Source organism: Tachypleus tridentatus, chromosome 10 (genome assembly GCF_004210375.1).
Source record: "Tachypleus tridentatus isolate NWPU-2018 chromosome 10, ASM421037v1, whole genome shotgun sequence".
Classification (NCBI taxonomy): Eukaryota; Metazoa; Arthropoda; class Merostomata; order Xiphosura; family Limulidae; genus Tachypleus; species Tachypleus tridentatus.
In genome coordinates, this window is record NC_134834.1 from 145983265 (window position 1) to 146106008 (window position 122744).

The 122744-nt window shown below is 32.9% G+C and overlaps 3 protein-coding genes across 3 annotated transcripts; 1 reads left to right on the forward strand and 2 right to left on the reverse strand.

Annotated features, from left to right (window-relative positions):
* Positions 1-217: 217 nt before the first annotated feature.
* Positions 218-54003, reverse strand: LOC143230545 (uncharacterized). Its single transcript, XM_076464297.1, has 14 exons — positions 53862-54003; positions 53281-53336; positions 52144-52261; positions 48104-48239; positions 44548-44609; positions 42854-43580; positions 32155-32244; positions 23414-23475; positions 14490-14569; positions 12946-13075; positions 9492-9565; positions 7971-8030; positions 2941-3033; positions 218-367 (listed from the first exon to the last, which is right to left on the reverse strand). Exons 1-11 carry the CDS (start codon positions 53874-53876, stop codon positions 9509-9511), a joined length of 1533 nt encoding a protein of 510 aa, XP_076320412.1. The 5' UTR covers positions 53877-54003; the 3' UTR covers positions 218-367; positions 2941-3033; positions 7971-8030; positions 9492-9508.
* Positions 54004-54904: 901 nt separating this feature from the next.
* LOC143230546 (uncharacterized) lies at positions 54905-73424 on the reverse strand. The gene is made up of 2 exons (XM_076464299.1): positions 73143-73424; positions 54905-55956 (listed from the first exon to the last, which is right to left on the reverse strand). The coding sequence occupies exon 2, from the start codon at positions 55811-55813 to the stop codon at positions 54932-54934; it is 882 nt and encodes a 293-aa protein (XP_076320414.1). The 5' UTR covers positions 55814-55956; positions 73143-73424; the 3' UTR covers positions 54905-54931.
* Positions 73425-97662: 24238 nt separating this feature from the next.
* Positions 97663-110138, forward strand: LOC143230547 (solute carrier family 25 member 35-like). The gene is made up of 3 exons (XM_076464300.1): positions 97663-98241; positions 103905-104123; positions 105995-110138. Exons 1-3 carry the CDS (start codon positions 97867-97869, stop codon positions 106328-106330), a joined length of 930 nt encoding a protein of 309 aa, XP_076320415.1. The 5' UTR covers positions 97663-97866; the 3' UTR covers positions 106331-110138.
* Positions 110139-122744: the final 12606 nt, after the last annotated feature.

The following is a 122744-nucleotide window of genomic DNA, read 5'->3' on the forward strand; positions in this document are numbered from 1 at the left end:
ATTATTACTGCAAGTTTTCAAAATAGAACTGAAGTAATCATATTTCAAATACAGATGCTATTCTGTTTTATGTTAAGCTTCTTTACATTGAATAACATAATCTAATAATTACCAGAAAAAGCAAAGACAAAAATTTGAATAATATACATTTGTCTGCAACTATCTGCTGAAAGGTACATGGGATCACTTGCTCTTGTGAACATGAAAATGCACTCACTCTAGTTTCGCTTTATGCTGCATTTCTTTCTTCCAGATGTCTTTAAAGTCTCCAGTGAATGGAACCCATGGCTGAAAGAATTCTTTTGGCCATTCTGCAGAATTTTTTGATTTTGGTTGCCATTTAAAGAAGTTCTTCAACTCTGTGAATCTTCAGAGAAATCAAAATACATCATCAAATTACAAAGTATTATAATAAAAATAAGTAACTCAATTTATAACCTCAACTGTACTGAATGCACATAGTTAAACATGCAGGAAAAAAAGAAGAAAAGAATTACAGAGTTCAGGGATAGGCATCCTTAATTTTGAACTATTAACTAAACAGAGGGTATCCAGCCACTAAAACTAAGTGCCACAAAGACTTCGTATAGCTCTTTTAAAGTGAATACTGTTATTGATTATCACTTTTATATTCTACCCACAGCTGAAATTAGAAGGCATATTTAACTGCATTAAGACTTGAACCCTGGATCCCTCACTCCACTAATGAAAAGGCCAGGTCTAGCTCAACACTCAAAGAATTTATACACACAAGTTATTTGGTCTTTCAAAACCTGAATGTTGAAATAATTATACTAAAACAAAGTTATGCAGATAAATTTTAATGTTCACATAACTGAACTAACTTTTGAGCTGTATCAGAGAGATACACCAAATAACAAGATATTTGCTGAAGATATTGATTAAGGGGTAATACTAAATCTCTTACTAATTGAATTGATGTAAAATGAAGTAACAAGACAGGACAGAAGGTTTAATATGAAATGCACAACTTTAAGACATTAAATACAATGACTGTGTATATGTTTGATTTAGTAATCTGTAGCCGTATACCTTTTCTGATCTAGTTCCAGATTAGACTTACTCAAATAATATTCTAGATCACACTCACCATATGTAACATTCCTTATCATGTTGAAAACATTGAATTTACCCATGATAAACAGTGCTACCAACCTGACTGGTCATTGTCATTACAACACAGGTAGGACTATAACACCTCTAGATATCATCTCAATAACCATTGAAGGAAAATTTTTGTTGTCTTTCAAAACTTGTAGTCTATACTAAAGTGATTTACACACATTTTGAAAAAAAAGGTTTACAAGAAAATGACCTTCACATTCCAGATATGTAAAAAAAGAATATTTTTTATTTTAACCAAAGTTTTGCCTTTGTGGCTTCCTCAATATATTTGTTATTGATGACAGTCTTGGTTTGCATTTATTTATTTTGTTACTACAGTGTTAATATTCCCAATTGTTTGATATTAGAATATCCATTAAATTATAATTTGACTTCATTGACATGCATCTTGCACTTGAGATTAAATGATAAATGTATATTTATAAACAAAGTTTATACATAATATTTAAATAATAAAACTGTAAATTCTGAAGTTTGTAACCAGCTATAGAAGACAATGAATATCTCCTCATCAACAGATAACATTAGCAAATTTTATTTTCAATTAAAGATGCGACATATTAAAATAATCATGTTAAACAACACAGTATCTTAACAGTTTAAATGCTGCAGAACCTTGATAATTTGAAATACTGTAGTACCACAATCATAAAGTGACAAAATGTAATGTGCAGTATTACAATAATCATTGTAGTGTGCAACCTTAATAACTACACTAAATATTGCTGTACGTATCTACATTAATCACCTACTTTGTTTTACAATCTTCTAGGTTCTCCTCTTGCTCTTGGTGATCTTTATATGCTAACATAAAATACCAAAATGTTTGTAAGAACTCATATTTGCTCCATAAATATGAATGCACTTCATTGTCATTATTAGAGTATAATTTAAATAAAGCTGTGAAAGAAATTTAAAAAAAAATTAAAAGTTAAAGTAAGAAGTATCTTAAAATAGAAAAATACAAAAAATTAATTTACCTGCACTTCAGTTAATAAAACATCTAACTTCACTGTATTTAAATATACATATTAATGTATAAAATTATATTAAATTTCAATGAAAAAGATAAAAAGCGTCTACCTTACTTAAGACTTTCTATTTTTGTTCTCAGTGACTGAAGATAAAAATATTAATATTCCTCTTATCGTCTTTTAAACATTTTAATTAATTGCGTTGTTTAGAGACAGAATAGTTAATTTAGACTAATTTGCTTAGTTTTTACAATTAAATATATATATGTAACATGCACATATATATCTATTGTTGATGATAGGCTTGGTTTGTATTTAATTTATTTATTTTGTTATGACAGTGTCAAGCTATGATTAGCAGGCTTAATGACCACTTTTATACATCAAAGGTGTAACCTTCTCTTTATTACACTGGAAACTTAGTGTCAAAAATTGAATAGTTAATCATAATAAGTAGAGAAATAAACTAAACATTAATAAGTAAACAACATTAAAAATTGTAGTAGATGTTGACTGGTTGCCACCTTGTAGTCATCGATTCAAAATTAGGGATGGTGCCATGCAATTTGGACAGTGCACCAAGAAACATGCTCTCAAAGGACTCCATAATTGGAGGGAGGACAGCCTGTGCCCTGGCCTCATGAAAACAGTCTCCTCTAGCTCATAACATAATAACAGTTTTACAACACAAGATCAAATCTTTATGTTCAGACAATAATGTGCATATGCAGAAAAAATAAACCTGCAGAGTTAATCTGACAAAAAATGAACAAATTACCTGTTTAAGATTAAGGAGTCAAATATCCAACATAACTTTTACCTTTTTTCAAAAATTCACTCATGCGGACTTTGAAAGGTTGTTGTTGTTCTTCACTAGAAGAGTCCAAAACCTTCTGCATCTTTTGTTCACAGCCTAGTTTTTATATGAAAAGTGCTTACAAAAGGAAGTTTGCATGCATCTGAAACTTTTTTTAAAATCAAACACATACATGTAAACCTGTTTTTTTCTTTATATCAGCAGTTTTAATCTAGTTATTAAGGAAATTTTTTTTACTTACAAAATGTATCTAATAGTAACAATGGTAATGAGGGTGATAACAATTGTAAGAATGCACGAGTAAAACCAAGTAAGAATCCCATTCTCAAAACATCTATGAATAAAGGATATGACAATTTAAGCTGATAACTGATCTAAATATTACACTCTTAGAATTGTTTTCACAAGTTTAAGTTGAAATCCTATTTCCAGACCAAGTACAAGGGGAATGGCAACTGAGGCTGGTCTCTAACTATCATAATTATACTCCTACAAGTTTATGATGAAATCCTGTTCCCACATTTAGTAGATGTAGATATTTGAAAATTTGGGATGGTATATGCTCTAAAGATTATGTTGTTAGGAATACTTTTTACAAACTTATAATAAAATTCTTTTTCCACACCAAGTGGCTATTACAATGTGGCCTGTTATCTTCTCATATAAGACTCCAAGCATTTTTCATGTTTATAATGAAATTCTGATTGCACATGAAGAATAAACTGAAGTTATGACAATCTGTGACAGTATATACTCAACATGTTACATTACGGCTACGTTTCACAGTTTGTCAGGAAATGTTGTTCCAACAAGTTTAAGTAGAAGCTATGACAATCTGGGTAGTTATCACTTCTTGATGATGAGGAATCCATTTGAAATAAAAATGTAGGTCAAAACGTTGTCCTCTGCTTACCAGTAAAAGTGTTAATACCCATATTAGCCTTTCTGAGATACATGAGTAGTTATCAGTTCTAAAAATTACACTCTTATATTTATCTTTTGCCAGTTTATGATAAGATACAATTCCCATACACTATACAAAAAGATTTTATGATTTTATTTTCTGGCCTGATTACTATTTTAAAGACTACACTCCTATAAGTTTATGACAAAATCCTTTTCTGTCGCCAAGTGCAAATAGAAATTACAACAATCAGGAATTGTATTTGCTCCAAAGATTAGTGTGTTAGGGATATGTTTGTAATAAAATTATTTTTCTACAGTAAGTATAAATACAGGCTACAACGATGTGGAACTAGTGTTTGCTGTACAGATTGGTTTATTTTTCACATCTATGATGAAATCCTGTTTACATACATAAAACAAGTAAAGGTTATGACAAGTTTGGATATTATCTGCTCTACAGATTACCCTGTTAAGGCTATATTTCAAAAGTTTGTGATGAAATCCTATTTCAACAAGTACAAAGTATATATTATAAAGTATGACTTTGTGTATACTCCAGAGATTACACTCTGAGAACTATATTTCAGAAGTTTAAGGTGAAATTCTGTTCTCAGATTAAGTAAAAGCAAATACTAGTGACAATCTAGGGTGGTATTTACTCAAACGATTACTGTATCAGGGCTATGTTTCAGAAGTTTATGATAAAATCTTGTTCCCACAACAAATATGCTTAGAGAACTTGAGAATCTGGGTTGGTATCTGATCTATGCTATATTCTGTTGAGGCTATATTTTACACATTTATGGTAAATGTTGTTCTAATACCAAGTAAAACTGAAGGTTATGATAATTTCCACTGGTAAATGCTCCAAAGACCATACTTCCAGGGCTACATTTCACAAGTTTAAAAATACTGTGTGAAATACAAGTAGAGGCTATGACAATGGAATCTGGTGTCTAATTTAAACATTAAACTCTGAAGGTTATATTTAACATATTTATGAATAAATCCAGTGACAACAACAACAAAAAGTAGAGGCTATAACAGCCTACCTTGATATCTAAAGATTAATTTGTTAGAGTGATGTGTCACAAGTATATGGCATGCCTATTACAGGCAGACGTTATGACAATTTTATACAGGTATCTAGATGAAAGAGTATTATTTTGAGGTTATATTTCATAAGTTAAAGATAAAATTATGTTTCCACATTAAAAATAAGTAAAGGTTTACACTCTAAACATTCTGTTAACCTTCTTGCTACAGACTCAGACAATATGACCAACCTTGTAACCCTAAAGTAACAATCATAATTTCCGTACTATAACTTTTAATATGTTTTATATATCTTTACTAAATTTTGCAATTTTCAATAAACATTATAAGTCTTTTTAAACAAAAGATGTGATGGTTTAATTAAATATTCTTACTAAAAATTTGTTCATGAACATTTGAATTCAAGAGTGTTGACTGCTCTGAGTTCAAATTGATTTTCTTGTTAAGATTTAAAATTCTTTTCTTCATCTAAAAACTGTCAAATTTCACTTGTATAATCTCTAAAATCTCATAAATAAATAAATATCAAATGTATTTTTCCAGCAACACTCTATACTTTACCCATTATTTTTTCTACCCTTACTCAAAACATTTATTTGATTGATCTTGTAACTACTATAAAAAATAAATAAATGTAAATTACTTTTTCTTTCTCAAATGAGTGCAAATTGTATTATGAAACATCAGCTGTTTAACCTTGTTTATCCTGTATAACTTAATGCTTATGAAAGTATACATCTGTTTATACTTATTGTTTTATTGCCCTATGAACCATGCCTAACTAATAATCCTGCCAAGTTGTAAGTCACCTTGCAAAAGCACATCTCACATTATAGTATTATAAGACATTACAGAAGTGGCTTGTGACCATACCTCATGAAATATTTTTTTCATTATCTTACCTAATTCAATCTTATTTAACCTAATAAGTTTCTAATTTTTGTATATTTTAATAAGTACAGTATATACATGAAAAATAAATATATTGCATACCAGTGACCTCATTTTCTCATCTCCTGGTTGTTAATGCAATTTAAGCCTAATTTATACACTAACGGTACTAGTACAATAAATGCTTTTTTATTTATTTAATCCTTTAGCTATTGCCTCAGTGCATTACACCAATCATATAACTCCAAAGTGATCATAGATTCTATACTATAACTTTTAAAATGTTTTGTATATATTCATGAATGTTTAAGCTTTTAGTAAAAAATACAAGTCTTTGGTGGACAAAAAACCAAATTTTTAAGTTTTTAATAAATTTTTATCCATGAATACATGGAATCAAAGTGTTAATTGCTCTGAGTGCAAAGTGACTTTCACATAAAAATTAAAATTTTATACTTTTCTTCATCTGAAAATTATTAAATTTCAAAAGCATAATCATAAAGCCTCTCAAATAAATATCAAGCATTCTTTTGTTTTTTACTAAAACTTCATATTTCATCTGTTATTTTCACTTCTCTTAACTGTATCTATTCATTCACCTTAGCTGAACTTGTAACTACCATAAAGAAAATTCAAAATAATAGTAGTACTGTTTTATCCTTTTTAGAATAATAAGCATTTTTAAAAATATCTTCTTTAGAATTAGCCCTTTCAGAATGGGTTTAAAGTTTATGTCATCATGTTTGTTCATTTACATTCAAAATTTTATGAATTTATGTTTATAAGTTTGGAATCACAATCTATATTATAATTCAAACTTTAATATTATATATGAATTAATTTCTTAATTTAAAAGTAAATATTAAAAGAACACACCTAAATGTAGATTTCAATGAGTCATAGGGCACATTGAATGCAGCACTAGTTAAAATTAGATATTTATGATGTCAAATTACTAAATCCAGAGTTTTGTAGGAATTAGGAACTCATCAATGTTGACAAGCTAGAATATAAAATAAGAACCTTGTATCTTTTTATTTTGCTGAGATATGGCTTATGTACTGAATCAAACACAGTGGCCCTCTTCACCTCTTTCCAATTTTAGAAATGGTCCCTTATATACCCTTCCTACAGTATATGACATGAAAATAACCGATCACAGTTTAGAATGTCCCCCTAATGGTTTCCTCAAACATTGTAATCTGTGAAAAAGCTAACAGAATTCTTTAAAAAAAAAAAGATTTCAAGAAAGTAGGTTGTGGCTCTACTCTGCTTGAAATTTCATACTTTTTTTAAACCTAAATACAGCTTAGTTACTAAGCTTAATAAATTAGTGGAATTCTGTGTTATCAGTATAATTATTTATGATTTTTATTATTTAATTGTACATATAAAACCTTAAAAAAATTGTTTGATATCCTCCATGTGTGAAATTTTAAAAGGTTTAGCAAAAATTGTAACTTGAAGAAATAACTGTTTGCTTTATTTTTTTATTTATTATTCTATATTTTAAGAAAAATAAGTTTCATAACTTATTTATAAATAGTAATAATTTATATACATATATAATGTAAAATAATTTAAATGTTGCTGTACAATACAAAATCCTAGTCCACTAAAACACAGCCAAGACTGGGTTAGTTTTAAGTTGTTGGAAATAGTAACATGAGTGCATGTGAATTATGTCAGTGCAAGTTATGTAATGTTTACTAGATACAAGTAGAAGGTCAATATCATAAAAAATAACGAATGTATAAATGGTATGAGACTTAAGCTATGTAGACTAAACATCTGTATTTTTATGTTGTAATATATAGTCATTCTGGCATGAAAAAACATAACTTATATTTAGTTCCTACTTTTTTATGATGGTTAAGAGGTCAGTCAGTTGACAGACCTCACATACAGCAGAGAAAAAACCATAAAATGTTTTTTGTTAAGTGAAAGCAATACATCACTAACAACTACATAACTCTCATATTTTCAAAGTGCTTAATCCTGTTGTTCTAGTGTGTTTTCTGTGCAATAGACATTCAGGAAATACAATATTACAGAAAACCAATTTTTTTCAATATTTCTGTTAAGGTTATCAGTTCTAAAACTATCACACAAGACACATAACATATAATATTATATAATGTTACTATATTCAACAATATATATATATTACATTACATTACCTTTTGATATTTGTGGACATATGTACGTACTATATAATGGAGAAGGGTCATGGAGTTGTCCTAGAGAAAAGGACATAGTATCAACTATTTGGGTATTTCTCATTCATTTTGCATCTAAAAGGTTGAGTATATTACATTAAAATTATTTTTAAACATTCAAAATTGCAAGTTATGAGAAAACTACAGCCAATATAAAGTCACAGTAGAATAACAAGTCTCAAAAATACATTTTTACAATGTTTTGCATTCAAAAGGTAGTGTGAAGGCACCACAAATATTCAGATATGGGATTCAGAATTTCCAGAATGAGAATTTCCCTTATATTTAATTATACTGTTAAACAAATGAATACAGATGAACTTGGAGTCCCATACCCATCCAGAAGATCCCTGAACTAAGATGTACCTCAGCTGTGATAAGCTGTTAAAATCAGAAGCAAAAACCATTTAGGTGACCCCCACCACAGTACACAAAATAATGAAAAGGATCTACATCTGGAAAAGTTACACAAGTAATGTGTACACTAGTTGCTTTCACAATATATCTGATCAGCTGCTGCATATCTCAAGCATCTGAAGAATGAAATGGGCATTCTGTCTATTCCATGAGAATATACAGGTCAAGTTGCCAGAAACTATAGATTTCTGTGCAATTGGACCATTGAAAAGGTTCATGAAAAACCATCCTCCTTGTATAATAGCCAGATAATTGAAAACAACATGGAGGAGCAATGTGCTTCAGACATGAAAGACTTACAATGGATTCTTTTATAATGAAAACTATGCAGTTATTGGAAAGAAAATGTCTTGACAAAGCAATATGGAATAAATGATGTGGTAAGACTACAATCATTTTCATGTAACATACTCAAACTCTGCACTAATTCCATAATATGTCAATTTACTTAAAGGACTTTAATGCAAATATTTTTCAAAATAAAATTATTTTCTTATTACTGAAAATCTTTAATATTAGTAATTTCAAAATAACTAAACTATTTATATAACACCCAGTACCAATTTTAACATTAAAAGTAAACATCCACATCTATGGTAACAAATGACAGTAGGATATGCATATTGTATATTTCTGCTATTTATTTAAATATGTGGTTTGGAAGCTATAAAACTGAATCAACATTTTTTTGGAGGCTCTTATTAGAATTAAACATTACCACATAGTTAATGCAATTTTAATTATTTCTTTACCAGTATTGGAATATAAAATAATAATGCAGTTAAGGTTATTAATATTAAGCTCCATTTTGTTTGAATGATCTGTTATCCTTTAATAATGCATGAGAATAATTTTCTCAGCTTCAGGCAAAATTCATCAAATGTTGTTAAATAATAGTTCTTAGACTATTTATTAATGTAATAAACAATAAGTATGTTTAATATGGCTATTCTATCATTTTAATTAGGTATAATTCATTTTAATTTTGGTTTGATGTGTTTACTATGTTGAATCATACAGTACTACTTCTTTCAAAAATTAACATTTAAATTTTAAATTTCATACCTTACTTTTAACATCTCTTAATTTTGGAAGTATTTCCAATCCAAATCCATCTGCTTGGCCACTTGCTCTGTTTCCTATATGAATAATACAGAAAATATATATTAATTATTTAAATGCACCTCTTTTACAAAACATGATACCACTGTTTTAATACATGTTATTTATATTAACAAAAATACAGTTTCATCACTTTTATGGAAAGGTATTAGTGACAGCTTGTTAATAAAAATTAAATTTGTTTTCAACTGGCTGGCATTGTTACTTGTATTTTAATTTTCTGCCAGCAACCTGACAACAATGAAACAATTATTTTCCACATAGTATAAACACAACTAACTTACTAAAAGAGGGTAACTAAGTTATTGTGTTAAATAATGTTATAACTGTTGTAACTTTGCTTTAATAGTATATGCTTTGAATTAATATTTTTATTTCACAGTATAATCTAAACTGAACTGTTAAACATTTCTTTCAAGGAAAGTACTAGAAAAATAAAATTGCATTTTTAAATATTCTTGTATTTTTCACTTTAAAAGCTCATCTCCATTCATGTAATTCCCCAAGGTAAGTATTATGGCAAAAACTTGTTTAATTCGAGGACTAGTGATCAGAAACTGGAAAGAGGAAGAAAGATACTTTATAAAATAGAAGCTTATATGTACTTCTGTAAAGTAACTTAAAGTATTGAATTTAAATATTTCAATATGTATTTTAATTATTTATAGTATTAGAAATATTTAATACAGAATACTAAATCTTCTAAATAACAGAAAATCACACTGGCCAAATGTGACAGGCATGACTAATGGAGTTTTACATGTCACAGTTTTGTTTCAAATCTTAGTAATTTTACTAAGTGGTCTCAACTTGGTATGTTCTTTGTTTCAGAGCAGAAAACACCACTAACAGCAAGGGTACCCAACTGATGATATAATTCAGAGTGGAAATAAAAACTTTTCATACTTTGCTTGTCATCCCTATTTAACACCATTTATTATTAAATGCAATTTCATGTTTTTAGCACCTCTTCCTTTGTTGCATAATTAGCACCTAGAATTATTTATATAGCATAAAACAGTGTCCTGAACAAGGAGGTTTTTTATCAGGTTGACAGCTACATGACACTTTACATTTGTTTTTGTTCTCAAAAAGAGGTTTATTTCATTCTTTACTTTTTCCTTCTTTTTTTTAAAGAATTTCACTCCAAGTTAAGTTACACCAGCTTCAGCTCTGAGCTTCATTACCATTTCTCCAGTAATAAATTCTGTTCCAATTTCTTATCTGGTGCAACTTTATACATTAAAAATGAACACAATGTCTGGATGAGGATTCAGTGGTTTGGTTTACAATAGAATAGCCTCAAACTGTTCCTTCCCAGAAATTTGTGACTGATTCAGCTGCTTCTGTTGTATAATACAAAAGTGACAACACTCCTGAAAAATGACCTCTACAAAAAAAATTGCAAAAGTTATTAAAAAAAAAGAAAATTATACATTTGGTCTTACTTCATCATCTAAGTTTAAGACTTAAGTAAAGTCATGGGAGAAATTCTGCCAGCACTCACCAATATTGAGTGCTGAAACTTATTTTTCAAGGCAGTACTGGTACTTATTTGAGCTGCTTTGTCATTTTTTATGTTTACACGTAGATTTGTTTTGTCTTTTTCAAAAATGGGTCCACTTCACCCAGTTGAGTACCCCTACTTTTTTTTGAAAATTTTACCACTGAGTAAAGTTACCTCAGCTCTTAGCCAATCAATTTGTAAATGTAGTTTAACAGAAAAATAAAATTCAAGCTATAATCATATACTCATTAAATTGCTATATATGAAAAATGTTGACTATTTCAAGAGAATATCAAACTTTAGCTGTGTTATGAAATTGAGGTCAATAAAAGAAGTTTACTAATAGTTCATATAATTAATATGTTCAGAAGACATCTTAAACCAACAATTTTTTAGCTTAATTCATACTACATAGAGGAAAAGAAATAAGAATTAACATTTGGTTTAACTTGAAAAAGTACATCATTTAGTTTTCAGTAGGGGTAAATATTGAAGATATTACAATCTGCATGAAGTTGGGTTAAGTGTTAAGACAGGTTTACACTAGCAATTCTTGTAGAAATTTTGTCAGTTGTTAAGACAAAAAAAACCTACACTTACAGGCATATTATCATCCAGAAAAAAAGCAAGTTAAGAGTTGTGACATATATTCACCTTCAATGAACATATCATCACATGGGAAAGTGCAAGTTAAGTGTTAAAACAAGATGACACAATATATCATCTTGAAGAAAGTTGGACAGATATAAAAGACTGTTTAGTGTAGGTATTTTTAACTTGTTTATTTTGTGAGTGAATATTTCATTACTTTATTTTTTTATGATAAATGAATTAAAAACAATTATTTTAAAGGCAAGTCATAAAAAGTTTGGTTATATAACTCAGTAAGAATCACATGTGTGCATGTTTATAATTCACTGATGACAAGGTTATTGAATATCACACACAATTTATTAATGTCAAGGATACAGAGATTTCTAGAAGGCTTAAGTGATATATATAGCAGCAAGCAGATAAAAAAAATAGCAAAAGAGAGTAAAGTGACAGGAAGGAGAAATTTGGTTAAATGCCAAGTTAATTGTTGTAGGAGTGAAAGACCTAACAGCTGATATATTAGAGTGAGATCAACAATTTTGTAAGAAAAAAGAAGATAAATAGTTTAATCTAAGGTTTTTTAAAGTAATTGAACCAGCCTAAGTGGACTTTAACAGAAGGCAGATGATTCATAGAAATAAAAAAAGAGCAGATGATTCTTGAAGTACAACTATGGTAACTTAATTACATGGACAGTCTGGTGATAGAAAAAGAGAAAAATAGTTGAACTTGTCAACTGAATTTTTAGGCCTAAGAGGACTTTTGACAAAAATAACTATGTAGTTTGAAATATAACTATGACTTCCCCAGTACAAGGAATTTCTTGCACATACATTTAACTTGCTAAGAAAATATAATTATTTTGAAAACAAATGGAATGAAATAATATTTTTTTAATTTATTGCCAACAACTTGTAGATACCTACTACTGAAGAATCCTTAGCCCAACACACCTATATATAAACTTACTTAATATATTCTAAGTACTTGACATTCATACTTACAAGAACAGGACATACACACAGGGAAAGGTTACTCAGTTGTTAAGACAAGATTCACTCTCAAAGGGTAAATCATCATCATGAAGAAGGTAAGTCAAGTGGTAGGACTAAGATTCACAATTGCAGGAAAAGGTACATCAAGTGTTAAAACAAAATTCACATTTACAGGGAATAACATAATCCAGAAGGTAAATAAAGTTTCAAGACAAAGATTAGTATTCACAGTGATATCATAATCCATGAAAAGGTTGGTCAAGTGTTAAAAAAAAACAAAAAAAGAGAGATTCACACTCACAGTGCATGTCATCTTCAGGTTGTTCAGCTTATTTTCAATTGATCCAATGGATTCTGCAAATGTAGCCTGAAACATAATGCAAGCCACCCTATCAGCATATACAGGAATTTGAGCTAACTCATAAAGGAATCTGAAAATAAGGAAATATGACATTTTTTACTGTACTTGTAAGGTAAGAAACTACTTATTATACAAGTGTTTACATGTAAGTTCAGTAGAAACTTGGCTCCTTTTTTCAATGTAATTTTTCTACTTCAGAAATTATATTTCACATTAGTATGGTATTCAAAATGTAACTGTATGTACAGTGTTAATTTAAATTTTAATCAAAGATAAAATCTGAAAACACATGAACACCTCAACTCTCTTTGCATAGCTTGTAAAAACAGATCAATGCTAAAATCTTTTAATTACTTCAGAAAAACTGCTTACACCTCAATCTTCTCAACGTGGTTTTAAAAATGAATTAACATTAGAATCTTTTAATCACTTAAAAGAATGATTACTAACAAAACATTAACAACTTTTAAGTTATGTACCCATAAGTTTTACTTTTTGCAGTATCTGAAACACGAATAAGAGTTTAGAAAGAAAAATATTTGTTCATGTGTTAAGATTCATACAGCTTTTATAAAAACAATATTCTGATATTAGAGTTGACAAAGGTTAAAAAAAGAAAGAGTTAGTGAAATTTATACTATTAAATCATTTATACAAAATAATAAAAAGATTATGTGCTACTTACCCACATTATTACACAAAAGAGGAAAAATTCAAGAAAAATATTCACTATATCATCCAATGCATTACTTTCAGTATGTTGAACTTAATACACTATATAATAAGATTTATACTATAACTTGGAAATTAGACATTACATCAAGATTTAACGTATAGGACAAGTTGTGATTGGTTGAACGTAGATACATAATTCTTGTCAATGTTTGATACTAAACATTTAAAAATCAACTAACATCACAATGAGATCCTACATGTACATACTTGTACATTAACTATGCAGTGAACCAATGTTCGTATAGACATATTATCTTTGTTTGGTTAAGTACACACCTGTACATGGAATACCTCTACTGTGGACAATGAAAAATATCAAACCATGAATTTGAGTGTTATAAGCTATCATGTTTATCATTGAGCAATCATGAAGCTGGAGTTATCTAAATAAACAAGTTACTTACTGTTCATTTGTAACCATAGAAGTTTCTAGTTTGATTGTGAATTAACCACAAGAGAGCTTGGATTATTTAAATATACAAGTTACTTACAGTTCAGGTTTAAAGACAAAAATGTTTAGTTTTGTTGTTACTCAGCCACCAGGAAGTTTGAATTATCTTTAAACACACAAGTTATTTCCTCTTTTCAGGTTTATCAAACAAAATAACTGGTTTGGTTGTGACTAAGCCACCAGGAAGTTTGAATTATCTAAACTCAACAGCTGTTAAAGGCTATCAAGAGAGCTGTCTGCCTTTGTTTCAAATGATTCACCAGAGGGCTTGGCTTATCTAATCAATCAGAGTACTTACTGTTCAGGTTTATCAAGAGGAATATCTGGCTTGGTTGTGACATGATTTTTTATTAGTTCTATTTCCTCTGCAGATGGTCTCTGTAGAGAGAAACCAGTTACTGAGTTCAGAAAGAAAAATACTTTCATAATAAAATTGGAGTTCAAAAAAAATTATAAAATTTCTAATTCAAATTTATTCCATGTCGTTTCTCCTCACAACTGTAAAGGGTATGGAAATAATAGTAAACACGATGCTTCTCGTTGCAAAGTAAAATTGAGTACCATCTTTAGTGAGACAGGGAATTAACAAAAACTTGACAACTTTACTGTGATCAATTTTAGTGTAATTGCCAAATTCACTTTTACTGTGTTTTGGCCTCAGATTTTTTTTAAAAAGAGAGTGAGTATGCTTATCAACAGACTGAGACAACTCAATAAGATAAGTTGAGTAATATGAACTTGCTTTAAAAAATGCCAAGATTAAACAACTGAAACAAACTAAGAAAGTTTTATATAATAGGAAAACATTATCAATAATTGATGTAAGTCATTTCAATATGACATGCATCTCTAAAATATGAGATCAACTGCCAGCCTTATTGCACTAAATAGAAGCTTTAATCTATTAATGAAATGTTTCTTACACACAATCATTTTCAATCTTCAATTGCAAACATCTAAAAAAATTTATAATGATTTCTACATTCCTTAATTAACAGCATGATAATGTATACTTTATCTGTTATCATTCATTAAGTTTGTTACTTTTATACTTGTTTGGAACCATTTGGACATTGATCCAATATACCTTGAATAATACATAGAAGATATTTTTAGAGATAAAGTCTGAAAAAAATGCATTCAAGTTTTAAAATAATGTGGGGTTCCCATTGGTTTCATAAAATCACTTTCAAGCACTTTGCAGCTCTCTTCAGATAATTGAAAGGACTAATGAACAGTTTAATAACAAATATATATAAATGTATGTTTAAAACTTTTAATCAGATGATGTTTCTCAGTTCATTACAAATAACTTTAACAACGTGTTAAACATTTAATTTGGTATGAAGCTAACAAACATCCAAACTTAAACAGAATAATGAAGTAAATTTTCATAAGCAATGAAATGTCTATTATAGTACATCTTTAATTTTAAAAATCTTTCAATTAATTTTAAATTAATCAATTATAAACTGTTGCTTTAATTTTTGTAAGAATAAATATGCTGGTCTGTCATATTGACTTGGATGAAATAATAATCAAAAGGCTAAACTGTAAAATCCATGTTTGAAGATCTCTGTAAATTTAATACATTCCAAATACAGCTTATAAAATACCAGATGATTTGGTTACACTCTGTGTTCTTTTTTATATCAGCTTCTATAAGTATTTTTATAACTTTCTTCAAATGACTAACAGCATTATTTGACTTACTTTACATGAATTGACACAGAAAACATTCAAGATTACTTGTATTTCTGTACCTCAGCAGAAACACTTCTCTTGTAGTTTCAACATTGTCTTCACCAACATCCTTGTACCTCCAGTCAAAACTGTATACCTTTGTCTCTAATATTCTTCTTCATTCTAAGGCCTCTTAATAATTTATCAGATGTAAGACTGAACCCATTTACTGTACTCTTTCAATAATGTTTTGTCATCTAAATCAAAGTTTGTAAGTGACACTGTCACTGCTTTTGTGCATTTCTTCTTCACGATATGCTCAACAAGAACACTTAATACAAGATTTAGATCAATTCCTAGACATGGAACCACTGGTTAATTAACTTGATATTTTGTAAGAAATGGTGCCACTTGTTTTTCAACCAATAGAAAGAATTATAGTTTCCATTTTCATCAATGGATCCTGAATTGCAAGTCTTACAGTTTTAAGATGTTGTGCTTACATTCAAAAGGTTTTTTTTTGTTTTTATAACATTTACATACAATTGCTTATTTTCCCATATTTGCAAAACTCTTTCAATATGGGGGATAATTTTACAACCACCTACAATTGCAGAAGCTGTGTAAAAAAGTTATAATTTTCTTATATTTAAACTGTACTTGTCTCCTCTCACAAGAGTAGCTTTTCTTGTTCATTTATATTTACACATACCACAAGCCTTCTGATCCCCCCTTTAGAATCAAGTGATTCCTTGTCTCATGTAAATCATCATGCATCATCTTTTCACCAATAGGAACACAGTAAACTCATGTGATGCAAATGACTCCCTCTATGTGCCTCTACCAAATTATCACTTTATAGTTCAGAAGAAAATGGAAGCACCAGAAGTGTGTGGGGAGGAAGTGTGAGAGAAGGGAAGTACCTATCAAAAATACCTTTTCAGTATAAGAAAATTATAATTTCCACTACAGTACTTCTCTCCAATAAATGGAAAGAAAAGACATATCCCCACAAAGTGTCCAAAGAATATCTCCATAGATGAGAGTCAGATCTCAAGAGAGGGATTGCACCACTTCTAAGCCAAGTATACTATTCACCCATGCTGGTATGTGCAAGGTATCAGGGTGCATAATGAGGGGAGCATATCAAAGTGAAAGGGAATATGGTAAGAATTTGATCATAATCAGAGAAAGATATTGTAACTAAATCCCACAAAGAGAAAAGTAAGTAAAGCAGGAATGCCCTCCCACATGTAAAATGACTAAGGTATGGCAGATGATACTTCTTAAGTTGCCTACATCCAATCCCCCCTCCCCTCACAGGATACCAACATCTGAATAAGGATTGTATCATTTTCACCTCAAACCCAAAAATCAAGGAATTGAGAACAACTCTGATTCTCAGGATTCAGAAGAATTAGCTCTGACCTAGCGATTAGGGAATTTGACTTCCAGTATCAAAAGAATGTCTCATATGCAATCAACTACCTCGAACATGAAACAGACTGGAACCTACCAAATAGCTATAACATTCCCAAAAGGAGAGAAAACAAGGGATAATCAACAATAGAACTGGAACAATCTTATGTAACACTGATGGAGGAAATCATGGGAGGAAGGTAGCAACCCAAAACCTGTATAAGGACATTGCTGATTGGTTCAATATAAATACAACACCAGGCCACAGGATTCCAACAACCATACAGTGGTAGGATGAAAGCTCCCAATCAAAGGAGTCAGTTGCATTTTTGATGGCTAAACTCCAGTGTAACTCATATCAGGATGCCACATCATGCAGCATTATAATGGCTCAACTTCTCTGGACCCCATGTTTCATCTACATCAGCAGAACAAAACTGCACCACTCTCAATTGAATGGTTACAGCAATCTTTTAGTGGAACCCATTCAAGAGGGTGCCTTCATGGTCAGTCACCCTAGTTACTTAGAAGTGAAGAGTAGGGCAAGGACTCCCACAGTCCAATAGATGAAAGCAGGAGGAATTATGTAGTGAAGAGTCTGAAAGGACATCATCACTGGAGACAGCACAATGGATGACCACTATTTTGAAAAGCAGATCAAACCAATTTATTCAATCAAGGCATGGTGAGGATGGGCAGCTATCCCCTTCTGCTTTATCCATGCATTCCACTGGGGGTATGGGTCCAGAACAGGCATATTTATAAAAAAAAGAACATTGCAAGGTTATTCACCTACAAGTGATCTTGTAGAACACCTCATCTCACTGGTGAGCATTGCGAAAGCACTGAAGACAGCACAAATCAACATGGCTGCACAGTGTAGATTTTACTTGTAGAATACCTGGTCAGGCACCACTCCTCACAAAATGGAATCTAAATACTGTATAATGAAGCAAGGTTCCCTAAAACAAAAAATATAAATAGCAACTTACCCAGTCAGAATTGCATCAAAGTATGAAAAATGGTCACAGGTGGTAAATGAAAACCCAATCAGAAAGAAACTGTGATGTGGTGTAGATAAGAGGACACACACATTAGGTGTAGTACTTATGCCCAAATATAGAAATTGGTTGATAAAGATACCAGGGAAAAAGTAAGGATGTTGAATCTGATGAGAAGGCATTTAGAACAAAATCCAGGAAGAAGACAATAAAAGAAGGTAAGCCAAGGGGATCAAAAGCTTAACACAATTGTTGAGGGCAGAAGGAGAAAGATCTTAGATTGAGGAAAACTGCCTAAGCATAAACATGTGGAGTGGGCAACACAGTATGAAGCCATATGGGCAACAGAACAACAAAGAGCATAGGCTATACATAAAAGTTAATCCCAACAGCCAATGATCAATAAGAACAAAGGCCCATGGTCGAAAAATTAAGGAAGAAACTCTGTCACCTATGATACAAGAGTTCCATCTGCAAAATCTCTGGCACATAGATTAACTGCATAACATTTTCTATTTACATCAATAAACACTCACTTAAGAAGAGCAAACAGAACAAGTTAAAAGAAAGCTACCTGAAGTATAAACTTAATCTCCCTGCCAAGAACTGAATAAGGGCCAAGTGTGAAGATGAACAATGTGAATATCTGGACAGCATACCAGAAAACAAAGTGGAAAAAGAAGGGTAGGAAGCAAAGGTAGTGAAGGAAAAAGTTGAAGCTGGAGAAGTCATGGAAACCATGGTTGAGCTGTCCAATCAGAAGGACATAATACAGAATGGTAGAGATGAGGGAAATCACCCATGAAAATAAGAGGATGGGAGGAGGAACATACAGGAAACTGTGGGACCAATCCCAGTCAAAGGCATCAACAATAACCCTAGCTGGAAAAAAAGGCACATGACACCAAATAGAGGTAACTTGATGTTAAGTGATGTAGTAGAAATCTATGTGAGAAGAATCCCCCTGAAAGAGAAAGCCACTGGAAAACAAGAACTGAGAGACCAATCCAATGAATAGAATGTGTCAAAATAAGAAAAACTGCAGTCCAAGCAAGAGTATCTGAAACATGTAAGGATATGAATACTGTGCAAGGAGATCCAAAAGAGCAGATCTAATATGTGAAAAGAGAAGCAGCACAAACAGGTACCACCCACTGGAGCAATGTGCCCCAGCAAAGGGACAAGAGAAGAAAAGGAGTAGAGTGTAAAACACTACTAATAATGAAAAGAAATAAAAGAGCAGTGTCACGCTTGATAATAATCCAAAAAGCAAAGTCAGTCATGGAAGGAGAGAATGAATATAAAATACCAAAAACCCTAAGATGGAGGAATTAAAGAAATATCCCTTGACAAACCCATAATGCAAACAGAACACCAAACAAAGGGAAACATGAAATATTGGTTGAAAGGTAGGAACAACAAATGACAAAAAAAAACACAACAGAAATATGTCAGAAGAATTCTGCCTGAAATTAAACTAAGGTAAAATCGAAAGCCTGTAGAAGGTAAGACTTGAAAGTACTCAAAAGCAAAAAGAGACAAAAAGATCAGCACAGAAGATTTAAAGATAATATCTGCAAAACGTTTCTGAAAATATATAAAGGAGATCTAGCAGACACCACAATAAAAATAGGGAAGATCAGGGACATGTATACCAGGGAAGCTTAATCAACTGGTATATAAGGAAAACAACAAAGAATAATTATGAACTGTAATGTAACTTAGTATGTTATGGAATTCAAATAATTACAGATAATAACACTAACAAAAACATCTTATCTTATTATGAAGATAATTTGGTGGAGTGTATGGCAAAAGATGGACTATAAAAAATGAAAGTCCAGACAGTAGATAATCAAACTTCTAATGAAATAATATGGAAACTGTGTGTACAGGAACATGAATGAAAGCCATTATAAACAAGCAAAAGAACATGGGATCTCCATTTTGGAAATAGACTACATGATGGAACAAAGAATAAAACACTTAAAATACTGAAATGGAAGAAGGCTATCAAGGTTTTTGTCTACCTGAACAGGGTTTTCGTCTATAGGAACAATTGTGGACAATAAGCAAAGAAAGAAGCCAACCATTTTATAACATTCAATTTCCTAGAGGACAACCACTGATAAAGACCCATGCTGAGTTCTTGCAAAGATAACCTATGAGATAGCTCTAATCATGGGCACAACCCTTGAAATAATATCAATAGCTTTGGAATGTGACTGGGATACACTGGGATAAGTGGAGAAAAATCTCAAACTTCAGAAAAACTGAAAGTTATAATAAATACAGACCACTTTGTCAACATACTAAATACGAAGATGAAACAGTAAAGACTGACAGAAAAAAAAAATGTCCAAGTACAAGCACTGTCAAACAAGGTGATAATTTGGAAGAGGCACATAGAGGGAATTGTATGCATCACCCAAGTGTACCATGCTCCCATTGTTGGAAAGATAGTGCATGATGATTTACATGAGAGACATGATGGAATCACTTGATTCCAACAGGGAGAAGCAGAAGGCTTGTGACATGCATAAATAAAAAAGTTTGCATATAATGGGGCAGTAATGAAAAAAATAGTTAATCTTGTGAGGAAAGGGAATTACCAATTGGAAATATATTTCCAGTACAGGAAAATTATAAAATGCTGCAAATGTAAAAGTTTATAAAACAATCCCACTTACTGGGAGAACTTTGCAAATATGGAAAAATAAAAAAAAGTATGTATAAGTACCTTATCAAAAATTGCTGATTTGGTAAATGTTGTAAAGTCCTCCCATCTAGCTGAGGTATGTTTAAAAAGAGCAAAACATCCAAGACATCCTACTTCATAGTCACTGGTCCAGTCATCAGCATCCAATACACAATATGTAATCCATAAGACTCTGTCTTGAACTTGCACTTGAAGCCTTTTTACATTTGTTCCTGTACAGTTTAAATTTAATTTGTGCTGGTTTACCCACCAAGAGCTGTATATATATATATATTTATATATATATATATATATATATATATTTTATAACACAGCACCAACATGAAACTGCATTACAAAAGACATCTGATCCCACAGTCATAAGTAAATATAATCATTTGTCCAGAGATTTTTTGTTACAGCTTTCATTAGAAAGCAAGACAAACTCATCAGTTACAAGGGAAAAGATTTATACATACATTTATTAAGGTGATCCAGGTGCATGGAATTTACAATGCATTTAAAATTTTTAAACCAGGTACATTTATCTCTCATACTCAATGTTGTCAAAGAATGTAGGTCCAAGAAGAGAAGAGGTTAGATCATGTCAAGATGTAATAAATGGTCTAATATACTCAGGAGACAGCTAGAATATGAGATCTATCCACATTTAATTAACTTTATGAAAATAAGCATAAATAAAAGTCTCAATAATTATGTTTCTCTTTTATTTTCTCTTTCAAACATTCAAGGAAGCTTGATGCTGAACCAAATGTTTTAAAGTACCTTGATTTATTTTCCTCCATATTTAAAAGCTCTGGCTACCTTGCTGCTTGGAAATATAGAGGAAAGTATGGTAGACATCTTTTCCTGTGACTTGTAGGAATGACGACTGCATATACTATATGTCTACTTCATTTCTGCATTTACAGATATACCTTTAAGTTCTTTTTTTTATTAACAATAAGGTTATTCAGTCCAGGATTCATACAGGTACCCAGGACTATGTTTATAGCCTACAATTCTTCATTGCTTCTGATCAGGATTGGGTCAAGGCCTATCAAAGAACTCTCAATATAACAGTTATTTCACTTTTTAATTTCTTTAATAATTGCAAATTTCAACATCTGATGTGTTTTTTCTGTGTGCTTTCACCCAACCCATTTATGTCTAATGTTATACTAGAAATTTTGAAAATTGCCTTGTGCTTAATAAATTTACAGCACTGAACACACTAACAATACTGTTCATTAGAGAACCATGCATTGTTAAAGACACACTTTTCCCATTTCTCCAGTGCATTAAGTCTTAGCCTATAATATGAAAACGTCTTATTCATGATTATGATTCATACAAGATTCACACACTTATCATGCATTCAACAGCATATGTCCAAAAATGTAAGTTTGTGAAGTTGCAAAATGAGTTAAGTTCATGAATTACTTTCACTTATGTACTTTTGACCTACTTTAATAAGATTCAGCATCTATATAAATTTTAAGTTCCTTTTAAGTAATACTTTTACTTGCATACTTTTGACCTGCTTTAATAAGATTCAGTGTCTAAAATCAACTATCTTTAAGTTCCTTTTAATATTCCTCAGCAAAATTAATAGTTTCAATTTAACTATGTGAACAATCTGTATTATTAATTTCTGGCAGTTTTTATCAGCTTGATCTAATTCATAATACTTCTTAACGGAGTAAAGTATAACACTGGAAGATGGAATGGGCAGGAAGCACATTCTTTTATCTCATTGCTAAGCTGAAGATACTTAATAATGCTTGAAATTGCTGACCCCTGTTCAGGTTGCATCTTCTGTTATCTCTTTTAACTATAAAATTAAAACATTTGTTGCAATAACTAGAACCAAAATTTACATATTTAATATAATTTCAAGCTACAATCTTGAAATATGTACAAACATGATCAAAATTTTGTGAGGAATATTGGTAGCTCTTTCTACAAAGAGAAAAAACAACATGAAAACATGAGAGTCTAATGCTTTATTGTAATAGGAAAAGAGTAAATGACTGGAGATGATATTTGATAATTCAAGATGTTAGAGAAATATGGACAGATAAGACTGTAACAGGTTTACTTGTCTGAACCAAAGGAAATTTAAGCCATAAATAAATAATACAAGCTGAGCATCTGAAACACTTAGGAGAATAGCCAATGCTTACTCTCTTGAGAATATTTTTCTAAAGGTCAGAAGACACATTTTTTAATTGCAGAAGATCATCAAAAATCTTTTTGGGTCATTGTTCATTTTTGTTTGAAGAATTACCAGTAACATCAAAACACAGTCTGACATATAAAGATTACAAATAAGGATTACATAGCTATTTATATTTACTATTTTGCAAAATATTTCAAGGTTTATGTTGTAGTGTCATAGGTTAGAATGGTCATACGTACCACTTCATAAACTGCTTGCAGTGTGTCTACATCCACAACTGAGGTATCAAAGTTATAGACAGCTGTAACATAAGACATTCCTATTTTATTATGTCAACTGCTTACACTTAAAACCAAAAATCATAACGTTTTTTTTTATATTGCTTTGTCCACAAGGTTACTACACAATAATGTTCTTTATTTTTTGTCCAAATGGTTACCACACATTCACGGTTTTTATATTTTCTGCCCACAAGAATAATCACACAATAATGATGTTTGTACTTGTTGTCTACAAGATTTCCACCCAATCACAAAATTATTGTCTTTATATTCACCCACATAAAGGGTTATCACACCCATGATATTTGTATCCATCTAGCAAAAGGTTACCACACAACTCCAGATCATGGTATTCAAATGTCTAAAATGTTAATACTCCATTCATCACCTTTGCAATAAGCTAAAGTGTTTGTATCCGATCATCTAAAAGGTGAATACACCAACTATTGTCTTTGTGTCTAATCAGTTATACTTTTAACATCTCGTACCCTTTTTAAATACCTTTCTATGCATGTTACAAAGTGTGAAAACTTATGTTCAGAATTTAATTAAACCAATTTACTATCCATTTACCAAATTTCAATGAAATTAGCATTATCAAATGTTATAATTCAAAGTTTTATATCATCTAAGTTGTTACTACTTTATTTCAAAAAAATCTTTGAAAAACAATTACGTCTTCAGTTTTGTGTGATATACATACAGTTGAAATATTTTAAATTTGATTGCTACTTTTCTTTACAGCTTACTCATAGTACCTCTTCAACAGTCTAGAATAGCTTCTACTCACTTAGATCACATTCTACAGTAACCTGCTGCTAAGCAACATTCTTTTGTAGCCTTAAATGAGATGCTTATAATCAAGAGAAGGAGCAGATTTCTCATTTAGTCTCTCCTGGCTAGAAAGCAAGTAATAAATTATTTTTCAAATAACAAACAAATTCTGCTTCACATCTGTTGTTGAAATCCCTGTCCTTAGAAGTTGGCTATTTTTTATCACCTTAAACATATTAGTTTAATAGACATTTAAATTGCATTGTGGTTTTACTTTTATAATTTAGTTTATTATGTACTACTTGTGTTTTAATATTTATATTTGAAAGGATTAATAATTATTTAAATTTTTCTAGTCATCCCTTTCCTGGTCATGCATCTTAAAAAGAGGCAAGAGAAAAGTGGACTCTCTACTGATCATAACATTATATCTCCTGCAGGGATCAGTGGAAAGCTGTAGACATAAATAATAAGAGATAAAGGGGTCAGAAAGGAAAAGTATAACATTTGCGAAAAGGTGGAGAAAAAGAAATGACCCAAATAAGATATTTTAAAATTATTTAACAAAGAGATAAAATTTAAGCACATATTTCCATTTCTTAATTTTAAATATTTCAGTGCATTGTATGTTGATAATAGCTAAAGCTAGTGATATGGTAGAAAAAATGGAAAATAAAGTATAAACATTTACCTTAATGTAAGATTAAACTTACTGCCATATGTCATAGGTCAAAAGCCATGTCATTTCATGTTTGTTGGCTCACATTCAAAATGTTATTAAATTACAGATTTATGATTGTACAGTCAATAAGTTTAGTATGATCCATTAGTTAATTTCTTAATTCAAAGTAAATACTAAAAAAAGCCTAAAAAATTATTTGTGTGTGTCATGTGATATGATGAATGCAGCATTGATTCATATTAGATGCTTATGATGTCCAAATACAAAATCTACAGTCAATAAGTTTAATATGATCCATTAGTTAATTTCTTAATTCAGAAGTAAATAATAAAAAAAACCTAAAAAATTTATTTGTGTGCATCATGTGATATGTTGAATGCAGTGTTGATTCACATTAGATGCTTATGATGTCCGAATACAAAATTTACAGTTTCTAACAAATTAGGAACTCAAATTACTGACAATTACAAGCTAGAATATAAAATATAAACCTCCAATTTTTTCTAATTACTGAGATATTTCTACATTTACTGAATCAAACATAGTGGCTCCACCCACCTCTTTTTCATTTTTTGAAATATTTTTACCTATTTCTGCCTATGCCATGTGAATAACTAATTGAAAGCTCAGAATGTTCCCTACATGGTTCTCTGAGCCTTTGCAAAGTATTTACATAGAAAACCCCTTTTATTTTCAGATTTTAAGTGATAAGGTAGAACTTCAGTCACCTCAAAATTTTACAGTTCCTAAATTTAGACCCAAATAAAGCTTAGTTACTAAGCTTGATAAATTATATTGGAATTCTATGATATTTATACAGGAATTTAAAATTTTTTGTCAGTATCAAAATGTATCCATAATACCTTAAACAAAATTATTTCCTTTCACATCCTCCACATGCAAAATTTGATAAGGCTTAGCAACCTATGGCAAGCAGCAAACAAGTGCATGTTCATAATTAGAAGAAATAACTGTTTGCCATACTTCTTTATAACTATTCAATGCTTTAAGAACTGATTTCTAATTAGTAATAATGTATATACATATATAATGTATTATAACTAAAATGTTACTGTATCTTACAAAATACTAGTCTACTAAAGCAAAGCACAGATGAAAGATCAGTATAACAACAAATATATATATATATAATGTATAATGTTATGATATTTAATTTACTAAGAGTAAACACTTCTGTTTTTGAGTTAATTCATGGTCATTCTAGAACAGATAAAAAAAATATTTACTTTCAAATTTTTATGGTGATTACAAGGTCAGTCAAATTGACCTAACCTATACACAGATACAGTACTAAAAATAACGGATAAAATACGAAGTTTTTTTAAAAACACATTTGACAATTATCTGGAGCTCATGAAAATTTTGCATGTGAAATTCGTAAATTTTCTGAAACAAAAGTATCTTTACATTTAAAATCAAAATTACTCTGTATGTGTTACCATTGGAGAAAAAACAAAACCATGATTAAACATAGTAAAACAACCCTGATATTTTGCATACAAAATCTTTTTAATATTTTCTAACAATTAGCAAAATTTTGTAATGATATGCACACATTACAAGAAATCATAGTATAATTACTCTCATGGATACTTTTGTGGGTACAAGCTGAGTGGATCCCACCCAATCCATAATGTTAGAGTTAAGTAAAATGAGTAATATAATAACAATGTTTCATGAGGCACACATGCAAGCAGCTCATGGGTAACATAATTCGATGGCATAACATAAGCTGCACTTTTCCCAAGTGATTTACAACTTATAAATAATGCGTGAACATTAGTTAGGCACAGTTCAAAGGTCAATAAAATTAAATTATAAGTAGACATATTATTATGAGTTTAAAGCTACTTAAGATAAACACATGTAGTTTAACATATGAATCCATTCTAGAGAGAAAAAAAAAGGTTAACTTAGATTTTTATTCTTTTTTGGTTATGAGGTTGGTCAAATCCTTGTATATAGTTAAGGAAGAGAAAATAACAGATAAAATATAACATTTCAGATGTATTTCGAAGGTTTTAATGATTACACAAATAAAATAACAGATTTTTGAAATAAAAAACAATATTTTTAATCTTAACTTGAAAATCATTTTGCACATGGACCATTCAAAATAAAGTGTTGAAATACTCAACACATTCACAGATAAATCTTTATTTTATTAGAAATACTACACACACAAAATTATTTATTACATGTTGAAAACTTATGTTTATTCAAAAGACTGACAAAGACTGTGTATTGAGATTATGCAAGTGAAATGTGAAAATTGTAAGATAACAAATAGTATTTTCTAAACTCAAAATGAAAATTACCTTGCAGGTGAATTATTTACAATGAGTGCAAATAACTAAATTTAATAACAAATTTTTGTATCAAATAAGCTATAAAATTAGCACATCAGTCATGGTCTTTAAATCCAATTAGCTTAGGAATTATCACATTAGCCATGGTTTATATATAGAATCAGTTAAAGAGTTATCACACCACTCATTATCTTTGTATCCAATCAGTTAACCCTTTTACAACAGGCTCAATATAATATACATAAGTTCATCTACACATTTGCACATGTTGAGTGTCTGCATTATAACTTTTGATACAGCATATGTATTTTTACAAAATTTGGAAGACTTTTAGTAAAGATTACAAATATTTTGTAAACAAAAAGTCAGATTTTTAATGAAATATTTTTGTTAAAGATTTATTTGTGAAAATATAGCCTGTTTCCTTACTAGTCTGAGTGCAGAATTATTTCATATTATGATTAAAAAAAACCTATTTTTGTCCCAAAAATCACAAATATTATTTTTGTAAACTCTAAAACCTCCTAAATACATTTCAAATGTGTATTTTCAGGAAAACTTTATATTTTATGTTATTTTTACTCTAAATATGTGGGGTCTTAATCAATCTTGTATCTATCGTAAAAAATTGGTAAGTAAATATAAATTATGCTTTTTTTATGCTAGAATTATAATACAAAAATACAAATGATTAGTCTATGTAGCTTAAATCTCACAGCACTATATATAAACATATATATTTATTACTTTCTATTATACTGAGCTTCCAGTCATGCCTACCACATACCTAATATTACAAAGCTTGCATTGGCAAGGTGCATATGCACTCAGTTCACATATCCAGTGTTACAAAACTGACCATCAGTCTTCCCTGTCTTGGCTATGTTTTAGTGGACTAGTATTTTGTAATATACAATCACATTTCATTTCTCACACTATGCGTGTGTGTGTGTAGATTATTACTATTTAGAAATCAATTGAACTTATTTTTCTTAAAGTATAGAAAAGTAAATCAAGTATCTCATCTTGCTATGATCTTTGTACTAGTTTGCTGCTGGACATAGGTTGCTAAGTCTTTTAAAATTTCACACATGGAGGATATAAAACAAATTTTTTATGTTTTATATATATACAGTTGAATAACTAAAAACCATAAACAACTACACCGATACCATAGAATTCCACTATGATTTATGAAACTTAGTAACTAAAATTTATCTAGATTTAAAAAATATGAATCTTTGAGAAGACTAAAGATAACACTTACCTCAATGAAATCTTGGATTGAAAGAGTACTGTAGTATTTTTAAAGATTAAAATGATGGGAGAAAACAGTTGGGACATTCTAAGCTGTTGATTGGTTATTCAAATGCTATATACTGGAGTATATAATGGACCTTTTCAAAAAATGGAATGAGTTGAATAGGGCCACTGTGTATGATTTAGTACATAAGTCATATCTCAGGAAAATAAAAAGATAAGAGTTCCTAATTTGTATAAAACTACACTTAGTATTTTGACATCACAAACATCTAATTTTAAACAGTGCTGTATTTAATATACCACATGATTCACTAAAATCTATATTTAGGTGTGTTCTTTTAATATTTACTTTTAATTTAAGAAATTAACTCATATGTAATATTAAGTATTAAAGTTTGAATTATAATCTAAAATTTCATTCAAACATATTGACCTAAATTCATAAAATAGTAGTTAAATAAAATTTTGAATGCAAATCAACAAATGCAATGACATGGCTTTTGAACCCTGACCCATTGTAAAAGGGTTAAAGGGCTAGCACACAAATCATGGTTCTTGTATCCAGTAAATGAAAGGATTGTCATATCACTTATGGTATTAGTTTCCAATCAGCTGTTGTTGTTGTTTAGCATTTTATGGTGCAAAGCAACTAGGCTATCTGCAAACAACCAGTAAAAAAACAACAAAAAAAGCAGTAAAATATTACAAAGTGTAAAAGGAAATTAAGTTAAAACAAAAACAGTGGTCCAATGTCAGATAAAAATGTAAATAGAATTGAAAAGGTCAAAGGCCCTTTAAAAAATTAAAAACGTGCATAAGGTGGACAGTGTCACCATCATGAATGGCACTATCCAACATCAAGGGTAAACCCATGGTAAAAACATGTCTAAAATGATGCCATCGCTCGTGGTCCTAGGGACAGTATGAGCATTACAGTAAAATCTGAACTACTGTAACTTAGGTGTCACACAGAACAAACGTTATTACATCAGTCCCAGATAAAAGAAATGACGAGTTAAAAAACTGTGTCCAATGCATAGTTAGTTGTGACAACTTCCTCCTTCTGATCCTTATGGATACAAGACAGCCAAAGCCCAACAGAAGGTTTCATCTGGTAAAGGTTGTTATCACATAACTCACAAGTGGCACAGAGACAAACCTTGAATACAGCATAGAACAGGCATGGAAGTGATAGCAACAGAGCAGACAGACTTAGCTGAGGTATCAGAAAGCTCATTTCAGTGAATACTGACATGACCTAGTATCCAGAGAAACTGAATAGAAGTACATGATAAAGGGAATTGGGCCAGTCAGTTTTCAATATTGATTAGAATAGGGTAAGATTTAACGTGAAGGTGGTCCACAGTGGAGTTCTGTCATCAAAACCCACACTGGGTGGGTTAGAGGAGATTTTTTTTATTTGAGGAACCAAACAAAACAAGCATTAATGATCCTCTCTAAGATCTTACAAAGGTGACTCATCAAAACAATTGGATGATAGTTTGAAGGAATCTTGGGGTCCTTCCTGGGATTAGAAAAAGGAGGACAATAGCCTGGCACCGAGCATCAGGAAAAGCATTCTCCTGCTATATCTAGATAAAAAGAATCAGAGGAATAACAAGAAAGATAGGAGAGAGATGGCACATCATCTCATAGTGTGTACATCATCACGTCTGACTGATGTATTCATAGATCAATGAAGAGCAAACTTGAGTTCCACCAGTGTAAACGTCATAGAACCGATCAGACCAAGATGAAAGAGGTGATCACTCTGCTTAAGTCTTGATGGCTTAAAAGGTGAGAGATGAAGCAGAAGTGCTAAATGTATAAGAAGAGTAAATGTAAAATGTGCTAAATGTATAAGAAGAGTAAATGTAAAATGTGCTAAATGTATAAATCTTTCACCAAGAGTATCAGCAACTCCCTGACCATCATAGAGCAAGATCAAAGGGGGTGGAAGTATACTGCCAACTGACATTCCAAATCTTGTCTCATATGACTTTGGAAATGACGGTAGAAGAGATGCTAGTTGTATATTTAATGCAAGATTCCTTCTGGCTTTGACCTCTTACCTATCAAGCATGTGCACAGGCCCACTGAAAAGTGTTGCAGGTTAAAAGTGTGGGATATCTACAAAAGGTATCCCAGACCCAGTTTTTGATGCTTCCGTGCTATGTTGGCATGCAGGATTCCACCATGGATAAGAATACCATGAAAAATATGTCAAGGTTTTAGAAACAAGTTGAGTAGTTGCCTGGACAATACAGTCAGTTACTGCTACCATATTGTTGTCTCTCAATGACAGGATTAAGTGCCAAGAGAGCAGCAAAAGAGGGCGAGTATGCCTGGTGCAGCTTCATCGAAACACACAGGTCAGGTGGGTGGCAGTCTCTCTCAAAATGACCACTGCCTCATGGGTCACTGTCAACCCTCCAAGAAAGGTGAGAGAAAAGCTTGCAATAAATTCCTAAAACAGGCTTACTATTTCACAACATAATTAATAGTCCTTTATGATACTTGTTTCAATATATTCATTGCATTATGAAGGGAATGCTCAAGCATACTATCTTTAACTTTTGTTTCTCTGAATGAGATTTCTAAAAGCCTTAACACAATACCAAATTAAATGAATAAATCATCAGGATAACCCCACACACAATCACCTTTCTGACACTATACAAATCTTAACCCATTCATTGCAACTTGAACATATATTTTGTAGTGCAGTGAGAAATATACATCCTGGCCAGAGTGAAAGAGTTAAGAAAAGCCATAATAATCAATTTGCATTCATGAATGTTACTTTTTCCACATAAAACTAAAATTAATAAAAAATTCACCTTGAATAACTGTATCCATCTCTCTTTGAATTAAATGTTTTCTTTATTTTTATGTTCCCCTCAAATTAATCTAAAAATTTATATGTTGAATTGTTTGAACTGTTGAAAATTTCAACTCCAGTCATTAAACATGCACAATGGAGAATATTGTGTATATTTTCAAATGTGTCCAGTGACTCAATTAAGGTACTTTCATCAACCTGGAACCAACATATTTTAGTTCAAAACAAACAACTAGATTTACAAGTGTAAGTGATAAAGTCTACCTCACTGATTATCATGGGAGTGAATGTAGTCCATTTGTAACCCAGGTGATAATGCACTTCCTGTTTAACTTGCATAGACAGTCACAACTAATACAGAAAGGAAAGGAAAATAATAATGCAAGCTTATTTGCATTGTTATTTTGCAGTAAATTTTTGAGATTTGTTTTAAAAGTAAATCTGATTACTGCAAATTTGGCATTAGTGTGTCTATACCTGAAATATTCTTGGGTCTAATGTATACTTACACTCTGAATGTACAAATATTTCAATAAATATATAACTTTTAAAAAAACTCTAAATCATATGGAATTTTTCTGTAATACCACATTCCAAAAAATTACATCTAAAATGTATTGACTACAAACATTACTGAAAGTTTAAATATTGTCTGCAGCATTAGTAGCAGAGAAACAACAATATTTCAGTTAGTATTTTGTAATTTGTCTCTCATGAGTCAAATTTTAACATCAAATATAAGCAATATATTTGGCATTTACCAATAATTTCTTATCTCGGTAAAAATATAGTTTTACAAACCGCTAACCAGCACGTTCTGGATCTTGGATGGAAACCTGAATTCTAGTCCAGTATAGGGGCTTTATTGGAGCAGCAGGAGTCACTGGTGGCTTCCTACCTGTTAGGAGCAAAATAAAAAGGCATAAAGTAAGTCAACAAGAAATAATAAAATATGAGCTCAGTTAACTCTATGATTAACTGATCTGGAAATAAAACATGACATATAATGAAGACTGTAAAATTATCTCTAGTGTATGATTGTAACCTGGTACTCTATGAAAAGCATGAGCAATCATATTTTAATACTCTCTGCTAGTAATAGGTTTTTATATTTAGGGCTGGATGATTAACTTCTACTAATGTCACAAAAATAACAAATTAATCAAAATTGTTTCAAGTTATTTCTGTTTTCAATTGCTCCAACTATCTGGTAATTGAAATACTGCCTTTATGTTTTTTATTATTGTTTTCTCTTAATCTCAGTTTGTCTAGTTTAATCCATTAGGGTCGCAAATCAAAAACTAATCAATCAATTGGAATTAGGGTTTCCAGTTATTATTATTATTTTGATTATTTCAATTATCCAAAGAATCAAAATTTTGATAACTCTCTTTCAGTAACGAGTGTCCATATTTGATACTCTATCAGTAATGAATGTCCATATTTTATACTATGTGCTAGAAATGAGATATTCTATTTAATACTTTCTGTTAATACTGAATATCTATATTTGATTCTCTGCTAAGAATGAACATCCATACTTCTCTCAGATGAGTATCCACATTTATTACTCTCTGTCAGTAATTTATTATTATATTTGATACTCTTTGCTAATATTGCAGGACTGTAATTGATAATCTATGTTTTAAAAGAATTATTTTACTTGATACTTTTTGTTATTAATATGTGATCCTATTTTAATACTTTGTGCCAGTAATGAGTAATTGTATTTCACACTCTCCTCATAATGAATGAAGTTTATATATATAAACATTTAGATAAATACATAATCATTTAATGCATTTCTGTTCCTGGTTAATCATCTACAGTCATAACATGTACTGAAGAATAATTCATACTAAGGAGATTTTTTTAAACTGAGAGTCCAGCACAAAATTCTCCAGCTCCCCATCTTCAGAGTCATGCTGGGTACCTAATAGAATGGTTTCTACTTTGTATTACATAATGAAACAACATGTAGATCACAGACTAATGTCTAACTTGTATTATGTTGTTAAATTTAACAGTACATCACAAACTGTGTACACTCACTTCATTTAAATAGTGACATATGAACTTCCAAACTTAACATCAAGTGTTTTGTTTCCTGAATTATTAACTAGGAAATAAAGTCAGTTCATAATTTATATACAAGACAATTTGACAAATTTGTTGCATATTTCTTTAGTACAATTCAAAAGACACTTCTCACCTGTTGCTGTATTCTTGTACATAGGCATTATGCCTTCTCATGGTTGAGCTGATGTAATATTTAAGGTACAGCAAATGCATTCCTGAATACCATGTACTATAGGTTCTATCCCTAGTAGCATCTCAGATCATTCTTAAAAAACATATGCTGCCAATAGCCATAAGAAGCTTAGAGACAGTATGATGTCTTTTTGTCATGTATTGATAATTTACACTAAATAACAATCAATGCATTCTGAAATTATAAAATTATTTATTCATCAGACTATTGTTTTGTTTTGTTTTTAATTTTGCACAAAGCTACACAAGGGATATCTGCACTAGCCATCCCTAATTTAGCAGTGTAAGACTAGAGGGAAGGCAGCTAGTCATCACCACCCACCTCCAAGTCTTGGACTACTCTTTCACCAACGAATAGTTGGACTAACTGTCACATTATAATGCCCCCACGGCAGAAAGGGTGAGCATGTTTTGGTGTGACATGGATTTGGACTTGCAACCCTCGAATTATGAGTCAAGTTCCTTAACCACCTGGCCATGCCAAACCTTCATCAGAGTAAATTAAATAATCATGATAAATGAATTCTAGTAAGTAGTCAATTTGAATCATGTTTCACAATTCATAGTGGTATATTCAAAGCATTTTGTCTTAGGGTTTCATCTACAAATATTCATCATCTCATAAAAGCTAGTATTTATGTTTCTTAAAAATCCAAATCCTAAAATAGAACCTAAATGATATGAAAATATCACTCTGGCATCTTGCACAAACATTGAATGTGATGCCTAGAACAACAAGCCTGCTTAAAATAGTTAACATGTCCCATTCAAGACATTGTTTGCATATATCTAGATAATTTTCTGAGTGAGATATACTACAAGCTATACTCATTCTACAGAAAAGAAAATACAAGGTTGTGGTATACAATTCATATGTAATGGTTGTAAGATACTGATGGTCAAATAGAAATTTCACTGTAACAGTGTAGTTTCCTACAGTAGCTTCAAGTTTATTACACTAAAGTTTGATGTTTAAGGGTAAATTTAACATTTTTCTTACTTAAAAGTGCATTTCAAATAAATATTCACTTCTTCACAGAGCTGATAGCTAATAACCTCACATCAGTGCAAAAAAAAACAAGTATGCATGCACCAAAACCTTGAACAAAACACCCACTCTTACATATATATTTTAGCATATTGCACTTTCTATGATTCACTCAACATCAGACTATAGTCCTCTGCCAACAGGAGGGCATCATAAACTCAGTATACCCAATGAGCACTCTTACCTTAACAAATACAAGAAAAAATACACCTGAAGAGGAAAAACAGGGTGAAAGGTGAGTATTGATCTGAAATACATTTTTAGGTGAGAAAAATATTAACTTAAGAAATGCTACTCACCTTCCTATAAAAGTTACAGCTGGAGTCTCATATTCATAAGATAGAGAAGCTGGTATAGATAGAGAAATTAAAAAGGCTAGCTCCTTTACAAAAAATATAGCATCCAAAAAGGAAAACTTTGGGGATATTTTACCTACTTGTAAAAGAAAAGGTATCTATCTAGTGGAGCATCAATTGGTGGTAGACTGAATCCATTTCACGCATTTATTCACCCAATTAAAGTGCTAGAGCAAAAGGTAGTGTCAAAAGAACCTCCTGCATGATACTAAAGTATCACACAGGTAGGTGGAATATAAAGAATGCTCAGCCAGTATATCTCAGCCTCTAAGAAGGCTGGGAGAGAATAAAATGTGTAGTGCAACAAGGGTAATAAGTCAGGCCTTACACTGCAAGAGATGCACTTGTATGAAATACTTACCAGGATAAGTAGATGAAGAGAGGAACTATCCAAGACATGCATCCCATCCAGAATGCAAGACCAATACAGATGACATAATCATCATGAATGTTTCATGTCATAAGGTGATCTTATAGGTAAACATCACAACCCAGCTTACAATCAAGGAATGCAACCACTCAGTTTCCTACCAATGGCATTACACTGACACAAAGAGGGTGCTGGGAAAGAAAACAAGAAATAGGAAATTGCATAGGGAACAATACTAGTGAAGTGCTTAGACTAATAGGAATAATATAACCTGCATATAGTTCCACACTATTAGAATATAGCCTGTTGGCACAAATATGGTTAGCAGGAACTAGCTAGGTATAAAGACATAATCACATCTGATGTTGTAAATTTTTTGTAACCTGAAGTACGGCTTGATAACTAATGAACAAAACTCCCACTTTTACAAATATATATTAACATACTACACCATTCTGCAATTCAATCAACATTAGATTACAGTTCTCTGCCAACAAGAGAGCAACACATCCATTCTCAGTAAACCCCCAATGTTGAAGCAGTCTTGTAGAAAACCCTCATGGAAAGTGAAGTATCCTCTGTCACACAACACAAGCCACTTGGTGAGTTTGTCTCTATAAAATATAAAAGAATACTAACACTAAGAGTTAAGTAAAATAAAACAAAATCAAAAGGAAGGACTGCATTAAAAACAGCAAATCTTAACCCCTGACTGATGTTAGTTTGCTATAACCAAAAACAAGCTGAAACAAAGATTAAAAAAAAAATGCTGCATCAATTGAAAAGAACCCAGGTTGCAGGCTATACTGTGGGATATAGAATGCACCCTAGGTTTTAGAGGTGACTGAGGAAGTAGGACCCACATTGCAGTGGGGATACACCATATATCAGTCTTAACCTCCATTCAACAGTCTCACAAATAAATTTGTGATTCATGAGACTCTATGTATAAGCTTTGAACTGCAGAAGTGCAGAGAGTCGCAATGCAGAGCTTAAGTCCCTGATGATGAATGGGGTCCAGCATCTCTAAAGCCGAGGTCCTGGCAAAGCCATAGACCAGTGATCCATACCCTAATTTCAATCAAATAAGAGCACGATATATCTTTAGCATAAAACATTGATCTGCTCCCCAAGTGATGGAAGAGAGGACATGGAGAATGTTTAGTACTCTTGTACATTTGACCCATAGATGCTTCTTGTGTGGTATGAAGATCAGCTTATAGTCAAAGATAAGCCCCAAGAACTTTGTTTCAGGGACCATGGGTAGCACAACTTCACCGATACAAGTTCAGGATCTGGGTGAATACCCCATTGTGGGCAAAAGTGCATGCAAATTGTTTTAGAGAGAAAGAAATTAAAACAGTTTGCTGTGGTCAATTTCAGTAAACAATTGAAGGCAGTCCGTAGCTGCCACTCAATACACCTCATGTTCAACAACTGACATGAGATGTTAAAGTCGTCGACATAGAGCAGGTTTGCAACAGTAAAAGTGAGTTGTTCAGTAATGGCATTAATCTTTACACTGAAAAGTGTGACATTCAAAACACAGCCTTGAGGGACTCCAAGTTCCTGTAAAAAAGAATGGGAAAGTATCAAATCCACAAGAACTTGGAATCTCCTGTCCATTAAAAAATGTGTAATAAAAATGGGGAAATGGCCATGTAACCCATATAAATGGAGGTCTTGCAAAATGCCATACTTCTATGCTGTATCATAAGCCTTCTCAATGTCAAAGAATATTGATACACGATGCTATCGTTTGAGAACGGCTTCTCTGATTAACATTTCAAGTCAAATCAGGCGGTCCATGGTGGAGTGCTGTCGTCAAAACCTACACTGGGTGGGCGAGAGAAGGTTGTTTGATTTGAGGAACCAAACAAGATGAGCATTAACCATCCTCTCCAAGGTTTTATAAAGACAGCTCGTCAAAGCAACTGGACTGTAGTTTGTAGGAATCTTGGTATTCTTCCCAGGCTTAGAGAAAGGTAGGAGAATAGCCTAGTGCCAGGCCTCAGGAAAAACATTCTCCTGCCAGATCCAGTTAAAAACAATCAAAAAAATAGCAAGAGAAGCAGGAGATAGATGGCACAGCATTTCATAGAGTACATCATCAGGTCCAACCAACGTACTGCCAGTTTGATTTTCAACGGTGTAAAGGGACGATTATAATCACAGAGACAATCAGCTCAAAAGGAAAGAGGCAATCGTTCTGCCCATATTTTGATGGTTAAAGAGATGGGGGATGAAACAGAAGTGCTAGATACATAAGAAAAGCTTTTGCCAAAAGTATTGGCAATGCTCTGAACATCAGCAAAGTCTTGGCCATTATAGAATAAGATCAAGGGGGGGGGGCAGAAATATACTGGCCACTAACCTTTTGAATCTTGTCCCATCTGCCTTTGGAACTGGTGGTAGAAGAGATACTAGAGGAGTATTTAATCGAAGATTCCTTCTGGCTTTGCCGTCTGCCCTGCCTAGCATGTGCACAGGCCTGCTGAAGTGCAATGCTATTTAAAAATCTGGGATGCCTACAAAAGGTATCCTAAGCCTGTTGTTGAGCTTTGCTTGTAATGGGAAGACAGAATTCCACCAAGGAAGAGGATAGTGTGGGAAGCATGTCAAGGCTTTAGGAATACACTGAGCATCTGCCTGGACAATACAGTCATCTATCAATGGCTTATACACGATGGCAGGATCAAGTTCCGAGAGAGCAGTGAAAGAAGGCCAATTGGCCTGGTCCAATTTCCATCAAAGCATGTTGGTCCGATGGCATCAACCAGGGCTAGTGTCTCTCCAAATGATAGGAAAATGATCACTACCACATGGATTACTGTCGAAAGTAAGAACAGTAAGTGAAAAGTGTAGGGGGAACAGATAGAAAGATCTATAGTAGTAAAAGACTTACTAAGTGCATGAAAAGAAGTATAATTGGGTGGGTGAGTGGTTTTGGCATTTTATGGGACAAAGCAACTTCCCTAGTAGTAACAAGAGAGATGGTAACTGCTCAGTGAGGGCATCAAGGCTGGACTGATTATAGATCTCTTCAGAAGGCAGGTAGAGAGAACAAACAGTGATGGTACGACCCAAGTAAACATGGATGGCTACAGCCTAAGGTTGTATCAAGTGACTTTACTGACTTTGGGGAGTTAGCAAGTCCCACTAATCCCCTCTGAATGAAAAATGGAGACAGCTGCTACAAGGATTTCTCAGACAAGAAATGGAGAATCAGAAATTGAGGTGTAGAATCTGGCTGTAATAGACTGTACAACAGAGTCATCCATGCATAGTCGTTTTCCAGTATTCTGTTTTTTCAATTATTTCATTTTTATTTATTTTCTTAGAAAGAAGGGTATCCATAATAAAGAAACTACATTTCAGTGCCCACTGACCCCACCAACCATGGAGCCCTACGAAAGGACAAATTAGTGTCAAACAAGGCCACTGCAGCAACACCAGGGTTTTGTGAGTACTACACCCAAACAACAGCATCAGATACAATGTGTACAACACCTGTCGAGAACATCCAACACTGGTACTTGGTTGACTTTAGCCCAAGTGGATCAGCAGATTGACCCTAAGGGGGCCACCCCAAGTACAAGAATTCAAGGCCAAAGTGGAGTGTTAGCATTGGAGCCCTCAACCACCAGGATCCTCTCCTTCCCCCTTCATGGGTCACCATGCACAACAAACACGTAGGTGGATGTTTAGATCCCAGAAAATATAAGCTAAAAGAACAGAACCTTCTCTGGGAGGTCCCCTCACCACGTACAGGAATCCGCATCGATGGGACCATCAATGGTAAACAGATCATTTGCATTGATAAAAGTGCAGAGTGGACAGCCAACAAGATGAAGCAAGAAAACCAGTCACTCTGCAGGAAACTCCTGAACCACCTTGCAAGAGACTGAACAAAAGCCATAGGTGAAAATGAAGACATGGTGAAACACGTATGCCTGAAGCTGAAATAAAAAGGACTTGCAATATGAAAGAAGTTCCTGAGATTTCATGAAGCAAAAGAGTGAATAAAAAAACAATTTAACAGACCAAAGAAGAGCAATTAAAAAAACTATGCAAGGGATGTTTCAAATAAGAGATTGAACTTTAAGAATTGGAAGAGAAGAGAATAGATACACAGAGAGATTAGGTAAATCTTGATTCATATTACCCACTACCAGAGCTACAGAGAATGGGTCTAGAAACCAAAAAAGTAGTACCTTGGTGATGAAGGGAGTCACAAAGGTTTGGATGAGAAGGCTACTAAGATAAGAAAAAATCTACTGAAAGATGAGAATGTAAAAAAAATGTTCCACCACCATGTTCAAAGAACCTAGGTCATAACAGACTGACAACCAAATGTGATGGTTATAAGCCCAAAAGAGAATGTCTAGAACAGTACATGCAAATGGTTTTAGAGAGAAAGAAATTAAAACAGTTTGCTGTGGTAAATTTCAGTAAACAATGGCATCAATCACCTCCTGTAAAGGAGGAGAATGTCTAGAACAAGGAAACAGAGGTCCTGATGGAGAGAGTGTCATTGGCATAAGAAACAACAATTGAGTTGTCTGAATGGATCATGACAAGATGAACAGACTGATGAGGTAAGAGTATCAACATCTTCGAGATGCATATTTGTAGAGAATTATACTTTGAAAATGAATATATAAAAAATGGTACATGTGTCCAGACTCCCACCCGATCCAGACAAAGAACCATCATTGAACAGATGTAAGTTTAGAAAAGATGGGGGAAGATGGATGCCCATATCACACCAGATTAAATGAGCCACAACATCAGTAAAAGCTGAAGAGAAGGAAGGAGAGACATAACAGAATTCAATGAATCTCCATTGATCATCCAGGGTTCAGTGAAAGGGATGAATATGGGTGCAACGAAAAGGAACAAGGGACTTGAGAAAAGAAAGAGTCCCCCAAATGGGCAGAACATTTTAAAAGGAAAGGAAATGAGACACAAGAGCTTGGTAGCCAGATGTTACACATTCTAAAGTGGTAGAGAAGAAGGTTAATCCCACCTTGCACTCAAAACTGAGAAAGATTCCCACATTAGATAGATACTCAATACTTATTTAAAGGACTTGACCAACAGAACCAAACAGTGCAACTCCAGAAGGAAAAGGAAGGTTGCAATAGTGATTACTCATTGGATACACTGATGTGAATCCATAGAGTAATGACCTGTAAGCCTAAGGAATGTATCCCTCCTTACAAAAACCCTCAAGAATAATTGAAAACATATGGGGCTGTAGTCAACCCAAAGAGAAGAGCTTTAAACTAAAATATTTGTGTTTTACATGATCCAAAGGAAGTAATGGACAGATAAAAGTATCCAAGACAGTCTTTTTCATCTAAATCCTGGAAAAATTACACCTCCATCTTGAACAAAGAGTGACCAATAATTGCTTTAAATGTAATAGATCTATGGCAGGTCACCAATCTCTTGTCTTCTTGAAAATTACAGAAACAGCAGAACCTCAGAGTAGTGTTGAGGACCTGTTCCACAGCTTTGATAGTATGTAGAGAGGATATAGAATCCTCCAAGCACCATAAATACTAAGGAGCTGAGACAAGGGGACAAAAAATAGGCAAAGGTGAAAAAGGAGGTTGAGACTGGAAGGTCTGGAAAAGACCCTGTGAAAGCAAATATAGCTTCCAAAAGATGGAAGGGAGTTTACAAATGTGTAATGTAGAAAAGTCAAGCTTCCATTGTACTGGAGCCAAGATCAGTGATGACCAATCCTCAGAGATTGGGGGGATATTGAATGGTAGCAAGAAGACAAAGAGCAAGATATATTCTGCTTGAAAATAAACCTGATGAAATAAATAAATGCAAAAAATCAAATAAGCAGAGTCTTCCTGAAGAGCTATCTCAGGTCAAGATTTCAAAGTATAAGGAACTCTTTCAAAAACCTCTTCAGGTATGGACGTCACTGAGATAAGACTAAAGGAGGTTAACTCCAAAAAGTAAGGCATCTCAACTAAGTAATCTTAGAAACACATCATCCAAGTCAACTGAGATAAAATGAAATAATAAATCAAAGTCACATTGGAGAACAAGTAGGTTTAAGTTTCTCCAGTAAAGCAGTAAAGTTGAAAGAGTTGTGATGTGGGGCTTCTGAAAGTTAGTGAAGTGTGGACATTTTGCAAAGAAGTTGAGCAAGCAAAAGATGAAGACAAGCAAACTTTAGAGAAGAAAGAAATATGAAATAAGAAAGACAAAATGCTAAGCTGGAAGAAGAGACTCAAATAAGCAAGATTTAAGGAAAAAATAAAGTTCTTGACCATAAGCCATGGAAAAAGCATCTTAAGATTATGCTGTATCTGAAGGTCGATAAAAAGGTAAGATAAAAGGAATCAGCATGAACACAAATAACTGAGGAAAGAAGAAGAGAAAATATTTTCAAAAACGTTAGCCCAAAGAAAAGGGAACAAAGGAAGAACATCACATACATGTGTAACCAAATACAGCAAAATATAAAGGTGGGATTGCTTGATCATTGTCAAGAAAAGAGGAATCAGAAGTAAAAAGCAGGTGGTTAACACAGTTGATCAGAATCAAATAAAGATGGGACAGGTTCAGCTCCAGCAAGAAAAGCAGGTAGTTCAAAATTCTGGTTCTGAGATGAATAATGTAGAATAAAACCAACTACCTGATGCACAATGACAGTAATATCACTGAATGTCAGAGTACCTACAGTTACCATTACAACAGTAAATGGCTCTTGCTAAGGTGTCAGAAACGTGGATATGCAAATTTCTAATTTAGATGATCTGCATAACTGTTCACCTGTTGTTTTTATGTTTGATTTTTATATCACATAGTTTATAGGAAATAATATGTTATATTTGAGTTTAAGAAAGAAACAATAAGTCAAACAGTATTTAAATTCAAAGTTAAAAGTGAAAAATGCAATGCAAGAATTCTACTTTCAAGAAAAAACATCTTAGTATTGAAAAAAAAAAAGAAATTTGTTAGGATGTGATGCTCTCATGGGATTTATTGCACATGAGGGATGTTTTGCTCTCCTTCTGATGCAAACAATAGTCTAATTCTAACTACATCATATACTGGCATAGTATGTATTGATACTTGTAAAGGTGAGTATTTTATTCAAGACTTGGCAAACTCACAAAACATTTTTAAAAGTGATGTAATGTACTAGCTGTTAGTTCTGTGGAGAGATGACTAGCATTTCTGAAACAGGATTTGGGAATGAAAACCATAAGCAAGTTCAAACTTTTGATCTGTTGAAGTGACAACAAAGGTGAAACTCAATAATTTAATCTAACAGCTTAATATGCTCAACAAACACCTGAAACTTCTTGTTTCCTAAATATTTTGGAGAAGACAATGTTCCAGACAGGACTAGATACATTTGTAGTTTCCCAGTCTATGGGGAAAATACAGTTCTCTATCTACTCAGATGAAACCCTAAGACTTAACTTACCTACACAATATGCTCCATACCAACCTCCTGTGGGTGGTGCTGGGCTTGAAAAGAGGTGGGGGTGCACTAGAACCCATTCCTGGAAGTCTTGGTTGAACTCCAAAGCATAGTGGTGGTGGTGGTGGAGGAAGAGGAGGGATTCCAGAGGGTTGTGGTGGTGGAGGAGGAGGAGGGATTCCAGAGACTGGTGGTGGAGGAGGAGGAGGGATTCCAGAAACTGGTGGTGGAGGAGGAGGAGGGATTCCAGAAACTGGTGGTGGTGAAGGAGGAGGGATTCCAGAGACTGGTGGTGGTGAAGAAATTTCAGGTGAAGAACTAGTGATTTTACTGGAAGATGAGTAGTAGCAACAATAGTAGGTAAGGAAATTCCAACAGTAATCAGCTCAAAGTCTGTCTGAACTTCAACAGAAATATCTTCCATAAATCTTTCAGTTTGTGTTTCAGTTGTAACTAATTCTGATTTTTCATCATTTGTCTGTATTGATACAGATTCAAGAATACGTGTCTGCCTTTCTGTCCGAGTGGAAAAAGTATTCAGTGATGGCATATCAGTCTGAACTAATGAAGATGTGAAAGTTAATCCTTCTCCATTGAGATCTCTTGCTTGACAGGTCAGCTCTTGAATGCCAACAAGAGTCTGATATTTCTCCACTTCTTGTTGAAGTTTTGCCATTTTGAACTCATAGTCAATAACTATGTTTTCTTGTAATCCACAATTTTCTTCTTTCTGATAACAAATAACCAATTTTATCAAGCATAACAGTAAGAATTTACAAATATAATTTTGACAACCAGAAAGTAAGAGGGTATGTATTATTCATTACTAATAAAAGTGTAATATTACAGCACCATAAAACTGAAAAAAGCTATCATGCACATACTATCATTTGTATTCAGTATGAGGCTTATGTAAATGTACTTATACACAGTTAAGAGGCACATATTTGAAAATTACATGATCAGTTTTAATAAAATTTGGTACATATCTTTAGAATCTACAAGGTCAATTATCATAATATTTAATAGATAGTTAGATGACATGTTTAGAAACTACATAACCAATTTCTGAAATATAATTGGTACATGGTTATATGACATGTTTGAAAACTACAAGATCAATTTTAAAATATTTGGTAGATGGTGAGATGAAATATGTTTAAAAACTATAAGATTAGTTTTAATAATATTTGATTCACAGTTAGGAGCCATATGTTTAGAAATTAAAGAAACAGCTTTAATAATATTTTTTATATGGCTAGAGCCACATTTCTGGAAATAACAAACTAGTTTTTAATAATAATTGGCACAAGGTTAAAAGTCAGATGTTTAGAAACTATAAGGATAGTTTTAATGTGTTATATGGTTAAAACATACACTTAATAACTTTAGGTACATTGATATATATTGGTACTTTAGAAGTAATGGTTGAAGAGCACTAAATATCTGAAGTACATATAAATCGGTAGCATACAACATAAAGAACACTAAGTAGTTCTTATTTCTTAAACAAGACTTTGTGATGCACTCTACAAAGAGTACAAAAGTGCTATACTTCTTGAAATTATTTGCAAGGCACCACCTACCCTAGTAAAGAAATGTAAAAATTGTTTCTTTTTCTAGAATCACTTTAAATTTCCACTTAATACATTATGTTCTTTCATCAGTTAAATGATATAATTTTCTTAAAACCTTACCTGTAACTTTGGCAATTCATCTTTATTTCCTGACTTTAAACCCATGCTTATATGTTGAAAATCTGCAAAAAAATTACTACCATACTTTAATTTACATTTTTCTTTAATGCAAACAATAAAAAATATACATTTATGAGCTGATTCTTACTTGTTTTAGTTGTCACTTTAATAGAAGTTTCACTTTTTTCTTAATAGTACTTATATTTATACGCAATGAAACTAAAAACACACTAAGAATTTTATTTCCACATTCACTATTCATAAAGCAAGCTTTCAATTCCTCAGCTGGAAGAGGAGATTTTAAAGCTTACTCAATAAATACCAAGGTAAAATTATTTTCTTTTATCATTAGTTCATCCATGTTATGAATTACAAACTTAAAGCAGACTAAGAACAATGATAATACTGAATACAGAGGTAGAAACTATACTAAGTCACCAGTTTCTATAATTTATTTACACACATTATAATTTAAACAGAATACACAATGCAATACTGAACACAGAAACAGATATGAGAACAAGTTATTATTATGTGACATTGCTATGTGACAAATTTGTGTTGTTGTATTGTTTAAAACTGCAAAAAAGCACTGTGAAAGTTATTTAGATATACGAGAAATATAGCAGAGAAGCATTAGCATAACTTTGACTTTTTTAAACATACTTTCCTATCTAATCTATTTATTCATCAAGTTGCTTGTGGTTTCATGTATTGACTGTTACAAGATTCCTAATAATATATGAATCACAAAAACAGTGTAAACAAAAATGCCATAAATATAATTAATTCATCTAATTATTAGAGGTCTGAGATTATTTTACACAGAAATAAATGATTTCACTCTATTTTTGATCCGTTATTGCACCTATTCTTGTAACAGGTAAAACGTTACTGAATATGAAGCAATATGTATGATTAACCATTAGCAAACAGTGTATATATATATATTATATATGTAACAAAAAACAAACCAATAATTTGAAAGTTAACCTGTTTCTGATCACTGTGTAAATCAATTTTGCTCCAAACCATGTTTTGTCATATTAAACTGAAAAACTTACCTTCATTTATCTCTTCTATGAAGGCATAATACAAGTATTTAAAAATAAAAAACATATAATACACAATAACTGCAGAGTACAGTATAATGTAAAAATTATTTAGATTTTAATAACAAAGACGTATATTATAAACAATAATTGCAGGGTTTATATAGTGTATAAAAAACATTTAAATATCAATAAAATGCAAGATATACATTATAACTTCAGAGTACAGTACAGAGTGTAAAAGATACTTAAATATCAAAAACACTATATTAATAGAATGACAATGATATTACATAATTAATATGCAGTATAAAATACTATCATCCTTAAAAACATCAAATAAATATTTATAACTTAAGAAAACAAACATTTTATCCAAACCTTTATTGTTCTCTAGCCAGTGAAATTCTAGATCATAAAACTTAGTTTAATTTTCTGGAGTTAAAAATCACAGCATTTAATATGGCCTTCAGAAGCAAAGGGGTGTCTGTACACTACAGTTTGTTGAATATTAAAGGTTCAATCCTGAAACTCCCAAAGGTAGTTTTGGACAATTTTTTAGTACAAGTTTTTGTTTGTTAATTGCTAAATATATATAAGTGAAATACAGTATCCCCAAATCTCCATAGCAGCTAGTACTAAGATCTGCCTGCTAGTTGTGAATTCAATATATATAGATAAAGTCACATTCTCAGTGTCGTTAATTGGCATGTGAGGGGTCTATTAAATCTTTGTGTTTTCTAGTTGTAAAGTTAGCTTTAGTTTTGTGATTCTAGAGCATAATGAACATCACAGCTTTGTAATAAACAAGATCCTGACACAAAAATGTTTCGATTATTTTTAGGATGGAAAATTGGTATAAAGCACAAGTTATTTTCTAGAAACAAAACATCACATCCCTTTAATGTATGTGTGGGGGAAATTTTAAGTCTCACAATGTATCAACATAAACACTGAGATTTAGTCTTTGGGAAAGGGCTGGAGGGTAGTAATGCAGGTAAATGCAAGAGTTGAATATTAATTTAAGTTGAATAGTAATTAAGACAATATTACATTCAATTATAAAATTTGAACCTTCTACTTTATAAAAAAAAGTCCAAAACAGTTTCCAGGTTTCAGGTTTCAATACATTTGACAGAAATTACAGACTGGTAAAGACTTAAAATATTGTATAATCTACTAATTGTATTCTGGTATTACCTGAGTTGATATCTCCCCTTTAACTATGACACCACCACCATTTTTAAATTCCTTTCTGCACATGTTACTGACTTACATTCAAAATTTAATTAAACTACTTTACTATCAATGTATTCTAATGAAATTATTATTAACATATACATTATAATTCAAAGTTTTATATTTTCCTTCTTTTTGTTCCTTTACTTGAAAAAAACACATTTAAAACAATAATGAAATAATTTACCTTAAACATTTATCTTAAGCTTTTGATACTCATTTAGGAGATTCCAGAGATTATGCAAGTTAAAATAGAAAACTGTAATATAACAAATAGCATTTTTATACTGAAAAAAACACCTTTTAGGTGAACTATTCAAAGCCTAAATTAATTAACAAATCTTTATTAGAAATATCACAAAAAATTTAAATATGTTATTTTTCTCAAAGTTCTTGTCCAGTTTTAAACAATGTTATTCACACATTTTATTTTTGGAACATAATTAGAATTATGCAACATACAACATTTAAAATGTATATGATATCAGTAAATTTATTTTTAAAAAAAGCTAGCATGCTTTAAAGAAAGTTGACAATACTGAAAGTTACAAAGTGAATACTTATTATGTTAGAGAATATGTTCAAATTATGATTTAAATATAAAATGTTCCTTAAAAATAGTGTTGCATCAAATGGTCCTACATCTAAAGCAAAAAATAAATCTGCAAAAATATGTTTCTCATAGTAACTCAAACATAAACAAGTACTTTTAAGGTTCTAAGTTCACATTTTTACTCATTTGTAACTTCTTCAAAACAGCTTGCTGAGTCACCAGTTGTCTGAATATGATTACAAGGAGAAAAAAATACTGTTAACCTTATATGCATGAATAGTGTTCAAAGAGTGCATGTTAGGACTTTTACAGAGTATCTTCCAGCTTGGTATCATCTATCTAATGTTAGTTATCAACTATTCCTTTTATCCTAAGTTGCTGATTTACTAGCAAGTAAGAGTAAATTCCATATGAAAACAGTGTAACGTTCTTCACGTAAACATCACCTTGCACTCACTTATCAATGCACAAACATATCATGAATGCAAGTACTTTTGTAATAAATCTGATTTTCTATGCACACCAGACTTGTATATTGTACTAAAAACTTGACACATTACATATAGACATACACAGTAAAAAATAAAATTGGGCAATATGACATTTCTATAGCTTCCTTCTGTTTTATTTTCCTATAAACATAGTTATTCTAGTGTAACTTGATTTTTTTTATATTTAATAACAGAAGTTCTGGTTAAACACATAATCTTACCAATGGATGAAATCTTTGGTCTTTGTTCTGTAGTTTCTGCAGGAAGAGGTGGCCACAAATTGGTTGAGAGCCATCCTGGTGAAGGAGAATTAGCTGTCTGGGCCTCAAGGTGCGTCCAATAATACATTAAATCAGGCTACATCCAGGAAACACCCACCATATTAAAAAAAAGTAGGAATAATTATCAAACATCCTAAACTACTCTACACCAGTAGTTCACATCCACACTCAGCAAGTACACAAAATATCAAACATCCTAAACTACTCTACACCAGTAGTTCACAGCCACACTCAGAAAGTACACAAAATATCAAACATTCTTAACTACTCTACACCAGTAGTTCACATCCACACTCAGCAAGTACACAAAATATCAAACATTCTAAACTACTCTACACTAGTAGTTCATAGCCACACTCAGCAAGTACACAAAATATCAAACATTCTAAACTACTCTACACCAGTAGTTCACATCCACACTCAGCAAGTACACAAAATATCAAACATTCTAAACTACTCTACACCAGTAGTTCATAGCCACACTCAGAAAGTACACAAAATATCAAACATTCTAAACTACTCTACACCAGTAGTTCACATCCACACTCAGCAAGTACACAAAATATCAAACATTCTAAACTACTCTACACTAGTAGTTCATAGCCACACTCAGAAAGTACACAAAATATCAAACATTCTAAACTACTCTACACCAGTAGTTCACATCCACACTCAGCAAGTACACAAAATATCAAACATTCTAAACTACTCTACACCAGTAGTTCATAGCCACACTCAGAAAGTACACAAAATATCAAACATTCTAAACTACTCTACACCAGTAGTTCACATCCACACTCAGCAAGTACACAAAATATCAAACATTCTAAACTACTCTACACCAGTAGTTCATAGCCACACTCAGAAAGTACACAAAATATCAAACATTCTAAACTACTCTACACCAGTAGTTCACATCCACACTCAGCAAGTACACAAAATATCAAACATTCTAAACTACTCTACACTAGTAGTTCATAGCCACACTCAGAAAGTACACAAAATATCAAACATTCTAAACTACTCTACACCAGTAGTTCACATCCATACTCAGCAAGTACACAAAATATCAAACATTCTAAACTACTCTACACCAGTAGTTCACATCCACACTCAGCAAGTACACAAAATATCAAACATTCTAAACTACTCTACACCAGTAGTTCACATCCACACTCAGCAAGTACACAAAATATCAAACATTATAAACTACTCTACACCAGTAGTTTATACTCAATCTCAAAAAGTACACAAAATATCAACATATAAGCTAATATCCATCTGCAAAGATACCTAAGAATGTTTAAAGATAGGTTAGAGTAAAGTTTTCTTAACCTGGAGAAGCTAGACTAACAATAGTTCAATAGTTACATATGCACTTGGGTTAAAACCAAATACAAATGACATTAGTTAATAAAATAACTAGTTAATTAGCATAAAAAAATCAACCCAAATATCTAAAAATGCAATTCTGGAGTTGCACAATGTACACATAAATGCCCACTAGTGTTCAAATGATTTATATTAATATCTATTTTAGGATGTAATTGGAAAAAGAGTTGTTTGTTTTGATATATTACAATATGAAGTTGAATAAGGCTAAGAAGTGTGGACCCCACAACAAGTACTCATTACTTATTTAGCCACATCGTAATCTTGCAAATATGATGAGATTAATTTTTCAAAATGTAACCTATATTTTTACATGGATGAATAAAATGGTTTTTGGGGGTAAGAGCTGTATATTAACATTATCCTTGGGCTTTTACAAAGAAAGAAACATCTTATAATAAGAATTGCATTTAAAACATTTTTAATGTGGTTTATTTTAATCAACAGAAACATATATTAAAACATTGTAATATTTCATCTTTGGTTTATATTAATCTCTTAATAAAACCATTCACCCTGTGGTTTTATTACATACTATTCATGATACAGACAGATCAGTTGTAGTTATATCACAACACATACTCTGATTATGTACAGTAAAGGAATGAAAAACGTTTTTTGTACAACATTGCTGTTAGATATACATGAATGTTTTTAAGTATATCACAAATGTTAAAATTGGTTATTTTTAGAAGCAATAGTTTATTGTACATTTGTTTATGTAACTGAGTACAAATCATTCTTTGTGTAATTCCACAGTTGTGAATTGGTACTTGTTCTATTATTGGATCATTCTACTAGAAACTTCTAAGTTTTTCTTGATGTTTGAACCAAGTATTATTGCATCATATTATTTGTGTAGAATGTTCTTGACCTCTGCAAGTCTATAAATATCCATATAAAATGTAATTCAAGCAAGATAAAGATAGAATATGAGCTAGTTGGATGGATAGCATATAGTACTTTTTTAAGAGAGAAATTATCACAGACAATATTGTAACAACAGAGTAGAAAAAAATTTGTCTCGTCAATTGCATTCTAAAGTAACTGAACAAATTTGTATGTATCAGGTCATCCCACAACTAATATCCAAAAATTTAAAACAGAAAGTGCATCATCATTTCTGTCTTCGTAAAAGGCTTTAATTACTAAAATATGTTGTACGATGTGTATAAAAATGTTCAGACAAATAAAAAATTCTAGCCCAACTCCACTTCTTTAGATCATTAATCAAATAAACCCTTATGAAAATGGATGTGTCTGAGGAGCACATTAGGCATATAATGCTTTATGAGTTTAAAAAAGGCAATAGTGTAGCAGGAACTACATGAAACATTCAAGGTGTTTATGGTGCAAAGTCTCTCAATGAAAGAATATGTCAAAGGTGGTTTCAGAAGTTCAGATCAGGTGATTACAGCTTTAGTGATGCACCACATTCAGATGTCCTGTTGAGTATAATGATGACTTGCTGCTGGCTGAACTTGATAAAAATTGTATTGTAACATTTGAAGAACTAGCACAGAAGCTTAATTCAACCAATTCAACAGTTCACCGTTATCTGCAACAGCTTCAGAAGGTGTCAAAACTTCAAAAATAGGTCCCCTCGACTTGACAGAAGTCAAACTCAGAGCAAGAATAGATATTTGCACTTCTCTGCACTCTCGTGAATGCAACTCACCTTTTTTGGACAGGTTAGTGACTAGAGATGAAAAATGGATATGCTATAAAATTGTTAAGAGCTGCAGACAATGGCTCAGTGCAGGTAAACTGGCTAAAGCACAGCCAAAATGGACCTCCACCCAAGGGTTATTGTTGGTGTGATCCAATTTGAGTTGCTGCTACTCAATGTAATGATTACATCAGACTTCTATTGTCAACAGTCATTTTTAGAGTGCTTGAATGTTGCACTGAAAGAGAAGAGACCTGCTTTGATTAATCATAAGTGTTGTGTTACACCAGGATAATGCACGGCCCCATACAGCAAGGATCACATCTGCAAAGAATGAAGAGCTAGATTACAAAAAACTTCCACATCCTCCTTATTCTCCAGACCTTGCCCATATGATTATCATCTATTCCAAAGTTTGCAGAACTATCTCAATGGAAAAAGAGCTTAGAATACATGAAGATGTTAAAACTACCCTCTCTACATTCTTTTCCTCCAAACTTCAAGTACTTTAAAGAAGTGGCATTTAAAAGCTTGTGAATCGTTGACAGGAAGTTATTAATTATAATGGAAGACACATTACTGATTAACTAACATTAAAAGCATTTGAAATTCTTTCTCTTTTTTCTGAACCTAAAATTGGACATTACTTAAGGAATGACCAGATACATTTGACAAAAAGAGAGTTATTTAAAGCACTGGATACGACTTGGGTAATAAATTGTGTAACAAATACTTGTATCTATATGTTTGACTTGTTTTAATGTATTATTTTAAAACAAGTAGACTATGTTGTTTGTTTATTGCTGAAATTTATCACCAACAAATCACAGGCACCTAATGTAAAGAATTTTGAGCGTGTGTGTGTGTGTGTGTGTACATACCTGACAATTGCCTTAAAGTAAATCTATAATCAACTCACTCTAAAAAGGACTTCTAAAGGAACATTTTCATCTTCAATCTGACACAACACTCCAGCAGCTAACAAATGAGTACAAAACTGTGCTCCAAGGATTTTAAGGTCTTGTTTGTTCAGCTTACTATAAAGGTAATGCCCATCAGGAAAAGCAAAACAAAAGCAGTTGATCAGTATTTGACCTAAACGGAGTAAGTCAAGAGAATGAATAAAATTTAACTAATCACCATTTTATTTCAACACTCGAGTGCCTGTCTATAATCACAGAAATATGTTCTACATCTAAGAGGACTGTCTGAAAATATCATTGTACACTTCTAAAAAAACAATGTATAAAATTATAATACATTTTCAGGAAGATAATTCATAAATCAACCAAAACAAAGATAAATATTCAAGAGATATGATGAACCAAAAACACTTTTATACACATTTCAACTGAATAACATTCACTTTATATTTAAAAGTTCTTGCATGTTAAGAGCACAAAAGAAAAAAATACTTTTGAAATTGATGTAAAATTCTCACTAAATACACACTACAGAGAAGATAGACAATCATCAAAGGTTTCTCACTATATAACAATAAATAAGTTTTAACAAAAAAAACACAGATCTCCTTCCTGGTGGTTTACATGCCTTAATATCTAGAGTAAGGATATAATGCATTTTATGCTTTTTTCAGATGATGTTTAAATACTTTGACACTTACAATAAATATAACTCACTCCCACCTTTCTCCTACATGAGGTTTAAATGTCCTGACCCTTACCTTAAATGTAGAACATATTCCCATGTTTCTCTCAAATGTAGTTTAAATATCTTTATATCTCCCATGTTTCTTCTGCACGAAGTTTAAATTTATTGACACCTATAATAAGTATACAACATACTCCCATTTTTCTCCCTGATGAGGTTCAAATGTATTGATATCTTCAATAATTATATACACAATATACTTCCATGTTTTTTCACAATGAGGTTCAACTGTACTGTAGAATATAACTTATTTATTTCATAAGAATAAAAGCACAGAACTAAGAATAAAGAAGTATTTATAATAATTTATCAAAATTTATTATACAGCCATAGTTCATAAATAATAATGATAATACTAATTCAATAAGAACATGCCAGTTCTTACCTAATGTTACTCTTGAATGTTATTACGTAGTATCTCTTATCAATGTGAGCAGTTAGCTATATAAAGGTAAACATGGCAAATTTAAGGATGAAAGTAGTATTACAAGTTTATATTTTTACATCTGTATTGAAATTTTTATTTTTCATAGAATAAGTTATACTTACTTCTACAATTTAAATCTCTTGCACCAATGTCAGGTATTTGAAAACATTGTACCTTGTAAATGCCAGACAAATTTAGCAGTTCTAACAAGATATGATTTGAACAGTTTGTTTTTGCAAGATAACATCATGTTTTATCAACATTAATTGAATGCATTTAAGTATATAGTTTCAGTGTTTAAAAGGTATGGATGCTAACAAGTTTATAGAAATGTTATAAGGTAAACTCATGAAACTAAACTTTCATTGTACATATGAAAACCAGAACATTTGAGTACTTACTGAAGCTACAAATATAAAATTAATATAGATCTCATATAATTAACTATCATATGGATACTACTGCAGCTTCAATTTTTAATCCTTACAAAATTCTCTCTCCATAATCTTCCAAAAACATAAAACACTATTGTAACTTACCTTCAAATTTCTCATACAGACTGAAGTCTAGCTTTTCTGGAACAAACTTTGGCCTCTTCACTTTAGACTCTAAGGTGGTTTTATCTAGAGTTAATGAGGCTACCTTTCTCAAGACATTTCCATCTAAAGGAGGGACACCACCTTGGGAAGAGAAGCGACGACTGGTTGACAGCCGACTTTCACTATTTGTAAAAAGTGAGACTGGCCTTAAGACCTCCTCAGAGTTTGAGAAATCCTGTTTAGCACCACCTGCTGCAGGTGGGGTGCTGAATTTATGTGGAGGCAGAATAACCTTCTTGTGTTGAGTAACAGTGAAAGCACTTTTAAGAGATCCAATGCTGACCTCCTTAGATGATCTAGTATTACTGGCATACCCATCCTTTGGTGTACTATAAATAACTTTCTCTTCTTCCAAGGCTCCCATATCCATAAGGGATACATGTTTTGATATATTCCACATTATTCATAGAGTGGTAACGAGACTGCTGTGCTTCAGATAACCCATGGTAAACCTCTAGTTGGTCATCTGGGGTTCCAGGATATGACTGGACTGCTACAGGAGTTGTACTCTCAGATACTGCTTCTAGCTTGGATTCCCCATTAAGGTCAGTTTCGTTGTTCAAAGTATCTAACACAACAGAAGCATCTTCAGGCATAGGGACGTCTAACAAGGATTCCACCTCTGACACAGTATTGTCCTCAGTAGCATGTTCGTCGGGTGTCGTGAGGTGACTCACCGTATCTACACACTGGGAGCTTGATATTGAGCTTTCTGTGCTAGGAGTCGTGTCTGCAGTAGTATGAAAATTCGATACCGTGACCAGTGCTTTTGAAGCTTTCCACGGCTCTGCAGAGAGATACTGTGCAACTGTAGTGGAACTGGTCTGAAAAGGCACATGAACTTGAGGTTTAACTTCATCATCTGGCAGTTTCTTTGTTTTACTAACTTCTTGTTTGATTACAGCAGCACTACTTTCCTCTGACTTCTTGCCTGTAAGATCTTTGCCTCGTCTGAACTTAGAAGGACTGGCTTTCACTTCAACTTGCCCTACTTGAAGTTTAGCTGGTGATCATTTCCCTTTCTTTTCAGTTTGCTGACTACTCAGATTTCCCATTGTCTTTTCGTACTGATCGTCTGCACACGCCCTATCAACGTTACACCTGTGAAAGAACGCACAGTTGGCTCGCCTGCATCTCCTACATGTTAGCTCAGGAAAGCTGCCGGTTGGCGTGGCCTCACAATGACACTTTTTTGAAGAGAAAGTATGGGGATAAGTTGCTGATTTATATTCTACGTAATCTTCATTAACACTCTCACACAAATCACAATTCGTAGCTCCGAAAACTTCATTATTATTGTCAGCGCATGCTCCTACTGAGCAACATGGAATGACATCTGCAGAGCTGTGAAGCTGTGACGAAATATACTTCGTGGGTGGATAAATATAATCAATGTGGCCACAGTCGACGATCATGGGTGAGTGCGCCAAAAACGTTTCACTCCCAAATGTGGGCGACATACATGACATACACTTGCGGCCTTGTTCGTGTTGCCTTTTGTCAGAAACAATACCGCCGCTTTTAACTTTATCAGCCCGGGAAAAATTAAGAACAATTTGTTCGAGTTTTCCATCTTTCCCCTCATCAAAATGCAACCGTGACAAGTTTTCAAAGCATTTACGGTGTTTAATTACGTCATCAGGAATTGCGACGTCATCAAAAATAGATGCGGGCCGAATCGCGGGAAACTCGCACGCATCACTACACTCGTTATCTTTGAAGCAAACTTCATTGCCACCGGTATTTACTGTATCACCAGTAAGTTTGCAATAATTACTTTTCATTGTCTCGCTGAAAGCTTCAATTTCTCCAGTTAAAACTGGTGGATTAACACGCCAGTACAGCCACTCACTGAACTCAGGAGAGAGGTCGGAGGAGTCGAAAGATTCCATATCTCAAACGGACAACAGAGTACAGATTTTGTACGTAATCTCGATTATTACTGTTACGATCCAACTAGTAGTATAAACATGAGTCTTCTCTGGTCCCTAGCAGGCTAAATCCAGGATAGCTTCATGAACAATTCCAGCAGAGTCTAAAATGAAACATTGAAACCACAACATAAAATATAACACAATTAAAGTAACTATTGGTGATTACCTTCCGCACAAAGAAAGACAATTAACTGTTACTTCGGTTCTGAAAACTAGTAACGTAAAAACACCCAAGTGGAAATTCCAGATCCGAGTTTGATCAACAAGACAGAGCTGAAACACCATCATCCAGATCTAAAATCCTGATTTCACATAAAGTTGCATTTCGTTGAAATCAGGTCAGATCTAGAACACAACAAGATCTCAACACCACTACCCAAATATGAAAGTCCTTGTTGCATATTTAGAACTTTTTAGTCTGGGAATTATGCTAACTATTGCATCCAGAACGGAAATCATACCCAACAGAGTACTCCACTTGATGTTCAAATATGTGGATTGGTTTGTTTATTTGTTTGCTTGTTTTTTAATTTCGCGCAAACCTACTCGAGGGCTATCTGCGCTAGCCGTCCCTAATTTAGCAGTGTAAGACTAGAGGGAAGGCAACTAGTCATCACCACCCATCGCCAACACTTGGGCTACTCTTGCCAACAAATAGTGGGATTAATCGTAACATTATAACGACTTCACGGCTGGGAGGGCGAGCACGATTGGTGTGAGGGGGATTCGAACCGGCGACCTCAGATTACAAGTCGAGTGCTTTAACCACCTGGCCACGCCAGGCCGCCAAATATGTGGAACCAATTTTAAATATCTACGTTAAATATACGTCAGCTAAGTTAATCAGTCATACTAAAGACGTATAATTCAACTCCCGTATTTGGTTATCTCAGTATAGTTACATACGTTTGTATTTTCCTATAATTAAAGAAAAACTTAAATGATTAAATTTTGATGTTGTATATGAAATTCGTTATCTCTGCACATATATTATTTATACGTTTTTATTTTAGCTTCAAATATTAAAATGAAATATTGAAACGCGATAGCAGCTGCATTGCTTCTTAGATGGTATGTATTGAATGCCTAACGCTCATAATGCGAGAGAAATCTTATGGAAAATAGGAATAAAGATAAAATACAGATTAATGTTGAAAAAGGGGCGCCGATAACTCTACACACTATCTCCTCCTGAAGGCAGAATAATGTTACTAAAGTGGCTGATAATAACTCCTCTCTTGTAACTTTTTATTACAGTTGAAGATTCGTATTTACTTTCTATTCGAACTGTTAATGTTACTCAGCTCTGTTTAGCTGTTATATGTTTAATATGTATAGTTAGCACGTTCAATTTATTGGGGATTTTATGTTAAAAAGACTAACCGTTAAGCTGCTTGGAATAGTGAGTAGGAAATAAAGATCTGTAGTGTTAAATTATATGAAGTTCTTCAAAATTTTGAACATGATTACTACTCTATATATTACTTAAATCACATGAGAGTTTTATTTCGTTCATATGGATTAGACATGAAATAAAAGGTATTTCAATCAAATATAAATCAGTAGTTACAGTGACGTCATCAGCATATTATGCAAATTGATACAACAGAAGGTTCGAATCTTTGAAGGTCAAATTCTACCCTTCGTTACGGCCCTACTGAAATCACATCTACAACTAACTTCTATTGTGTAAAAGCATCAATAAAACGTATTTCCTTCATTTAAAGCAAAATTAATAACCCGTTACAATGTAACAGCTAAACTTAGTAACCACAACAATCGTTCAATATTTGCTAAATGTTGAACACCTATTCTAAATTTTTTAGTATCCCTTTAAGCGATTTTACATGAATTTTATAGTCGCATTCGATTTATTACAATTTTCTCATTCTGAACGCCTCGTCTAATAAGACTGTAGCAACAAAGATAAACAATAGAAATTATTTCATAACTGTGTATTATATAGGTAAAGCACATATCCAATTCTAGAATGAGGTTACCTCTTCCAACTTGAATTTTAAGATACTATAAACAATATATCTATGGATTATAAAATTACCTATTAAATTATATTTAAATATAATATTGAATTATCTATATAGAATGTAAGGAAATGTTTCTATAAAATATAGAAATACCTATTCAGAATACAGCAACAGTTACACAGAATATATAGTTGTTTTTATTTAATTTCGCACAAAGCTACTCAAGAACTGTTTATACCATTTTTAATTCATATGTTATAAGCTAGGAGGAAAGCAGCTACTCAATACCACCAAGTGCCAGCTCCTAGAATACACTACTCGAATTTGACTGTCACTTATACAATGCTCTCACAGCACGGCTTATTTATATTCTTTGTAGTAACAGGACGGAACCAAAGAAGCTTGGGATCCACAGTCTTGCATGCGCTCAGCTAAAAGTATAAAGAAATATTATAAATAGTCTGTCACATCACACTATTTTGTAACCAAATTCAATTGTTCTTTTGAAAAATGTCACGTTACACCATTGTGTGACGATTTGTAAAGAAAATCCAGCCAGATACCAAACAACACCAGCAGGGAGCTTCAAATGACCGCAACAAAACGTTTGGGCAAAAAGCACTTTAAACAGTAAAGACCGAGTTCAAACAATAATAAAACACAGATAATAATCCTACACAGATAAAAATGTACAAGTAAGTACACATCATGTTAAAGTCACTATAAAAAGAAATTCTCCTCAAAACGGCTCGTCTGTAATTATTATTATTCTCTTGTCAGCTTGCAACAAAAACAGCTTTGTATGTTGCACCCAAACCATTTGTAAAATATTAAATAAGATACTGTGAAGATCATAGGGGTATTGAAAAGTCGATTGGTTTCTTCTGTATTTTACATGATCTAAAAAAATCTTAATCTTAGTGTAACAATGTTATTTTTACCCTCGAAATCAGTTTTCTTAAAAATATCTGATGTTCCATTAAAGCTCTCTTGAGTAGAGGGCGAAACATGAATTACTAGCCAATAAGAGATAAACATTAGATGACTAACATATAGACACTAGACGCTTTATACACTATATAATTGATGTAGTTAATGAGCAAACCTATATATTACATATTATTTGAAGGGGTAAAAAATATAATTACACATAATATAAAATTTGTAACACGTGTTCGTAGACTAATTACTTAAAAAGACACACAGGTTTATTTAAAGAGATGTTTAAGAATGTTCTAGACGCACGTTTTATTGGGAAAGGCTACTTTCCCACTGGTAAAATTGTATACGCACTGAGTGGGGGTTATGTTTTATTCTAGGCGTATATCTAGAATATATACTATGCATTGTATATATAGAATTTAATTACACAGAAACTATAAATGCTCATTATATATTCACACAAGTTTCTATGGCAATCCCTAGCTGTAGCTTAACACTTTAGATTTCGAACTAATGCGATCAAAACACCAACAACTACAGTACATCATCATAAATCGAATCAGCTATCAACTAGCTATGTTTAGCACAATTACAATATATAAAGTTAGCTACCATATCGAGTAATCCTATGCCCGTAACTGAGCATACAAAAGCCATTAATCGAAATAAATAAAAATTGGGAATTTAAAAACCTGCAAACAGGGTCGAAAAAGGAAAAAAAGACTCGACATACTGTAGACATTGTTTACACTACAAATCCCTATTTTGACTTCATCAAGTGTAATTCTAGGTCACATTATGGAGTCAAAATACAAGTTTGTAGTTTGAGTAAATAATGTGTACAGTATCTCCAGCCTTGTTTCTTTACTTTTTTTTTTACACCCCTATTTGTAGCTTTTAAAATTCCCATTTTTTTTATTTATCTTGTGAATTCAGAGCAAACCAGGTAGTTAAAAGTGTAACAGAATACTAGTTGCATAGAAATAATAGAGAAACACAATATAAGAGATCGATATAATGTATTCAAGCATAAAGGTAGAACTTGTGATGGACAAAGAGAGAGGTACAAATTAACCACGAGTCAAATGCGTGGTTACATAAAAGGTTGGACCAATAGTTTGCAGGCATCTATACAAACAGAAAAAAGCAGAAAAGTAATATATTAACAGATGCGTGTTGACAGATACATCAAACTGGTTCACAGACTGTCAGACATGCGGACAGAGATCACTGAACATATGCAAGTTAAGAATGATCGTACTTTCAATTATTAACTAAAACTTAGAACAAGGGCGTGTACGTATGGAGTGTTTCACCTCTTTTACTATGTTTGCATGAGCTCTGAATGCGTAAGTACAAGTTGAATAAAATGCGTGATTACAAATGTTCAATCTACATTAGTCAACACAATTCTTTTAGAATTAAACCGCTATTCTACGTGCGTTACTTTTACACTCCAACATATATAGTTTTTTCTTCTAAAATTTTCTACATATATACGTACATAGTAAATCTTAAGTTGTCAAATAAAACTTGCGGCTCACTGAAGCCCCGAGTTTGAGAATAATCCGAACCAAAGATTCAGAAAGTGATGAAATACATTAAATGATCACGAAAAACTGTTGCCTTCTCAATCCTGCTGATGAAGAAAAAGTAGCCCTAACGAGGGGTAATTAATAAGCTCTTGCATCATCAGGTGGGTTCCAGTTGAAATATCCTACTGCAACCTAACCTCTCTATCACAATATACCACAAGTAACGCTTACCCACGTTATACCGTGAATAACCATACAGGACAAACCGTTCTATTCTCTACGCCATTATATAAATATGACATACTACTAACAACACTTGCCCTGGTCAATAAAGTATGGCATTTTACTATCGACAAGTCGACACCTGTGTAATAAGTGATGTTCACATAATAAGACGACTTTATGGTGACGAACTAACAGGTGATTTTATTAGGATGATGTTCATTAATGAACTCAAAGTCATGCTTATGACCTGAATTTTTATTGTAAAACAAACTACGTCAAGCCAACGATTTGTACTTCTCTTCAATAACAAAGTCTTTATATATATATAATTAAACAAGCAGTTCAAGCTGACGAGCTAAACTTTAAAACTGTGAAAGGAGTTATGTAGTCGCCTGTTCTAAAAATGGCGTTCTTTATTAAAAGTGTCATCACGTTTATAATTTCAACATTATTATGATACGAGCTGTGTAAAAGTCTATTTATGACGCTGTTCTCTAAACAGAACGTTATCATGTTGACTGAAACTTCTACTGTAAAACGAACTCTACTGATGTCTATTACTGTGATATTAACCAAGGAATATATTGTCACACTGATGACCAGAACTTCTAATGTAAAAAAAGAACTACAGAAATCTATGTTAAGAGTGTATTCTATAAGCAAATCGCTGCAATGCTGACGACCTGAATTTTACTGCAGAACAAGTTATAAGACGTAATGGCACTGATGGCAACTTGTTGTTGTAAAACAAGTTCAGTAGCCATGTGTACTCAGGAAATGTTCACTAAACAATACTGAGTTATGCTAACGACACGAGCTTCTATAATTTACTTGCTTTAAGCAACTTCACTTCCAACACTTTTCTATACAAAAAGCAATTATTAAATTAACGGTCAAATTCAAGTGAAATGATACACTATTTTATGCCTACAATCAATCATGGAAGGACGGTTTGATCTCAGTTGTTTAACAGAAAAGTAATAATAATATGATGGACAGCCTTGAGAATATACACGTTACAAAATACTATTAAAAGTACAACCATTTCATGCCCCACCTTTTAAGAATCAGTTAAATCACTGTAGAAGTGACCCCAGAGAAGGGTAGATGTTTGTGAATAAAGATTCAATGTCAAAAGTAATAAATAAATATTGACCAGCATTATTAATTTTACAAAGTTCTTGTGCAAAGAAAAATTATTCTTTAACTGTAAACTCATTGGAAGTGAGTGAATTTAGAATAGGAACGAAAAATTTAGCTAATTTATAAGTACGAGATCTAACTAGTTTCAACACTGAATTCACAAACATTCCACTCGGTGCAGATGGTTATTTTGGATATACTGGATATCCTCCATTAAATGCTCGGTTTGAAAAGTTACGAAGGTGATGATTATACACGAGTCGTTGCAGAAGAAGCCAAATGTTATTAAACATGCTCGTGCGTTTAAATCACTTATAGAGGCATGGCACCGCTATAGCGAGTCGCAACACTTTTAGTGAAAATCAAAATGTCTTCCTCCCAAAAGAACATTTCGTATCAATATTCTCAACTAATTTGCACCATTAGCTCAATCTGTAAAATATAATCATATAAGCATGATTTAATGCAATAACCAAGCACGACCTTCGGATGACTTTTGGATGATTGTGTTTCAAATGTTTTTAAACACACGCAACTTAGTATAACACTAAATGAAACTGGTGATCTTGTAGACTGGGTTCATGTTTAAATGAAACTCTTACTTTATAATTCTCTTTCTAATTAACAACAACGTCACAGTTAATGTTTCGTAAGCAGGAACATGTTTTAAAGTAACGATCACTGGTAATACTTCAAACTAATATAAAATAATTTAACAAAATGCAGCCACATATCTACAGTTTCCGTCATTATCAGCTACATATCTACAGTTTCCGTCATTATCAGCTACATATCTACAGTTTCCGTCATTATCAGCCACATATCTACAGTTTCCGTCATTATCAGCTACATATCTACAGTTTCCGTCATTATCAGCTACATATCTACAGTTTCCGTCATTATCAGCTACATATCTACAGTTTCCGTCATTATCAGCTACATATCTACAGTTTCCGTCATTATCCGTTTCCGTCATTATCAGCTACAGTTATCATTATCAGCTACAGTTTCCGTCATTATCAGCTACATATCTACAGTTTCCGTCATTATCAGCTACATCTACAGTTTCTACATATCTACAGTTTCCGTCATTATCAGCTACATATCTACAGTTTCCGTCATTATCAGCTACATATCTACAGTTTCCGTCATTATCAGCTATATCAGTTATCTACAGTTTCCGTCATTATCAGCTGCATATCTACAGTTTCCGTCATTATCAGCTGCATATCTACAGTTTCCGTCATTATCAGCCGCATATCTACAGTTTCCGTCATTATCAGCCGCATATCTACAGTTTCCGTCATTATCAGCTATCTATATCTACAGTTATCAGTTCTACAGTTTCCGTCATTATCAGCTACATATCTACAGTTTCCGTCATTATCAGCTACATATCTACAGTTTCCGTCATTATCAGCTACATATCTACAGTTTCCGTCATTATCAGCTACATATCTACAGTTTCCGTCATTATCAGCTACATATCTACAGTTTCCGTCATTATCAGCTACATATCTACAGTTTCCGTCATTATCAGCTACATATCTACAGTTTCCGTCATTATCAGCTACATATCTACAGTTTCCGCTCATTATCATTATCAGCTACATATCTACAGTTTCCGTCATTATCAGCTACATATCTACAGTTTCCGTCATTATCAGCTACATATCTACAGTTTCCGTCATTATCAGCTACATATCTACAGTTTCCGTCATTATCAGCTACATATCTACAGTTTCCGTCATTATCAGCTACATATCTACAGTTTCCGTCATTATCAGCTACATATCTACAGTTTCCGTCATTATCAGCTACATATCTACAGTTTCCGTCATTATCAGCTACATATCTACAGTTTCCAGTCATTATCAGCTACATATCTACAGTTTCCGTCATTATCAGCTACATATCTACAGTTTCCGTCATTATCAGCTACATATCTACAGTTTCCGTCATTATCAGCTACATATCTACAGTTTCCGTCATTATCAGCTACATATCTATCCGTCATTATCAGCTACATATCTACAGTTTCCGTCATTATCAGCTACATATCTACAGTTTCCATTATCAGCTACATATCTACAGTTTCCGTCATTATCAGCTACATATCTACAGTTTCCGTCATTATCAGCTACATATCTACAGTTTCCGTCATTATCAGCTACATATCTACAGTTTCCGTCATTATCAGCTACATATCTACAGTTTCCGTCATTATCAGCTACATATCTACAGTTTCCGTCATTATCAGCTACATATCTACAGTTTCCGTCATTATCAGCTACATATCTACAGTTTCCGTCATTATCAGCTACATATCTACAGTTTCCGTCATTATCAGCTACATATCTACAGTTTCCGTCATTATCAGCTACATATCTACAGTTTCCGTCATTATCAGCTACATATCTACAGTTTCCGTCATTATCAGCTACATATCTACAGTTTCCGTCATTATCAGCTACATATCTACAGTTTCCGTCATTATCAGCTACATATCTACAGTTTCCGTCATTATCAGCTACATATCTACAGTTTCCGTCATTATCAGCTACATATCTACAGTTTCCGTCATTATCAGCTACATATCTACAGTTTCCGTCATTATCAGCTCATTATCAGCTACATCTACAGTTTCCGTCATTATCAGCTACATATCTACAGTTTCCGTCATTATCAGCTACATATCTACAGTTTCCGTCATTATCAGCTACATATCTACAGTTTCCGTCATTATCAGCTACATATCTACAGTTTCCGTCATTATCAGCTACATATCTACAGTTTCCGTCATTATCAGCTACATATCTACAGTTTCCGTCATTATCAGCTACATATCTACAGTTTCCGTCATTATCAGCTACATATCTACAGTTTCCGTCATTATCAGCTACATATCTACAGTATTCCATATCTACAGTTTCCGTCATATCAGCTACATATCTACAGTTTCCGTCATTATCAGCTACATATCTACAGTTTCCGTCATTATCAGCTACATATCTACAGTTTCCGTCATTATCACATATCTACAGTTTCCGTCATTATCAGCTACATATCTACAGTTTCCGTCATTATCAGCTACATATCTACAGTTTCCGTCATTATCAGCTACATATCTACACAGTTTCCGTCATTATCAGCTACATATCTACAGTTTCCGTCATTATCAGCTACATATCAGTTTCCACATATCAGCTACATATCCTAGTTTCCGTCATTATCAGCTACATATCTACAGTTTCCGTCATTATCAGCTACATATCTACAGTTTCCGTCATTATCAGCTACATATCTACAGTTTCCGTCATTATCAGCTACATATCTACAGATCTACAGGTTTCCGTCATTATCAGCTACATATCTACGGTTTCCGTCATTTATCGGCCCCATATCTACGTTTTAAAGTTAGTATCAGCTACATATCTACGGTTTCCGTCATTATCAGCTACATATCTACAGTTTCCGTCATTATCAGCTACATATCTACAGTTTCGTCATTATATCTATTTCGCCTACGGTTTCGTCATTATCAGCTGCATATCTACAGTTTCCGTCATTATCAGCTACATATCTACGGTTTCAGTCATTATCAATTTCTGTATCTACGGTTTCCGTCATTATCAGCTACATATCTACAGTTTCCGTCATTATCAGCTACATATCTACAGTTTCCGTCATTATCAGCTACATATCTACAGTTTCCGTCATTATCAGCTACATATCTACAGTTTCCGTCATTTATCAGCTACATATCTACGGTTTCCGTCATTATCCAGCTACATATCTAAGAAAGTTTCCATTCCATTTATCAGCTACATATCTACAGTTTCCGTCATTATGCTTTCACATATCACCAGTTTCCGTCATTATCAGCTACATATCTACAGTTTCCGTCATTATCTCATTTCTACATATCTACGGTTTCCGTCATTATCAGCTACATATCTCACAGTTTCCGTCATTATCAGCTACATATCTACAGTTTCCGTCATTATCAGCTACATATCTACAGTTTCCGTCATTATCAGCTACATATCTACAGTTTCCGTCATTATCAGCTACATATCTACGGTTTCCGTCATTATCATCAGCTACATATCTACGGTTTCCGTCATTATCAGCTACATATCTACAGTTTCCGTCATTATCAGCTACATATCTACAGTTTCCGTCATTATCAGCTACATATCTACAGTTTCCGTCATTATCAGCTACATATCTACAGTTTCCGTCATTATCAGCTACATATCTACAGTTTCCATCATTATCAGCTACATATCTACAGTTTCCGTCATTATCAGCTACATATCTACAGTTTCCGTCATTATCAGCTACATATCTACAGTTTCCGTCATTATCAGCTACATATCTACAGTTTCCGTCATTATCAGCTACATATCTACAGTTTCCGTCATTATCAGCTACATATCTACAGTTTCCGTCATTATCAGCTACATATCTACAGTTTCCGTCATTATCAGCTACATATCTACAGTTTCCGTCATTATCAGCTACATATCTACAGTTTCCGTCATTATCAGCTACATATCTACAGTTTCCGTCATTATCAGCTACATATCTACAGTTTCCGTCATTATCAGCTACATATCTACCACGGTTTCCGTCATTATCAGCTACATATCTACAGTTTCCGTCATTTATCAGCTACATTGTATCTGCAGTTTCCGTCATTATCAGCTACATATCTACAGTTTCCGTCATTATCAGCTACATATCTACAGTTTCCGTCATTATCAGCTCACATATCTACAGTTTCCGTCATTATCAGCTACATATCTACAGTTTCCGTCATTATCCCATTTCCATATCTACAGTTTCCGTCATTATCAGCTACATATCTACAGTTTCCATCATTATCAGCTACATATCTACAGTTTCCGTCATTATCAGCTACATATCTACAGTTTCGTTTCCGTCATTATCAGCTACGCCATATCTACAGTTTCCATCATTATCTATTTACACATCTACGGTTTCCGATCATTATCAGCTACATATCTACAGTTTCCATCATTATCATTTTGCCTTATCTACAGTTATCATTATCAGCTACATATCTACGGTTTCCGTCATTATCAGCTACATATCTACAGTCATTATCAGCTACATATCTACAGTTTCCGTCATTATCAGCTACATATCTACAGTTTCCGTCATTATCAGCTACATATCTACAGTTTCCATCATTATCAGCTACATATCTACAGTTTCCGTCATTATCAGCTACATATCTACAGTTTCCGTCATTATTTGTTTTTAAAAGTTTCGCGCAAAGCTACATAGAAGTTAGTTACATGTAGCCATCTCCAATACTGAACTGATAAGACTAGAAACTAAACGAAACGAACTTGGCAGGGGTTTAGTTTAGAGAGAGGAAAGTCATGCGGAATTCTCTCCCCAACAGGGGTGGTCAGGAACGTTGGGGTTCCTCTTCGTCCCCGCTCATGGACGATTATTTACTTTTACATGGAAGTTTTCATGTAATTTTATTTGACTTTTTATGGTGATGAGTGAAGTGGGGCAGTATAATAATGACGGGTGATAAAGGAGAGCGAGACGACGGATCCTTGGGACACTACGAAAATAATGTAAAGGAGTAACGAGACGACGGATCCTTGGGACATTACGAAAATAATGTAAAGGAGTAACGAGACGACGGATCCTTGGGACACTACGAAAATAATGTAAAGGAGTAACGAGACGACGGATCCTTGGGACACTACGAAAATAACGTAAAGGAGTAACGAGACGACGGATCCTTGGGACACTACGAAAATAACGTAAAGGAGTAACGAGACGACGGATCCTTGGGACACTACGAAAATAATGTAAAGGAGTAACGAGACGACGGATCCTTGGGACACTACGAAAATAACGTAAAGGAGTAACGAGACGACGGATCCTTGGGACACTCCTACAGTTATTTTAACAAGGTTTTGTTGACTCTTACTTGAGCTGTTCTACATGTTAGGAAGGTTGGTATCCATGTGATGATAGTTTGATTTACTTTCAAATTAGTTAACTTATACTTAATGGCATTATGCCAAACACTGTCAAATACTTTTTTAACATCTAAAAATACACCTATGGTTACCTGATTGTTATCGAATACTTTGTAAACTGATTGTCATGTGAGGTGATCTATTGTTTGTCTATTTTTCCTGGAAGCGTTTTGAGATTCGGGAAGGATGTTATTTATTTCGCAACAATGAAGGAGGCGATTTGATATTTGATATTATTTTCTCCATCAGTTTGCCAAGACAACTTAACAGACTGATGGAACGGAAGTTGTCAGGATCAGTCCTGTTTGTTTCTTTGGAAAACGTGGTGATAATAGCTTTTTCCCAGGTGTCGGGGTAATAACCTGTTTTTAGTGAGACATTCACGATGTTTGGAAGATGTTGTAATAGAAGATTGAGTCTTTTTTAAGAATATTTGGTATTTGATCATGTCCAGGGGAAGTGTTTTTCAAATTTTTAATGTTAATTTTGAATTCAATGGTGGTGATTTTCTATTAATTAAATTGGAATGACCGTTTAGAGTGTTACCAGAGAATTGTGGTCTGAAAGAAGATTGATTTGCATTATGCAGTTGTTAACATGTTGTTGGATATTACTAGAGGGAAAACAACCAGTTAACAGTATCCACAGCAAACTCTTGAGCTATTCTTACCTGACCGAATAGTGCTCCCATGTCCCTGAAGTGCAGTGGTGTTTTTATGACATGATGCAAATCCTAAGTTCTAAGATTCACATCCCGAATATGATACTACCTAGGGCACGCTCAAATTATCAAAACTATAATATATCAAAAAACAAAGAAAGAAAGAATATGCTTTTGTATTCGTCAATAAAATGCGAAGTAAAATGTATAGTACTTGTCAATGAATGGGGAGTGCCATCTACCAGAGATGCCAACCATTACGATTTGAGCATAATCATTACAATTTTGGTGTATACATTGCGACTATACGCTCATACAGACAAATATTACGACTTGTGGCAATTCCCAAATTATATATTATATAGGCCTATACAGTAAAGTGATAAATTCTTCCCCCAGGACTTGAAAGGGGCGAAAAAAAAATTTCTAGTGAGACATAAATAAATTTTGATAATAAATAAAAGACAGTCCAAATGGCTACTTGCGATGATCATGTTTGTGCTTGAAATAATAAAAAATATTCGTATCTCCGACGTATACCAATAGTTTGAGTGCGGTGCTTCTCCATACTGGGTACGTGGGGGAATCCATAGTTACGTCATCAGTGCTTGTCAGCCAATCAGCGCTCGCGTAGATAGGTATTTCTTGTTTTCTAAGCAGCATAGAAATACCAATGCGATCGTTCACAAGTTGTAAAAAAAAAAAAAAAAAAGAGGCCTCGTTCACCAGATTGTCTTGTTTTTGGCAAATCTAAAAGGACTAAAACTGAATCAAAAATTTAGGAAAGAGTATAGTGCAAAATATCCGATCATTGCATCAAAAGTCAGTGACAGTCATGCGTTTTGTACAGTTTGTCACATCGATTTTTCTGTGGCGCATGGCGGGATAAATGATTGTTCCAGACATACAAAATCGGCATCTCACCAACAAAAGGCTCAGGCGAAGACAAAAACGATGCAGATAAGACATTTATGAGTAAGAATTCAGAATATGAAACCATAAATGCAGAAGTGATGTTCACGCAATTCGTCATTGCTCATAATTTACTCTAGCTGTAGCCGATCATGCAGGACATCTATTCAGAAAAATGTTCCCAGACTCTGATATAGCAAAAAAATATGGCTGTGCTAGAACCAAAACTACAATCATTGTACAAATGTTGGGTTGTGAAGATAACAAAATGATTTCAAGCATACTTACTAACAGTGTTTACAGTTTAGCCACAGATGGATCTACAGACATGGATGACTCAAAACTGTATCCAGTGGTTGTATGATATCTGTAGGGGCTGTCTACAATCATTGCGCTCAGTCGTTTGAAATAGTTGGCATCTCTGCCAAAGACTTGTACATTAATTATTAAAAATGCTTAAAACTATTCTTAAAACGATACAATTTTTAAAAAAAAAAACAAAACACTGGCAGCCTTAAGGTTCAGATTCAGCAAGTGAAAGATTTAAATATATTTCATAGCAAACGATAATGTATTATTTTTTAATAAATATGTGTCAAAAGTTTTGCAAACATTGGAGCAGTAATTTCCATATGTAAATAACGTTTATCACATACCTTATAACCTTTTTTTCTTACAAAACATTTAATAACTTCTAATATCTGTTTTTATTTTGTTATTTACTTTCACAGTGTTAGCAGCAATGTGCTAATTACAGTGATTTCAAAAGTTAATTGAATCACTTTATTGAGGTTTGGCTACTAAAGCAATAACTCCACATAAAGCCTATGTCTCTAGGTGCTGGCCAAAGCATCAATAGTTCTATCTAAGACGTTCAATGCTGTTTATAAATTTACCTATATATCTTTGTGTGTATGTTTATACACACACACACACACACACACACATACATTTGGCTAGAAATCTGAGCTTCTGCTAAATTAACCTCACAACTTTAACAATGTTATGGAAAAGTAGATACATCTTAGCACCCAGAAAAATATATCAAAAAAGTGACTTTGTCAGCTTAGTCGTTTAATATATGGAACAACCATTTAACATGATGCTGTTATACTCTCACATTGTAACAGTATGTTGGAAAAACCACCTGCATTCTATAGGTCATATACCACGTTTGAGTGCAATTTGTTTGGAATTAGTAACACATAAATACTTAAGAGATAAATATCAAGAGTCTCTTCACTTATCACTTTGTTTTTACAGAATTTGAAGGATAAATAGTAGATCAGAGCAACTCCCTTACAAACTAGAACCTGAATATCCAAATTCCTTAAAAATTACAATACTCCAACTCCATTACAAATTAAAATCTTTATACCTGATGTTTCTTACAAAAAGCAGAACTTAGATATCCAATTTTTTTACAAATTAGAATATGGATAACCCAACCTCTTTGGAAATTAGAGCCTAAATATTTCAACTCCATTATAATTCTCAACCAGAATACTTAACTCTTAAAAATGGTCTAGATATGTTTTTCATTAAAGTCATGCGATAAGTAAATATGCTCATATTACCAAATCCCAATCATATTTAATTACACTTGTCAACATAACCTATCATCACAATAGAAAACAAATGCAATGAATTGGATAACCACTCTCTTAAATTTCTTGTGGAAAATACTTTTTGAGCTACAAGGACAAATCTGTAACTTCTGATATTCAATCACAGGTGTCCATCATTAAAACACATTTGAATAACAAGGAAGTGTAAAAACCAATGAACATGAAACTTGAAAAAGTACCATCACTTAATACATAAACAAGGTTTCAGTTTTATTCAAGAAATACTCATATGCTACCAGAAAAATATAAAACAAATATTATTTCTGATAAAATTTACTTTCACTTAGTATTAACTTACCAATCCTGAAAATTTAAGTCAGTAGAAAATAAATTATTCTATCAAAAAGATTTAAGATTTTTGTGTATTGTGCATGTTAATAAACCACCACTGGTTATGTCTCTTATTAATTAAATCAACAAAATTAAGTAGCAATGCTATTAAATACTCACACACACAAAAAAATTAGCTTGGTATTTGAATCTTATTATATTTATCATATTTTAATTATTTAAGTGGATTTGTTCATATAAAATTTTATTTTATGGATTAGAACTCTTATAAAGATATAAAAAAGAATAAATATTTCAAATATTTACAGGAAGCATCCATATGTAAATATCAAAGATTTAAAACATGTCCAAGACCTTGAAAGCCTTAAGTCAAAATTTTAAGCCAGAAAAATGAAAATTTTAGAATTAGTTAATTAAACTTTGTATAATGGTGATTGTTTTTATAACAACAAAAAGTGTCTTATTTTGTAAATAACTGAAAGTATACAATAATTCCTTCTGACATTATGAAAATTAACCTTCTGAGTTGTTGTTAAATGTTTCAAAATTAATTGAAACTAAAAATTTCTGTGCAGTGATAATATACACATTTTCAACCTTATTTTCTCACAATCTCTTAAGTGTGAAAACGTGAAGGCTATGACTGCTCATTGGTCCACACAAAGACAAAAAATTAGTTAACTGCTTTCTCATTGATAAATGTATTTCACACAATAACTAGTTTAAGTTAAAAAAACAAAATTTTGTAATCAAGTTTGTAGAATCTTTATTGACTGTACACTCTCTTAATGTTTAAATATGTATGAAAAAAAAAATTAACTATGTGCTTTCATTAACAGCATTAGTTATAAATCTTATGTTTAATGTTATACAACCTTTAATTACTTTTTACACTTTTAAGATAATTTTATATTACTAGTATATTATATAGATTCAGGACTAACATAAGCCAAAATAACACTGACCAAAAATCATTGGATATTATTAAAATTACAGCAAAACTATTGTTCACAGAAGTAACAACAAGCTGATGATTCAACAGATTCTACTCACTACAAATGCTTAGGTTTCTTAAATAAAGATTAACAATACTAAGTTTTTCTGCTTACTATTTTGTTTTAAAAGTTAACTTCATTAAATTACAAGTTACTTTTCAGTTTATATACACACATACACACATTTAATCTAGGTTTGATGAGAAGTTTATAATTATTCTTACTGATCATAAAATATACATTAATAACTGCATGATTGTAAAGTAATTAAGCAACCTATTATTTTTTACTTTGCATTTATTGCAATATGTTACTCTTATACTATTTTAACAATGCTAGCAACTTGTTATCAAAAGTCAAATTTGTATTAATCTTTCATCTGCTGCATTAAATCTGCAGTAGTAGTCGTCACCTGTTGCATCAAATCCATTATATTTGCTAGTTCTAAAGCTTCACCTGTTGAGCCAGATCCGTCATATTATTACTAATTCATCTGCTGTCAAAGCTGTAGTATTAGTTTACCTGTTTCACTCGTTAACTCAAATCTGTAGTACTACTAGTAGTAGTATTAATATTTCACATGTTCATTCGAAATTGTAGCACTAGGAGAAGCGAGTAGTACGACTTTCAACTGTTACAAATTATCCTAAAAATAAGGCCATACAAGTTAATAAGATTGATTTTCAACAACTTTAAAAAATATAACTACAATTTAAGCAACTTATCTTACATTTCGTAGAACTACTTCTCTAGGTTTCACTCTTACCGTTGCTAATATCTGTACATATAATTTAATAAAATAGTAATAAATAATTGTGTGAATAACCGAGTCTAATAAACAGGCTACACCATAAAACTTAATACGTAATATAGTGTGTACTGATTTAAAAAAACAGTTAACTTGTATATTGCTAATAAATTATATTACTAGTTACCTGGGTCTTTAACCGTAACACCATAACGGGACCTAGAGTCAACAGTTGCATTCAGAGACTCTTGTCATTATCGCCTTGTACGTGTAGTAGGACTTGGAATTAGAAACTGGATTGTGTGAAATAATGATTTGCAGTTGTTTAAAATTAAAACAAGGACAAAAAAATGAAAATTACAGTACGTTTAATGTTAAAATATACGTACGAAATGTTACTGTTAAATTTCAAAACACGAAAAACAGTTTAAATAACTTTTTAAAAGTTTGTCGAACTCTAAAACTTTGTAACTAAGTTTGATAGTTACCCTTCTCGGATGTGTTATCTATCGGTAATATTTCTTTTGAACAACAATAAAAAAAGTACATTTTTCAATGACCAACACAATTCAAAAAAGAAAAGAAATAGAAACACTCATGGCGTTACCTAATAAAAATAGAGGTTAAAAAAGAAGTTTGCCCACAGAATAAAAAATAAATAAATCTGAAACTTTGAATTATTTTCAATTGTTAGTATTCCAATGTTAATTCGGAAAATAAAAGAAAGCATTTTAAATATTTCTCAGCGAGTCTGATATAAAGTGAGTAATTCAGAAGAATTCTAATCATATTCGTAATAATGAATAATTATAAAATCGTGTTATTAAATTGTTGTTTCAATCTGCCCCTCAATGGCTCAGCGGTATGTCTGCGGACTTACAACGCTAAAAACCGGGTTTCGATACTCGTGGTGGGCAGAGCACAGATAGCCCATTGTGTAGCTTTGTGCTTAATTCAAAATAATAACAACCCTTATCGTAATCCGCGGGTTCGCGCCCGCGTCGCGCTAAACATGCTCGCCCTCCCAGCCGTGGGGGCGTATAAAGTGACGGTCAATCCCACTATTCGTTGGTAAAAGAGTAGCCCAAGAGTTGGCGGTTGGTGGTGATGACTAGCTGCCTTCCCTCTAGTCTTACACTGCAAAATTAGGGACGGCTAGCACAGATAGCCCTCGAGTAGCTTTGTGCGAAATTCCAAAACAAACAAACAAACAAACAGTTTCAATCTGTCAATCAAAAGAATCTATTCAAGATGTTACGTCAAGTTCACAGAGAGCACATGTATACTTGATTTTTTTTCTTCTCGCTTATAAAATACCCCATTGTGAACCTTTGGACTTAAATAAAAGTATGAAGCTATTTATCGCTTGTACAAATAATCCTAGAATTATATATAGGACATTTAAATTTAAACTATGGTATTCTTAGATTTTCTTGCGTTCCCTCACAGCATCACGAGTAGGAACCATTAAATAATACGAGATTTGACGGAAACTGTATCACAAATCAGTACCTAAATTAAAGGAGACTGGACACAATTATGCACACAATATCAAACTTTATCCTCACAAAACACAATCAATTGTTAACACTTTAACAGGTACTTTCATGCTGCATCCTCATCTGGAGAGAGATAAAAAAGCTAATTTGTGTTCTCTGAACTATATTTCAAATTTCTAAATGTAGAAGCTAGAGCCTAAGTGTAAGTAAAATTAAAGTGTTTCAGCTGTATTTAGATCTGAACAATATATATTTTATGAAAATCTGTAATAAAACTATTTCTCAGTTCTTACACAATTTCATTTCATTTCTGTATCATTTCTAAAGCTGGTGAAAATCTATCTCTTTGGCAATTCTGTCTCTAACAAAATATATCAGTCCTACCAATTATTTCTCCAACTGAGAAAACATGGCATTGTGTACTTATATTTATCATCTCCACATCCACATGACTGAAGCTACTTTTGTTGTAAAGCCATAACCTAACTTGCCAGTAGAAAAAATACTGTCCACTATCTATAGCTATCCTATCTAATGGGAAACAGTTGTAATATCTTTCGTGATTCTTTCACTTCTGTAAATAACTAGAGAGGGAGAGAATAAACCTGTTATTCTTTTGAGTGACTTTCTATATGAAGAACATAATCCAAATTATGCTGAAATTTTGAAAACTTTATCTACTAACTAAGGGTTATAAAACGTATAGTATTCTCATGTAGTACACAATGATATTCATAACATTGAATTTTAAAATTAACTTAAATACTTAGCTGACTAAATGGAAAAGCTTACCCAGTCAGCTTTCACGATTATTATATGTTCGCATCTTACTCCCCCTTCAATTTATGTTTAGCTAGGCAAGAAATGTTTTTAATAAAATATTATGCAGACAGTCACGTGTTATTTACAAAATTGACAAGTTCACAAAGAAGGTAACAGTTTTAATTGTAGGTAATGAATCCTTTAATCAAAATAGAAACAACTGTTGTAAACTATATTTTCAGTATTTTGATTTAGCTGTCTAGCTCTGATGAGTGTAAAATTTGCGGTAAATGCTTGTTTTTTGTTTTTGAATTTCGTGCAGAGTTACATAAGTGCTATCTGCGCTAGCTGTCACTAATTTGGCAGGTTAAGACTAAAGAGAAGGCAGCTAGTCGTCACCATCCATCGCCAACTCTTGGGCTATTTTTTTACCAACGAATAGTGGGATTAACCCTCATATTAGAACACTTCCACAGTTGAAAAATTGAGCATGGTTGGTGTAATGCGGATTTAAACCCGCGACTCTCAGATTGCAAATCGAGCGCCCTAACCACCTGGCTATGTCAGACCAGTCAAAAGGCATTTTTCACATATGTGTAACACATATTAATCATATCGGATGTCATAAGTATTAAGTATGAAGTAAGAGATTCTGTGGATGCATCTCTTCCTAAACGTGTTGATTAATTGAAGCCAAACTTGGCATTCTAACTTAGAAGTCCAAAGGCAAACTAAATTCATATTAAACTTTCCCATATATTGAAAAATACGAATGCGTTACAGAATAACCTCTATATCGTTACTGCAGTTTGTAAATAACTGAGTTTGAACTGACTTACACCTCAACAAAATTCTATAAATCAAAAAGAGTAACCTAAATGTTCAGCATTTTGGCTTAATAATAATAACCAAAATATACATTAATATAATATACTATTAAAAAGCAGAGTAAAGTATATTGCTGCTTTTTAAGTTCCCGCCCTTTCCTGATTCACACCATTTAATTTCCAGCTTATACCAAGTGCTTAAACCTAAATTACAGAAGTATTTCATAATTAGAAATGTTTTAAGGTAGTTCTTACTTCTTAATGTATAATATAATTTAAATAAAAGTAAAATTCAAAGTTATTAATAAATTTTATCCGTTAAATGAACCAAGTTCAGACAGTCAAAATTTTGACCACAACTTTACTGTGAAACTGTCTGCTTTAAAAATGCTTTTCTATATTTCTCAAGTTTATAAACTCGGCTGCTACAATTCTTCACTTTCAATCAATTTTCTCTATCTTACAACAGTTTTCTTGGAGAATGAACACTACTGAAAATCCTTGCAGAACTTTTGCTCATTTTTTAGCAATTTTGTGCAGGTTCTGTATGTTTTCAACATAAAAAAACCCAAATAAATGCAGTTTCCTGGAAATAACCTGTAATACTTTTAAGGTAAGGCATTTAAAGTGCATTACAAGAGTTTCAAAAAAGTCTGTTATGAACTGAACGTTTACTTTTACTTATAGAGTTTTACACAGGACAAAACTAGGTATGCAATTTGCTAGTCAAACATTTAGTCAAATTGCACATCTACTTAATTTGTTAGTCAAACATTTAGTCAAATTGCACATCTACTTAATTTGTTAGTCAAACATTTAGTCAAATTGCACATCTACTTAATTTGCTAGTCAAACATTTAGTCAAATTGCACATCTACTTAATTTGTTAGTCAAACATTTAGTCAAATTGCACATCTACTTAATTTGCTAGTCAAACATTTAGTCAAATTGCACATCTACTTAATTTGTTAGTCAAACATTTAGTCAATTTTGCACATCTACCTAATTTGCTAGAGAGAGCAGACAACATTAAGATAACTATATATTTAGATAATTTATAAAAGTTGTCCTAGGATGTCTAGAATGATCATAAATATTAATGATCGAGAAACTGCAAAAATCTATAAATTATAAATACAAACATAAATAAAGTATTGAGTCACTTTTCAGTTTCAGTTCATTCAATGTTTGAGAAATAAGTGAAGTATTCAAAACAATGTAATTTATCGATTAATCATGAAATTGAACAAATTAATTTATTTGTATGGCACTAACTAATACCACTTGTGAGTAACTTTCTCTTGAACGTGAAAATATTATTTGCAAGCTTAAGTCTATAACTGAGTATAAGTGACAGTAGCCTATTGCAAATGTTAAAGAAGAAATAAACTAATTTGTTACAATTGTCACCATCGCATTATTTTCACCAAATAATTTAAAACAACACATGCAATGAAAGAATAGATTACAAAGCTGGTAAAAATAGAAATTAAAATAGATCTTTGGCTCAATTTTAGCATGGCAATCATACCCAAAAGTGAGATTGAAGTTTTATTAGAAATTATAAAACATTTAAAAGAGAGATCGAAAATAGAAAGAAGATCAAGCAGAAAGAGACCAAGATTAAAAGGATGAGATAGGTGATTATAAGAATATCGGAAAAAAGAAATAACAAATTAAAAGAATGAGACACAATTTCAAGAAAAGAGTTAAAGAGAGATGAGACATTTACAGAAAAAAAATGAGAACAAAACTAAATTTGATTCATGAAGATGGCGTACAGAAGAATTACAACAAGGAGACTAAAGAAGTACAGAAAGACCTCAGTTAAATAATAAAAGTTGTAATGGCAAAACCTGAAGAAGAACAAAAAAAAAAAAGAGATCACTGGAATAGAAAAGAATATCTACGACACCAATAAAATACCTGAAAAAAAGAGCGAATTCAAACATTAAGCCTATTTCTGCATCTGCCCATGAATTCTAACGTAAGACACCATCTACTACGGAGTATGGAATAAGATCATTTATTTCGTATACACCTATTACTATTATTCATCCAATATCTCTAGTTTTATTACTTTCCTAGAATACTCCAGCTACGTCACTTCCACATTCAATTAAAGATTTTAGTTGACTAATTAAGCACCACTGCTCTAAGCGAAACCAACATACTATAAAGGGAAGGTCCGATTGGGCTAAATTTGAAATGATTTCCAAAATGAACTAGTGAACAACAAGCTATTCATCTCGCTGCCTATTTATCAGGGGCAGTTTTAACACCATTAAATAACATTCCAAATTAGAGCTGCAATCACTGTTGAGTACTAGTAGCTGTCTTATTCAAGAAAGACAAATTAGAAAATAAAGTACTAAGAACATAGTTCTAGGTTAAAATCAGAAAGAAAGACAAAGCCAAAATTGCAGAGGACTTGGGATCCATTACCTAATTTTCTTACCCAGATGCCTTGCGTGAAATGCTGGGTTTGTTAACACATGGCCAATTTAAAAATTTCGTAGCAGTCGAAGTATGAAAATTATGCTGAAATAAAGTAGATATACATATTTAAGTAATTTCTCACTGTTGGCGATGAAACTTGAGCCCATAAAAGATGCAAATAAGCTACTAAAGTCAGGTAATCACTTGATCTTGTAATACTGAAACATCAATTTCCCAAATGGTTTTGAGAAACTGGAAGAAATAATTGGACAATTAGTTGCTTAGAATATAGGAAATAGACTACAAGAAAACAAATGATTCGAGTGTAATATAAAAAAGACATATTTCAAAGAAATTTAGATTAAAACCTGTCGGAATTAATAGCTCCACAGAAAGAACCCTAGATAGAGGAAACTTTTATAATTGTGGGAAATATGACTGCAACACATCAACCGTTGTTATTAAGCTACGGTTACAAATCCAACAATACCAAAGGAGCAACAAAGATCTATCACATACAAATAAAAAGGGAAGTAGTTGAATTTATGTGGTAAAAATTCACTTGTGAACACTCTAGGTATCTCAAATGATATAAGAAGTTTACTTTTTTTTGGAAACCGTTCATGAGTCCAAGGTCTTTTTTATCGAAAAAGTATGCAGTAAGTTGATTGAAACTGGTTCTACAGTTAAACTAGTTTGACCTGATTTAGTAATTAATGATGAGAAATTGCCTCCAGAGATGTAGGAATAAAAGAGAATGTTACAAATAGCAAGTTGACATAAAGTTCCGCTAAGAGAAAAGTTACAAACGACCTTTTCTTTGAGAAACCATTACTATGATGTGTGAGTAATTAACAAAGGGGAGGCGTACATATTGGAAACTAGCTTTATGTGAAGACTTGGTTGCAAAATTGGACTAACTTCAAATAATTGCACGATATATGACCATGAAATCCTTGTTCACTGATACTTACCGCTTCATGGAGGATAGTCATTGCACCACCATGAAGAAAAATATTCATACCACTATTCAATAGCAATAAACTTACATCTAGTGAATGAGATGAAGTGGATTCAAATACTTCGCCATCTCCTGAGGGATTGATGGTGGGAAGAACTCTTGTGAAACTGAAGAATAAAGGTGGAATACATGACTTTACCTGGGAAGGACTTAAATCAGCATGTGATAAAATGAAAATTCCCTATGATATTAAGGCTGATAAGACCAGAATTCATCATGGTGACATAGTATGACTGAGTTGTTCCCGTTGCAAGGAAAACCAAACTCCAAAGTTAAGCAGATGTTGAAAAGGAATATAGTTTGTACTGAAAGTAATTCACATAGATTGTTTGTTTTTTGAATTTCGCACAAAGCTAATCGAGGGCTATCTGTGCTATCCGTCCCTAATTTAGCGGTGTAAGACTAGAAGTCATCACCACCCACCGCCAACTCTTGGGCTACTCTTTTACCAACGAATAGTGGGATTGACTATAACATTATAACGCCCCACGGCTGAAAGGGCAAGCATGTTTGGCGCAATTCACATAGACAGCTGATAATCTACCGTGACATCTTTGGAAGTATATCGGTGAAAGAACAACCAACTGAGTAACTTCAAAGGAGAACTTACGAATGAAAAGTCATACTACTATAGAGCCCATGGTACTTGTCAAGCCTACTTCCTGAAAATCATCAAAGATAAATCTGCCATTAGTATCACTTATTCAACTACGAAAGTAAACCCTGCTGTGACAGAATAATCAATGACAATAAGGGACAAAAGGTCATATAATCTGCATAGCATAGGCTCCGGAATAAAAACAACAACAGAATACTTGTTAAATGGACAAATTAATGTAGTGTATCATTAGTGTGTTAGTATTGTTCAAGAAATTTTACCATTTAGGAAAGGGCAGTGTTATGAGCTGTATTTTAAATGTCTTAAATAAGTTGTTTGCTAGAGGTTTGTTAACATGACAACGACGTTAGATGTAGAAAGTTTATAAACGTAGTTCTGAAATACAGTTGAGCCTCCCAGATCCGACAATCCATTTTCAGATTTTCCGGCTAGTTTTAGCAAAATAAAAATATAATACTTTTACAGTAAATTGTTTTATCCATGCATATGTCTTTTACGTTCAATGACAAGTACTGCGTGCAGTTCAGTATAATAAAGTAAAGTAGTGTCTAACAAATGTAATTTTTCTTTGTTTTCCAAATTGGTTTGCAGTTTTCAAGAAATAATAATAAATACTGTACTGTTAAAAATCTTGTAACTCTAAGTCTCAAAACTATTTGGTTTTTACTCTTATGTCGATAGGATATTACAATTATGTTGTAAACAGGATGATTTTAACAATGTGTTATTGTTCATTACATACATAGCTGTAGAAAGAGCCTTTGGTTCTGCTGTTGTTGACAGAGCAGTTATAAACAAAGAAATAGAAATAACAATATTAAGTTAAAACCATTTGTTGAAAAAGTTAAAAAGAATGTTTGGTACTATCATTTACACCAGACTTATCCTGTCAAATAATAAAAAAAAACTTGAAAAACAAATGAATATCTTTTCCGATATAAAAACTGATAATAGAGTTAAAAATAAAATTGATTTAATAAAAAACTTTGGTATATATATATATATATATAATATTACGTGAATGCAAAACAGCTTACGTGGGGCCAACTGGAATAAATTTAAAATTCAGAATTAACGATTACGATTTATTACGATTTCAAATAGCTGGACCTTTTGATATTAATTTAGAAGTTAGTTGATGTTGATATGTATCAAATTTATATTTGTCAACAAGACTGATACACAATTTTCTTTATTAACACAAATATATTTTAATATACAGAAAACAATAAAATTTATAATAATGGTTATTACAAATAATGATATACATACAAAAGTTCTACAAACTTATAAACAATACTCAGTCTTCTAACTGATCTGGAACTGAATATTTTATCGACGGTTCACGACAAACAAATTAATTCTATGTTGATATCAGTACAGTTAATTTAACGGGTAAGCTATCTCTTTGTGCTCACATGTGCATTTTTCACAGACAAAGATACGTAATATCCTCGTTGAAATATTAACGTCCAAAGCTATTTCCCTGAAGTAAAACAAGTTTGTAATGTTCGAAATCTGTAAACGTTCCTGGTCAAGCATCTGCATTTTCTCGTTTAATAAGCATTAATCACAATTATAGCTTCCGAGACTTATAGTATACCAACTGTAGCAAACCAACAACATCAAAGTGTTTCTCCAAGTGTTATGATTTATAAACTTTAAGGCGAAATTCTCGAAATTTCAGTTAACAAAATACTGGTATTTTACATATGCACATCATGCATCGTATGTTCGATAATCTTCTACAAATTCATAGAGTAGGTGGGAATTTCGCAATGCATATTTAACAGTATAAGCTACACGCATTTCTAAATGTATATTTTCCCCCAGTGGCACAGCAATATATTTGAGAACTCAAATCGCTAAAAACCGGGTTTTAGATATCCGTGGAGGGCAGAACATAAATGAACCATTGTGTAGTTTTGTGCTTAATTCTAAACAAACAAAATTTATATTTATCTAAAATAAACATAATATTAGAATAAATCTACATTAGTAAATCCGTTACAATAAGCACAAAAAATGTTAAAAAGAATAATGTTATTATTTCACCTTTAGAAGAATACATCAGTGAAATTACGCATACAAATTCAATGGACAAAACCTGGAAATTTAATTGGTATGAATATAAGGGAATCTAATGACGTAGTTAAAAAGATAAATTTAAATTATTAAATAAGGATGATGGACCTGGAGGAAATGTTGTTAGTAGATGGCATGAAAATCTGTAATATGCAAACTGGTCTTCTGGTAATTGTATGAATAATATTTAAATTTTGCAAAATATTTTACTTCCTGACGATGATCCACTAATATACGTCAAAACATTTAAAGATATTAAACTGTTTTCAAGCCTCATCGGGTCTTGTACTGATTTAAATCCAAGTTATTGGTATTTTATTGTACTTTTGAGACTAGAAACTGTCTTATGTTTCGAGTTGTGTGTTAAATAATCGTGATTTTTTAAAATAACAGTATTGAGATTTATGTTGCATTGTTTATTAACATTTGTATCTAATTCTAACCAGGCATGTGTTCATTAATTGTTTTTGTTGTAAGTAATAAAAATTCCATTTTACTTGCCTGACAGTTTTGTTTTGAATATTTTAACAACTCGTTTTTGTTTGACTCTGGTTGTTGCAACATTTTATTTAATTGAATTTAATTAGACGCTCTTATTTACTTCGCTAATGTATCATTAATTCGCTATGTTATGAAATATGATTACAAAGCATAATTTCATGCAAAACCCCCTCAAAGTTCCAAATATGACATTCTGTAGGTGGTACATCAAATTATGTTTTAAACTGTAAATGGAAAGAGGTCATTAGAGTCTTCAATTTCTGTTAAGTGGATCCAGTGTCAATGCAGAAAAAGTTGTTTTCTAATGTTATGACTCTAGATTAGCTGAGTATTTGAGATGAAATTGAAGTTTAGAAGTTTCGAAAAATAACTTGATATAGTTTTATGTAACATAGGACTGACTGTAAACTATTCTATTAATTCCAAGTCTTTTGCTTTTTCTAACTACATTATATGGTACTTTGTTTTCCAGCAGTCAAATTTCCACTAAATGTTGATGAAGAACACCAATGATTGCCTTTTTTGCCTTTGTGTTGTACTTGGTAAAGGACTTCTTTTTGAGTTTACCAGCTTCCATTTTGTTTTGCTTTACCCTTGCATGGCCTGGCATATACACCCATGTTATAGTCAGATTATTTTGCTTTCCACCATCCTTATGGAGATCAAACACTCTGAATCTTACACAAACAGCTTACGAGTCATTAGCAAATATTATATTTATGACAGTTTCTATTTGTGAATTATTACTTTAAGCATTCTTGAGAATAGCTTGCTTTACGGCTTTGCACTCGCAAACTGAGGGTTGCGAGATCGAATCCCTGTCACACTAATATGTTTGAGATTTTAGCCATGGAGGCGTTATTGTGTGACAATAAATCCCACTATTTGTTGGAAAAATAGTTGGTGGTGAGTAGTGTTGAGTAGTTAGGATCCTCTAGTCTATTACTGCTCAAGTACAAATGCCTTTTCGAGAAATTCAAAACAAATAAAACTTAATACCTTTTAGATCCATCTCTGTAGTACTTATGCAAAGCTTAATGCTAAATTAGCTTTATACAATTTTTTTTTGTTTTACAAGATGACAAATGCCCAACCACCTCTCTTATTATTTGTAGTGTAAAAACTCTCTTTTACTATGGACACAGGTAACTGCCCAGAAGAGTCTTCAAGTAGGTGCTGACAGGCTTTTTCTGCTTCAACTTCTGCCCAATATTGAAATTCTGTGCTAGGCAAATTTTCAGAGATCTCGATGGCCATGGCCCGAATGATTATTACATAAGAAGGCATGTGACATCTGGTGTGGAATGATGACCTCAGTGATAGCTGTACAACAGTATCTCCACTCATGATTGTGTCCTAAGACGCTTTTAGACAATGCTCTGTTTGGTTGGTGTCTTCAAGATAATTATGAAACTAGAAAGTCCAAATTGAAAATGGCACTAGCAAATTGATGAAGTGCATTGCCTTTACACTGATAAGAATTTTACTTGTAAACGTTGTTGGTAGTTTGAAATTCTGTCAAAGTTATGATGCAACGAAATGTTACATCAAAGACAAAAAGAAAAATTGGAATAAATATCTTTCTCAAGTTGTTGGAACCATTAGAACAATAGTAAATCGACAAAAACAGTTCGTGGCAAACAGAATGATGCTAAGTAGACAAGTTATGCAACCAGTGGACTTGTTAAATGGTACAAATTATCTTTGTCGTAAGGGAACATGTATAACGGCCAGTCACGGACACATTTATTGTCTGCTTTCGCTAGGTGAAAAGTTGAGTAACTTAAGTGACGTTTTGCATCTGAACTAATAACGAGGTAAAAATACAATAATTGGAAATAAAATTATCTAATTGAGTGAAAACTACATTGTAGAACTTGTATTATAATCAGCTAAAGTGGTACAATGACATAAAAAAATCATCGAGCTATACTTGTGTGTGGAAACGTAAAAGTTATTAAGCAAGATAATTAGCATAGATGACAATCACAAAGTGCTAGATTTAGCAGATACATATAGAACTATTCAATAAACACAAAGTCAGTGGAAACAGAATCTAGATCTAACTAAATTTAGGATTCACCAATTATTCCCTCTAGAAACTATGTCAGAAGAATCTCTGTCTAAAGAGTCGAAATCAAGAACAGCTCCACACTCTTATGACAATTATGTAATGTTTATAGAGTAAAAAAAGAAAATTAATTTATTTAGATATGTTTTGTAATATTTGTATGTACAACTTGGTGAAGAAGACCGCATTTGTCAGTTGTTTTAGAAAGTATAAGTGTTTATTTGAGTTGTTAATTTTAATTGAAATTTGCTTGCTTGGAATTAAGCACAAAGCTACATAATTGGCTATCTGTGCTCTGCCCACCACATATATTGAAACCCGGTTTCTAGTAGTGTGAGTCTGCAGATATGCCACTGTGTCACTGGGGAAGCAATTGGAATTTGAATAATCAGTGAATACGCCAGGAATTTTGTGAAGAACCAGAGTCTCATACTTTAGCCATTATAAAGTAACTTTTTATACTAGAAATTGGATTTTGATCTCCACCGTAAGTACAGTAATAATTTGAACATAACGGAAATGTCAAGAACGTAATTATGTGTTGAAATGTATTAGGTATTGATAAAATAGCAACAGAACATCTGATGATCCTGAGTGAACCAGAGTTAAAGATAGTAACAAAGTTATTCTACAAAATTTACAAACATGGTCGCATGTATGGTGATTTAAGCCACTCTTTATTTATAAAGTTACCAAAAACCAAGAGACAGTACAATGTAGTCAGTACAGAATCATAAGCTTGATGAGTCCTTTTGTGAAAGTAATGCTTAAATTAATGATAGAGAGAAATGTGACCATTTTTCAGTCAGGATTTAGGCCAGGTATAGGCCCAAGACAAGGAATATTGAATGTTAGATCGATCTTTGATAAATACCTGGAAGTAAGCTTCATCAACTACGACAAGGCTTTTGCTAGGGTGTATCATCAAAGGAAAATAGATGTGTTAACCAAATCTGACATAGGCAGTAGAGATTTGGAATTCATCCAGAGCCTGTACTTGACTTGAGCTAAAAGCAAATATTCGTCTATAGGAATGTCAGTAAGATACTTTCAGTGCTAATGTAAGTGTGAGTATTAAGAAAGAAACACCATCGCACCCTAAAGATGCCATCTCTCCCTGATTAGCTGCCTCATGGCAGGGGAAGAGATGTTATCGAAGATTACGAGGGCATAGTTGCAATGCACAGGCGGCCATTATGCCATAGTTCAACAATATGTCATCATTGGGTGTGTTGTTAAGAACGCGTTGCTAGGTGCCCATGACAGGCAGCCATGATATCAAAAGTTGTCATCAGGGCGCGTGTCGTTAGAGACGTGTTGCTAGATCACTAGGTCATGCGGCCATGATGGATGATGACATCACAAAATAGAGAACGTATTTTTAGGCGCCATTACGGGCGATCATGACTGATACAATACATGTTTCATCGTGCCAAAAATTTAATTGTTCTTAAAAACAGTTAACACAAATTCATTTATAGTTAATTCATCCTGAAAAGGACGCTTAGCACTAACTAATTTATAATTAGTTAATTAAGTTATTTATAACCAAATCACTCTAAAATAACACTGATTAATAAACAAACCCTAAAAGGACAGTGAATGCTAATTCATTAGTTAATTAATAATTAAATCATTCTACCACCAGGTAGAGAACATGTTTCTTGGGTTGCATGACTTCCACAATACATGTCTCAACAAGAATATAATTAATCATTAATTCAATTAGTAACTGGTTAATTAAATCTTTTATAACTAAATTGTTATAAATAGGACAGTGAACACTAATCCATTCATAAGTAATTTGTTTTGAAAATGATGCTTAACGTAATTAAATTTTCTGTTCTAAAAGAACTATATCTTAATGAAATAATTAAAGATTTTCAGTAAAACAATAAAATGTCTCTTTGTTTTTTGAATTAAGTAAAAACTTACACAATAGACTACATGTGCTCTGTCCACCACGGGTATCGAAACCCGATTTCTAGCAGTGTGAATTTGCAGACATTCTACTGTGACAATAGGTAGAGCAATAAAATATCAAAAACAATATTTGACGTAATACAATTATATACATTTGTCATGCACACAGTACATGTCTCTAGGTTTAAGTCGCCTTAGAGTAGCTTTGTGCGAAATTCAAAAACAATGTTGTGTAGGGCATTGTTTCACAAATAATATATAACCAATAATCACTCTACACGAGGGATATCTACGCTAGCCGTCCCTAATTTAGCAGTGTAAGAGTAGAGGGAAGACAGCTAGTCATCACCACTCACCGCCAACTCTTGGGCGACTCTTTAACCAACGAATAGTGGGATTTCCGTCACATTATAACGCCCCCACAGCTGAAAGGGCGAGCAAGTTTGGTGCAACGGGGATGCAAACCCGTGACCCTCGGATTACGAGTTGAACGCCTTAAAGCACCTGGCCATGCCGGGCTTGAAATAGTGGTTCACTGTAAATATGTACTTTATATCAGTTAAATACAATTTTTTATGTTTAATTAAACTGTAGATTTTCTAAAACGTAATTATTAATGATAAAACATCAATTATAGCATATCGTGCTCGACATACTGTCGAATTAGAACAAAATGAAAGTTGTATTCAGTATGTTTGACAATAATTATTAAATCCAATGCAGTGTTTTTAAACGCAATCATAAAACAGAGCATTGGCATGATGACAAAGGTCATTTCTAAGTTGAAAAAGTCTATTTCGCAATACCCAGCCAAACCTGTTAACCATTTACAAACATCTCTCAATCAGTCAGTCTGCAGTCACTTTGAATTCAACATCCAAATATGGCCAAGTTGGTTAAGACGTTCGACTCGTAATCCGAAGGTCGCGGGTTCAAATTTCGGTCGGACTAAACATCCTCGTCCTTTCAGCCGTGGTAGCATTATAATGTGACGATCAATCCCACTATTGATTGGTAAAAGAGTAGCCCAAGAGTAGGCGGTGGGTGGTGATAAGTAGCTGCCTTCCCTCTAGTCTTACACTGCTAACTTAGGGACGGCTAGCGCAGATAGCCCTCGAGTACCTTATCGCGAAATTCCAAAACAAACAAACAAACAGCTCGTCGTTGACATGGACTGTCGATAAAACATTCAGTTCAGGACCAAATATGAGACTGAATATTGTTTGTGAGTTTGTAAAAAAAATGTGTATAAACTATATCGATGTTTCTATATTAAAATATATTTTGTTAAGAAAGAAAATTGAGTGTATCAGTTTTGTTGACAAATATCATATTCATATCAATACGTGTGTGTTTTCTTATAACAAAGCCACATTGGACTATCTGCTGAGTCCATCGAGTGAAATCGAACCCCTGATTTTTGCACTGTAAATCCGTAGACTTGCTGCTGTACCAGTGAGGGACATATGTCAGTCTTAAGTTAACTTTTAAATTCGAATTTCCGTTTATTTATAATCGTAATACATAATGTACGTAACATAATAAATCGGAGGCTCATCCGAGATAAATTATAACACGTAACAACCCATTTAGATATACAATGATTGCTGCTGTCTGTTTACATAAATAACTTTATACCACTGTATTCGATAGCCCTAATATTTAACCACGGATTTTTTATGGCGAACAACTACAGTCAAGTAAGTATTCAATGGTTAGACTATCTACAAAAATATTAAGAGATAAAGAGTTAACTTGCACAAAATGGAGGTAAAAACAAATCCTGGACTATTGAGTAGACGGTTTCTGTATGATACAAAAAAATCCATCCATGAGTTTTACGAATGTTTTATATCATGGTTGCGATAAATGTTATGACTCCTATACAAAAAAAAAAAATTACAATTTTAAATAAACCCATGTGGATTATGCAAAATCGTATTATTGAAATACAAAAACAGCTTGAAAGTCTAGTATACAAAGTTGTAACAACATGGAAGCATGAACTGAAGAAAATGAAAACTAACGACACTTAGGAACCCAATGTAGTCGTTCCCTGCTTGAGTGTACGAGACATCTTCTATAGTGAAAGAGGTAATGCTACAAAACTTTTGTACAAAGTAAACGAAGGAAAACAAATCAAATATACAGATATCACATCCTTACATCCGTAGACCAATAAATATTGTGAATGCTCCGTCAGAGATCCAACAATTATAACGACAATTTTTTTTGACTTTAAACAATTATTTTGGATTTATTAAATGTAGAGTTTTAGCTCCTTAAAACCTTTTTCATCCAGTATTACCTCTGAGAAATAATGGAAAATTGACTTTCCCTCTGTTTCAACCATGCGTTGATTTAAGAATAACAGCACCGTGTAATAATTCAGATAAATAGCTTTTATCGGCACATGTGTTACAGACTAAGTGGAAAAACTATTGAGTGTGACTATAACATAACTCAGATTTATGGAATTCACAGTTTCCCTGTTTAAAAATTATATAGACACATTCCTAAAAATGCAACAGGAAAGTTAGCGATCTCGCTGTGTTACCAAAGGCAAAACAGGAATAATTTGAACAGTGTGCTTAAAAGGAAGGAATGCAAATGTCCCTTAAAACATAGAATTTAATCCAGATAGAAGGTCAGTTTCAAAATTTTGTCTTAGCTCTTTCTGGGGTCGTTGAGTATGTCTAAGGACAAATCAAAACTGGCCTACATAACTTCTGTTAAAGAATGTCATTCGATAATGAACAATAACCAAAAATGTTAGTTGAACGTTTTACCAATATATATGTTTCCATCATGTATTAAATATTTTGAAGAAGTTTATCAAGACACACAGAGACAAACATACGGTTACTATTGATCTAAAACTTCAAGCACCTCAACAGATCCATCTGAGAATCTGACTTTTTTCTGAAGATAAAGTTATAGTGTACATACCAAAGTAAGTTAAAATATTGTTTAGCGGAATATATCCTCTTATTTATTAACATGAAAGCAACTGCAGTAGAAGTGGAAGAGTTTTATCTGAAGAATAGTAAATCATACATTGAAAAACTTACACTCAAATGTTTAATCACTGGATACATAAACGAGTTTTTGTTTAAACAGCCATTTTCAAATATCTGTCAGGAACTGATCGTCGTCAGTGTAATTGGGTGATGAGGCGCATTCACATTTCACGGAAATCTAGTTATATCAACTATCCCTACCTGTGGAGTGTAGATAAGTTGTTGAGATCGCCCTCTAGTGGCACTGTAGTAAGTCTGCGGATTTATATTGCGAGAAACCGGTTTTCGATACCTGTGGTGGGCAGAGTACAGATAGCCCATTGTATTGCTTTCTGCTTTAATACAACAAACAGAGAGTTGTTGAGAGAAAATTTTACAATCGTTTATACAAAGAGGAGAGAGAAAGCCAAGATATTGACAAGTCTGCTGAAAATTCCTTGTTACGTTTGGCTGTCCCAAGACTGATCAATTTCTAAAACCTACTTTGCCATGCACATTGTATATTAATAATTATCATCGCTGGAGTGTGAAGCAAGTTGATATTAAATCAAAATAAATGTATCAATAAACAGTTTTTGTATGTTGTATTCACAGTCTCTTTTCATTTATTTATCATGACACCTGGAATTAAACAACATCAAGAGTTGCTCTTTCCACTACCTAAAGCTACACGTGAACAGATTAAAGGAATAATTGTCGGAACTAAAAATGACTTTATCTTGAGTATTTGTGAATGTGCTTTGAAAGTTTTAAAGGGTAATGTTCCCATGACGAACATACAAAGCAGAAACTTAAGACGATATATGTCATAACTGAGAGAGTTGGCTGACAAGAAAAGAGCAGTTAAACAGAAAATAAACTTGCTACTACAGAAATAAGGGTTTTGTCGTTACTTGTAGCACCAATACTTTCAGTTTTTGGTGAGTTAGTAGGACAGGCTTTTGGTAAAGCTGTTGGAAGCTAACACTATGGAAAATTGAATGGTTCTCATTCCTGAAGAACTGGTACATTCACTTTATCAATCTATGGCTTATGAATACGTAGCCTGTACGTAAAATATTAAACTCTATGTATAGCAGTATGAAGTCAGTCGTACAGAATGATACATTACCTTTAGATTATAAAGTAAAAACGACAAACCAATTGTAATAACGTCATCAGACCGTTAATTCACAAGCCACGGAACCCGTTGAAATTATAATGGAATCGTCGACACGTGAAAATTTAAATATTGTTCCTCAGAAATATGAAAAGAAAGCTGAAATTATACTAAACTTTATATGTTCCAGTAGTGATCTAACGTGGAATAATCGTAGAGAATTAGTGGTTAGTAGAAGATCTGTCCCAAACAGTAACATAATCGATCTAATCAACGACATGCTACGAAAAAAATTTGCAGATCAATTATTAAATATAAATATTCCCTAACAATGTGTTGTAAATATAGACAGAAGGAAGTATATGAAACATGATGCTTGTGATAAATAACCTAAATGTACTTTATCTAAATGTGATCATTCTCATTACAAATATTATTGTCAGCCTTTTAACTTTATTAATATCTTGAGTCGTCTGAGAATTAACATCATTTGTTGTAAAGGTCCAATTGTTATTACTGTTAGAGACAAATTTGATGGCGTATAAAATAATATCTAGTAAAACTCTACAATCTGTCAGTTGTAGTCCTGTTCTTCCTGTTAATTTTGTGGAGTACAGCCTTTATCTAGATCTGTAAGTGTAAAAGCGTTAGGTAAGCCCATAATTCTATATCAAGTTAAAGACTGATTAAGTCAACAGGATACATACAAGTTATATAAAGCTAGAGAAACCGAGTTATCATTTCAAGAATCGATGAAAAATGGCAGGTTGTACTGTGGATTTCTCTAATCTAAGTCAACATAATAATTACTTTAAGTATTCACTAACGTATATTAATGTGTTTTATAAACATGGATGTGTCGTTTCACTCAAGGATAAAACTTGAAACTGTGACTTCATCATTTCTAATGACATCAACCCCTACACTGAAGCAACTAACAGTGGGAAGCGGCATCCTTTGGTACGGTAGTACCTCCTTTACTACTAGTGTGGTGTAAGACAAGGTTACATATTTTCGCCAAAACTATTCAATCTTTACACAGAATAGATATTTAGGGAAATGGATGGACTACAACCAATAAGAATCGGAGGGGTTAATATAGTGGCACTTAGACAAACTGACGATACAGTACTACTGGCAGTGTCAGAGGAAACATTACAAAAAATAACGGACTTAGTGAGTAGGACAAGTTCAGAGTAAGGGTTAAGCTGTATTATAAGGAAGACGTAAAAAACAACAACATCATTGTAAGGAGAAATATAACAGAAAAAGTTAAAGTTGATAGACACATAATAGAACAAGTGGAAATGTTTGTCTACTTGGGGCAGCTAATAACTGAAGATTATAAATGTGAAGCTGAAGTCAAGAGACGGATAAAAATTGCAAGAGAAAACTTCATCTGTATGGAAGATGTATTAACAACAGGAACATTAGGTTAGAAGCACTCACGAAACTTATGAAATGTTTTACACTACCCATTTTCCTGTATGCTGCAGAAGACTTGGACACTAATCTGTGTTTGGAACAAAATAGAAGCGTTGGAAAAGTGGATGCTTTGAAGAATGTTTAAAAAATCATATACAGAGCATAAAACAAATGAAAAAATTTTGAAAGTGGTCAAAACAACCCGAACACAAAAGGCAGACATCCAATAAAGAAATTTTCAGCATTTTTCATTCATTATTACAACAAATAAGATTCAAAGAACTCTGATAGAGTCAAGGTGCAAAGAAAGGTCGACTGCGGACATAGAATATGTATCACAAATTAACAAAGTGGTTCCAGTCTAACCACAGTGATTAGGTGAGGAAGACACAGGACAGACTGGCATGGCAAACGTTGGTAGCTAGCTAATTTCCTTCGTAGATCAGCTATAAACAGATGATTATGATAAATTGTGTCTTAAGTTTTGTAATTATAATGTTCCTAAACACCACAGAGCTAATATGTATTTGAATCCAATACAATTTCTGGCCAAGCCAAAGAATTTGTAGAAAACGAAGATAACTTAGAGGTTACGAAGGAAACGTCGAAATTCTTAAAACACATGAACCAAAATAGGATTCCGCAAGTCATATATATATATTTTTTATAATAAAGTATATTTGCATAAAAAGGTAGGATAAATATTCTATTATACTTTCCTACTAACATTTGTTTAGACGCAAGTAAAGAATGCTCTACAGTATAAAATAAATAATTAACTTAACAACTGTAAAAAAAAGAAGTAACATTTTGCTTCAGAAATTAAGCCTAACGGATTCAATTTTTTAAGCCGAGATCGAACTTTCAGGATACCTGTAATCTGAAAATAGCAAATAACTGCGACTCTTTGTGCGCTAAATACCTTCAGTCATTGAGGTCCCAACTAAGTTTTGTAGTTCCTGTGTTATTTACGATTTCACTTTTATATTACTTAACTTTATTACATTTTGCAGCATGCAATTTTGTAAAACCAATGCGAAAATATAAAAATTATTAAGGAGCATGTTATTTGAATTTCGACATTGAATTTTTGTCTGCAAAAAAAGACCACAGTGTCTAATTTTTATTAGTAAGTTGCCAAATTAAACACTTGAGTTAGTTACAGTTACTTATAACCTTACTGTATGAATTATTCATACAAACGTCTTTATATAATATTCTATAGATAAGTTTTTGATTTCACAGGGTTCCTTGTTGTTAAGAGCTATTGAAAGTAGAATTTATGATTCGATCGCTGTGGCGAATACAACAGTAGCTGAATGTGTAGCTTTGTGGTTAATTCTAAACAAACAAACAATTAACAGCTAACGTGTCAGAACCGAGAGTGTTGTATTACCCATAGTTTCACATATTTAACTTGTATAGTAACAGTAAATTATATTATTATAGTAATATTTAGGGATCAAGCCCCCAGACCTTCTACACTGAACTATTTTTAGCAGCTATTTTTAACTTCAATTTCTCGTTATAAAATACGCATACCGAACCAAACACCCATCTTTGCAACTCCTTCCTGCACCACTGAAGAGTATTGGTCAGAATATTTAATATATCTAACTTTACTTATTTTTAATAATAATTTTATTATTATTGTACTTTCATTAAATAAACTATTTTGCATTCGTAGCTTAATATATGTCTTTATAATTAACTTAAATCTCCTAAGCTCGAAAATCGTTACGTATTACTGGGGTTGCAGCAGAAAATATTAACAGTGATGTATGCAACTTGTAAAATAATACATTATAATCTTTGTACGAAAACATATTTAATTAGCTATACATATTACCAGGTTGGTTTTTTGGTTTCTCTCTGAGTAAGAAAGTCGTTCTGACTAAAAGTTATTAATTGTTTTGTGGTTTTGTGAATTAATTTAAATGTCGATTAAAATTTAATAAAAGAAAGTCATCTGCATTTAATATTGACTATGAAGGTTTAATACACGAAAATTTTATAGATTTTTCTGAAAAGGTATTTCTTAAAGAATACACAGTTATTAAATTATAGTGTAAAATTCAAGTTGTAGGTGACTTAAATATGACTTCATTTCTGTTAAACATTTATTAACATTTGTACATTTATTAACCAACTTTTGTTGATACATAAAATTGTGTAAGTCGTTGTAATCTATTGCAATAAAATGGTTAGCAAACTGCAGTTGCTTACTATGTGTATTGTGTTTTAAAATTATATCACTTCACGAAGAAATGGTAGATTTATTCTACAACAGAGTGACCTCCCCTGCCGTGTTTTGAAGCCCAGGCAAACAGCTAAATCGATCCTTCTCATGTCACGTGATCTCCTCAGTCATACAGTTAGGTGATTGTCAAAGCTTTTGGCCTTGGTTGATTGCTTGCTTGCCTTGCACAACTTATTAGGAGCAGATCGTTCGAAACTAGGACGACAGTCTGAGAAAAAATTCTCATTCCTTTGAATTTCTTGTTGGGTCAAGACGCAACAGTGTATGCTTATACAGTAATTATGTTGCCTTTAACGGTTTATTTTGTACATTAAAATACATTTTTTATGTTATGATAGAAAATTGTGTGTATTAATCTTGTTGGAAAATGTCATATTAACATTTAATTAACTTCTAAATTCAAATTTCTGGTTATTTGAAACAGTAATGCATTAACATACATAACATAATAAATAGGAGACTCGTCCGAAATAACTTATTATACGTAACATGATGTCACCCACTTCAAAGTGCTGTTACATATGCTCATTGAGAAATCCCTCAATGAATTTATCTATGAGGATATTTTCTTGCTTTGTAAAGATCATTGCTGTGTATGTTTTCCATGCAATTGATGAGATACAATTGTGTAGACTATCTTTGAACTTGGCCTGGTAGATCTTCCAGTTCTTCAATGGATAAATTTTGAAGTGCAGTTTATATGAGATAATTTTGAGGTTATTCAGCATCTCTTTATCTAAGTGGTCGACGAAATTAAAGGTTGAACTGTCTAAATTTAGGATCAAATGCTGTACAGTCTGTTCCAAAGTATATCCATTTTAGGAAATGGTCCAGGTCTTCAAACATAAGAGGACTGATTTCCTTGAATTTACTCACAGGACAATACATGCCAAGAAGAGACAATACTGATGTCCTTGGCTCTTGCTGGAGGCTATTGAGAAAGACTCTGACACCATTAATGGATAGTTGATCTCTGATCTGGAATTACAGGACGACCAGCTGCTCATCATACAGTTCTGCAAGACCACAGTTGTGATTAGCTGCTGTTGACATGACTGGAAACCTTTACATTCCCTTTGATACCTCTTGATCTTTATCCATGTGTGCCCACTTCCTCATCTACTTCTTCCAAGGAGACAAGTTTAAGTGGTGAAAATTCTTTCCCAACACTGCGTCCGGCCTCTGTCCAGTATTTGCTGGTAGTTTTCAACAGAGCCAAAGCTAATGTGATCTGATTGATTATGAGCTGGACGCTCAGTAGAGATATCGCAATGTGGTTTCAAATACGCTAAGTGTCCTATCCTTCCTATAGGTCCTGATCATCCTGTATTAACTTTTGTCAAGATTGATACTCAGGAACACCTCCTGCACATGCGATATTGGTGCATCAGAAGTAGAGAGATTTTACTAAATCAGTAGTTATTACACGTTATCTGATATCAGAAGCTTTCACAGCATTGAAAGAGGGACCGTATATTTAAGAGGGAACACAAGGCATCCTTCCTGCTCATCCATTTCTCACTGCAAGTGAACTTACTCTTTTGGCCATAAACATTTCTAGAGTCGAAAAATGCCATTCCTTTCCTGACTCTGTGACTTTTAACTTAACATAGTGAAGATCAAGTCAGAAATAGTATGAGTGTTATATCATTCCAGAAACCCTTCAATAAATTCTGGTTTCATGACATCAAAATTTCTTCTTTCTTCCTACCTGTGGAGAATAATCCAATTTCCCTACAGGTAAGACATAGAGAGGACACATATAACAAGAGGTTTATTCAGGAATAAATGGGAGTTTCTGCTTGAGATAATTGGGTTGAACTTTTTGTGTGTAATGAATAGCCTGAAATACTTTAAAACATTGAACTTTTTTCATAAAGAAACAGAACATATAATGATCGTATCTATGTAGATGTCTCAGCATTTCATTTTCACAAGAATGCCTAGAACCTTAGTGTTTTTTTTTTTCTCTCGAGATTGATTACTATTGATCGTGTAGTAGAAAATAGAACTAAAAAGTATGCTCGAATTTACTATGTAAATTTGATTTATTCGTCCGGTAAATGACAACATCTTGTGACCTTTGTCTCCTGCGCACAGCCTCCCGCTAGTACAGCGGTATGTCCACGGATTTACAACGCTAAAGTCAGCGGTTCGATTCCCGTCGGTAGGCTCAGCAGATAACCTTATTTAGCTTTGCTATAAGAAAAACACACACTCCTGAGAGAATTGGTCGACTATCGCCATTAGTCAACGTTATAATTGACTAGCGAAAAATACTAAAATGTCAAATGTTCAAGAAACTAAGTATATAAAAAAAGAAAATTCCAATGACGCAATATTTCTGCATATAACTAAACAGAATTATGCAAATACATATGTATCTCAGAACGGCTGTTTTGAGTATTAACACTGTTATTCATAAGGAGAGAACAACGTTTCAACCTTCCTAGGTCATCTTTAGGTTAAGAAAAAATACCCGACCGAAATGTCCTAACCAGACAAAGAATAAGATATCCTAAAAATATACAGGTTACAAACGTGAACCAATGTTAAATATTCACTCACACGTCTAGCCAAATGTGCGGTTTTTTGTTTCATTTCCTGTTGTAATAGGCAACTTTCCAGGCCAATTAAGAAACATGTACACTCAAGCTCGAGAATATTGCAATATGTAGTCTTTACCTGTGTAAACGTATTCGACGTTGAGACATCAGGTGAACGAGAATGTCATAACTGTGTGCAGAAACTGCATATACACTTAGAAAAATATTGTTTCAATATAACTAAATAAAGAGAGACATATAAACTACTTATAAAAGGCTGAAATAAATAACTATTTTATTCAAATCACCTCATACAGACAATATTGTTACCAATGGCTAATTTAGAAGTAAGTGAAGGAATTTAGAACTACGACTTGCAAAATCCAAATAATTAACAGTTGTCTCACCAGAAAACAAAATAATTTATTGTATCGTATATTAGATCAACAACTTTCGTCAAGAAAAAGAGTAGTGGTGGGAGAAATGTCCTCGAACTCTTTTGAAATGTATCAAGAATAAATATGGATATTTATTTTTATCACTTGCTATGAAATATCAGCTGAAGGGAATACTGTTTTCCACCGCTTTACATATTTATTCAAAACCACTAGATGGCGCTCAAAACTAGTAGGAACCATCACGTACTCTGAATAATGATCAACAGTGTTTGTTTTTGAGTATGAAACAGTTTTGAGCAATCATTCACAGATGCTTGTTGCTCGAAGTTCGTACAACATTATTTTTTCCATGGGAAGATAATTAATACTTCATCCTCAAATTCCATACGTGTATACTGTTAATCTCTATAGTCGTCATGGAATTTCTGCTAGGAGGAGCTGCGGCTTGTTGTGCTGGTGTTATCACTAATCCTTTAGAGGTGGTGAAAACGCGCTTTCAACTTCAAGGTGAATTACGAAGTCGGGGTTGTTACTCTATTCATTATAAAAATGTATTTCATGCATTTTATGCTGTTGTTAAGGGTGATGGAATTTTTGCTCTGCAGAAAGGGCTTGTCCCTGCTTTATGGTATCAGTTTTTCATGAATGGAGTTCGACTTGGAACATTTCATTGTTTTGAAAAAATTGATTTCATTAAAAACAGTCATGGCGACGTTTGTGTTTACAGAAGTATTTGTGCAGGGGCTTTATCAGGTTGCATTGGTTCGTTAATTGGTAGTCCATTTTATATGGTAAGTAATTCAGTAATTCGTTTTTTAAAGAAGCTAGAACAAAGGGTTTGCTGTTTATTTTGAGAAAAGACGCACATGTAAAATTCTAATACAAATTACCGGAAAAGTATACTATAAGGGATGGTCTTATTTATCAATACAAAAACTTGTGAACTTCAATATGTTACATGTTGCTACAAGTTTGAACGATATAAATATGTGAAAACATAGGACAAATTCATGTGGATTTTACTATCACAAACACTGATAAAGGTTTCGAAGTTGCTGTTTTTGGAAGTGTTGGAGTAAGGTTCATTGAAACCTTATTTAAAAATAAAACATTACTAAATTTATATTTCAAACTTAACCGATGAGTATGATGCTGACTACCTCGTAGTCGGATCTATGAAAATATAAACTAGAATTTTTTAAACTATACCTGCCATTTCTATTATTGCATTTGGTGACTGTATATAAAAAAAAAGGAAGAGAAACCAACTACACTGAGAATTATTTGCATTAAATATTTACCCAGCGATGCAAAAAAGCATTAGAGAAAGCCACCATTAAAGGGACAAGAGCTTCTGTGTAATACGGGGCAGTTACTACAGTAGATGCCAAAAACACTTAGACTTGAGAAAGTAAATAAGATGTGGTGATAAAAAAGTACAAAAAATGCTTAGATCTTTTTTAAAATGTTCTGAAACTTTCAAATATGTTTTTAAAAAGCTTTTTAGCTTATTTTTGGTTAAGTCCTTGCTTTTATTATATATGCCTGTAGGCCTATTTGCATTTGATTTACAACTGACCATTTTGCAGTGAAAGTACATTTTATTCATTTTTGTTTTTTTTTCTTTTAAGTAGCTTTCTGACATGGCTAAAAAAATGTAAATTTCATTTTGAGTTTTTATAGTTCACCTGCACTGGTTATAGGAGTAAATCTTAAACTTCACTAGATAATTGTGCCATAGGTGTAGTATTAAGACAACCTGTGTTTGATAGACTTGTCATAACACCTCAAAATGTTAATAATACACCAACATTATTTGTTGCACTTGTTGGATACATTCTGAGTAACACTTGACACAGAGGAAGAAAAAGTAAACACCCTTTCTAAGTAACCCAGTCTGGATCTTGCAGTTTGGAAAAGTTGCATTGTTTTTGCATATAGTGACGTGTTCTGTTTTAAATAGGATTTTTTTCCTTATTAGAATATTGTTTTTATTAAAGTGTCTTTCATTTAGCAAACAAAGAATCTTTTTACACTCCAGGAACAGGTTTTAAATTAATTTTTAAAAGCAGGAATTAAAAGACCAAACTACGGGCAATAGTGAAATATTGTGTACAGTTTTAGTGTTCTTATCTAAAAGAGGATAGGAATAGGAAAGGGTTCACATGAGGTCTGCAAGGGGATGGAAGAGTTATTTTATGGATTAGGATCTCTTGACCTACTTTCTTTTAGAAAAATGAAGGGTAAGAAATATTTTAAATTCATTTAAAATATTATTTAGGATACCAAAAGGATAAAATACACTAGTTTCTTTTAAGGAGGAGTTTGAAGAAAAATTGCATTTAAAACAGTTTTATTTTCCTGGCAGGATGATTGGGTTATAGAATTAGTGGCTGTCACAAACAGCAGTGGTCAGCACATTAGAAGAATGTAGAGGATTTCAGGAGAAATAAATGGTGGATATGAATTTTGAGAAGTGCATATTTTTTATGACACAAGGCTTAGTTTTTGCGAACAAAATGTTTGGAACACATTTTTTTGTCCTAATCAGAATAACTGATCATCTTTTTCAAAACATTTTTCAATCAAAGTAAACAACATATGGTCAGAGGATACTTTAAAAAATTATAACTCAAAAAGTAGGTTGAACACCATCCTAATTTTGTTTTGTAAATCATATTCAGAGATGGAAGAATATATGGTAAAAATCTGAAAAGGCTGAACAACTGGTGACATGATTAAACTGTGGCCTGAAGTAGGGCTATTTTTAGCTAAATCATAAAAAGTTGCATGTTTTTACAGGAGATCTAATAGACTTTTAATTACAACAGTTGTTGATTTATCAACTGATACGTTATAGGAAATTTGAAAACAAAATTCAGCTTTGTATCATATTAAGTCTTAAAACTATGGCTTATTAAATAAACCAATGTTTGTTATGATTTTGGGTTTTCAGGTGATTTTACTGCCTCACTATGCAAATACTAAGAGAGATAAACTTGGTTTGAGACCATTTTTTGAATTCTGTGAGATTAATTCAGTCAGTGTAACAAATTTCAGCCTTCTACCACCATTACTCTTGCAGCTTCAAGCAGCCAAAGTTGCCCAAAAATGAATTCATCAAAAAAAAAACATTACTTAAATTTTACATGGCTGTAAATCAGAAACTATTAGAGATATTGATCTAATCTTTGGCAGTTTTTCATTATATGGGTAGATGAGCACATGTGAATTTTTTTAAGGCATTCTGAAGGGTTCACCTGCAGCCCCCTGGTTGATTTGACATGGAATGACCCATTAGGGTATATTAAGCATTCCAACCAGTAATATTATTGAAAGTAGCAATCAAGACATTAAGAGTGTAACTTTATTACAGAATACACCAATAGTATATGCTATCTTCATCACTGTCATTGATTTAATATTTATAGAACAGTTTCATTAGTATAACTGTGTTTAAGCAGGACTATCAACAATTCTCCCTAGAAATGTTCTTGTGACCAGTGAATAGCACTGCCATTTTAAGAGTAATTGGACACGTGAGATAAAGTGATGTTGCTCTTTAGGTGTGAAGTCAAGCAGCAAGATATTAACAATAATGCAGCAAAAAAGTAATGTTTTTGAACATGAGAAATAAGAAATTCAGTGAATACCTGCATTAAAAAAGTTGAAATATTTATTCTACAATTAAAATATTATAATGTTATGTGTAATACAAAGATAATATATAAAAATACTATGTGTCTAATGCAACTACTTAAACCTTAAAGAACCTTTGTCACATAACAAAAGAAAAATGCAACAGAAGTAATAAATTAAGTCTTCTGTAGAAACCAAAAAGTAAACATGATAAGCCTTAAAAAGTTTAATAATAATAGTGATAATAATAATTAGGCTTAAAAAGGGAAGTTTCAAAACCTAGAGAAAGTTTAGTAGTAATAATTAGGTTTAGAAAAGGAAGTTACAACATCTGGAGAAAGTTCATTAATAATAATTAGTCTTAGAAAGGTAAGTAACGACATATGGAAAAAGTTCAGTAATGATAATTAGGCTTAGAAAGGTAAGTTGCAACATCTGGAGAAAGTTCAGTAATGATAATTAGGCTTAGAATGAGAAGTTACAGCAGTCAGGAACATAGCAAATAAAGTAATTAGCAAAAAGTATTTGAACTTAACTAATGATGTAATGTTATATACAGAACTGTTACATATCTAATGTTAACTTTTTATGTATAATTAGTTTAACAGGAGGTGAAACTAATGGTGGTTAATATACTAAAGGAGTTCACTATTACTGGAATTTTCAATGGATGTGAAGTATAGGCATGAAAGTTTTAGAAAAAAACTAGGATATTCTGTAAAACTCCAAATCCATAATTATGAGTGAAAATTTTGTTGTGTTTCTTAAAATCTAAACAAATTTTGCTTCTAAAATGTAATAGGAGAACTTATAACCTTTGTTGAAAAAGTCTTATAATGTTAAACAAATTATATTGGATCTAACAAGCTGTAAGTGGTAAACATTGAAACATATTCTATTTGTAATATTTGTATTTGGAAATGGAAAGCTTATAGCTTCATAATTGGAAGTGTTCACTTTATGGAAAATTTTGAACTTTAACACTTGGATAAAGATACTGATATTTAAACTGAGGTATGTGTTTTATTTCTAGTAAAAGAGCTTTTCTCAGGAGTGATTTCCAGTGTATAAATTAGTGTTAAGAAAATCTTGGTAGTTAGGTTTAAAGATATCAATATATTTGAGTGTTAAGTGTTATAACATTTTCATACTAAGGTTTGTTATGTGTGAAAATTCTAGTTTGATAATATACAAATCTCTGCCTCCGTGGCTGAAGCTCTCTTTCATTAAAAGTTACATGTTAGAAAAACTTGGTGAAATTGCACAAATAAAAAGTATGTGAACTTTGATAATTCATGTAATATGAAACTGGTAATTTTTATGAGTGACATTGTTGTAGAAACTTCTGTGTTTACTGATTCAGGGTGTTAATTTACCAGAATTATTAAAAGTCTGAAATTGGCTATGAAAGACTTTGATTTAATCATTTGGAAGGCTTGAGGTAAAGGTCCCTGAAATAATAAAAAAAAAAAAGCTTTATGTTTGTGGAATTATTAATGATAGTTAATGGGTTTAGTACCAGTTAATAATCTGATTTACATTACTTATCAGATTTTTATCTAAAATATTTGTGATAAATAAAACTTATCTTTTGCAGTAAAAAAACCATTATGATCTATTAGTAATTTCTATGTCACAGAACCATAAGCTGTGAACAATTGGTGATTTGTTTTCCAAAGCATTCATTTTAATATTTTTTTGTTTTATGAAAATCAGCAATCTACAGGTAATTGGCTATAGGTGATAGATAATAGTTTTACAAGTGGAAAATTGAAGGTTTGAACCTCCATATTTGCTCTTAATGTTTAATCCTCTCTTCTGTGAGACTTGTAAAAAGAGATTTAATGTGATAGTCAGAGTGTTCTTGTTGCTATATATGTTTTATGGTTCTGCTTTTGTAGATATATCTTCTATTGGGATATACTGTATTCTTACCATGTTTATTTTATCCTAGTTTTATTTGTCTTCTATGTGTGTGTGGTTGTACCTGCACATGACCTCCACAAAATGACAAGTTTGTGGATTTAGTATGTGAATTTTGAAATAATACAATTATTTGTTTCAAGAAAGATGAAGTTTAAATGACATGCTTTATTCTCTGAAGAAAAGTAAAACTTGGTGAGTCATTTGGGTGGACTGTTGCATTATGATAAAGTAAGAGAAGGAAAGTATAATAAATTCTAATTGAACCTCAAGTAAAATTAACTTGCATGCAACCAGAAGAAAGATAAAAGATCAAGAGGCAAACAAATCTTCATCAGCTGGTCTTGGCTAAGATAAAAATGTGTGTCCTCTCCCTAGATATCAGGCTGAATCTCTCTTGAAAAGTTCCAGAAGTTTAATTTATGAAACATATTATTGTTGCAGCTGACTAGTCAGTAGAGTTATACCCAAATGTAATATCTCAGCTTCATGTAACAGTCTCAAAGCATGTATCCCTCATACACAAAGTCAAGGAAGATGCAATGTGGCTATTTTTTAAGACAGCTGCTAAGTTCCTTGATGAATAAAGCCACTAAAGATAGTACTTAGAGCTGTGGTTTGGATGTACTGTTAACTGGAGATCTCAAACTTAGAGCTTAGAAAAGTTTAAGAACTAGATAAGAAATACGTGCTATGGAAGAGTAAGAGAAGTGTTATTTGCATCCAGTATGTATAACACTGTGCTTTTAGCCTTGTTTTTTGAGATAGCACTTGGAAGAATCATCCAAGATAAGAGACTGTTTTTGCACTTTCTTCTGTTCTTGTTAAAGTTTCTTGAATAGTGCATGTAGACATATGTGTATAAGGTAATTGTTTTTTGTTGTTTTTTTAGGTGAAGACCCAACTGCAAGCCCAGTCAGCAGGTTGTATTTCTGTTGGTTACCAACATCATCATCATGGCATGTTTGAGGCATTTTCAAAGATTTTTGGCCAGCATGGCTTCTTGGGACTTTGGCGTGGAGTTAATGGAGCTATGGCCAGAGTAACTATAGGTTCAGCTGCACAGCTGGCTACTTTCTCCAAGTCTAAGAATGTAATTGATAAAGCTGAGGTAGGTTAATGGTATTGGGTGGAAACTTACCTGTAAAAGTTATCATAAAACCCTACTGCTAATTAATATTCAAGTGATGAGACTGTCATTAGATCCTCTTTCCTTCCCAGAAGTCAACCAATGAAAGCTTCAGGTTTAAATGTACTCCTTCTGTCTGATTCATGCACCTAATGAACAGATATTTAAAATAACAGGAAATGAGAAATGTTCAGGTACATCATTTCACCAGTTTATTGTTTTAACAGATAAATAACTTTGTTGAAGAATTTTTATCTTGGAAGCTCAGCTTCTCTTCCACAGAAGATATTTTGTCTTGCCAACATGGCAACTTGTTCTACCAATTTACATCATAATGTAGCATCACCAGTACACAAAATAAGTTAGTACCTCCAGCCACCAATGTATTTGTGTTTAATTACTGCTTGTTTCCATTTTGAAGTTAACCATAATGCAACTATAAAAGTATTGAACATACCTCTGTCTTGTTTCTTTTTCTCACCTTCTGCTGATGTTTTTAGTTTTTGGCATTAAAGCTTCTTCTGACAGACAGCAAGTTTTTGTTAAATTTCACAGTTTTTAAAAAAATACTTTTTCATTTATGAATTTGACTAATTCATTAATTTTGCTAAATTAGAAAATAACACTACTTATATGATGTGTATTTGGATAACACTATGTAACAAAATTTTTACTTTTTCTTGTTCCTGAGCAGAAAGTATTCTGAATTGCTTATGCCTAAAGTAAATGGAAAAGACCTATTCTTCTCTTCAAACTTTGCTTTTGTGACCTGGGAGCATATAAGGAAAACATGATGGGAGACTATATTTAGGGGCTGATACATGATTTACATTACAGTTGCAAAACTACTCACTTTTAAACATTTTTGTTCATTTTTGTATAACTTTGGTATAGATACATGTAAATCTTGATTCATATATTGTTTTATTGAGACCTTATGCAAATGAAAAGGTGTAAATTTGCCCATTTTTACATAAAAATAGGTTAATTTCTAAATTCCATTAGCAAAGTTTGAAGGGAATAATGACCATTTTCAGTACTTTTACAACATAAACAATTAAGAAATAACGCATACTATCCAGGAACAAAATTTGTGTTACATTGTGTAATCTGTGTGTATGTATATATATATTTAAAGAGAATATTAACAGTAAGAGTTAAGTACAATAAAACAAAATCAAAAGGAAGAACTGCATTAAAAACAGAAAATCCAAACCTCTGACTAATGTTAGTTTGTTATAACCAAAAACAAGCTGATACAAAAAACAAAGGAAGAAAGAAACTGCTGCACCATTTGAAAGAATCCCATGGTACAGGCTATAATGTGGGATATAAAATGTAGCCTGGGTTGTGGAAGTGACTGAAAAAATAGGACCCACGCAGCATTGGGGAGACACTGTCTATCAGTCTTAACCTCCATTTGCCAGTCTCAGATTAAGCAATGGAATAAAAGAGTAGCAATAGATATAGAAATAGAAATTAGGAAAGAGAGAGGTGTGGGTGCTCAAGCCCACAATGTCCCACATCTGTACCCTTCAGTGTCTGCAAACAGTTGTGGAAAAGTGACTGCTCTTCAAAGTAGAGCAGAAAAAAGTAAGAATAAGGTACTATTGTTTGGGGGTAAGTAAGTTAAATAATCTGGTTATAACACTATATCAGAGATGAGACTTTGTTCTGGTTGTTTTAAATGACCTTTAATGTTTCTGGCAATGGTTTTGATTTATTTGGTTGTATATGTGTCTGTTTTGCTCCCATTGTGTGATTCTAAGTTTTTGTTTTTTCTTTAGTTCATTCTGTTATACCATTTACTAGTATATTATATGAAACATAAAAAATGCACAATTCCTTGCCAGCTCTTTCCACGAGACAGTGTGTCAAGTGCTCTAGCAGCAAGCACACTATCTGGAGCAGTCGTTGTTGCCCTGATGACTCCATTTGACGTCATCTCAACACGCCTCTACAATCAAGGAGTTGACTCGAGGGGAAAAGGACTTCTATACAGTGGACTCTGTGATTGTTTTTTTAAGATTTTTTCAACTGAAGGAATTTTAGGTTATTACAAGGGATGGTCAGCCTCTATTATAAGGTTGGGTCCACATACTGTCTTAAGTCTAATGTTTTGGAATGAATTACGAAAGTATTATCACCAGCTCTCTGCCCCTGAAGATGTAGATTTTTTGCAACCATAAATACTTCACACTTAAAGATTTAAAAAAAAATGTTGAGACATATTAAGGGAGTTTTTCAAGTGTATCAGTGATTATTTTGTATAAGCATAGGTTTCTTATGTTTCATTTAAAAGTCTCATTGTCCTTCTTCCTTAAAAAAACGTTTGTTAAAATGAAATCTTATGTAACTATAGTAAAATTTCATATGTGCATAAGGATAAAATGAAGTGGTTTCTAGAGTATTCCATATGTCTCATATTTATTATTTTATACTTGAGGGCAGTAGTAATTCTAGGAACATTTGTGCACAAAACAAAATAGTTTGGTAAATATTATTTAAATTTATTTTTGAAAGGAAAATGTACAATGACAATGCACAGTAGAATGTATTCTGAACTCAATGATTCATTTGAAAAATTTATCTTTATGAATATAAAAGAACCAATTGGTATTTGACAAAATAGATAGTAAACTTCAATATTAGTGATATATTTTTCTATCTTTAAGTTGTATATAGGTATGATATATTAGCAAAATTTTCAACACGTGAAATTTTATGAGTTTTAAATTGAAGAATTGTGACTATGCAATGTACGTTATAATTTTTATGCATTTAGTTTATAAATGTAAGGAAAACAAATATTGAAGGAATTGTTCAGTGAGTATAACTATTATACAAGAGTTTGCCTACTTGTTTTAATATTTAAGTGTGTATTATTATATGTTGCCTTGTTTTAAAAAGTTATTGAGATATTTTACTGAGAAGAAACGTTATGTAAAATGAACTCCTTAATTTGAATCAAACTAGTGAAAAAAATATGATATGTTTATAACTTACCTGCTGTATTTATGTAAACATTAATGAGTTATGTCTATAAAAAATTAGTGAAAGTCAGTTATGTGAGGTAAAAATTAAAATATTGTATCTAGTGAGATTTGTAAAATCAATGTTTATGAACCAACGGTCTGCTAGGATGACATTTAGGCACTCTCATGAATGTCTTGGAACACACTAAAGTCAAAAACAGAAATCACAGCTATAATTGGAACAGCATATTAAAATCTAGAACACATTGTCTTTTTTAAATTCTAGAAAATTTACACAAGCTCTTAATTGGTTGTAACATGACAGTGTTTAGTTTGAGACAACATGGGACTTGTTGGCTCATCTCAGCTCTTTAAACATATTAAAAATAAATAAAATTAAAGTTTGCCTTTATCATTCATATATTAATCAAGTTTTCTTTTAAGCTCACTCAAAGTTACTGTCTCCACACCATCTGAAGGCCATTATTCCATAGGCCAATCACCTTATTTTAAAAATAAAATTATCTTTGCTGAAGATGGCTTTTACCTTGCTGAAATTAATATTTGTGTCCCCTAGTTATATAAATCGTGCTGTTAAGTAAGAAACATATTGTTGCATCAACACTATCAGTTCTTTTTATCATTTTAAACATTTGAATCAGATCCTCTTCAATTCTTCTTTTTTCAGGGGAAAATTATTTTAAGGATCTTAATCTCCCCTCATATGACAACCCCTGAATATGAATTGATTTTGTTTTGTTTTTTTTCAAAACTTGTCCTTCCACACCTTTCTAAGTAAGTACATGCCCCACACAGTGTGCATGCCACCATCTGGACTGATGCACACACAAGTGTTAAGCATTAATATTAATAAACTGTTCAGTCTTTTAACTAAATTTAAATCATTTCATGAACTTAATTTTTACATATCTCTACATGTTTTCTTGTCTTTGTAGATATCTGATATAGAGCATTGGCCAAGAGAATGCTATTTTATCTACATAATCTACTCTTGTAATATTTAATGTATGTAATATTATTTAACATATACAAGGATTTGTTGGTTCATCTAGGGTATCCTGTCTACTAAACTTTACATGTCTGAAACACAGACCATATTACTTAATAGCATTCCCTTAAACTCCCTTAAATAAAGTTCACCACCACATGTGAAGGAAACTCATTCTAAAGACTAGTCACACTGTTAGGAAGATAAAAATTTTAGCTGAAGATGACTCCTATAGTTTCCTACTATTATCACCATTAAGCATCAAAAATAATGATGATATATCAACATTATCTGTTCCATTAACAATCTTAAATACCTCAATCAGATTTCCTCCTAAATCTTCTTTTCAGGAGAAAATTTCAGAGATCTCAACCTCTCTTTATCTGACAATTTATTCATCCCATGTATAATTCTCATGAACCTCCACTGAACACTTTTTAACAATTCATTGTTCTTCCTAAGTAATGAGCCCAAGGCTGAACGTGTACTCCAAACAGGGCCTAACCCGTGTTCTGTACAGTTAAATTATAGCCCCAGTAGACAAGTACTTGGTACTTTTGCAGATACAGTAAATCCTGTTTGGCCTATCACAAGCAACAGCATGCTGCTTGAGTGGCTCAAGAGACATAAACACATCAAAACCTTTTTGTAAAGTAGCAGCATTCTTAAGACAACTGGCAATCCTCAAGGTTTTAATATTATCAGAAAGTGTAAGAAATTTACCATTCTTTTATTTTTACTATAAAAGTTATTATTTTTCATTATATTTGTTTTGACATTTTTGTTGGTTATTTAATTATTATTATTATTTGGTATTGTAGTTTATTTGTTAAGAACAAAGCTACATAGGGTATCAAAATTATATTTTTAATGTTAATAGCCCTAAGGCACACTACTGAGCCATTGTATAACTATTTCATGTTGTACTAACTGTTATTTTTTTATGATTATTATGTATTTTTATTCTAGTATATGGATTTGGGACTAACCTAAGCCTTATGAGCTGCCAAGTCTTGTGAGACATTATTGGGTTTATGGCCAATAATATTTTTAATGATAATGGTACTGAAGTAGTGATATAGTCTATTCTAATAATTATGAAGAAGATATTTGAATAGTATATATATTCAGCCATTTTCATTAGTAGTATATATTTTTAAATTATTATATATGTAGATACCTTGTTTTGATTAGAAGTTAGTATTTATTTGAAACTAAACAACATTTAGTAGTCAAAGTAAATGTGTGTGTATGTGTTTATATATATGTAACCAAAACATCAATGAGATTCACTGTTAATACCAATAAGAAAACATTGCAATATCCGACGTTTTTTTACTACTGATGCTAATTTCTTCTCATGCATCTAAAATTGTCAAGCCTTTATTATCATTTTTAAGGTACATTTAAATTCCTTGTTTATTGAATGTAAAATTACAATGAATAATAAATTCTTGTGTATTTGTATATATATCTTACATTAGCTCAAATGTAATGTATTATGAATCACTGTAGATAAAACATTGAACTATTTTTCTGTTAACTATTTGACAAAGTAAATAATGTGGGAACAGGAATAAACAAAAACTTGTAGGTAAAGCAAACCTCCAATGTTGTAACACTTTCCACAAAACTGAAAAATCAAAACTGGCATTAAGCCTTTTTTACTGGTACAAAAATATGAAATGAGTAGCGGACCAAAACACCAGTTAATATTAACAAGCTACTTCTAAAGTAGTGTCACCAAGACTTGTATATTGACTGCAACAAGATAACTGAAGCTAGTATTTCAGTTGGTGCCAGTACCATAAAACAGCAAGTGAAAGGTTATATATAGAACTATTACTTGTTAATCACAAACATAATTGTTAATATGTTCTGTCATAGTAAATGCAAAATGCTTTCAGTAAAAGCTGTTTTTGACTACAAACATTGTATTTTGGTAAACAAATATACATTTTGAATTGTTGTTGAGTGGGCTGAAATAAAATATATTAATTTAACAAATATAAATGATTTCTTGGTTATGATGTATTTGTTTATTATATGACAACAATTTACAGCTATACTAAGTTATTGTACATGTTCTCTTTTCATTTGGGGAAATTTTATAAATAAATAAATAAATTCTTTTTTTGAAACGTACGATGAACATGTCACCCATGTACCCATTGAAAATTGCAACTGTGTATAGAATAAGACTAGAATATCATGTACGAATCAAACATATTCTTTATAATTCACGTTTTCGCACAATTTTTTTTTCTACGAACGGAATGTAAGCTCCAAACACAACCCAGATTGTTAACATTAATAATATGAGACATCTTTGGTACCACTACAGCTGTGTATAAATGAAATTCTACAGTTTTGGCAAACTCGGTTTGTAACATCTGGATGAAAACCTTTCAGTATGACTAACGGCATCATCTACGATTTCAACATGTATTACACGTTTTACTTCAATAATAAGAGCTTATTTCCCAATTGCACTGTTTCATCCAACAGGTTACATGTATCATATGATGCATTGCGTCTTTCGAAATTACAGAATTCACACGAAAAAAATAATGTTATTCAAAATTAAATGAATGCGATACTAGCGTCCACCTGTTGGTAAGCGGTAAGTACAATACCATACAGCAGCGACACCTATTTTAAATTACCTAAAACATACAGATGAAAAAAAAAACTTATAAAAATTTATCAGATCTGTTCATATTATATACTGCCTACACGAGTGTAATGTTCACCGTACTTTAACTAGAGTTTTTATATGTGAATGAAATTTAAAAGTCTGTAAGAATAGTTGTTTCACCTTACGTGGTAGAACAAAATGCTAAATGTTTATTCCCAATAATTGATGAGATATTTTAGTTATAGTACAATTATTGCATAATTTTTACTCAGTTCTGTGCCTGACAAGTGGTCAAAACTTCAGACTGTGTCTGCCGGATTAGAACACTTCTCAAAATGAAAGGTCGATTAGATTCTAATTTATGATACTTCATAAGTATTTAAAGTATGTGAAATTTCACTATTTGGCACAACGAAATACGAACTCGAATTTTGATGAAATTTAGCTGTTTCTGCTAAGACGGGGGTCACCAAACTACGGCCCTCGAGGTCATTTTGTCCGGCCCGCCATCAACTAGCCGCTTGGAAATAAAAAGTGACATTTCATCAAATGTCCGACTGTCATAACAAAATAAATCACACCGATGGTCGCTTTAAGCTGGCAATCACAAAACGTTATGATAAAAAGAAACAAGGTTGTCACGCGCATTTTTAACCAATAGGAAAATTCTTTTTTCGTCCTTGCTGCCCGTTTATTCATATCGAGGCACGTATCTATGAAAGCATTAGGATTTCGAAAACAAGTACAGATTTAATCCTCATCCTATCGACTCGTCTTGTAAATTCAGCGGCCTAGGGTTACCGCTTCAGCAAGCTCATTTCTCTTAGTAGTCGGGTTATGCGCTTTTCGTAACTCGTTCTTAGTTAAGTGTCGTGGCAAACGTACGTTTCAATATATTTTGTTTGTTCGTTCTTGGACCAGTACAATACTTTTCTCACAGTGTTCTGTGTTTTTCATTTTAAGATCCTGCTTTTTTTCACCCATCGTTATGGCTGCTTTTAAAAGAAGAAAAGTGGACTCTGAGTGTCGTGCTTTCAATGAAGAATGGGGAGAAAAGTACTTCTTTGTGGAAACAAAAAACCAGAAAGCTACTTGTGTGATATGCACCGAAAGTGTTGCCGTCTATCAACATATTTGAAATTTTCAGGAAAGTTCCGTTCTGAGAAATTTGAATCCATTAAACTTGTTTTTGAATCTCAAAAGAATCTCTTCACGAGAAAGTTTGCTGAAAATGAATCTGTCACTCGTACAAGTTACAAAATAGTGCATAGGATGGCAGAGCGAGAAAAACCTATTACTGACGACAACTTCACCAAAGAGTGTATGATGGAAGCAGCAAATAATCTGTGTCCTGAAAAAACCAATTTCTTTGAAAGTATCAGCGTTTCAGCAACTTCAGTTGTATGTAGAGCAGAAGAACTTGGAGAGAACATCGCATTACAGATACGCCAAAAAGCTAGAAACTTCCTATGGTATTCTCTGGCACTGGACGAGTCTACTGATCTCTCGAGTACGTTACACCTTCTCGTGTTCATTCGTGGAGTTAATTTGGATTTTCAGATCACAGAATAGTTGGCATCACTTTGCAGCATGCACGGAAGAACAACTAGAGAAAACATTTTCATGGAAGTTCATAAAACTTTGCAAGACTATAACCTTCAGTGGAATCATTTTAGAGGTGTAACAGTTGATGGAGGAAAAGAACATGGCTAGAGTAAAGAAGGGTCTGATGGTGCTGATCAGGAAACAGTTGGAAGATATTCAACTCCCAAACGCTCTGTTCATACACTGCATCATACATCAGCAAGCACTCTGTGGAAAAGACTTAGATATTTTTTGCGTACTGAAACCAGTATTTCTGCAGTGAACTTCATTCGGGGTCATGCACTTAATCATCGCCAGTGCAAGGCGTTTCTTGAAGAAATTTATTCGGATTTCTGTGACTTGCCTTATCACACGGCGGTGAGGTGGCTCAGTTGCGGTAAAGTCTTGTCTCGTTTTTATAAGCTGAGAAGAGAAATAGATATATTTCTTATGGAGAAATATAGAGCCGATCCATGTCTGTCGGATCCAACCTGGTTGTCATAGTTGTCATTTTTGGTTGACATCACATCCCACATGAATGAATTAAACTTGAAACTTCAGGGGAAGAATAACCTTGTCTGTGATCTTTATAGAATCATTAAAGGATTTCGGAGAAAGCTGTCATCGTTTGAAGCACATTTGGAAGGAGTAAACCTGTTATCATTTTCAGTGTTGCAATGAGTTTCATGCTGGAATCACAGAAGATGTCAACCTGGAGTTTCAGAAAAAGATTATTGGTGATTTAGATAAGCATTTTTAGAGAGATTTTCGGGTCTCGACAGAATCGAAAGTGACATTCTCCTTTTTCAGAATCCTTTTGATTGTGTCATTGATGACGTGCCAGTGGAACTTCAGTTGGAGGTCATCGATTTGCAAGGATAGGGGCTACTTATTGAATTTTACAGCTAATACCTGAAGATGGTCTATCAAAGCTGAAGCAGTTCGCATCTGGTATGGCATCAGTGTTCGGAACAACTTATGTCTGTGAACAAGCATTTTCAAAAATGAATTATGTGAAGTCGGTACATCGATCAAAGTTGACTGATGAACATTTGAAAGCAATTCTGATGATTGGATGCTGCAATTCAAAATCGAACATTGAAGATATTTTCAAAGCCAAACGCCAATTTCGTAAATATCACTAACGCTTTTGCGGCTTAGTGAAATTCAGATATGTACTCACTATGTGCGATGTGACAATTGTTTTTGCTAATGTCACCTTCTTCGATAACCTTTTGGTAAATAAAAATGTTGGTTGTATTTCTGTTTGTTTTGTATTATATGTGTTTTTGCATGCTACTCCCACATGGCTAATGTGGCATCCTAAACTTAGTGTTAAGTCTTTTACAAAGAGCTTTTATTCTAGCTTATGAGTATTGAACATAATGGTCATGCGGCCCCCGCTTCTCATTCTCCAAGTAGTCTGGCCCCTGTGAAAAGTTTGGTGACCTCTGTGCTAAGAGAAGGTAAATTCTGTTACAACGATTTCAGACATGTCAAAATTTTTAATACCTGTCTACAACAGTCTAAAATTCAGGCAAATCTGGGTCACTTTTCACATATAAATATCTAGTACCTTTCACCACCATCATGATGCAGTTTTATTATATGGGAGAAAGAATGACGAACTAGCCTTCAAAGGAAAGTATATTGTCACATATATTTCTTTGCTAATGTAACTTTTATGTTTCTTTGACATAGTAAAGTTTGTTTTAGACATATTCAATATATTAACAAGTAATGTAGCCGTGATTTACTAATTATATAGGCCTGGCATGGCCAAGCGCGTAAGGCGTGCGACTCGTAATCCGAGGGTCGCGGGTTCGCGCCCGCGTCGCGCTAAACATGCTCTCTCTCCCAGCCGTGGGGGTGTATAATGTGACGGTCAATCCCACTATTCGTTGGTAAAAGAGTAGCCCAAGAGTTGGCGGTGGGTGGTGATGCCTTCCCTCTAGTCTTACACTACTAAATTAGGGACGGCTAGCACAGATAGCCCTTGAGTAGCTTTGTGCGAAATTCCCAAACAAACAAACAAAAAACTAATTATATACTTGTTATATTCTAGTCTATTGAAATTAAAAGAAATGCTGTTGGCATTAATGAAATTATGAAAAAAGATCAAATCCGCAGTGAAAAATAGCCAACAAAACACAAAATACGACAGGTTTCTCTACCACAAAAAAACAAGTAAAACAAAATATGACAGTAAGGTTTCTCTACTATTAGAATAACCAATAAAACATAAATAGCGAGAGGAAGATTCTTCTACGACTAGAAGAGCCAGTTAAACATGAAATACGGAAGTTAAGTTCCTCTATTATTAGAAAGGTTTAGTAAAATTAAAAATAAATGACAGGTTTTCTAGTACTACAAGAACCAGTAAAACATAAAATACGACAGTTATGTTTCTCTATTATTAGAAGAATTAGTAAAACATAAAAAACGATTGTCAGGCCCCTCTCTCAATAGAAGAATCAGTAAAACATAAAAAACGACAATCAGGTCATTATCATTTGAAAAATCAGTAAAACATAAAAAACGAAAGTTAGGTTTCTCTACTATTAGAAGAACCAGTAAAACATAAATAACGACAGTCATTAGAAGAACCAGCAAAACATAAATAACGACAGTCGTTAGAAGAACCACTAAAAGTGAAAAAAAACAAACGCAGTATTAGAAGAAGCAGTAAAGCATAAAAACGGCTTCTCTACTACTAGAACAGTGGTTCTTAACCTTGTTGGAGGTACTGAACCCTTTGTAATTGGAAAAATAAAATATGATTTTTTTCAAATTCAAAACATAAGTAGATATCTTAGTGCACAAATTGAACCATGCATCAGTTGCACACAATATCACTGTGTTCAAAGAACAAAACCAACAAAACGTGAATTTCACACAAAACAAAAACATAACTCAATTCATATTTACTGCAAATCAATGTGACCTTTGCTGCTGCTTTTCAGAGACAAGTTCAGAAATGCGTGGCTTCACCTTGGCAAGTGCCACTCTCATATCATTTTCGCAACAAAGTCTGTTCCTTTTCTTCGTTTTCATGTCTACCATCCTCGAAAAGGATTGCTTACAAAGATACGTTGTAACAAACGGTATGAGTATCTCAAGGGCTTTCTTAGCAATAAGAGGGTACGCTACGATTTGGTGACACCAAAACGTTGAGAACGTTGTTGTTCTGAAAAGTTACTGTTGAACCTGGCTCTGCTGAAGTTCAATAATTCCGTCGAGGTATTCGTCATTGACATCTGCTGTCGCAACACTAAACGTGAACGGCTGTCTCACCTATGCTAGATATGACTCTCTTGTGAGGAAGTATCCGTCGAGAGACTTTGCGAGCTCATCTAAGTGCGTGGCAATTGCTTGCTTCAATTCCCCGGGTACAGAAATGTCTCCGATTTCAGACACATCTTCGATCTTACTTACACAGTCGTCCAACAGGGAAAGTTTGTGAAGTTATCATTCTCTGTTCGTCGTTTCCATAAGGACTCCGCCACTTTGCATCTGTTGATTAAGATGATTGAGAGCATTGAAGATATCGGCCATGTACGCCAAAATGAGAATGAACTCAGATTGTTTGAAACAATCTGCATGACAATGTTGGTGCTCTCGCAAAAGCATGGCTAATTCCACACACATGGTAAAAACACGATTCAGCACCTTTCCCCGGGATAACCACCGAACGTTAGAATGGTACAGAAGTACCTTGAATTCAGAACCCATTTCATTACACAGCTCTTTGAAAATGCGGCGCTTCAGGGCACTATTTCGCACAAAGTTCACACATTCCACTACAATTTTTAATACTTTTGCTAGTTTTGAAGGCAAGGTTTTAGTTGCCAATGCATGCCTGTGCAGAACACAGTGTGTAACAATGATGTGTGGTGCATTGGCTTTTACCAGCACACCAAAACCAGAGTTTTGTCCCAGCATGACTGGAGCTCCATCCAAACAAACTGCAGAAACCATATCCCACGAAAGATTGTTGTCTCTCAAGAAGTTATCCATAAGTTTCTTCACATCGGTTGCCTTAGTTGTTGTTGTGAGGTTTATAAAATAAAAATTCTTTTATCTCGTCGTTCTTCACATAGTGCAAGAATACAACAAGCTGGCTTAGATTGGAAACGTCGGTGGTCTCGTCGAGTTGAAGGCTGAATTTTGCTGGGATTGAAATCAGATCTGCAACTACTTGAGCCAAGATGTCATCGCTCAAGTCATCTATTCTGCTGCTGATGGTGTCATTTGAAAGAGGAATTTGGGATAACTTATTTTCAGCAGCTTTCCCTAGCATGATATTTGCCATCTTCAATGCAGCTGGTTTTATGAGTGCTTCACCAATGGTGTGTGGTTTGCCCTGCTTTGCGATCAAGTACGCAACTTCGAACGATGCTGTGAGGATCGGTTTGTCGATGGGTACAAAGCCGAGAACAGGCAAAGTAGCCTTTTCATCGAACCTGGCTCTCTTTACCTTGAATTCATCAAGCATTGTGTTCTTGTATTTCCCATCTACATGCAGCTTTAAGGAGTGTTCTCTTAGTTTTGCCAGTGCTAGACTAGAATTTCTCAAATTGGCATTGTAAATCATGCATTGAGGACGCTGACTCCCATCATGTTCCGTTATACACGTGAATCCATATTGTACTATTCGTCCGACCACTTTCTGTTTTTGCTCGACATAGTTAGTATGAAGGGATTGAAAGATTAGGAAAAAATCACAAATGACGCACGATTACTACAGTCACAAATCAACTGCTTAGCGCACGAAGATCCCTGCAGCACAGATTTAAGGCCAAGTGATGTGACCTGATCAGCCGCAGCCAATGATGGTCAAGTGGAGCATGGTGTCACAAATCATACGAGTGGGGTGAACGGAATGGACACACACACAGTGTGTGTGTCTTGACCTCTGCCGAACCCCTAAGACTGACTCACCGAACCCCTGGGGTCCGATTGAACCCAGATTAAGAACCAATGTACTAGAAGAACCAGTAAAACAAAAACGACTATTAGGTTCCTCTAGTACTAGAAACAGTAAAACATGAAAACGAGAGCCAGGTTCCTCTACTATTAGAAGAACCAGAAAAACATAAAAATGAGAGTCAGGTCCCTCTATCATTAAAAGAACCAATAGAACAGTGGTGCACAAACGTTTTGAGTCAGGGGCCACAAACAGACTTCTCGTAACCATTGGGGACCACAAAAAAGTGAAGATTAGAATCGTCCCACAGTTGTTTCGCACAAGATGGACATCACATTTAAGAACACACAAATAACGATTACATCAGTTTGCACATTATTCCAATAAATGTTATGATACGTCAACTGTCACAAAGTCAGTACGATGGATGGTGCTGCATGTCATCTACGAGCTTAGAAATGTCTGGCTTGATGTTTGACGTTGAAAGACGCAAGATTGCTTCCAGATGATCATCAGTCATCTGATTGCAAGTGTTGTTTTTGTTCAGTTTCATATGCGAGAAAACCTGTTCGCATGCTAGTTTGGACAAGTGCATTTTCTTTCAGATTAGCAAATGTATCAGGAAACGTTTTATAGAAGTCAAGGAAACTGTTTTCTCGGTAAATAGCACGCAGTTCATCAGATGCCTGGAGAACAGTAAGTTCGAGCTGATATTCTGTCGACAAGTCATCCACTGACACACTGAATGGATCAGCAAAAAGTTTCATCAACAATTTGCATTAGTCAAAGTCATGAAACTGTGAGTTGAAGGATTGAATCAAGGTATCTAGCATCCCAACATAAACTTGTGTGTCAATGTTCTGATTCTTCTGTAGCTGTGACTGAAAAGTGGGAAAGTGCACGAAGTTGCCTGATGCTGCTTGCTGCCGGAACAACTGCAACATTGTCCTGAAAGCTGAGATGTGATTTGCAAGCTGACAGAGAAGCTGATTTCTGCCTTGCAACTTCAAATTCAGATCATTCAATTGTTGTGTCATGTCGATTAGAAGGTCAAATCAACTTGCTATGCTGGATCAGTCATGGAAATCACTTCTGTGTCTTTGTTCTTGCTTCTGAGAAATTCTATCAACTCTCAAAATCTTCTGAGCATCTTCCCTCGACTTAGCCAGCGTACTTCACAGTGATACACAGGGTCACCATAGTTTGAATCAATTTCTTCAAGAAGACTTCGAAACTGACGGTGATTGAGCCCTCGCGATTTGATAAATTAATGGTTTTCGTCACTAATGCCATCAGTGCCTGAAAACCAAGTTCTTTACTGCACAGGTTCTGTTGGTGAATAATACAGTGCAACTTCACCAACTGTCTGTTCTGCTTTCCTCGATGCTTCATCAACAGTACTACCAGCCCGCTACTTTCTCTGGTCATGGCTGGTGCTCCATCAGTTGCCACACTTACCAGTTTCGTGAAATCCAATGAAACACTACTACACAGTCGTACTGTCTCATCGAATAGAGCAGACCCAGTTGTCTGACCCTTCATGGAACCCATGCCGATTAGTTCCTCTGTGATATCAAACGATGACGACACACCACGAACAAAAACTAGTAGCTGTGCTGTTGACCTGATGTCAGTCGACTCGTGTGCTGCCAAAGAGACGTAGACAAAGTTGGCTGCTTTATTTGTAAGCTGCCTTGTCACGTCTGCTGAGAGGTGTGAAATTCTTCGTTGAACTGTCATACGATTCAAAGCCACCGTCTGTAGCTTGCAAACTGCTTCCGGACACAACTTTTCTGATGCAGTAATCATACATTGCTTGACAAAATCACCATCAGTGAACGGTCGGCCAGATTTCGTTATTTTCAATGAAATATCGTAACTGACCTCACATGCTGCACCTAAATCTGCTGGCTGCTTTGGGAAAACGTTCTGCTGGTGATTCAGCGACCGCTGCAGAGATTCAATTCGAGCTGTTCGTTAATCACCGACAACATTGCGGAAATCTTTATGCTTCGACTCATAATGACGCTTTATATTGGATACCTTCGCCACTGCTACTGTTGAATGACACAGCAAACAAATCACGTCCTTCTGTTGTTGAACAACACAGTATTGCGCAGTCCAATCATCATGAAACTGCCGGTTTTCGTCGTCAACTTTTCTTTTACGATTAGCTGCCATTTTTGTTACGATATAATATCAAAATAGGGCTCGTAAGTAAATCTCGAAGAACAATTGGAATGCGCGAGATTTCGTAATTACGGAAATATTGCGTCATTGCGCCAATGATTAAATACCTATGCATTAACGAAATTTGCTTATTAAATTTTCTTTATTGCTCGACACAAATATGGAACCATCCAGTATCTAATCTAATGCATATTCTTCTATAACTGTTAATCTTTGCGCAGGCGCGAACTCTCTATGTTTGACTTTCCCGTTGGGCATCGCGGGCGACTCGTCGCGGGGCGGATTTGGCCCGTGGGCCGGACTTTGTGCACCACTGCAATAGAACATCAAAAAAAGTTAGGTTCCTCTATTTTTAGAAGAATCAGTAAAACAAAAAGAAAAACAACAGTCACGTTCCTCTATTATTAGAAGAACCAGTAAAACAAAACAAAACGACAGGTTTCTCTACTGTTAGAAAAAGCAATAAAAATTGACTGTCAGGTCCTTCAGTCATTAGAACAACCACTAAAAGTAAAAAAACGAGAGTTAGGTGTCTCTACTATTAGAAGAAAGAGTAAAACATAAAAAAACGACAGTCAGTTTTTCCTATAATTGGAAGAAGCAGGGAAACATAAAAAATTGACAGTCAAGATCCTCTACTATTACCAAAACCAGTAAAATAAAAAAGACAGTCAGGTTCCTCTACTATTAGAAGAAACAGTAAAACACAAAATACGACAAGTTCTTCTACTGCAAAGAACCGCAAAACATAAAAAACAACAGTCAGGTCATTCTATCATTGAAAGAACAAGTAAAACATAAATAAACGACAGTCAGGTTCCTCTATTACTAGAAGAACCAGTGAACATAAAAATACGACAGTGAGGTTCTTCAATCATTTGAGAAACCAGGAAACAAAAACCGACAGTTGGTTCTTCTACTACTAAAAGAACCAGTAAAATATAAAAACGACAATTAGGTTCCTCTACTACAAGAAAAACCAGTAAAACGTAAAATAAATGACTGTCAAGTTCCTCTACTATTACCAAAACCAGTAAAATAAAAAAGACAGTCAGGTTCCTCTACTATTAGAAGAAACAGTAAAACATAAAATAAAACAGGTTCACCTACTATTAGATGAACCTGTAAAACATAAAAACACAATTGTCAAGTCTCTCTATCAATAGAAGAATCAGTAAAATATAAAAGCACAATTGTCAGGTCCCTCTATCAATAGAAGAATCAGTAAAACATAAAAACACAATCGTCAGGTCCTTTATTATTAGAAGAACCAGTAAAACATAAAAAACGAATCTTGTTCCACTACTGTTAAAAGAACAAGTAAAACATAAAAGTACAACAGCAGAACTACTAGAGTAACCGGTCAAACAAAAATAAATTACAGGTATTTTTTCTACTACTAGAAGAACCAGTAAAGTACAGAATACAACAGTTATGTTCCTCTACCACTAGAAGAACCAGTAAAACACAAAATACAACATGTTCTTCTACTATTAGAAGAGCCAATGAAACATAAAAAAGACCATTAGGTTCCTCTATGATTAGAAGAAGCAATAGAACATAAAAAAATGACAGGTTCCTCTAGTATTAGAAGAAACAGTAAAACAAAAAACGACAGGTTCTTGTACTATTAGAAGTATCAGTAAAATAAAAAAATGACAGTCAGGTTTCACTACTCTTAGAAGAAGCAGTAAAAGAAAGAAAACGGTTAGGTTCTTCTACTATTAGAAGAACCAGTGAAACACAAAAAAAACGACAGTTAAGTTCCCCTACTACTATAAAAACCAGTAAAACGTAAGAAACGACAGTTTGGTTCCACTACTATTAAAAGAACCAGTGAAATATAAGTACGACAGTGTTGTTCCACTACTATTAAAAGAACCAGTAAAACATAAGTACGATATTTTGTTCCACTACTATTAGACGAACCAGTGAAACATAAGTAAGACACTTTTGTTCCACTACTATTAGAAGAACCAGTGAAACATAAGTACGACAGTTTTGTTTCACTACTATCAGAAGAACCAGTGAAACATAAGTACGACAGTTTTGTTCCACTACTATTAGAAGAACCAGTGAAACTTAAGTACGACAGTGTAGTTTCACTACTATTAGAAGAACCAGTGAAACATAAGTACGACAGTTTTGTTTCACTACTATCAGAAGAACCAGTGAAACATAAAGAACGACAGGAATAAAAACAGTGGATGTCAAACATTAACGTAGCTCTACAGAACAAAAATAAACAAGATTTTCTTCTAAATGGACGAAATCGTGTAATCCTTGTTGCATGTGTTAATAACATATCCTCTATTTTGTTTACGTATCGATTTGATTATTATTGTACTGATACGATATTTGATAAGATGCTTTTTTGTTTTATCATGTTTAGAATGTCAGGATTTATATTCACAGATTTCTCATTTTGATAGTTACTTAAATATTGTATCAAATTATTCGTTAAAACAGTGTATCAGTTATTAACGTTGCATCATTTATTAATATATGCAACTTGAACTGTGGCATTTCCACCCGCAAAAAGAGAACGTAATGTCTGGAAATAACTTGAGAAAGTTGTACATTCTGTAAAGCATGAATGTGAGTTTTTGTAGGTTTGTACACGGGGAAACTGATTACCTTGATGTTTGTGTGAAAGTCAACATAACATTAATTGTTAGCAGGTGAAGTGTTATTTTGTATTTGTGTTAACGACGTCAGTTAGAAATAACACAAATACTTTGTAAATCCTACATGAAACTGTGGTTTTGAACATGCATGTAAAGTAAGTTACATTTCTAATGTAGAAGAAAGTTCAGTCCTCCAAAATTTATGGAACAAACAGTAAGTGTGGTTCTGTTTTATAATAGTGATTAATTATATTTATTACGAAGCAAAATGATTTGCTACAGAATTTATTGAAAACAAAAAATATAACCCGTATGCTAGTTAATTCAATATTTTAAAACATTAAATATGATAAAATTCTTTTATGACAAACAATTGTCAGTTGTTTGTTTTGTTCAAGTAATTTTTTGTTTGTTTGAAGTTAAGCACATAGCAACACGAAGAGCTATTTGTGCTTTGTCCATATCGAAACCACATTCTAGCATTGAAAGTCCGCAGACATACCATTGGGCCACTGGGAGCCGTTGAAATGAATGTACGATAAAAAAAGATTTGCGTAACACTATTTTCTTTCAAACAAGTTTTCCTTACGATATTTATGATGTAATCACGTGTTGAGATTTCTTTGGTTTGTTTTGAATTTCGCGCAAAGCTA

Excerpts from the sequence above, each read along its gene's own strand:
- LOC143230546 (XM_076464299.1), bottom strand. The coding sequence starts at position 55,813 with ATGGAATCTTTCGACTCCTCCGACCTCTCTCCTGAGTTCAGTGAGTGG.
- LOC143230545 (XM_076464297.1), bottom strand. Across the intron at positions 52,262-53,280 it reads ACATTCAAGAGTAACATTAG|TAAGCTGAACAAACAAGACC; the intron begins GTAAGAACTGGC and ends TTACCTTTATAG. Across the intron at positions 32,245-42,853 it reads GTATGGAGCATATTGTGTAG|GTAGGAAGCCACCAGTGACT; the intron begins GTAAGTTAAGTC and ends TGCTCCTAACAG.
- LOC143230547 (XM_076464300.1), top strand. The coding sequence starts at position 97,867 with ATGGAATTTCTGCTAGGAGGAGCTGCGGCTTGTTGTGCTGGTGTTATC. Across the intron at positions 98,242-103,904 it reads TTGGTAGTCCATTTTATATG|GTGAAGACCCAACTGCAAGC; the intron begins GTAAGTAATTCA and ends TTGTTTTTTTAG. Across the intron at positions 104,124-105,994 it reads ATGTAATTGATAAAGCTGAG|CTCTTTCCACGAGACAGTGT; the intron begins GTAGGTTAATGG and ends ATTCCTTGCCAG.